This window comes from Procambarus clarkii, chromosome 72 (assembly GCF_040958095.1).
Source record: "Procambarus clarkii isolate CNS0578487 chromosome 72, FALCON_Pclarkii_2.0, whole genome shotgun sequence".
Taxonomy (NCBI): domain Eukaryota; kingdom Metazoa; phylum Arthropoda; class Malacostraca; order Decapoda; family Cambaridae; genus Procambarus; species Procambarus clarkii.
Genome location: NC_091221.1, coordinates 1,306,210 through 1,450,388, shown reverse-complemented (window position 1 = coordinate 1,450,388; position 144,179 = coordinate 1,306,210).

The window sequence follows — 144,179 nt, the reverse complement described above, 5'->3', positions numbered from 1 at the left end:
GTAATCTGGTGAAAAAGGTAATTTAACAGTCTCCGTGGTGTAGTGGTAAGACACTCGCCTGGCGTTCTGCGAGCGCTATGTCATGGGTTCGTATCCTGGCCGGGGAGGATTTACTGGGCGCAATTCCTTAACTGTAGCCTCTGTTTAACGCAACAGTAAAATGTGTACTTGGATGAAAAAACGATTCTTCGCGGCAGGGGATCGTATTCCAGGGACCATAGGATTAAGGACTTGCCCGAAACGCTACGCGTACTAGTGGCTGTACAAGAATGTAACAACTCTTGTATATATCTCAAAAAAAAAAAAAAAAAAAAAAAAAAAAAAAAATCTTCACAACCCTAAGGGGTTGACGGCGATGACCACGAGGGGGACGAGTAAACGAGTCTACCTGGAGGACAGAATGGCCCTGGGCAGCAAGGATATGCAGAATATCATCGTGGCAGTCCTGCAGATTCGAACACTGGTCGCAATATGGTGACAATAAACACAGACACTAAGATACTATATATATATTTGGTCGAATATACAGAAGTACACAAGTGATACTTTGGTGTGAGTTGAGCGCACTGAGCGTCGGTACAGTATCTCGCAAGTGTCTTGCTCTAGACCACACTTGAAAGTAGACTCTGGTTAATGTTTGCTATTCTGCTGCTTATATGCTCGGGCAACACCTCACCGTGTTGCCCGGGCAACGCCTCACCTCATTCATCTCCAAAGGTTGACAGGAATATTTAACAATGCATTTGGAGCGAGTATATTATTGGGATAATCTACTCGCTACAGAACTCCCCCTCCCAGGGGATGAAAGGAAAAATACTTGATCAAGGAACTTAGCTGGTCGGTGAATTGTACGCCCTGCTCGCGTTACATAACCATCAAAGTTAACTTCCTCCTCTTCGCTGATGTCAATCTAACTGGGGTCGTAGGGTGGGAGGTCGCACACGTCGTCGTAGGATCAGGTTGTGGTGCGGCTGGTAACTGGGGTTGTAGGGTGGGAGGTCGTACAGGATCGTCCGTTGTCGTAGGTGGCGGTGCTGCTGGTAACTGTGGTCGAAAAGTGAACTGCGTAGTCGGCGGATGTGTCTCTGGATTTAGCAGTGTCGCAGACGTTGAGACAAAGCCTGGAGCAGAGCAGAGAGCTGAGTGAGGCCAGAGTCGTGGAGCTCTATGTGGGAGAGCGTGGCGGCTCGATTGAGAATTGTGAGTGTCTGAACTCGGGGAGCGAGAGCGTGGCGGCTCGATGCGTTCGTAGTCTGCTGTCTGCTCTGTGTCGAAGCTGTAGCGTCTTGGGTTGATTAGGACTGTACACGCCGAGTACTACATTGTAGTCTGGTACCAAAAGATGTAGGCAGTGTGTGGACAAGCTCGGTGTAGCAGGAGAGAAGAATGTGCATAATTGTTGCGTCCTTGGGTTGCTGGTGGAGCATTTAGATCCGGGGCGGATGGGCTCGAGCACCAGGACATTAGGAGGTAATGTAGGGACGTAGTTAGGACAACGAGGTAATCACATCTAGAGCTGAATTGTCCTGAAGGCGACGAAGTGTCGGAAACGCAAGCTGTAAGTCCTGTACTGCGCAAAGGGCTTGAGTCGGCCGAGTATCAAAATGCAGTGAACGTGTAGATGAATCTGATGACAGAGCAGCTGTCGTGGGCGTAGGACAAGCAGTGCCCTGGCAGCGACGGAGAGTCGGCAGGACAGGCTGTTGATCCAACATGATGTAATCATTGATGAGGCTGTCAGATGAGTGAGTAAGGATCGTGGAGCAGCAAGCCGTAGTAGATGAAAATGCAGAGATGGACGCGATGAAAATCATAGCTGTGGCGAGGGTGTTGGCAGTGTTCCATCACAGCAAACAGTAGCAGTAGAGGTCCAGTGAGAGTCCAAGTTGTAGTCCATCGTGGCTGGGTATCATCGAAACTCTCTGGGGTCACCAATGTAACGGTTCTATTGTTACGTAAAATATGGTGACAATAAACACAGACACTAAGATACTATATACATATATTTGGTCGAATATACAGAAGTACACAAGTGATACTTTGGTGTGAGTTGAGCGCACTGAGCGTCGGTACAGTATCTCGCAAGTGTCTGCTCTAGACCACACTTGAAAGTAGACTCTGGTTAATGTTTGCTATTCTGCTGCTTATATGCTCGGGCAACACCTCACCGTGTTGCCCGGGCAACGCCTCACCTCATTCATCTCCAAAGGTTGACAGGAATATTTAACAATGCATTTGAAGCGAGTATATTATTGGGATAATCTACTCGCTACACAACCGAGCGTTCTTTGAGACCCGAACAGGGATCTCGCCAAGGCAGGATAAGGCAGCTAAGTGGGAAGCTGCATCCTAAGAAGGAGCAGCAACGACACGTGTACCGAGACGAGTGGGGTTGAAGGTAACAGAGGCATCCCCGGAATCAACAAGATGTCGATGGAGGGAGAAATCATCAGGAGGCGCAGAATCAAGAGGGAAGAGATCAAAATATTTGGCCCATGAAGCAGGACCAAACAAGGCCTGATACGCATCAGTACGGCAAGGAATCGAGCGAGTGCAGCCGTGGCACGGACGGCGTTGAGAACCCCTAGAGAGAGAGAGGGGTTAAAAGGCGCAGTATCACAACGAGAGACTTAGCCGCACCATGGAACGAAGTGGTCACCACAGGGGGCTTGAGGCTCGACCCAACCACAGAGGATGGAGGGGAGCTGGGGAAAGAAGTCAGAATGATCAAAGGAGGAAGGTAGGTCGGGGCCCAACGCAGCGGGGGCTACAGAGCCCGGTCTTCCAATACAGGCCGACTCGGGGGCTTGGTCGCCCACCCCACGAGCCTGAAAGGGTACAACAGAAACATTCATCGACATACAGACGAAGAGAGACAATTTCATCCACGAATGTGCCCCCATACCCACCATGGAGCCCCAATTAGAGGCAGGACACCCAACAGGAAGCTATCGCCGATCATGCCGGGGCCCCCTAGGGGTGCGTCGTGAGTATACGCCCCACAAACGCCACCTTAAGAACCGTCAGTCCGTCGAGATCGGGTTCAGCGACGAAAGGGAGATTGACAATAGAAGGTTCCCCTCGCTCCAGACGTCGGGTACTACAGTTCTACGGGTGCAAGAGTATGCCTCCTCAATCACCCGGGCGTCAAAATAGAAGAAGTCCAAGGGAAGAACCAGAACAAGCAAAAGGTCGGCAGGAAACGGCAAGCAGATAGGAGAAGAGGGGGGAGAAAAACGAAACAGAAGGAAAAGGTGCCCAGCAGAATTGGAGAGGACGACAGCAGGAGCACAAGGCTAGAAAAGGACAGAGAACTGTCCCAGCTTGAATGGTAGTTGACAAAATTGGTAGTCACAATACAGCATATGGCTAGCACATAAAAGAAGACAGCAATGAACACAATGATAAGGTTGTTTGATATTACATAAAAATTAGGAGATTGGGTAACATGATTGGGTAAACATGAGACTAACCAAGTTATATTGGATGATAAAAGGGAAGGAAACACTAAATGAATACTCAACATCAGTGTTCACACTATAATATTTTGAATGACATCTACCCACACAAACTGAACAAAACATTTTGAACGACAAAATGAACATTCAAAATGTGAACGTCCACACAGACTGACTGAACGACAAACATTTTGTGTGGGTGAAAGATTCACCCACACAAATGGTTGAAGGCGGTGAAGAGAATGAATTAAGGGATATATGCCCATTACAACTGCCCCCCGTGGTGAAGTGGTAAGACACTCGCCTAGCCGTTTGGCTAGCGCTTTATCCAGGGTTCGTATCCTGGCCGAGGAGGTTTTACTGGTATCAGGGGTTGGGGGTTTTAACAAACTGGATATTGGACTTAACTGACTCGTCACTTACTGGCGAACAGAGACCCCAACCACTTCCTGATAAAATAAGATCGACTACGGCAGCCACACAGCTGCTGTCGTCAATCGGTCAACCATGGGCACTGGAGTGCACGTAATACGTTGGGAGTTCACCTTGTAATCACAGTTCACCTTGTTCACAGGCTCCAATATGTTTCTGTGAATAATACAATTTCTCCCACCCTACCCATCAACATTGGTGTTCCTCAGGGCAGCATACTTGGCCCTCTCCTCTTTCTCATCTACATTAATGACCTTCCAAATGCCTCCCAACACCTCAAACCAATTCTATTTGCTGACGACACAACCTTCATTTACTCCAGTCCTGACCCTCTTGCTCTAAATGCCACAGTAAATACTGAGCTAAATAAAGTCCATCTTTGGCTAACTGCCAACAAACTCACCCTTAACATTGACAAAACCTTCTATATTCTGTTTGGCAATAAATCCTCTAGTCTTATAAATCTCAAAATAAACAATACCCAAATTTGTAACAAATTAGATGGCAAATTCCTTGGCATTCTCATTGACCACAAGCTGAATTTCCAGGGACACATTCTAAATATATCAAAAAAAGTTTCAAAAACTGTGGGCATTCTTTCTAAGATCAGATATTATGTACCACGCCCTGCCCTGGTGACTCTCTATTACTCCCTTATCTATCCTTATCTCAACTATGGTATTTGTGCTTGGGGTTCTACTACCCAAAATCACTTACGTCCTCTAATTACCCAACACAAAGCCGCTATTAGAACAATATCCAACTCTGGCCCCAGACATCACTCGGTACCCCTACTCAAATCTCTTAATATGTTAGATATTAAGTCACTGCACATTCTCTCATGTGTATTATACATATATAAAACGCTAAACTATAATGCCAATCCTGATCTTAAAAGCTTCATAGAAGGTTGTAACAGAACCCATGAGCACCACACCAGAAATAAATACAGTTTTGATATTCCTAGAGTACGTCTTAATCAAACTAGAAATGCTCTGCAAATCAAGGGACCCAGATTGTGGAATGACCTTCCCAACCATGTTAAAGACTGTACCTCTCTCAACCAGTTTAAGATAAAAACTAAACACTACCTAATAAATTCCCTGTAATCTACCTCACTCCTCTATTGTCAACCCATGTCTGTTATTTTCTTTTTTTTTTTTTTTTTTAATCAACACTGTTTGTCAACCTATTGTATTTGTGCTGCTTTTTCAGTCATGTTCCCCCTTTTTTTTTATCTTTATTTGTATTTGTTCTCAACATCTTATATTCTTTATGCTCAATTAGTATTAAGTTCTAGATATTAATGTTTTCTTGCCCGAAACGCATTGCGTAATAGTGGCTTTAGGCATTGTATGTACTAGCTCTATCTATATATCAATCCATTAATGTAACATCACTTGTATGTATATACCTTACCTGAATAAACATCTAATCGCTGTATACTCGGATAGGGGTTCAACGTCACCTATATTTGGGGAATGGCTCCAACTTGCCTGTTGATTATGAATACACACCTGTTAGGATTAAGTACTACAGACGTTAAGTGTAGCATGTTTTGAGCAGATGCTCTTTTGTTTATAATCTTGTAAAGAGTAAGTTATGTAACGTATAACTGCGACGTTGTTGTTGTTGTTGTTGACAATAAACCATTTGGACGAAGATGGATTGGCGCTTGCTCGTTGAAGGGTGCGGTCACGGCATTGGCGCTCTCTCAGTTGTTGGCTGACGTCTGGTGCGAGCAGGTCGCTGTTGTTGGTGTGTGGTGTGCCGGCTAGCCTGTGGGGGCAGCTGGCGTTATGGCGTCGTCGGTGACGCGGATTCGGAGGGTGGATTCTGCAGGATTGGAGTTCTCAGCGGCTGCTGATTGGGCGTTGGTGGAAGTGGCGCTTTTGGATGTTTTCCAGGTGGACCTGCTCACTGTTTATGGCCTTGAGAAGATCTCTGACAAGCGTGTGGTGATCAAGTTCTCTGCCCCTGGTCCATATCAGCGTTTTGTGAGTGATTTTGCTGGGCGTTCTCATCTGCTCCCGGGCTCTGCTGGTACTGTGGAGGTGTCGGACCGGTGTGTGGCGCCGACGTTTGTCAGCATCCATGGAGTTCCCTTGGACTTTCCTGAGGAGGTCCTTCGCACCTGCATCTCTCGGTACGGTACTTTATTCACTCACCGTATAACCTGCCTCCGCTCAGGCCACCTGTCGGGCTTGAGGACCAATGTGCGGACCCTTGGCATGCGCTTGACGCGTGATATTCCTTCTCAGGTCAAGTTCTACGGCTTTAACATGCGGGTTTTCTATGAGGATCAACCACACACCTGTTTTCGGTGTGGTTTGCGAGGGCATCTTGCGGCCGGTTGCACTGCTTCCGGGATGGGGGAACCAGCTATCTTCCAGGAGGGTGATTTTCCCCCCTTGGGGGTTGGGGGGGCCAAGCCAGGTGGTGCAGAGTCCGTGTTTGTCCCCCGCGGCCCCTCCTCGTTGTTGGTGCCTTCTGCTTCGACTGATCCTACTCCGGCTGTTCAGCAGTTTGACCCACCTGGCTCGTTGGTGTCTGATGTGGCGCCCCCACTTCCTGTGCACGTCGTCACTGCGGAGGTCAATCGGGCTTCAGATGTTGCTGCCATGGAGACAGGTACGTCTGTGGAAGCTGCTCCATCGTGTGTAGGTGGGAGTGGCGATCCTGCAGGCCCGTCGTGTGGGGTTGCTCCTTCGTCTGGTGGCCGTTCATCCGACGTGGTTGCTGCTGCTCCGGAGGTGCTGCGGTCCTCTCGTGGCTCTAAAGGGCCTTCCCCGGTCGCGACGTCGGACCAGCCCCGTCGTAAGCGGGAGGCACGGACGCATTCCTCTGACAGAGGTCCTCCCATTAAGCGAGGGGGGTCTACGGCTGGAGCTGCTGTGGCGTGCGCCCCTCCTCCTCCTCCCTCTGGTGGCCTGATGCGGTTTGTTGCACCCGGGGCCCCCTCTGGGGGCAGTGACGCCCCAGAAGCAGTTGCGGTTGATCAGTGGGTGGTGTCCTCTGGTGTGGAAGGTCCTGGACGGGATGCGCTGACGTTGAAGTTTACAAAGTCTACAAAGTGTGCGAGCGCCGGCGTTCCTGTGGGGCCCTCCTCTGCAGGGTTGCCAGATGGTGCGCCTACTGTTCCTACTGCCTCCCATGTGGGGGGGGCTCTGCTCCACCTTCTACGGGGGCTGTGGGGTTGGTGGGGTCCTCATTGCCTTCCTGATGGCGCCCTCTCTGACTTGTGCGACGCTGAATGTGCGTGGATTGCGTGACTTGGCTGTGCAGATGGGCTTGGTGGCTGTGCTTCGTGAGCAACGTGTAGATGTAGCCTTTATTCAGGAGCATAATGTGCGTGACTTGAGTGCTTTGTCTGGGTTGACTGATGATTTTCATGTAGTGCTTAATCCGCCGAGGATGTCCTTTGGGGGCACGCTGATGCTGTTCTCCCGGAGGGCGTCCATTTCCGTGCTTCACACGGAGATGGATGAAGATGGCCGGGTGTTGTTCGCTCATGTGCGGTACCTCGGGGTGGAGATTCCCTTATTGACTGTGTATGCTCCTTCTGGCACGGCGCGTCGCAAGGAGAGGGAGGAGTTTTTCCAGGGTGGGCTGTTACACTTCTTGCGTCATGACACAAGGGACATGGTTTTTGGGGGTGATTTTAATTGTGTCACTCTCGCACGGGATTGTAATAGTGCACATCCGCAGAATGTTTCTCGGGCGTTGGTCTCCACCTTACAGAGTTGTGGGTTTCGTGATGCTGCTCTCATGTTTGGGGGAGATTTGGAATTCACCTTTGCTGCGCGAGGGGCGTGTTCCAGGCTGGATCGTTTTTATGTTCATGGGCGGGAGGGCTCTGTTTTTGCGTTTTGTACAGTTCCTGTTGCCTTTTCTGATCATTGTTTGGTTGTGGTGCGTGTTGCTGTTCGTAGTCAGGTTCGTGTGGGGAGAGGTTGGTGGAAGTTGAATTGTCGGTTGTTGCGTTGTCCTTTGGGTGCGTGAGGCGTTTCGTGGGTGGTGGATGGGGCTTGTTGCTCGCAAGTGCGAGTTTTCGTCTGTGTTGGACTGGTGGGAGTGGTGCAAGGTGAAATGCAAGTCCTTTTTTGTTGTGGTTGCGAGGCGTGAGGTGGCGGGGCGGTTTGGTTTGTTGCGCTCTCTTCAGGCGCGGTTGACTCGGTTGTATGTGTTGCTAAATGGTGGGGCTGATTGTTTTGATGCTATTTCGGTGTATAAGGAGCGCATTTGTGGTTTGCGGGAGGAGTTGGCAGAAGGGGTTCGGGTGCAGGCTCGTGTTGACGAGCGTGTGTCTGGTGAACGGCTTTCTCCTTTTCTTTTGCGAAAGAAGAAAGCCCTTCGGGACTCAGTTCTTTTCACCGGTCCGGACGGTTCTGTTTTGTCTAACACGGATGGGGTCCTGTTGTATGTGCAGCGGGAATTGGAAGCGCTGTATGGGGAGGTAGGGGTGGATGAGGATTTGGCTGCTTTCTTTTTGCGTCACTGCTCTCCTGGTTTGTCGGCTGCGGGTTGTTCCGCTTTGGTGAGGGACGTGTCGTCGGCTGAGCTCTAGGATGTGGTGCGGTCTTTCCGTTCCGGCAGAGTGCCTGGCTCGGATGGGCTCCCTGTGGAATTTTATGTGACTTTCTGGGATGTGATTGGGGAGGCTTTTTTGGAGGTGGTGCGATTTTGTTTCCTGACCTGTTCCTTACCCGCATCCCATTATGATGGGGTTGTGAGGTTGCGTCCGAAGCCAGGTGATTTGAGTTTTCTGTCGAATTGGAGGCCGATCACCCTGTTAAATGTTGATTATAAGGTTGTCTCGAAGTTGCTGGCAGGTCGGTGTCGGGATGTTATTGGTTCTGTGGTTTCGGTTGAGCAATTTTGTGGCATTCCGGGTAGGTCTTTGCTTCAGTGCAATGCTCTTTTACGTGATGTGCTTCTGTGTGCCTCTGAGCTTCGCCTACCTGCGGCGATGCTCAGCTTAGATTGGTCGAAAGCATTTGACCGTGTGTCGATGGGCTTTGTGCTGCAGGCTATGGAGAGGTTCGGGTTTCCTCCGTTGTTTCTTTCTTGGGTTCGTATGTTGTATGCCCGCTGTCATAGTCGTGTGTGCATTAATGGTTTTTTTAGTGCCCCCTTTGCCGTTCGCTGCTCGGTGCGGCAAGGGTGTCCCTTATCTATGCTCCTTTATGTTATTTTTCAGGAGCCTTTGTTTCGTGCGGTTAAGTCATGTGCTTTGGTGGTTCCTCCGAGGCTGCCTGTTGGTCTCTGTTTACCGATCTGTGGGTATGCTGACGATACGGTTCTGTTTGTGGCGACCGATGGCTCTGTGGTTGCGGTTCAGGACCTTGTTCGGCGTTTTGAGCTGGCCACTGGGGCCCTTGTTAATAGGGATAAGTCCTGTCTGATGGGGCTGGGGAGCTGGACCTCCCGTTCGGTGTGGGCGAGGTCGTGGTTTCCAGTGGTCAGGTCGCTTTGGGTTCTCGGAATTACTTGGTTTAGCTCGTATGCCCAATCCTTGGAGTGGAATTGGGATGCGGTGTCTCGGTCGGTTGAGGTGGCGGTTGGTTTGTTATCCTCGCGTCCATTGACAGTTTATCAGCGGGCGATTGTTGTTACTAGCAAAGTTCTTTCGAGGGTGTGGTTTTTGGCTCAGTGCTTTCCCCTGGATCGGCAGTGTGCTCATAGGTTGGAGTGCAGAGTCTATCGGTATGTGTGGTGTGGGAAGTATCATCCGGTTCGTCGCTCCTCCATGGTTTTGCGGGTGGAGGAGGGGGGTATTGGCATCCCTGATGTTTTTACCAAGGCATTGGCTTTGTTTTGGGTGTCGTTGCGTCAGTATTTGGGGGTGGGTGGGGGCCTCGGTGCACTTGGGATTTATTTCTGTTCTGTTCGGTTTAGCTATTTGCTTGAGTTAGGGGCTGGGTGTGAGGTCGCCTTTTGTACACGTGCTGTGTATTCGTGGGCAGTTGGGATTCTGCGGAAGCTCTGTCGTGTTCCAGGGTTTTTGTCCCTGTCGTGTCGGGGGGGGGGGGGGGGGGGGGGTTTATGGGGTTCTCCTTCGTCGTGTGAGCCATCGGGTTGAGGGTTTGTTTCCATGCTGGGATTGGGGGGGGGATTTGGTCGGTCTTGGGTGGGCGGCATTTGGCTCCGCAGCAGCGGGAGTTTCTCTTTCGGATGCTGCACGAGTCCTTGCCGTCGAATGATCGTTTGTGTATGCTTGGGTTGCGTTCTTCCGCGACATGTGCACATTGTGGATTGGTTGAGACGCAGTTACATGTGTTTTATTTTTGTGAGAGGGTACAGGGTTTAGTTGCTTGGTTGCGTGATGTGATTGCGGTGTTCTGTGGGCTCGGGTTTCAGGGGGATGTTTTACGGTTCCTGTTTCTTTCGTTTCCTCAGGGCTCCGGGCGGCTTCGGAACACTCTGAGTGTCTTGATTGCAGATTATGTGTTTTGCGTGTGGGTTGGGTGTTTGGAGGGCTATGGGGTTCGCTGGATTCTGGGTTTTCTGCGGGGGCGTTTGCGTTTCACATGGTGGTGGTTGCGGCGTGCTTTTCCGGTGAGGTTTGCTGATTGGTTCACTGACGCGTATGTTCAGGGTGATGCTTTGGGGTTGGTGGGGGGTCGGAGGTTTGATTAGTGTATTGGTGTGGTGTCGATGGATTTGGGGAGGAGGGTTTCTTGGGTCATTTGGGCGTTTGGGTTGTGGGTATTCCCCCTGAGGGCTTCCTCGGCAGTGCGTTGTGTGTGTTTGCCTGCGCTGTGCTTTTGTGTTGCTCCTTGTGTGTGTGTCCTTGTTGTGTGTGTTTTGTGTTCCTTTGCCGGATCCTGCGTGTTCCGCGTTTTTTTTTTTTTTGTGTGTTTGTTTGTGTGGGCGTTTTTTGTGGTGTGTATGTGTATGTATCTTTTCGTTTGTTCCACCGGTTCCTGCGTGCTCCGGTGCTGTGCTCCTGGTTATGTGGGCTTCTGCCTTGTGTGTGTGGCCCTTTTGGGTACTTTTATCCGTCATGCTTCCTGTAATTTTTCCCTTGTGTTATTTTAATTTATTTTTTTTTTTTTTTTATGCCGCTGGCTTATTATGTGTAGCTGCTCTGTGTGAGCCTTTGTGATCTCTGTGTTACTCGTGTGGATCTTGTGTTATGCATGATTGGCTTTCTTTTTTATGTTGTATTCTTGTACAAAAAAAAAAAAATAGGAGAAAGTCTTCATGCTCTTGCATTTGTTCTGTATAATGTTTGTTGTCTTAAGAGTTCTTTGGGTTCTTTACTATGTACTTTGTCAGGCTTTGTATCTTTTTTATAGTGTATATTGTACTTTTATAAATAAAAAAAAAAAAAAAATTTGGACGAAGATTGTTTCTCTTCCGGCCTAAACGTAACAGTCCTGTTGGAAATTAAATATGTTTTGCGATACAATCTAGAAGAGAATGGGGACATTGAAACAGTTGATAAACTCGATTTCAAGAGATAGCACCATAGGGAACTTAGAAAGTTCTTTAACGAGTCTAATTGGACAGACTTGTTGCTAGGCAAGGAAGTATATGAGATGTATGCCAAATTTTGCGAAATATGCGATGAAGGCACACAAACATTCATACCAAATGCAGGACCAGAAAACAGTATTGGTTCATCAAACATTTTGAGAGGGCCAGAGAGGAAAAGACAAGAAAATGGGTTCAATATCAGATACTGAACGCTTTTTTAATATCAATTGATATTTGATTTTGGATTTCGCATATAAATATTAAAAATAGTTAAAGCCAAATGGGTTGATCACCTAGAGAGTAATGACATAATAACGAACAGACAGTATAGTTTTCGAACAGGAAGATCATGTGTAAGATATTCACTTAACTTTTATGATAGAGCTACAGAGATACTATAGGAAACAGGTGGTTGGGTTGACGGTGTCTATCAGGACCTAAAAATGTTTTTTGATAGTCCCACACAAGAAGCTGTTCCAGAAATTGGAACATTCTGGAGGGGTGACAGGGAGACTTCTGACATGGATGAAATTGTTTTTAACTGACAGACAGAAAGTGATTACAGAAAGTGACAGACAGAAAATAATTACTGCCATCTCGAGGGCAATAATCAGAGACAATGTATCTGACTGGAGGAGTGTTACTAGTGGAGTACCACAGAGCAGTTCTTGCACCAGTAATGTTCATCGTCTACATAAACGATCTTCTAGATGGAATACAGAATTATACGAACATGTTTGCGGATGATGCTAAGATAATGGGCAAGATAAGAGACGCAGACGATTGTAATGCCCTTCAAATTGCCCTAGATAAAATAAGTGCTTGGAGCAACACGTGGGAAATGAAATTCAATGTGAATAAAGGCTATGTTTTGGAATGTTGAATAGGAGAAAACAGACCACACACAACTGACAAATGATGTGGGAAAGGAATTACAGAACTCTAATGAAGAACGAGACCTGGGGGGGGGGGGGGGGTGGTGTTGGATAGTAAGCTGTCGCCAGAGCAACACAAAGAACATTGTGAGAGGAGCGAATGCGTCGCTTTCCAGCTTCAGACTTGCTTTTATTTTTATGGATTGTAAAATCCTGGGACTGAAGAGCCAGGAACACTACTCTGGAGCACTGAAGAGCCAGGAACACTACTTTGGAACACTGAAGAGCCAGGAACACTACTCTGGAGCACTGAAGAGCCAGGAACACTACTTTGGAACACTGAAGAGCCAGGAACACTACCCTGGAGCACTGAAGAGCCAGGAACACTCACTACCCTGGAGCACTGAAGAGCCAGGAACACTACCCTGGAGCACTGAAGAGCCAGTAACACTCACTACCCTGGAGCACTGAAGAGCCAGGAACACTACTCTGGAGCACTGAAGAGCCAGGAACACTACTCTGGAGCACTGAAGAGCCAGGAACACTACTCTGGAGCACTGAAGAGCCAGGAACACTACTTTGGAGCACTGAAGAGCCAGGAACACTACTTTGGAGCACTGAAGAGCCAGGAACACTACCCTGGAGCACTGAAGAGCCAGGAACACTACTCTGGAGCACTGAAGAGCCAGGAACACTACTTTGGAACACTGAAGAGCCAGGAACACTACCCTGGAGCACTGAAGAGCCAGGAACACTCACTACCCTGGAGCACTGAAGAGCCAGGAACACTACCCTGGAGCACTGAAGAGCCAGTAACACTCACTACCCTGGAGCACTGAAGAGCCAGGAACACTCACTTCCCTGGAGCACTGAAGAGCCAGGAACACTCACTACCCTGGAGTACTGAAGAGCCAGGAACACTACCCTGGAGCACTGAAGAGCCAGGAACACTCACTACCCTGGAGTACTGAAGAGCCAGGAACACTACTTTGGGGCACTGAAGAGCCAGGAACACTACCCTGGAGCACTGAAGAGCCAGGAACACTACCCTGGAGCACTGAAGAGCCAGGAACACTCACTACCCTGGAGCACTGAAGAGCCAGGAACACTCACTACCCTGGAGCACTGAAGAGCCAGGAACACTACCCTGGAGCACTGAAGAGCCAGTAACACTCACTACCCTGGAGCACTGAAGAGCCAGGAACACTCACTACCCTGGAGCACTGAAGAGCCAGGAACACTCACTACCCTGGAGTACTGAAGAGCCAGGAACACTACCCTGGAGCACTGAAGAGCCAGGAACACTCACTACCCTGGAGTACTGAAGAGCCAGGAACACTACCCTGGAGCACTGAAGAGCCAGGAACACTACCCTGGAGCACTGAAGAGCCAGGAACACTACCCTGGAGCACTGAAGAACCAGGAACACTCACTACCCTGGAGCACTGAAGAGCCAGGAACACTCACTACTGTGGAGCACTGAAGAGCCAGAAACACTCACTACCCTGGAGCACTGAAGAGCCAGGAACACTCACTACCCTGGAGCACTGAAGAGCCAGGAACACTCACTACCCTGGAGCACTGAAGAGCCAGGAACACTCACTACCCTGGAGCACTGAAGAGCCAGGAACTCACTACCCTGGAGCACTGAAGAGCCAGGAACACTCACTACCCTGGAGTACTGAAGAGCCAGGAACACTACTTTGGAGCACTGAAGAGCCAGGAACACTACCCTGGAGCACTGAAGAGCCAGGAACACTCACTACCCTGGAGCACTGAAGAGCCAGGAACACTCACTACCCTGGAGCACTGAAGAGCCAGGAACACTCACTACCCTGGAGCACTGAAGAGCCAGGAACACTCTCTACCCTGGAGCACTGAAGAGCCAGGAACACTCACTACCCTGGAGCACTGAAGAGCCAGGAACACCCACTACCCTGGAGCACTGAAGAGCCAGGAACACTCACTACCCTGGAGCACTGAAGAGCCAGGAACACTCTCTACCCTGGAGCACTGAAGAGCCAGGAACACTCACTACCCTGGAGCACTGAAGAGCCTGGAACACTACCCAGGAGCACTGAAGAGCCTGGAACACTACCCAGGAGCACTGAAGAGCCAGGAACACCCACTACCCTGGAGCACTGAAGAGCCAGGAACACTCACTACCCTGGAGCACTGAAGAGCCAGGAACACCCACTACCCTGGAGCACTGAAGAGCCAGGAACACCCACTACCCTGGAGCACTGATTAACGAGTGCTTAAGATAACTAATCTATTTATTTATATGTTTATCAGGTAATTAACCAGTGAATTTAGAGCAGAAGTTCTGTGCTTTAGGAGAGTTTGTGTGACCATTACCATGGAAGAGTATAGTGACCATCACCATGGAAGAGTATAGTGACCATCACCATGGAAGAGTATAGTGACCATCACCATGGAAGAGTATAGTGACCATCACCATGGAAGAGTGTATAGTGACCATCACCATGGAAGAGTGTATAGTGACCATCACCATGGAAGAGTGTATAGTGACCATCACCATGGAAGAGTGTATAGTGACCATCACCATGGAAGAGTATAGTGACCATCACCATGGAAGAGTGTATAGTGACCATCACCATGGAAGAGTGTATAGTGACCATCACCATGGAAGAGTGTATAGTGACCATCACCATGGAAGAGTATAGTGACCATCACCATGGAAGAGTGTACAGTGACCATCACCATGGAAGAGTGTACAGTGACCATCACCATGGAAGAGTATAGTGACCATCACCATGGAAGAGTGTATAGTGACCATCACCATGGAAGAGTGTAGTGACCATCACCATGGAAGAGTGTATAGTGACCATCACCATGGAAGAGTATAGTGACCATCACCATGGAAGAGTGTACAGTGACCATCACCATGGAAGAGTATAGTGACCATCACCATGGAAGAGTGTAGTGACCATCACCATGGAAGAGTGTAGTGACCATCACCATGGAAGAGTATAGTGACCATCACCATGGAAGAGTATAGTGACCATCACCATGGAAGAGTGTACAGTGACCATCACCATGGAAGAGTATAGTGACCATCACCATGGAAGAGTGTATAGTGACCATCACCATGGAAGAGTGTAGTGACCATCACCATGGAAGAGTATAGTGACCATCACCATGGAAGAGTGTACAGTGACCATCACCATGGAAGAGTGTACAGTGACCATCACCATGGAAGAGTGTACAGTGACCATCACCATGGAAGAGTATAGTGACCATCACCATGGAAGAGTGTATAGTGACCATCACCATGGAAGAGTGTACAGTGACCATCACCATGGAAGAGTATAGTGACCATCACCATGGAAGAGTGTATAGTGACCATCACCATGGAAGAGTGTATAGTGACCATCACCATGGAAGAGTGTACAGTGACCATCACCATGGAAGAGTATAGTGACCATCACCATGGAAGAGTGTACAGTGACCATCACCATGGAAGAGTATAGTGACCATCACCATGGAAGAGTATAGTGACCATCACCATGGAAGAGTGTATAGTGACCATCACCATGGAAGAGTGTATAGTGACCATCACCATGGAAGAGTATAGTGACCATCACCATGGAAGAGTATAGTGACCATCACCATGGAAGAGTGTATAGTGACCATCACCATGGAAGAGTATAGTGACCATCACCATGGAAGAGTGTATAGTGACCATCACCATGGAAGAGTGTATAGTGACCATCACCATGGAAGAGTATAGTGACCATCACCATGGAAGAGTGTACAGTGACCATCACCATGGAAGAGTGTATAGTGACCATCACCATGGAAGAGTGTACAGTGACCATCACCATGGAAGAGAATAGTGACCATCACCATGGAAGAGTGTATAGTGACCATCACCATGGAAGAGTATAGTGACCATCACCATGGAAGAGTATAGTGACGATCACCATATAAGAATGTGTAGTGACCTTGTACAACTTTTGCAGAATATCTGCAAATTTTGTTTTAACCTTTGACGAGAACATTTTTCGTGATCAAGAATGTGTGAATTTGATCCCATGTCAGAGCTGGTTCACACATTGATCTCCGTAGTAATGTATTTCTCAGACTGTCACACAGACTCATCAATTAGTTAGGAGTAGGAACCTGGAGCCTCAACACCCGGCACTCTGCTCATCCCTCGCCTGGGAAGGTAAGGAGACGAGACACAAGAGTCCGTGGAATTCTTCGTCAAGTTTTGGCCATGGCAAGATATTTTGTCGGCGAAAATGGAAGGTGGAGGATGGCGGGGGCCCTCGAACACCCCCACCAAACTTCCTGGAAAACTTAGCGAGGATCAAGACCAGATTAAATGAGTTTGTAGCAGTTCGTGATTGCCAAAGTTACCATTCTTGCTGTCCGTATTGTCTGACGTCAGATTAATGTCGCAGCTATTTTCGCAAGTTTTGTTAGTTTAAAGTTTAATGGTGTAAGTCATTACAATATTCATTTGTTATGTAGCTCACACTGTGGTCTCTCCCACCCACGGTGAGCTCTCCCACCCCCTGCCACCCACGGTGAGCTCTCCCACCCCCTGCCACCCACGGTGATCTCTCCCACCCCCTGCCACCCACGGTGAGCTCTCCCACCCCCTGCCCCCCACGGTGAGCTCTCCCACCCCCTGCCACCCACGGTGAGCTCTCCCACCCCCTGCCCCCCACGGTGAGCTCTCCCACCCCCTGCCACCCACGGTGAGCTCTCCCACCCCCTGCCACCCACGGTGAGCTCTCCCACCCCCTGCCACCCACGGTGAGCTCTCCCACCCCCTGCCCCCCACGGTGAGCTCTCCCACCCCCTGCCACCCACGGTGAGCTCTCCCACCCCCTGCCACCCACGGTGAGCTCTCCCACCCCCTGCCACCCACGGTGAGCTCTCCCACCCCCTGCCCCCCACGGTGAGCTCTCCCACCCCCTGCCACCCACGGTGAGCTCTCCCACCCCCTGCCACCCACGGTGAGCTCTCCCACCCCCTGCCACCCACGGTGAGCTCTCCCACCCCCTGCCACCCTGGGAGCCACTCACTGTCATTTATATAAATGCTCCTGGAAGAGTGCATCGTTTTGTACTTGGTACTGAGACTGCAACCGGTATGGTGGACAGATCTCTCAGGCGTCCACCCATCGCTCAGTACTGAACCACACTATTTCTGGTGTCATGGATAGGCGGGGCCCGGCTGGGTCAGTGTAATTGGGCTGGGTTGGGTGACCGTGGGAGTGGGCCAGGTTGTCACTAGTTGTGGGCCAGGTTGTCACTAGTTGTGGCCCAGGTTGTCACTAGTTGTTGGGCCAGGTTGTCACTAGTTGTGGGCCAGGTTGTCACTAGTTGTGGGCCAGGTTGTCACTAGTTGTGGCCCAGGTTGTCACTAGTTGTGGCCCAGGTTGTCACTAGTTGTGGGCCAGGTTGTCACTAGTTGTGGCCAGGTTGTCACTAGTTGTGGGCCAGGTTGTCACTAGTTGTGGCCCAGGTTGTCACTAGTTGTGGGCCAGGTTGTCACTAGTTGTGGGCCAGGTTGTCACTAGTTGTGGGCCAGGTTGTCACTAGTTGTGGCCCAGGTTGTCACTAGTTGTAGCCCAGGTTGTCACTAGTTGTGGCCCAGGTTGTCACTAGTTGTGGGCCAGGTTGTCACTAGTTGTGGGCCAGGTTGTCATTAGTTGTGGCCCAGGTTGTCACTAGTTGTGGCCCAGGTTGTCACTAGTTGTGGGCCAGGTTGTCACTAGTTGTGGCCCAGGTTGTCACTAGTTGTGGGCCAGGTTGTCACTAGTTGTGGCCCAGGTTGTCACTAGTTGTGGCCCAGGTTGTCACTAGTTGTGGCCCAGGTTGTCACTAGTTGTGGCCCAGGTTGTCACTAGTTGTGGCCCAGGTTGTCACTAGTTGTGGCCCAGGTTGTCACTAGTTGTAGCCCAGGTTGTCACTAGTTGTGGCCCAGGTTGTCACTAGTTGTGGCCCAGGTTGTCACTAGTTGTGGCTCAGGTTGTCACTAGTTGTGGCTCAGGTTTTCATTAGTTGTGGCTCAGGTTGTCACTAGTTGTGGCCCAGGTTGTCACTAGTTGTGGCCCAGGTTGTCACTAGTTGTGGCCCAGGTTGTCACTAGTTGTGGCCCAGGTTGTCACTAGTTGTAGCCCAGGTTGTCACTAGTTGTGGCCCAGGTTGTCACTAGTTGTGGCCCAGGTTGTCACTAGTTGTGGCTCAGGTTGTCACTAGTTGTGGCTCAGGTTTTCATTAATTGTGGCTCAGGTTGTCACTAGTTGTGGCCCAGGTTGTCACTAGTTGTGGCCCAGGTTGTCACTAGTTGTGGCCCAGGTTGTCACTAGTTGTGGCCCAGGTTGTCACTAGTTGTGGCCCAGGTTGTCACTAGTTGTGGGCCAGGTTGTCACTAGTTGTGGCCCAGGTTGTCACTAGTTGTGGCTCAGGTTGTCACTAGTTGTAGCCCAGGTTGTCACTAGTTGTAGCCCAGGTTGTCACTAGTTGTGGCCCAGGTTGTCACTAGTTGTGGCCCAGGTTGTCACTAGTTGTGGGCCAGGTTGTCACTAGTTGTGGCCCAGGTTGTCACTAGTTGTGGCTCAGGTTGTCACTAGTTGTAGCCCAGGTTGTCACTAGTTGTAGCCCAGGTTGTCACTAGTTGTGGCCCAGGTTGTCACTAGTTGTGGGCCAGGCTCAGTCACTGTGGGAATGGTTTAGCCTGGGTTACCGTGGGAGTGGGCCATCTTGGGACACCGTGGGAGTAGACAAGGCTTGTTGCAGACGATGGGTCACAATAACGGGGCTGAAGATATTTATTTATATATTTATTTATATAAATATACAAGAAGGCACATTGGGTTTATGAGAGTACATAGCAATGATGTTTTTACATTCTTGTAAAGCCACTAAGACGCATAGCGTTTCGGGCATGACCACACATCAGAAAATAAACAGACGACGACGTTTCGGTCCGTCCAAGAAATTACACAAATTCAAATATTCAACAGAATGTGTGTACGAAAAACATACGAGTAATGTACAATTGTGAGGACAGGAGTTACACGAACTAATGAAGCCACATTACGCAAAGCGTTTCGGTAAAAAAAATAAAAAAAAAAATGGAAAAACAATTAAGCAAAACAAAAAACTTTACCATTGTGATCATTGCTGTCTTCTTATATGTGCTGTCAATCTGCTGTATGGTGTCTATTAATCTTGTTTAAATTACCAATCAAGCTGTCAATGTAATCAATCAGAGCTTTAATATACCAATGTGCTTTAATATACTTACTAATCTCTCTCATCTCATTTTTTTTCTTGCAATGCATTTGTTATCATTTTATTAATTCTGATAGAATTTACCTACTTAAAATTATCTGTTAGATTAAGGACCTGCCCGAAACGCTGCGCGTACTAGTGGCTTTACAAGAGTGCAATTACTGTACTATGCTATGTATTCTCACAAACCCAATGTACCTTCTTGTATATAAATAAATAAATAAATAAATAAATAAATTAAGGGGGGTGATGGGGGTAAACACAATCATGCAGGTTTCAAAACGTCATGAAATCCGTTAGTTGAACGTTTCCTCTCCTAAGCCAGAGGACCCAAACAGAAAACGGGACAGTACGTCACTTTCGTGAGCTGATTCCATTTTAAATTACGTCCTTTTTGTTTAGCCAGAGTGCGCATACGAGCGAAAAGCGACGTTCTTTGAATGAGAACAGGCTGAGGAGTGAGCCGGGCTTTGACTGCGTGGGAGTGTGGGGTCACGCAGTGATGGGCGGGGCACGGACACTGGACACGGACAATGAGAGCCCGGAACAGGAGCAGCAGCAAGGCGCCGCCACCAATACCTTCCTGCTCTCCGCTGGGAAAGTTGTCATCATATCTTGGTGACTGCGGCCACATGGACGTCCTGGTGACAGTGGTAAGGAAGCAGCTTGGACGTCCAGGTGACAGTGGTAAGGAAGCAGCTTGGACGTCCAGGTGACAGTGGTAAGGAAGCAGCTTGGACGTCCAGGTGACAGTGGTAAGGAAGCAGCTTGGACGTCCAGGTGACAGTGGTAAGGAAGCAGCTTGGACGTCCAGGTGACAGTGGTAAGGAAGCAGCTTGGACGTCCTGGTGACAGTGGTAAGGAAGCAGCTTGGACGTCCTGGTGACAGTGGTAAGGAAGCAGCTTGGACGTCCTGGTGACAGTGGTAAGGAAGCAGCTTGGACGTCCAGGTGACAGTGGTAAGGAAGCAGCTTGGACGTCCAGGTTACAGTGGTAAGGAAGCAGCTTGGACGTCCTGGTGACAGTGGTAAGGAAGCAGCTTGGACGTCCTGGTGACAGTGGTAAGGAAGCAGCTTGGACGTCCAGGTTACAGTGGTAAGGAAGCAGCTTGGACGTCCAGGTTACAGTGGTAAGGAAGCAGCTTGGACGTCCTGGTGACAGTGGTAAGGAAGCAGCTTGGACGTCCAGGTGACAGTGGTAAGGAAGCAGCTTGGACGTCCAGGTTACAGTGGTAAGGAAGCAGCTTGGACGTCCAGGTTACAGTGGTAAGGAAGCAGCTTGGATATCCAGGTGACAGTGGTAAGGAAGCAGCTTGGACGTCCTGGTGACAGTGGTAAGGAAGCAGCTTGGACGTCCAGGTTACAGTGGTAAGGAAGCAGCTTGGACGTCCTGGTGACAGTGGTAAGGAAGCAGCTTGGACGTCCTGGTGACAGTGGTAAGGAAGCAGCTTGGACGTCCTGGTGACAGTGGTAAGGAAGCAGCTTGGACGTCCTGGTGACAGTGGTAAGGAAGCAGCTTGGACGTCCAGGTGACAGTCGTAAGGAAGCAGCTTGGACGTCCTGGTGACAGTGGTAAGGAAGCAGCTTGGACGTCCAGGTGACAGTCGTAAGGAAGCAGCTTGGACGTCCTGGTGACAGTGGTAAGGAAGCAGCTTGGACGTCCTGGTGACAGTGGTAAGGAAGCAGCTTGGACGTCCTGGTGACAGTGGTAAGGAAGCAGCTTGGACGTCCTGGTGACAGTGGTAAGGAAGCAGCTTGGACGTCCTGGTGACAGTGGTAAGGAAGCAGCTTGGACGTCCAGGTGACAGTCGTAAGGAAGCAGCTTGGACGTCCTGGTGACAGTGGTAAGGAAGCAGCTTGGACGTCCAGGTGACAGTGGTAAGGAAGCAGCTTGGTGATCTCAATGCAATGAACGCTGTCAAACCTTTAAGCAACTTTCTTGCAGGAGACACTAAACACAAGACATTTTTCACTGTCGTGTATAACCTTCAGTGTAATACATTGATCAGGATCAGCTTTGTATTAAAGCATCAACATAGGTTCACTGATGGGACGCCTTGTCAGACTTATACAGTTCTGTCTCATCATGATAACGGTTATACCGGGAAAAAAATCATAGACTAAGTTCACCTTCCGGGACCCCCAGAAATCCACTGACACTGTTCCACCAACCTGACCTCTGACAGAGAACGTCGCCTTTCGAACGTTAGGAGAGACCACTTTAAATTGACCGTTTTCGTGATGCTGGGAAACATCAGGAGGATGGACTGGTTCCACATAGGAGGCTCGTGTACAAGTAAGCCAGGCAAGGTGGCAGCTTGAGCAAGGTATGGTCCACGCACCGTTACTTCCACAAGGTATGGTCCACGCACCGTTACTTCCACAAGGTACGGTCCACGCACCGTTACTTCCACAAGCACCGTTACTTCCACAAGGTATGGTCCACGCACCGTTACTTCCACAAGGTATGGTTCACGCACCGTTACTTCCACAAGGTATGGTTCACGCACCGTTACTTCCACAAGGTATGGTCCACGCACCGTTACTTCCACAAGGTATGGTCCACGCACCGTTACTTCCACAAGGTACGGTCCACGCACCGTTACTTCCACAAGGTATGGTCCACGCACCGTTACTTCCACAAGGTATGGTTCACGCACCGTTACTTCCACAAGGTATGGTCCACGCACCGTTACTTCCACAAGGTATGGTTCACGCACCGTTACTTCCACAAGGTACGGTCCACGCACCATTACTTCCACAAGCACCGTTACTTCCACAAGGTACCGTCCATGCACCGTTACTTCCACAAGGTACCGTCCATGCACCGTTACTTCCACAAGGTATGGTTCACGCACCGTTACTTCCACAAGGTATGGTTCACGCACCGTTACTTCCACAAGGTATGGTCCACGCACCGTTACTTCCACAAGGTATGGTCCACGCACCGTTACTTCCACAAGGTACCGTCCATGCACCGTTACTTCCACAAGGTACCGTCCATGCACCGTTACTTCCACAAGGTATGGTTCACGCACCGTTACTTCCACAAGGTACGGTCCACGCACCGTTACTTCCACAAGGTACGGTCCACGCACCGTTACTTCCACAAGCACCGTTACTTCCACAAGGTATGGTCCACGCACCGTTACTTCCACAAGGTACCGTCCATGCACCGTTACTTCCACAAGGTATGGTCCACGCACCGTTACTTCCACAAGGTACCGTCCATGCACCGTTACTTCCACAAGGTATGGTCCACGCACCGTTACTTCCACAACGTACCGTCCATGCACCGTTACTTCCACAAGGTATGGTCCACGCACCGTTACTTCCACAAGGTACCGTCCATGCACCGTTACTTCCACAAGGTACGGTCCACGCACCGTTACTTCCACAAGGTACCGTCCATGCACCGTTACTTCCACAAGGTATGGTCCACGCACCGTTACTTCCACAAGGTACGGTCCACGCACCGTTACTTCCACAAGGTACCGTCCATGCACCGTTACTTCCACAAGGTACCGTCCACGCACCGTTACTTCCACAAGGTACGGTCCACGCACCGTTACTTCCACATGGTACCGTCCACGCACCGTTACTTCCACAAGGTACCGTCCACGCACCGTTACTTCCACAAGGTACGGTCCACGCACCGTTACTTCCACAAGGTACCGTCCACGCACCGTTACTTCCACAAGGTACCGTCCACGCACCGTTACTTCCACAAGGTACGGTCCACGCACCGTTACTTCCACAAGGTACCGTCCATGCACCGTTACTTCCACAAGGTATGGTCCACGCACCGTTACTTCCACAAGGTACGGTCCACGCACCGTTACTTCCACAAGGTACCGTCCATGCACCGTTACTTCCACAAGGTACCGTCCATGCACCGTTACTTCCACAAGGTATGGTCCACGCACCGTTACTTCCACAAGGTACCGTCCATGCACCGTTACTTCCACAAGGTACGGTCCACGCACCGTTACTTCCACAAGGTACGGTCCACGCACCGTTACTTCCACAAGCACCGTTACTTCCACAAGGTAACGTCAATGCACCGTTACTCTTCATCACCGTCATAGAAGACAGACACAATTACAAGCCACAGTTGTGTCAGTCTTCACTAACGACTCTAAACTATCTCTGAAAATCCTGTGGTGTACAGATGCAGAACAATTGCTGTCCAATATTAACAAGATCTTCCAATGGGCGACGGAAAATAATATGACCTTCAGCGGTGATAAATTCCAATTACTTCGGTCCTAGAAAAAATATAACCGGGGTCTGATATTCACCCCTAGAAGCACATATAGGTGACTACACACACATACACTCACATATATACACGTGTACACAACACCATCAGCTTTTTGGTATGTAGAGAATGTTAGATAAATTGAGTGTGGACGCAGTCAGAGCTCATCACAGAGGGGAGTGGACAAGTCATAGAACTTGGGAAATATTGTCAGGAGAGCTAACGTTTATAGGTAAGACAATTAGGCAAATATTTGCAATAAGACAAATTATAGTGTGGATAACGAGAACCTTCAAAATAAGGGCTTTCTGACAATTGAAGATGCTCTTCAGAGCACTGGTAATATCTCGTACAAAGGTTTTTCCTTCTACCACAGACGTGGCCACACCATTACAATACTAACCAGCATATATACATTTTCTTCTGTCCTCCCTGGACAGGGATATATAGAGATCTGTTAAATATATAGTTCAGTGATTTATTGAACAATCAACCACACAAGGTGTTTGAAGTGCTTTTACAAATGTTAATCTAACCTACATACACAAATGCACAGAATTACGTCTGTCGTACATAAACAGTGTTCGACGTGTCTTTTTACATAGCGTCATTAATGTGCGTTTACAAAGGTGAAACAATTCTGATCAGCTTCCACATACCCTGTATACAAAAAAAAAATATACATATATTCAAATATACCTAAACATATCCACATATATATATATATATATATATATATATATATATATAACATATATATACATATATATATATACATATATATATATACATATATATATATATATATACATATATATATATATACATATATATATACATATATATATATACATATATATATATACATATATATATATACATATATATATATATATATATATATATATATATATATATATATATATATATATATATATATATATATACATATATATGTCGTACCTAGTAGCCAGAACGCACTTCTCAGCCTACTATGCAAGGCCCATTTTGCCTAATAAGCCAAATTTTCATGAATTAATTGTTTTTCGACTACCTAACCTACCTAACCTAACCTAACTTTTTCCGGTACCTAACCTAACCTAACCTATAAAGATAGGTTAGGTTAGGTTTTTCCGGTACCTAACCTAACCTAACCTATAAAGATAGGTTAGGTTAGGTAGGGTTGGTTAGGTTCGGTCATATATCTACGTTAATTTTAACTCCAATAAAAAAAATTGACCTCATACATAATGAAATGGGTAGCTTTATCATTTCATAAGAAAAAAATTAGACAAAAATATATTAATTCAAGAAAACTTGGCTTATTAAGCAAATCGGGCGTTGCATAGTAGGCTGAGAAGTGCGTTCTGGCTACTAGGTACGACATTATATATATATATATATATATATATATATATATATATATATATATATATATATATATATATATATATGTCGTACCTAGTAGCCAGAACGCACTTATCGGCCTACTATGCAAGGCCCGATTTGCCTAATAAGCTAAGTTTTCCTGAATTAATATATTTTCTCTAATTTTTTTCTTATGAAATGATAAAGCTACCCATTTCATTACGTATGAGGTCAATTTTTTTTATTGCAGTTTAAATTAACGTAGATATATGACCAAACCTAACCAACCCTACCTAACCTAACCTAACCTATCTTTATAGGTTAGGTTAGGTTAGGTTAGGTAGGTTAGGTAGTCGAAAAACAATTAATTCATGAAAACTTGGCTTATTAGGCAAATTGGGCCTTGCATAGTAGGCTGAGAAGTGAGTGCTGGCTACTAGGTACGACATATATATATATATATATATATATATATATATATATATATATATATATATATATATATATATATATATATATATATATATATATATATATATATTAGTATATTTTGGTAGCAGTCTTTCCTGAAGACATATATTATTAAATATGACCGAAGAAGTAAGATTAATAATTCTAACACGAATTTTCTCAATCTTTCGTACATTTCTTTTCACTGTTGGTGGTAATTCAAAAATCAATTCTCCAAAATTCATTATTATTTCTAGTCTGACGCGACACTTGAGCGCGTTTCGTAAAACTTATTACATTTTCAAAGACTTTAGTTACACATACACAACTGAATAGAACTTACACATCTCCGATTTGTTTATATCTACATTTGAGTGAGGTGGATGGGGTGAGGTGGTATTTAATAGGGTATTAATTTCATCAACACAAGACAGAACACAAAACAATGGGTATTGAATAGAAGTGATTGTAGAAAGCCTATTGGCCCATATTTCTTGATGCTTCTATATTGGAGCGGAGTCTTGAGGTGGGTAGAATATAGTTGTGCATTAATTGGCTGTTGATTGCTGGTGTTGACTTTTTAATGTGCAGTGCCTCGCAAACGTCAAGCCGTCTGCTATCGCTTTTTCTATCGATGATTTCTGTGTTGTTTACTAGGATTTCTCTGGCGATGGTTTGGTTGTGGGAAGAGATTATATGTTCCTTAATGGAGCCCTGTTGCTTATGCATCGTTAAACGCCTAGAAAGAGATGTTGTTGTCTTGCCTATATACTGGGTTTTTTGGAGCTTACAATCCCCAAGAGGGCATTTGAAGGCATAGACGACGTTGGTCTCTTTTAAAGCGTTCTGCTTTGTGTCTGGAGAGTTTCTCATGAGTAGGCTGGCCGTTTTTCTGGTTTTATAGTAAATCGTCAGTTGTATCCTCTGATTTTTGTCTGTAGGGATAACGTTTCTATTAACAATATCTTTCAGGACCCTTTCCTCCGTTTTATGAGCTGTGGAAAAGAAGTTCCTGTAAAATAGTCTAATAGGGGGAATAGGTGTTGTGTTAGTTGTCTTTTCAGAGGTTGCATGGCGTTTCACTTTCCTTCTTATGATGTCTTCGACGAAACCATTGGAGAAGCCGTTGTTGACTAGGACCTGCCTTACCCTACAGAGTTCTTCGTCGACTTGCTTCCATTCTGAGCTGTGGCTGAGAGCACGGTCGACATATGCGTTAACAACACTCCTCTTGTACCTGTCTGGGCAGTCGCTGTTGGCATTTAGGCACATTCCTATGTTCGTTTCCTTAGTGTAGACTGCAGTGTGGAAACCTCCGCTCTTTTCCATGACTGTTACATCTAGAAAGGGCAGCTTCCCATCCTTTTCCATCTCGTAAGTGAAACGCAGCACGGAACTCTGCTCAAACGCCTCCTTCAGCTCCTGCAGATGTCTGACATCAGGTACCTGTGTAAAAATGTCGTCAACATACCTGCAGTATATGGCCGGTTTCAAGTTCATGTCGACTAAGACTTTTTGCTTGATGGAACCCATGTAGAAGTTTGCAAACAGGACACCTAGGGGAGAACCCATGGCGACCCCATCTACTTGCTTATACATGTGCCCATCCGGGCTCAAGAAGGGTGCCTCTTTAGTACAAGCTTGGAGTAGTTTCCTTAGAATATTCTCTGGTATGTCAAGAGGAGTACAGGCTGGATCACGATACACTCTGTCGGCTATCATCCCGATTGTCTCGTCCACAGGTACGTTGGTGAACAGTGAAACGCAGCACGGAACAGCAGAGTTCCGTGCTGCGTTTCACTTACGAGATGGAAAAGGATGGGAAGCTGCCCTTTCTAGATGTAACAGTCATGGAAAAGAGCGGAGGTTTCCACACTGCAGTCTACACTAAGGAAACGAACATAGGAATGTGCCTAAATGCCAACAGCGACTGCCCAGACAGATACAAGAGGAGTGTTGTTAACGCATATGTCGACCGTGCTCTCAGCCACAGCTCAGAATGGAAGCAAGTCGACGAAGAACTCTGTAGGGTAAGGCAGGTCCTAGTCAACAACGGCTTCTCCAATGGTTTCGTCGAAGACATCATAAGAAGGAAGTTGAAACGCCATGCAACCTCTGAAAAGACAACTAACACAACACCTATACCCCCTATTAGACTATTTTACAGGAACTTCTTTTCCACAGCTCATAAAACGGAGGAAAGGGTCCTGAAAGATATTGTTAATTGAAACGTTATCCCTACAGACAAAAATCAGAGGATACAACTGACGATTTACTATAAAACCAGAAAAACGGCCAGCCTACTCATGAGAAACTCTCCAGACACAAAGCAGAACGCTTTAAAAGAGACCAACGTCGTCTATGCCTTCAAATGCCCTCTTGGGGATTGTAAGCTCCAAAAAACCCAGTATATAGGCAAGACAACAACATCTCTTTCTAGGCGTTTAACGATGCATAAGCAACAGGGCTCCATTAAGGAACATATAATCTCTTCCCACAACCAAACCATCGCCAGAGAAATCCTAGTAAACAACACAGAAATCATCGATAGAAAAAGCGATAGCACACGGCTTGACGTTTGCGAGGCACTGGACATTAAAAAGTCAACACCAGCAATCAACAGCCAATTAATGCACAACTATATTCTACCCACCTCAAGACTCCGCTCCAATATAGAAGCATCAAGAAATATGGACCAATAGGCTTTCTACAATCACTTCTATTCAATACCCATTGTTTCGTGTTCTGTCTTGTGTTGATGAAATTAATACCCTATTAAATACCACCTCACCCCATCCACCTCACTCAAATGTAGATATAAACAAATCGGAGATGTGTAAGTTCTATTCAGTTGTGTATGTGTAACTAAAGTCTTTGAAAATGTAATAAGTTTTACGAAACGCGCTCAAGTGTTGCGTCAGACTAGAAATAAAAATGAATTTTGGAGAATTGATTTTTGAATTACCACCAACAGTGAAAAGAAATGTACGAAAGATTGAGAAAATTCGTGTTAGAATTATTAATCTTACTTTTTCGGTCATATTTAATAATATATATATATGTATATATATATATATATATATATATATATATGTATATATATATATATATATATATATATATATATATATATATATATATATATATATATATTATATATATATGACAATGTCAGACCACGGAGGAAAAATGAAACAGGAATTTCCTTAAGTACTTTCGTATATTAATACATCTTCAGAAGGAGTTCTGAAGATGACTCCTTCTGAAGATGTATTAATATACGAAAGTACTTAAGGAAATTCCTGTTTCATTTTTCCTCCGTGGTCTGACAGTCGTCACATTTTTAATCACGTGTTTATTTTCGTGATATACACACACACACACACATATATATATATATATATATATATATATATATATATATATATATATATATATATATATATATATTACGTGCAACAGATGGCACTGTTTAAAAAAAAAAACATGTTTTTACCTTTCACAGGTGTGCCATCTATGAAGTCAGTATATAAAAATACCGAGCAGGTTTTTATATACATACTATATGGATGTCATGTCTGTGACAGAAAAAAAACAGGACTTTTTGAAAAACTGTGTTTTTCATGTGAGGGAAATCTTCAAAACCTCTTTACCGATTGCTTTGAAATTTTGACACAAAGTTGCAATTGAATTGGCGCGTGTTTTTATATACCTACTATATACATGCCTCACCTGTGACAGGAAAAAACATGCTATTTAAAAAAAAAACAGTGCCATCTGTTGGATGTAAGAGCAACACACGCTGTAATCTTTGAAAGTTCTTCACCAATTGCTTTGAAAATTTGACACAACGTTTCATACGAATACCCGCATGTTTTCATATACCGACTTCATAGATGGCACACCTGTGACAGGTAAAAACATTTTTTTTTAAAACAGTGCCATCTGTTGCATGTAATAGCAATTCAAACATTATACAAAATATGTTATGATTCCATTTTAATGTTTCCGATTGCATTGATAAATTTAATTTTCATAGATTATGATTTATTTTCATTTTGATATAATTATTTTGTGTGACATTGCATTGGAATTGAGCTGTGTTGTTTACCGTAACGTTCAGTCCGTGAGTAAAGTTTAATTTTTTATTTTTTAACTGTTTTTCAAATATTTCGGTGATGGGAACATCAGATCATTTGATGTTCCCATCACTGAAATGATCTGATGTATGGGAACATCAGATCATTTGATGTTCCCAATTCTCTGATGGTAACATCAAATCATTTGGGAATGCTTCAGACGAGGGAGTGGAGAATGGTGGGGAGGACGACGAAACGGGAGGGGGTAATTGTGGGGAGGACTAGAGGACGGGGGAGGGGGGAATGGTAGGGAGGACGAGGAGATGGGGGAGTTGGGGTTGGTGGGCACGAGGGGACAGGGGAATAGGGAATGTTGAGGAGGACAAGGGGACGGGGGTGGGGGATTGTGGAGGACGAGGAGACGGGGGTAGGGGAAGGGGTAGGGAAAACGAGGGGGATGGGGGAGTGGGAGATGGTGGAGTGGGAAACGATTAGGAGGACGAGGGAATGGTGGAGTGGGGGATAATGGGGAGGACAAAGGGATGGGGAGGGGGATATGGTGGGTAGGACGAGGGGACTGGGGAGTGGGGAATGGTTGTGAGGACGAGGGGATGGGAGAGTGAGGAATGGTTGGGAGGATGAGGAGACAGAGGAGAAGGGAATGGTGGGTAGGACTGGGAGACAGAGGAAGGTTGCAGTGGACGTAAGTGCAACACACGCTGTAATCTCCGAAACTTCTTCACCGATTGCTTTGAAATTTTGACACAACGTAGTATTCGAATAGGCGCGTCTTTTTATATACCTACTATATAAATGCCACCCCTGTGACAGGTAAAAACATGCGTTTTTGAAAAACAGCGCCATCTGTTGCACATAATAGCAACATTCACGCTATACCACATATGTCACAAATTCCAATTCAGTGTTTCCGATTGCAGTGATAAATTGTATTTCATAGATTTCGATTTATTTTATTTTTTATTGAATTACTTTGTGTGACATTGTGTTGGAATTGAGCTGAGTTGTTTACCATACCGTTCATTTCGTAAGTATAAGTATAGATGACACACCTGTGACAGGTAAAACTATGCTTTTCTTGAAAAACAACGCCATCTGTTGTATGTAAGAGCAACACACATTCTATAGTAAATATGTTACAATTTCATTTCAATTTTTCTGATTGCATTGATAAATTGAATTTTCATAGATTTTGATTTATTTCATTTTGATTTAATTATTTTGTGTGAATTGCATTGGAATTGAGCTGTGTTGTTTACCATACAGTTCATTTTGTGAGTATAGTTTATTTTTATTTTTTTTCATATTTTCATTTAATTTTTACCCGTTTTTCTTATATTTCAGTGATGGGAACATCAGCTCACTTGATGTTCCCAATTTTCTGATGGGAACATCAGACCATTTGGGAAGGCATCGGACGAGGGAGTGGGGAATGGTGGGGATGATGAGGGGACGGAAGTGAGAGATGGTGGGGAGGACGAGGGGACAAGGGGGGGGGGGTAATGGTGGGGAAGGACAAGGGGACGGGGAAGTTTGAGATGGGACAAGGGGATGGTGGAATGGAGAATGGTGAGGAGAACAAGGGGACAGGGGAGTGGGGAATGGAGGAAGGACGATGGGACGGGGGAGTTGGGGATGGAGGGGACGAGGGGACAAGGAGTGAGGAATGGTAGGAAGGACGAAGGGATGGGGGAGAGTTAGATGGTTTGGAGGATGAGAGGACGGTGGAGTGGGGAATGGTTAGGCGGACGAGGGGACGGTGGAATGGGAAATAGTGGGGAGGACAAAGGAACAGGGGGGGGGGGGGATGGTGGTGAGCGCGAAGGGACGGGGGAGTGAGGAATGATTGAGAGGACGAGGAGACGGAGAGGGGGAGCATTGTGGGGTGAACTGGGAGACAGGGAAAGGTTGCTGTGGCTCAGCAAGACACATGTGTTGCTGAGCCACAGCAACGTGTGGCCGGGTACAGCTAGTGTGTGTATATATATATATATATATATATATATATATATATATATATATATATATATATATATATATATATATATATATATATATATACCTCACACCCCAGAAGTGACTCGAACCCATACTCCCAGAAGCAACGCAACTGGTATGTACAAGACGCCTTAATCCACTTGACCATCACGACCGGACATAATGAGGTGATAGCCGAGGCTATTTGAACCACCCCACCGCCGGCACTCGGATAGTAATCTTGGGCATAGCATTTTACCAAATCACCTCATTCTTTGGGGCACACGTGAGGAACACAAATGCGAACAAGCCTGAAAGGTCCCCAGGACAATATGCAACTGAAAACTCACACCCCAGAAGTGACTCGAACCCATACTCCCAGAAGCAACGCAACTGGTATGTACAAGACGCCTTAATCCACTTGACCATCACGACCGGACATAATGAGGTGATAGCCGAGGCTATTTGAACCACCCCACCGCCGGCACTCGGATAGTAATCTTGGGCATAGCATTTTACCAAATCACCTCATTCTTTGGGGCACACGTGAGGAACACAAATGCGAACAAGCCTGAAAGGTCCCCAGGACAATATGCAACTGAAAACTCACACCCCAGAAGTGACTCGAACCCATACTCCCAGAAGCAACGCAACTGGTATGTACAAGACGCCTTAATCCACTTGACCATCACGACCGGACATAATGAGGTGATAGCCGAGGCTATTTGAACCACCCCACCGCCGGCACTCGGATAGTAATCTTGGGCATAGCATTTTACCAAATCACCTCATTCTTTGGGGCACACGTGAGGAACACAAATGCGAACAAGCCTGAAAGGTCCCCAGGACAATATGCAACTGAAAACTCACACCCCAGAAGTGACTCGAACCCATACTCCCAGAAGCAACGCAACTGGTATGTACAAGACGCCTTAATCCACTTGACCATCACGACCGGACATAATGAGGTGATAGCCGAGGCTATTTGAACCACCCCACCGCCGGCACTCGGATAGTAATCTTGGGCATAGCATTTTACCAAATCACCTCATTCTTTGGGGCACATCCGAGTGCCGGCGGTGCGGTGGTTCAAATAGCCTCGGCTATCACCTCATTATGTCCGGTCGTGATGGTCAAGTGGATTAAGGCGTCTTGTACATACCAGTTGCGTTGCTTCTGGGAGTATGGGTTCGAGTCACTTCTGGGGTGTGAGTTTTCAGTTGCATATTGTCCTGGGGACCTTTCAGGCTTGTTCGCATTTGTGTTCCTCACGTGTGCCCCAAAGAATGAGGTGATTTGGTAAAATGCTATGCCCAAGATTACTATCCGAGTGCCGGCGGTGGGGTGGTTCAAATAGCCTCGGCTATCACCTCATTATGTCCGGTCGTGATGGTCAAGTGGATTAAGGCGTCTTGTACATACCAGTTGCGTTGCTTCTGGGAGTATGGGTTCGAGTCACTTCTGGGGTGTGAGTTTTCAGTTGCATATTGTCCTGGGGACCTTTCAGGCTTGTTCGCATTTGTGTTCCTCACGTGTGCCCCAAAGAATGAGGTGATTTGGTAAAATGCTATGCCCAAGATTACTATCCGAGTGCCGGCGGTGGGGTGGTTCAAATAGCCTCGGCTATCACCTCATTATGTCCGGTCGTGATGGTCAAGTGGATTAAGGCGTCTTGTACATACCAGTTGCGTTGCTTCTGGGAGTATGGGTTCGAGTCACTTCTGGGGTGTGAGTTTTCAGTTGCATATTGTCCTGGGGACCTTTCAGGCTTGTTCGCATATATATATATATATATATATATATATATATATATATATATATATATATATATATATATGTCGTACCTAGTAGCCAGAACGCACTTCTCAGCCTACTATGCAAGGCCCGATTTGCCTAATAAGCCAAGTTTTCCTGAATTAATATATTTTCTCTAATTTTTTTCTTATGAAATGATAAAGCTACCCATTTCATTATGTATGAGGTCAATTTAGTTTTATTGTAGTTAAAATTAACGTAGATATATGACCGAACCTAACGAACCCTACCTAACCTAACCTAACCTAACCTAACCTAACCTATCTTTATAGGTTAGGTTGGGTTAGGTAACCGAAAAAGGTAGGTTAGGTCGTCGAAAAAACAATAATTCATGAAAACATGGCTTATTAGGCACATTGGGCCTTGCATAGTAGGCTGAGAAGTGCGTTCTGGCTACTAGGTACGACATATATATATATATATATATATATATATATATATATATATATATATATATATATATATATATATATATATATATATATATATATGTATGTAAATGTTCGTTTGTTCAAAATCGCTAATCTCCGAAAGTTCTTCACTGATTGCTTTGAAATTTTCACTCGACGTTTGATTCGCATCCGAGCGGGTTTTTATATACATACTATATAGATGTCACGTCTGTGAGGGGGGAAAAAACATGCTTTTTTGCTTTTCATGTGAGGGCAATTTTCGAAACCTCTTTACCGATTGCTTTGAAATTTTGACACAATGTTGCATTCGAATAGGCGCGTGTTTTTATATACCTACTATATACATGTCTCACCTGTGACAGGAAAAAACATACGTCCAACATATGCCTCTTTTTTTTTTATAGTAAGAGCAACACACGCTGTAATCTCCGAAAGTTCTTCATCGGTTGCTTTGAAATTTTGACACAACGTTCCATTCGAATACGCATGTGTTTTTACATACCTTCTATATAGATACCACACCTGTGACAGGTAATTTTTTTTGTTAAACAGCAGCATCTGTTGCACGTAAGAGTAACACACGCTATACTATATATGTTACGATTCCATTTCAATGTTTCCAATTGCATTGGTAAATTAAATTTTCATAGATTTCGATTTATTTCCATTTTGATTGAATTATTTTGTGTGGTATCGAGTTGCATTGAGCTGTGTTTTTACCATACCGTTTATTTCGTGAGTATAAGTATAGATGCCACACCTGTGACAGGTAAAAACCATGTTTTGTTTGAAAAACAGTGCCATCTGTTGCACGTAAGAGCAACCCCCACTATACTAAATATGTTACAAATCCATTTCAGTGTTTCTGATTGCATTGATAAATTGACTTTTCATAAATTTCGATTTATTTTCATTTTGATTTAATCATTTTGTAAGACAGTGCCTTGTAACTGAGCTTTGTTGTTTACAACACCGTTCATTTCATGAGTATAGTTTATTTTTTTATTTTTTCCTTTTGTCGTTTCATTTTTTTAAATGTTCATTTTATTTTCCAGTGACGAGAACATCAGATTATTTGATGTTCCCAATTTTCTGAGGGGTAGGATCAAATCATTTGGGAATGCATCGGACGAGGGAGTGGGGAATGGTGGGGAGGACGACAGGACGGGTGAGTTGGGGATGGTGTGTACGAGGGGACGAAAAAATATGACCGAAAAAGTAAGAGTAATAATTCTAACACAAATTTTTTCAATACTTATGTTCTTCATTGTCGGTGGTAATAAAAATATCAATTCTCCAAAATTCATTTCTATTAATGGTCTGACACCTAGAAGCGTTACGTAAGGGCTTCTTACATTCTCAAAGACTTCTTTACACCTAACTTATGATACACTTGATACACTGTATGAAACATTTGACATAACACTTGCTTTTTATTGGTTTGGGTGAGGTGGGTACATGAGAATGGCAGTAACTACAGAGGGTCTATTGGCCTATATGCTGCCTTTAAGTGGGTAGAATATAGTTGTGTATTAATTGGCTGTTGATTGCTGGTGTTGACTTTTTGATGTGTAGTGCCTCGCTGATGTCGAGCCGCCTGCTATCGCTGTACCTATCGATGATTTCTGTGTTGCTTGTCAAGATTTCCCTGGTGATGGTCTGGTTGTGAGAAGAGATTATATATACCTTAATGGTTCCCTGTATGTTTATACCATGCATAAAAAGTTCACAGATCTCCATCAGTGCACGCATAGAGTCAGTAAAGTATTTAAAATAACGGGATCGACTCAAACTCTATTCCTTGGAACGAAGATGAGAAAGAGATCTCATATAGACAAGGAGGAAAATAGAAGGTCAGGTGCCAGACCTGAACAAGTATAATTACTACAGTGGAGTGAAAAATATGACATGAAGTGCAAAATTAATCCAGTAAAAGCCGGGGAGAAATAAGCATAATAAGAGAACTGTGTCAACATCAGACTCTTCAATCTCTTGCCATAAAATGTATGAACAAAAGTGGAAGCTTTCAAGGAAGAACTGGATGAGTTTCTACTGGATCTGCCTGGCTGTGATGACTCTGTAGGGCTTCAGGCTATGAAGTCAAACAGCCTCACAGACCAGACACTCACCAGGGAAGGCTGGCTACAGGTCAGACTGTGGGAGTACAGCCCCACAGACCAGACACTCACCAGGGAAGGCTGGCTACAGGTCAGGCTGTGGGAGTACAGCCCCACAGACCAGACACTCACCAGGGAAGGCTGGCTACAGGTCAGGCTGTGGGAGTACAGCCCCACAGACCAGACACTCACCAGGGAAGGCTGGCTACAGGTCAGGCTGTGGGAGTACAGCCCCACAGACCAGACACTCACCAGGGAAGGCTGGCTACAGGTCAGGCTGTGGGAGTACAGCCCCACAGACCAGACACTCACCAGGGAAGGCTGGCTACAGGTCAGGCTGTGGGAGTACAGCCCCACAGACCAGACACTCACCAGGGAAGGCTGGCTACAGGTCAGGCTGTGGGAGTACAGCCCCACAGACCAGACACTCACCAGGGAAGGCTGGCTACAGGTCAGGCTGTGGGAGTACAGCCCCACAGACCAGACACTCACCAGGGAAGGCTGGCTACAGGTCAGGCTGTGGGAGTACAGCCCCACAGACCAGACACTCACCAGGGAAGGCTGGCTACAGGTCAGGCTGTGGGAGTACAGCCCCACAGACCAGACACTCACCAGGGAAGGCTGGCTACAGGTCAGGCTGTGGGAGTACAGCCCCACAGACCAGACACTCACCAGGGAAGGCTGGCTACAGGTCAGGCTGTGGGAGTACAGCCCCACAGACCAGACACTCACCAGGGAAGGCTGGCTACAGGTCAGGCTGTGGGAGTACAGCCCCACAGACCAGACACTCACCAGGGAAGGCTGGCTACAGGTCAGGCTGTGGGAGTACAGCCCCACAGACCAGACACTCACCAGGGAAGGCTGGCTACAGGTCAGGCTGTGGGAGTACAGCCCCACAGACCAGACACTCACCAGGGAAGGCTGGCTACAGGTCAGGCTGTGGTAGTACAGCCCCACAGACCAGACACTCACCAGGGAAGGCTGGCTACAGGTCAGGCTGTGGGAGTACAGCCCCACAGACCAGACACTCACCAGGGAAGGCTGGCTACAGGTCAGGCTGTGGGAGTACAGCCCCACAGACCAGACACTCACCAGGGAAGGCTGGCTACAGGTCAGGCTGTGGGAGTACAGCCCCACAGACCAGACACTCACCAGGGAAGGCTGGCTACAGGTCAGGCTGTGGGAGTACAGCCCCACAGACCAGACACTCACCAGGGAAGGCTGGCTACAGGTCAGGCTGTGGGAGTACAGCCACACAGACCAGACACTCACCAGGGAAGGTTGGCTACAGGTCAGACTGTGGGAGTACAGCCCCACAGACCAGACACTCACCAGGGAAGGTTGGCTACAGGTCAGGCTGTGGGAGTACAGCCTCACAGACCAGACACTCACCAGGGAAGGCTGGCTACAGGTCAGGCTGTGGGAGTACAGCCCCACAGACCAGACACTCACCAGGGAAGGCTGGCTACAGGTCAGGCTGTGGGAGTACAGCCCCACAGACCAGACACTCACCAGGGAAGGTTGGCTACAGGTCAGACTGTGGGAGTACAGCCCCACAGACCAGACACTCACCAGGGAAGGCTGGCTACAGGTCAGACTGTGGGAGTACAGCCCCACAGACCAGACACTCACCAGGGAAGGCTGGCTACAGGTCAGGCTGTGGGAGTACAGCCCCACAGACCAGACACTCACCAGGGAAGGCTGGCTACAGGTCAGGCTGTGGGAGTACAGCCCCACAGACCAGACACTCACCAGGGAAGGCTGGCTACAGGTCAGGCTGTGGGAGTACAGCCTCACAGACCAGACACTCACCAGGGAAGGCTGGCTACAGGTCAGGCTGTGGGAGTACAGCCCCACAGACCAGACACTCACCAGGGAAGGCTGGCTACAGGTCAGGCTGTGGGAGTACAGCCCCACAGACCAGACACTCACCAGGGAAGGCTGGCTACAGGTCAGGCTGTGGGAGTACAGCCCCACAGACCAGACACTCACCAGGGAAGGTTGGCTACAGGTCAGACTGTGGGAGTACAGCCCCACAGACCAGACACTCACCAGGGAAGGCTGGCTACAGGTCAGACTGTGGGAGTACAGCCCCACAGACCAGACACTCACCAGGGAAGGCTGGCTACAGGTCAGGCTGTGGGAGTACAGCCCCACAGACCAGACACTCACCAGGGAAGGCTGGCTACAGGTCAGGCTGTGGGAGTACAGCCCCACAGACCAGACACTCACCAGGGAAGGCTGGCTACAGGTCAGACTGTGGGAGTACAGCCCCACAGACCAGACACTCACCAGGGAAGGTTGGCTACAGGTCAGACTGTGGGAGTACAGCCCCACAGACCAGACACTCACCAGGGAAGGCTGGCTACAGGTCAGGCTGTGGGAGTACAGCCCCACAGACCAGACACTCACCAGGGAAGGCTGGCTACAGGTCAGGCTGTGGGAGTACAGCCCCACAGACCAGACACTCACCAGGGAAGGCTGGCTACAGGTCAGGCTGTGGGAGTACAGCCCCACAGACCAGACACTCACCAGGGAAGGCTGGCTACAGGTCAGGCTGTGGGAGTACAGCCCCACAGACCAGACACTCACCAGGGAAGGCTGGCTACAGGTCAGGCTGTGGGAGTACAGCCCCACACACCAGACACTCACCAGGGAAGGCTGGCTACAGGTCAGGCCGTGGGAGTACAGCCCCACAGACCAGACACTCACCAGGGAAGGCTGGCTACAGGTCAGGCTGTGGGAGTACAGCCCCACAGACCAGACACTCACCAGGGAAGGCTGGCTACAGGTCAGGCTGTGGGAGTACAGCCCCACAGACCAGACACTCACCAGGGAAGGCTGGCTACAGGTCAGGCCGTGGGAGTACAGCCCCACAGACCAGACACTCACCAGGGAAGGCTGTGGCCGGCTGTTGGAGCATAAAAACATTCGAAATTTTCAACAAATAAAATAATAATATAGAGAAGGGGAACATGAGACTGAGGAGGAGGAAGAAGCCGAGGAAAAACAGGATCAATACCATTCCTGAGCAACCAATTGACGTAACTCTGGAAGCAGTGAATGCTAACATTTGCGGGGAATAACAAATTGTTGCGGTGAATGAGAATGAAGGAGGCGCGAAGAATGCTCCAGTACTGGGACCTCACTCTAAACTAGTGAAGGAACTATTGGCATCAGAAAATAGAGAGCTTGGAGTAAACATAATTCCTATCGTGTTATGAAGTCCATATTAATTGATATCAACAGTGTACACACAGCTGGACAAATGTGGTAGAGTTGTTGTTGTTGTTAAAGATTCGCTACTTGGAACAAGCATTTCCAAGTAGCACGGGCTATGGTGAGCCCGTAGGTACTTAAAATGTGGTGGAGTGTTTAGGCTACTGCACAAGGAAGCCTCCTACTGCACCCTCTGCGGTACCTGAGTCAGGCCAGTTCCACCGCCTGTCCTGCCTATGTGGAAATATAAGGTCACGAGGAAATTAGAAATGTTGAGAGGAAGTGCTGTAAGGAGAAACTTCTCGAGTGTAACAAATGGAATGCGCTAAAGTGGGGGAACGAGTTGAGATTAACTTCATATATCTGTTTTAAAAATTACGCATGATAAGAAAAAAGATGGTCTGGGAACCAAGGCAGTAAGCAACTGGAAACTAAATAATGGCACCCTTTGCGGCCTGACGGCTGAGTGGAGAGCGCTTGGGATTCGTAGGTTTAAGGTTCCGGGATCGATCCCCAGTGGAGGCGGAAACAATTGGGCAGAGTTTCTTTCACTCTGATGCGCCTGTTCACCTATCAGTAAATATGTACCTGGGAGTTAGACAGCTGCTTCATTGGGGTGTGTAACAAAAAAGAAGCCTGGTCGAGGACCGGGCCGCAGGGAAGCAAAGCCCTGAAATCATTTCAAGATAACATCATGATAACCTCAAGATAACCCTGGGGCCTGATATTCGCCCTGGAAGCACATATAGGTGACTATACACACATATGCACTACACACACACACATATATACGCGTACACAAAACCATCAGCTTTTTGGTATGTGGAGAATTTTAGATAAATTGAGTGTGGACAAAAAGTAAATGATAAAATGAGAGCAGAGCAGTAGAGGCGAGGGTGTGTGTGTGTGTGTGTGGCCGCCCCCAGCAACTGTGACTCCATCCGCACCTCTGTCCTGTGGCACGGTGGCGGCACTTCCCTTGGTACAGTGTGGCACTACCCTCGGTACAGTGGTGGCACTATCCTTGGTACAGTGGTGGCACTAACCTTGGTACAGTGTGGCACTATCCTTGGTACAGTGGTAACACTACCCTTGGTACAGTGTGGCACTACCCTTGGTACAGTGGTGGCACTATCCTTGGTACAGTGTGGCACTATCCTTGGTACAGTGTGGCACTACCCTTGGTACAGTGTGGCACTATCCTTGGTACAGTGTGGCACTACCCTTGGTACAATGTGGCACTATCCTTGGTACAATGTGGCACTACCCTTGGTACAGTGGTGGCACTATCCTTGGTACAGTGTGGCACTAACCTTGGTACAGTGGTGGCACTACCCTTGGTATAGTGTGGCACTACCCTTGGTACAGTGTGGCACTACCCTTGGTACAGTGGTGGCACTACCCTTGGTACAGTGTGGCACTTCCCTAGGTACAGTGTGGCACTACCCTTGGTACAGTGTGGCACTACCCTTGGTACAGTGGTGGCACTACCCTTGGTACAGTGTGGCACTACCCTTGGTACAGTGTGGCACTACCCTTGGTACAGTGTGGCACTACCCTTGGTACAGTGTGGCACTACCCTTGGTACAGTGTGGCACTACCCTTGGTACAGTGGTGGCACTAACCTTGGTACAGTGGTGGCACTACCCTTGGTACAGTGTGGCACTACCCTTGGTACAGTGGTGGCACTACCCTTAGTACAGTGTGGCACTACCCTTGGTACAGTGGTGGCACTACCCTTGGTACAGTGTGGCACTACCCTTGGTACAGTGGTGGCACTACCCTTGGTACAGTGGTGGCACTTCCCTTGGTACAGTGGTGGCACTATCCTTGGTACAGTGTGGCACTACCCTTGATACAGTGGTGGCACTACCCTTGGTACAGTGGTGGCACTATCCTTGGTACAGTGGTGGCACTACCCTTGGTACAGTGTGGCACTACCCTTGGTACAGTGGTGGCACTACCCTTGGTACAGTGGTGGCACTATCCTTGGTACAGTGGTGGCACTTCCCTTGGTACAGTGGTGGCACTTCCATTGGTACAGTGTGGCACTAACCTTGGTACAATGGTGGCACTACCCTTGGTACAGGGTGGCACTACCCTTGGTACAATGGTGGCACTACCCTTGGTACAGTGTGGCACTAACCTTGGTACAGTGGTGGCACTACCCTTATTACAGTGTGGCACTACCCTTGGTACAGTGGTGGCACTACCCTTTGTACAGTGTGGCACTAACCTTGGTTCAGTGGTGGCACTACCCTTGGTACAGTGTGGCACTAACCTTGGTTCAGTGGTGGCACTACCCCTGGTACAGTGTGGCACTACCCTTGGTACAATGGTGGCACTACCCTTGGTACAGTGTGGCACTATCCTTGGTACAGTGGTGGCACTACCCCTGGTACAGTGTGGCACTACCCTTGGTACAGTGTGGCACTACCCTTGGTACAGTGGTGGCACTACCCTTGGTACAGTGTGGCACTGCCCTTGGTACAGTGTGGCACTACCCTTGGTACAGTGGTGGCACTACCCTTGGTACAGTGGTGGCACTACCCTTGGTACAGTGGTGGCACTATCCTTGGTACAGTGTGGCACTACCCTTGGTACAGTGGTGGCACTACCCTTGGTACAGTGTGGCACTTCCCTTGGTACAGTGTGGCACTTCCCTTGGTACAGTGTGGCACTTCCCTTGGTACAGTGTGGCACTACCCATGGTACAGTGTGGCACTTCCCTTGGTACAGTGTGGCATTAACCTTGGTACAGTGTGGCACTACCCTTGGTACAGTGGTGGCACTACCCTTGGTACAGTGGTGGCACTACCCTTGGTACAGTGTGGCACTACCCTTGGTACAGTGTGGCACTACCCTTGGTACTGAACACTGCTACAGCTTACCACATACACTATGGAGATCATTCACCAGGAAGGTGTATCATACAAGGAACGTTTATCATACAAGGAAGGTTTATCATACAAGGAAGGTTTATCATACAAGGAAGGTTTATCACACAAGGAACGTTTATCATACAAGAAAGATGTCGAAAAAACCGACACCTTCTACTAAATTTTAATACAATATGCAGATAATACTGCTGCTGATTTTGTATTAACAAATTAACCTAAAATATATTATTTAATCATTCAATAAAAATTTGAATTATTGAGTTTCCCCCGGAAGAAAACGAGTATATCATCACCACGTCAGCAAAATTAAATTCACCCGCTAATTATATCGTGAATTCCTCTTAAAACATCAGTCTCTGGGCGGCAAACATCATAAAAAATTCCCTGGAACGAACTTAATTATCAGTATTAAAACAAATTAAATATAAACCCCTTTTTCCACTTCTTGATAAAAACGCATTTGGAGAAAACGGTGATGTTGGGGAGAGAGAGGGGGGGCGTAGCTATATTTTTTAACCCCGAAAGGTAAACTGTGATTGTTGACCTCTCGAGTATTGGTGATCTAGAGGATATTCTCGCGGAGTTGGACAGCAAAACTCGACTCCATGGTACCCAGGTATCTTGCCTTGAGGTTACCTTGAGATGGTTTCGGGGCTTTAGTGTCCCCGCGGCCTGGTCCTCGACCAGGCGTCCACCCCCAGGAAGCAGCCCGTGACAGCTAACTAACACCCAGGTACCTATTTTACTGCTAGGTAACAGGGGCATAGGGTGAAAGAAACTCTGCCCATTGTTTCTCGCCGGCGCCTGGGATCGAACCCAGTACCACAGGATCACTAGCCCAGCGTGCTGTCCGCTCGGCCGCCCGGCTCCCTAAGTCATTGTATCCGCTCAGTATTCATAATATATCATAGAGCGCTTATTGATTATGTAATATGCTGTTACGCTTGTGCTGCTTGAACAACGTAAACAAAAAACTAAGTTTGAGCAATAATTCCATCCTTTATTTCAGAAGATTATATACATTAATTTCAGTTTGTTCGGTTTGTCAAGATAACATGCAAGCTGAATCAATTATCTAGTCCACTTTGGTATCATACAGTCCACTTTATGATTCTAAAGTGGACTGTATGATATTGCAGTCCACTTTAGTATCATACAGTCCACTTTAGTATCATACAGTCCACTTTAGTATCATACAGTCCACTTTAGCATCATACAGTCCACTTTAGAACCATACAGTCCACTTTAGAACCATACAGTCCACTTTAGAACCATACAGTCCACTTTAGAACCATACAGTTCACTTTAGAACTATACAGTCCACTTTAGAACTATACAGTCCACTTTAGAACCATACAGTCCACTTTAGAACCATACAGTCCACTTTAGAACCATACAGTCCACTTTAGAACTATACAGTCCACTTTAGAACCATACAGTCCACTTTAGAACCATACAGTCCACTTTAGAACCATACAGTCCACTTTAGAACCATACAGTCCACTTTAGAACCATACAGTCCACTTTAATATCATACAGTCCACTTTAATATCATACAGTCCACTTTAATATCATACAGTCCACATTAATATCATACAGTCCACTTTAATATCATACAGTCCACTTTAGAACTATACAGTCCACTTTAGAACTATACAGTCCACTTTAGAACTATACAGTCCACTTTAATATCATACAGTCCACTTTAGAACTATACAGTCCACTTTAGAACTATACAGTCCACTTTAATATCATACAGTCCACTTTAGAACCATACAGTCCACTTTAATATCATACAGTCCACTTTAGAACCATACAGTCCACTTTAGAACCATACAGTCCACTTTAATATCATACAGTCCACTTTAATATCATACAGTCCACTTTAATATCATACAGTCCACTTTAGAACCATACAGTCCACTTTAATATCATACAGTCCACTTTAGAACCATACAGTCCACTTTAGAACCATACAGTCCACTTTAGAACCATACAGTCCACTTTAGAACCATACAGTCCACTTTAGAACCATACAGTCCACTTTAGAACCATACAGTCCACTTTAATATCATACAGTCCACTTTAATATCATACAGTCCACTTTAGAACTATACAGTCCACTTTAGAACTATACAGTCTACTTTAATATCATACAGTCCACTTTAGAACCATACAGTCCACTTTAATATCATACAGTCCACTTTAGAACCATACAGTCCACTTTAGCATCATACAGTCCACTTTAGAACTATACAGTCCACTTTAGAACTATACAGTCCACTTTAATATCATACAGTCCACTTTAGAACCATACAGTCCACTTTAATATCATACAGTCCACTTTAGAACCATACAGTCCACTTTAGCATCATACAGTCCACTTTAGAACCATACAGTCCACTTTAGAACCGTACAGTCCACTTTAGAACCATACAGTCCACTTTAGCATCATACAGTCCACTTTAGAACCATACAGTCCACTTTAGAACCATACAGTCCACTTTAGAACCATACAGTCCACTTTAGAACCATACAGTCCACTTTAGAACCATACAGTCCACTTTAGAACTATACAGTCCACTTTAGAACCATACAGTCCACTTTAGCATCATACAGTCCACTTTAGAACCATACAGTCCACTTTAGAACCATACAGTCCACTTTAGAACCATACAGTCCACTTTAGAACCATACAGTCCACTTTAGAACCATACAGTCCACTTTAGAACCATACAGTCCACTTTAGAACCATACAGTCCACTTTAGCATCATACAGTCCACTTTAGAACCATACAGTCCACTTTAGAACCATACAGTCCACTTTAGAACCATACAGTCCACTTTAGAACCATACAGTCCACTTTAGCATCATACAGTCCACTTTAGAACCATACAGTCCACTTTAGAACCATACAGTCCACTTTAGAACCATACAGTCCACTTTAGAACCATACAGTCCACTTTAGAACCATACAGTCCACTTTAGAACTATACAGTCCACTTTAGAACCATACAGTCCACTTTAGCATCATACAGTCCACTTTAGAACCATACAGTCCACTTTAGAACCATACAGTCCACTTTAGAACTATACAGTCCACTTTAGAACCATACAGTCCACTTTAGCATCATACAGTCCACTTTAGAACCATACAGTCCACTTTAGCATCATACAGTCCACTTTAGAACCATACAGTCCACTTTAGAACCATACAGTCCACTTTAGAACTATACAGTCCACTTTAGAACCATACAGTCCACTTTAGAACCATACAGTCCACTTTAGCATCATACAGTCCACTTTAGAACCATACAGTCCACTTTAGAACCATACAGTCCACTTTAGAACTATACAGTCCACTTTAGAACCATACAGTCCACTTTAGCATCATACAGTCCACTTTAGAACCATACAGTCCACTTTAGAACCATACAGTCCACTTTAGAACTATACAGTCCACTTTAGAACCATACAGTCCACTTTAGAACCATACAGTCCACTTTAGAACCATACAGTCCACTTTAGAACCATACAGTCCACTTTAGAACTATACAGTCCACTTTAGAACCATACAGTCCACTTTAGAACTATACAGTCCACTTTAGAACCATACAGTCCACTTTAGCATCATACAGTCCACTTTAGAACCATACAGTCCACTTTAGAACCACACAGTCCACTTTAGAACCATACAGTCCACTTTAGAACTATACAGTCCACTTTAGAACCATACAGTCCACTTTAGAACCATACAGTCCACTTTAGAACCATACAGTCCACTTTAGAACCATACAGTCCACTTTAGAACCATACAGTCCACTTTAGAACTATACAGTCCACTTTAGAACCATACAGTCCACTTTAGCATCATACAGTCCACTTTAGAACCATACAGTCCACTTTAGAACCATACAGTCCACTTTAGAACCATACAGTCCACTTTAGAACCATACAGTCCACTTTAGAACCATACAGTCCACTTTAGAACCATACAGTCCACTTTAGAACTATACAGTCCACTTTAGAACCATACAGTCCACTTTAGAACCATACAGTCCACTTTAGAACCATACAGTCCACTTTAGAACCATACAGTCCACTTTAGAACTATACAGTCCACTTTAGAACCATACAGTCCACTTTAGAACCATACAGTCCACTTTAGAACCATACAGTCCACTTTAGAACCATACAGTCCACTTTAGAACCATACAGTCCACTTTAGAACCATACAGTCCACTTTAGAACCATACAGTTAAATTATAAGTAAATAAAGTGATGAATAATTGTATATAATATAAATAATAAAATTCCACGAGTCATTTTTCCACAAGGAAGGTTCACCACACAAGGAAGGTTCACCATACAAGGAAGGTTCACCATACAAGGAAGGTTCACCATACAAGGAAGGTTCACCATACAAGGAAGGTTCACCATACAAGGAAGGTTCACCATACAAGGAAGGTTCACCATACAAGGAAGGTTCACCACACAAGGAAGGTTCACCATACAAGGAAGGTTCACCATACAAGGAAGGTTCACCATACAAGGAAGGTTCACCATACAAGGAAGGTTCACCATACAAGGAAGGTTCACCATACAAGGAAGGTTCACCATACAAGGAAGGTTCACCATACAAGGAAGGTTCACCATACAAGGAAGGTTCACCATACAAGGAAGGTTCACCATACAAGGAAGGTTCACCATACAAGGAAGGTTCACCATACAAGGAAGGTTCACCATACAAGGAAGGTTCACCACACAAGGAAGGTTCACCATACAAGGAAGGTTCACCATACAAGGAAGGTTCACCATACAAGGAAGGTTCACCATACAAGGAAGGTTCACCATACAAGGAAGGTTCACCACACAAGGAAGGTTCACCATACAAGGAAGGTTCACCACACAAGGAAGGTTCATCACACAAGGAAGGTTCATCACACAAGGAAGGTTCATCACACAAGGAAGGTTCACCATACAAGGAAGGTTCACCATACAAGGAAGGTTCACCATACAAGGAAGGTTCACCATACAAGGAAGGTTCACCATACAAGGAAGGTTCACCATACAAGGAAGGTTCACCACACAAGGAAGGTTCACCATACAAGGAAGGTTCACCATACAAGGAAGGTTCACCATACAAGGAAGGTTCACCATACAAGGAAGGTTCACCATACAAGGAAGGTTCACCATACAAGGAAGGTTCACCACACAAGGAAGGTTCACCATACAAGGAAGGTTCACCATACAAGGAAGGTTCACCATACAAGGAAGGTTCACCATACAAGGAAGGTTCACCATACAAGGAAGGTTCACCATACAAGGAAGGTTCACCACACAAGGAAGGTTCACCATACAAGGAAGGTTCACCACACAAGGAAGGTTCATCACACAAGGAAGGTTCATCACACAAGGAAGGTTCATCACACAAGGAAGGTTCACCATACAAGGAAGGTTCACCACACAAGGAAGGTTCACCATACAAGGAAGGTTCACCACACAAGGAAGGTTCACCACACAAGGAAGGTTCACCATACAAGGAAGGTTCACCATACAAGGAAGGTTCACCACACAAGGAAGGTTCACCACACAAGGAAGGTTCACCACACAAGGAAGGTTCACCATACAAGGAAGGTTCACCACACAAGGAAGGTTCATCACACAAGGAAGGTTCACCACACAAGGAAGGTTCACCACACAAGGAAGGTTCATCACACAAGGAAGGTTCACCATACAAGGAAGGTTCACCACACAAGGAAGGTTCACCACACAAGGAAGGTTCACCACACAAGGAAGGTTCACCACACAAGGAAGGTTCACCACACAAGGAAGGTTCACCACACAAGGAAGGTTCACCATACAAGGAAGGTTCACCATACAAGGAAGGTTCATCATACAAGGAAGGTTCATCACACAAGGAAGGTTCACCACACAAGGAAGGTTCACCACACAAGGAAGGTTCACCACACAAGGAAGGTTCACCACACAAGGAAGGTTCACCACACAAGGAAGGTTCACCACACAAGGAAGGTTCACCACACAAGGAAGGTTCACCATACAAGGAAGGTTCACCACACAAGGAAGGTTCATCACACAAGGAAGGTTCATCATACAAGGAAGGTTCATCACACAAGGAAGGTTCACCACACAAGGAAGGTTCACCATACAAGGAAGGTTCACCACACAAGTAAGGTTTATCACACAAGGAAGGTTCACCATACAAGGAAGGTTCACCACACAAGTAAGGTTTATCACACAAGGAAGGTTCATCACACAAGGAAGGTTCACCATACAAAGAAGGTTCATCATACAAGGAAGGTTCACCACACAAGTAAGGTTCACCATACAGGTAAGGTTCACCATACAAGTAAGGTTCACCATACAAGTAAGATTCACCATACAAGTAAGGTTCACCACACAAGTAAGGTTTATCACACAAGTAAGGTTCACCACACAAGGAAGGTTCACCACACAAGGAAGGTTCACCATACAAGGAAGGTTCATCACACAAGTAAGGTTCACCATACAAGGAAGGTTCACCATACAAGTAAGGTTCACCACACAAGGAAGGTTCACCACACAAGGAAACAAAGACGACCGCTAAACAGAACAATGTGTTACCAGAGGTCCCTGAGGCAAGTCAGCCATCTTCAACTCACTACAATACTCAGACACACTCAGTTACAAAATAACAGCTGACCAAGGTACCAAACTGTTAGTGGCAACATGTTACAGAGCAGATACAGCAAATACAGAGGAAGTTACAGACATCATGTGATAAGGACAGCAGCTCAAGCTCTGGTAATGGGATTGTACCAAGAGATAACAGACCACCACAAACAGGAGGTTCCGGACCTAATACAGGACTCCCTTCACACACACAGCATGGGACTTGAGTCCACCGGAGTTATCAGCACTGAAGAACTTGTGCTGATACAACATGTTTGACCAAAAACAGGAAAGTAGCTCACCCTTGTCCATATGATCACTATAATTCTGAGATGGATTGCAATTTCATAACTCCCTTAGCACCCAGCAGCTCCCACTGCCTCCCCCCAGCACTCAGCAGCTCCCACTGCCTCCCACCAGCACCCAGCAGCTCCCCACTGCCTCCCACCAGCACCCAGCAACTCCCACTGCCTCCCACCAGCACCCAGCAGCTCCCACTGCCTCCCCCCAGCACCCAGCAGCTCCCACTGCCTCCCCCCCAGCACCCAGCAGCTCCTACTGCCTCCCCCCAGCACCCTGCAGCTCCCTACTCCCCCAGCACCCAGCAGCTCCCTACTCCCTCACTGTGATCTTTAAAATGCAATTGAAAGTGAAGAAAGTGACGGTGTTACAGGTGTTGTTGAACACGTGCGCTGCCCCCGGGAACCACCGGGTCAGGGACGACTCACTCGGAGCCAGAGTTTAATCCGTCAGCTGCGCAGCGCCATGACGGAGGGGGGGGGGGATAGGTGCCTCTTCTATCTCTTGGCCTTTCTCTCTTTTCTCTCTTTCTCTAAAGCTCCATGACTACCTACAGGCGCTGGTGACCCAGAGTGGTGCCCTGGTGGCCCAGAGTGGTGCCCTGGTGACCCAGAGTGGTGCTCTGGTGGCCCAGAGTGGTGCCCTGGTGGCCCAGAGTGGTGCTCTGGTGGCCCAGAGTGGTGCCCTGGTGACCCAGAGTGGTGCGCTGGTGACCCAGAGTGGTGCGCTGGTGACCCAGAGTGGTGCCCTGGTGACCCAGAGTGGTGCCCTGGTGACCCAGAGTGGTGCCCTGGTGACCCAGAGTGGTGCCCTGGTGACCCAGAGTGGTGCCCTGGTGACCCAGAGTGGTGCCCTGGTGACCTAGAGTGGTGCTCTGGTGACCTAGAGTGGTGCCCTGGTGACCCAGAGTGGTGCCCTGGTGACCTAGAGTGGTGCCCTGGTGACCCAGAGTGGTGCCCTGGTGACCCAGAGTGGTGCCCTGGTGGCCCAGAGTGGTGCCTGGTGACCCAGAGTGGTGCCCTGGTGACCTAGAGTGGTGCCCTGGTGACCTAGAGTGGTGCTCTGGTGACCCAGAGTGGTGCTCTGGTGACCCAGAGTGGTGCCCTGGTGACCCAGAGTGGTGCCCTGGTGACCTAGAGTGGTGCTCTGGTGACCCAGAGTGGTGCTCTGGTGACCCAGAGTGGTGCCCTGGTGACCCAGAGTGGTGCCCTGGTGACCCAGAGTGGTGCCCTGGTGACCTACAGCGGTACACTGTAGCTACATAGCAACCATCGCCCACTCCACGGGGTGCACCGTATCCTGCCAATATTAATTCTCTCAGTGATGATGGCCTATTACATTTTAATTTTCAAGCCCAGCCGTTCCAAAGTTTGTTTTGGGATCATTAGCGTTGTGAAGCTCGGCCTTCACTCTGGGGGGCGAACGCTCGGCCTTCACTCTGGGGGGGGCGAGCGCTCGGGCTTCACTCTGCCCGGTGCCTCACAATATATCCAACTCCATAAACACAACAAATTCTATTCAATTCCTTTTCACATTCTATGCCATTAGCAATGTTATTGCATCAAACAATGAAACTTGCGAAGTGTTGTTGCAAACGCTCATTTTTTGTAGACTACCTGCAAGCTACAATAATTATTTGATGTTGTGCACTCCTTGAGCTTTGAAAACGTGTACACTGTGAATGAGAATTAATTACAGGTGTAAATATATAGCTCCTGCCAGCGCTACGGAAATTGATACGTGAATTATTAGTTTGCTTCTCGTGTTGAACTATTTATACTTTGCTAGAGTCCTGGCCAGACCCCAGCTGCATCCACCAGGCCAGCTGGACGTGTCTCCAGACCCAGCAGCTTCCACCAGGCCAGCTGGACGTGTCTCCAGACCCAGCTGCTTCCACCAGGCCAGCTGGACGTGTCTCCAGGCCCAGCTGCTTCCACCAGGCCAGCTGGACGTGTCTCCAGACCCAGCTGCTTCCACCAGGCCAGCTGGACGTGTCTCCAGGCCCAGCTGCTTCCACCAGGCCAGCTGGACGTGTCTCCAGGCCCAGCTGCTTCCACCAGGCCAGCTGGACGTGTCTCCAGGCCCAGCTGCTTCCACCAGGCCAGCTGGACGTGTCTCCAGACCCAGCTGCTTCCACCAGGCCAGCTGGACGTGTCTCCAGACCCAGCTGCTTCCACCAGGCCAGCTGGACGTGTCTTCAGATCCAGCTGCTTCCTCTAAGCCAGCTGGACGTGTCTCCAGACCCAGCTCCTTCCGCCAGGCCAGCTGGACGTGTCTCCAGGCCCAGCTGCTTCCACCAGGCCAGCTGGACGTGTCCCCAGGCCCAGCTGCTTCCACCAGGCCAGCTGGACGTGTCTCCAGACCCAGCAGCTTCCACCAGGCCAGCTGGACGTGTCTCCAGGCCCAGCTGCTTCCATCAGGCCAGCTGGACGTGTCTCCAGGCCCAGCTGCTTCCACCAGGCCTGCTGGACGTGTCTCCAGACCCAGCTGCTTCCACCAGGCCAGCTGGACGTGTCTTCAGATCCAGCTGCTTCCTCTAAGCCAGCTGGACGTGTCTCCAGACCCAGCTGCATCCACCAGGCCAGCTGGACGTGTCTCCAGGCCCAGCTGCATCCACCAGGCCAGCTGGACGTGTCTCCAGGCCCAGCTGCTTCCACCTGGTTGATACCTGGTTGATGGGGTTCTGGGAGTTCTTCTACTCCCCAAGCCCGGCCCGAGGCCAGGCTTGACTTGTGAGAGTTTGGTCCACCAGGCCAGCTGGACGTGCCTCCAGACCCAGCTCCTTCCGCCAGACCAGCTGGACGTGTCCTGGCGGAACTGGGAGCCTGTGGTCCTGGTGACCGCAAGTGTTCACAGGATCTGGTGCATGACACCAAACGTCCACACCTGTTTTCATGAATGACTAGATTAGGAAAGTTTGCAGATCCGTTCACTATTACAGTCAAAAGTTACATCCTAACTTACACGAAAGTTTAGGTGCTACCAAAGCCCCCGTCAGACAGGGAAATCAGGTCTGACGTCACTATAGACGCGTCTACTGTCACCAAAACAGGCACCACTGCTTGTTGACAGTCTTCTGTCATATTTCCTACCGTCCAATGACTCCCTCTTCCTGTATAATTGGACAAATTAAAGTTGAAAGACTATGTTCAGATTAAGTTGAATACTTCAAGCTTTGAACAAGTTCTGCCCAACAAGTGTGTTAGACAGTTCAGCTGGAACAACTAACCTGTCCACCAGGTGTGTTAGACAGTTCAGCTGGAACAACTAACCTGTCCACCAGGTGTGTTAGACAGTTCAGCTGGAACAACTAACCTGTCCACCAGGTGTGTTAAGACAGTTCAGCAGGAACAACTAACCTGTCCACCAGGTGTGTTAGACAGTTCAGCAGGAACAACTAACCTGTCCACCAGGTGTGTTAAGACAGTTCAGCAGGAACAACTAACCTGTCCACCAGGTGTGTTAGACAGTTCAGCAGGAACAACTAACCTGTCCACCAGGTGTGTTAGACAGTTCAGCAGGAACAACTAACCTGTCCACCAGGTGTGTTAGACAGTTCAGCAGGAACAACTAACCTGTCCACCAGGTGTGTTAGACAGTTCAGCAGGAACAACTAACCTGTCCACCAGGTGTGTTAGACAGTTCAGCAGGAACAACTAACCTGTCCACCAGGTGTGTTAGACAGTTCAGCAGGAACAACTAACCTGTCCACCAGGTGTGTTAGACAGTTCAGCAGGAACAACTAACCTGTCCACCAGGTGTGTTAGACAGTTCAGCAGGAACAACTAACCTGTCCACCAGGTGTGTTAGACAGTTCAGCAGGAACAACTAACCTGTCCACCAGGTGTGTTAGACAGTTCAGCAGGAACAACTAACCTGTCCACCAGGTGTGTTAGACAGTTCAGCAGGAACAACTAACCTGTCCACCAGGTGTGTTAGACAGTTCAGCAGGAACAACTAACCTGTCCACCAGGTGTGTTAGACAGTTCAGCAGGAACAACTAACCTGTCCACCAGGTGTGTTAGACAGTTCAGCAGGAACAACTAACCTGTTCATCAAACAAAGAATTCAATCCATCTTCTTCTAGGACACAAAACAAACCATCAACAAATAACTGAAGACTTCTTGTTATTGATAAGAATAATACGCATTTACACACACACACACACACACACACACACAGTGTGTGTGCAGTGATGTGGTGGAGGCTGACTCCATACACGGTTTCAAGTGTAGATATGATAGAGCCCAGTAGGCTCAGGAATCTGTACACCAGTTGATTGACAGTTGAGAGGCGGGACCAAAGAGCCAGAGCTCAACCCCCGCAAGCACAAATAGGCTAGTACACACACACACATACACACTCATGCTCCAGGGGCCTGGTAGCCTGGTGGATAGTGTGCAGGAATTTTAATTTTGTGGCGCGGGTTCGATTCCCGCACCAGGCAGAAACAAATGGGCAAAGTTTCTTTCACCCTGAATGCCCTCGTTACCTAGCAGTAAATAGGTACCTGGGAGTTAGTCAGCTGTCACGGGCTGCTTCCTGGTGTGTGTGTGTGTGTGTGTGTGTGTGTGTGTGTGTGTGTGTGGTGAAAAAAAAATAGTAATAGTAGTTAGAAACAGTTAATTGACAGTTGAGGGGCGGGCCGAAAGAGCAAAGCTCAACCCCCGCAAGCACAACTAGGTGAATACAGACAAGCACGCACACACACACACACACACACGCACACATTATGGGAATGTGTGCGTATTGGGAGCGGCCGGCCGAACGGATAGCACGCTGGACATGTGATCCTGTGGTCCCGGGTTCGATTCCGGGCGCCGACGAGAAACGATGGGCAGAGTTTCTTTCACCCTGATGCCCCCTGTTCACCTAGCAGTAAATAGGTACCTGGGAGTTAGACAGCTGCTACGGACTGCTTCCTGGGGGTGTGTAACAAAGAGTAGGCCTGGTCGAGGACCGGGCCGCGGTGATGCTAAGCCCCGAAATCATCTGAAGATAACCTCAAGATAACTAAAGAAGCAGGTTATAGAAGCGAATTCCATTCATCACTTCAGACGTACATACGACAACTATGTCGAGTCATTATATTAGACAACCAGCGACTGGAGAGGTGGAGTCCAAGAGCTCAAGCTGAATCCTTCAGGCATAGGTACCCTACTCCCCCCCCCCCTCCCACGGACACACTGAGACAGCTGTACCTACGTTACTCAGGAGTGTAATTTATAAATGGTAAATACACTTAGTAACACAGGTACACATATTTAGTACGTAATCATTCTGCCGAGTATTTAAGCGAGTATTTAAACATTGAGGTCGTGGAGAGAGTGCTACTGGATAAAACCCACTGTTGGTGGTCGTGGAGAGAGTGCTACTGGATAAAACCCACTGTTGGTGGTCGTGGAGAGAGTGCTACTGGATAAAACCCACTGTTAGTGGTCGTGAAGAGAGTGCTACTGGATAAAACCCACTGTTGGTGGTCGTGGAGAGAGTGCTACTGGATAAAACCCACTGTTGGTGGTCGTGGAGAGAGTGCTACTGGATAAAACCCACTGTTGGTGGTCGTGGAGAGAGTGCTACTGGATAAAACCCACTGTTAGTGGTCGTGGAGAGAGTGCTACTGGATAAAACCCACTGTTGGTGGTCGTGGAGAGAGTACTACTGGATAAAACCCACTGTTAGTGGTCGTGGAGAGAGTGCTACTGGATAAAACCCACTGTTGGTGGTCGTGGAGAGAGTACTACTGGATAAAACCCACTGTTGGTGGTCGTGGAGAGAGTACTACTGGATAAAACCCACTGTTGGTGGTCGTGGAGAGAGTGCTACTGGATAAAACCCACTGTTAGTGGTCGTGGAGAGAGTGCTACTGGATAAAACCCACTGTTGGTGGTCGTGGAGAGAGTGCTACTGGATAAAACCCACTGTTAGTGGTCGTGGAGAGAGTGCTACTGGATAAAACCCACTGTTGGTGGTCGTGGAGAGAGTGCTACTGGATAAAACCCACTGTTAGTGGTCGTGGAGAGAGTGCTACTGGATAAAACCCACTGTTGGTGGTCGTGGAGAGAGTGCTACTGGATAAAACCCACTGTTGGTGGTCGTGGAGAGAGTGCTACTGGATAAAACCCACTGTTAGTGGTCGTGGAGAGAGTGCTACTGGATAAAACCCACTGTTGGTGGTCGTGGAGAGAGTACTACTGGATAAAACCCACTGTTGGTGGTCGTGGAGAGAGTACTACTGGATAAAACCCACTGTTAGTGGTCGTGGAGAGAGTGGTACTGGATAAAACCCACTGTTATTGGTCGTGGAGAGAGTGCTACTGGATAAAACCCACTGTTAGTGGTCGTGGAGAGAGTGCTACTGGATAAAACCCACTGTTGGTGGTCGCGGAGAGAGTACTACTGGATAAAACCCACTGTTGGTGGTCGTGGAGAGAGTACTACTGGATAAATCCCATTGTTAGTGGTCGTGGAGAGAGTACTACTGGATAAAACCCACTGTTAGTGGTCGTGGAGAGAGTGGTACTGGATAAAACCCACTGTTATTGGTCGTGGAGAGAGTGCTACTGGATAAAACCCACTGTTAGTGGTCGTGGAGAGAGTGCTACTGGATAAAACCCACTGTTGGTGGTCGTGGAGAGAGTACTACTGGATAAAACCCACTGTTGGTGGTCGTGGAGAGAGTACTACTGGATAAAACCCATTGTTAGTGGTCGTGGAGAGAGTACTACTGGATAAAACCCACTGTTAGTGGTCGTGGAGAGAGTACTACTGGATAAAACCCACTGTTAGTGGTCGTGGAGAGAGTGCTACTGGATAAAACCCACTGTTAGTGGTCGTGGAGAGAGTACTACTGGATAAAACCCACTGTTAGTGGTCGTGGAGAGAGTACTACTGGATAAAACCCACTGTTAGTGGTCGTGGAGAGAGTACTACTGGATAAAATCCACTGTTAGTGGTCGTGGAGAGAGTGCTACTGGATAAACCTACTGCCACAAGTTGCTAAATATGATGAAAATAATGTCTTTCTGGCTTTTAGTGATCGTAGACAACTGTATATTACTCATGTATAACCATTCATGAATGGAGTCTGAGGCAGTGACTAGTGCTAAAAGACAGTGATGAAAACACCTCAGAGTCTATGAGCACTACTGATCATGTAGCTGGTAGTGACTACACGTTAGTGAGGACTACAGGTCAGTGGTGACCCCTTACTTCTCAACAGACGCACCACTGTCGTCCCGTAGCTCAGCCTGACCAATCCCAGGTACGTCGGCTCATCCAGCAGTGCATAAACCAACAGCTAACACGCTGCTATAACTGACGGGGGCCACTTAGTCCTCTCACAGGATCAAGTCAAGAGTTCTTCGACTGCCCAAGGTGAACTGCCCTCGTTAGCGCAATCGCCGCCTTATGTCACCTCTGTGAACATAAAAATGTCTTTAACTAGACGCACAGTATGTGGGAACCGACCTGTGAGATTTATATTTATTTAATTTATATGAATTTATATTTACGTTAATTTATATACTTCGATAGCAATTTGTATAATGATAAGTGGACTGTATTTCTGCAATAATCTCATAATCTCACAAATCGATCCTCTACACATTAGGGGGGGTTTATTAAATTTATATATATGCAGCCAATCAAACTACAGTAACTACATACATTGAAGAGGTTCCTTATCTTATAGTACAGCAGGTTAGTCCACCAGGTATAACTAGGGTGTAGACACCAAATTATCCTCTTTGAGGTAGCTTCCATCACCCAGTAACTGGTGCACATAATCTTGCATCCTCGTCTTGACCTGTCAAAAGTGCGCTAGCTGTGAAGCCAGAATCCTATATATGACAAGTATATCAGAGAAAACAGTACATGGAACATGAAGACCTGACTTAATTACCTTTAGTTTGAGGCTTCCATGTGATCTAACCGGGTCACCCTATATCCTGACATTAATGGCCATAAATGAATGATAAACGGGTTTCGGATAGACTTAACTTGAATTGTAGACATCGTGTTGGAGATGGTACCTTTGGTTTCCATAACACTACGTCCAAGTAAAATTAACAGGAGCCGTATTTGCTCCCGTGTGCCTCTGGTCTCGTATAAACAATGGCTGTTTAACACTCCATATTATTGACGTTACTGGCCGACATTGTCCAGAATGATAGGAGCCGAATTTGCTCCACACGTCTCGGAGGTGACACAACAATGCCTGCCCTCCTTCCTCACTCTGACGCCTGGCCTACTTTGTCCAGATTTCAGAAAGTGATAGAAGGGTCACATTTACTCTACTTTAATATTGATAATTAAGTTAATTTATATAAGATGTTTTTATGATGGTAAAGTCCAAAGACTAATGTATTTAAGAACAATTCCCAGCAGAATAGCTGGTGAATTATAATAGTATGTGGTGATGATATCCCGTTTTCTATAGACGGTAATTCCACTACAAGTTACGTTTTCTATGGGTAACTTGTTGGTAATACAGCTATTATCTGTATGATATTAAATGGTGTCGGATTTTCCGACACAGTACACTGGGTAACCCTAATAACACCTTTCCACCGGAGAATTGAAATTGTAAATTGTAGCCACAACCTAGATAGCGTTGATCTTGATATGCCAACCACCAGAGGTCATCCTAATCGACCTCACCTTCTAACCGAGGCAGGAAACTGGAGCCGTTCACTGATACTACGCCACTACCAACAGATGGCGTTGTCTGAGTTGCACCCAATACCGGGGAGGTGGAGTGCAGACCCATATATGGTTATCTTGAGGTTATCTTGAGATGATTTCGGGGCTTTAGTGTCCCCGCGGCCCGGTCCTCGACCAGGCCTCCACCCCCAGGAAGCAGCCCGTGACAGCTGACTAACACCCAGGTACCTATTTTACTGCTAGGTAACAGGGGCATAGGGTGAAAGAAACTCTGCCCGTTGTTTCTCGCCGGCGCCTGGGATCGAACCCAGGACCACAGGATCACAAGTCCAGTGTGCTGTCCGCTCGGCCGACCAGCTCCCTCGCTCGGCCGACCAGCTCCTTTATGCTTCCTTATGGTGCTAAAATCGCCACGCCATACTCCAGCAACGGTGTCCATATCGTAACAGAAAGTGAAATTTGTTCAATTTCAATGAAACTTTATTGACTAGTTGTATATGAAAAAGGCTCCAACTGGTCCAAGTTTCAGCGTCGCAACCTAAACAGAAAGGGTGAAAAAAGTATTCTTTAACGAATTTTTCCTTTTTATATATTACACTATCAAACCCAAGTGTCAACTGAAATCCTTTCTATGACACTCGGCTATCACAACAGCATATAATAAAGGATTTAATGTAAATGTTTTATCCAATATATGTTTAGTTTGACTAATAAACAATATTAAAAATCCACACAAACATTATGCAACAACATTATTTATATAAATATTTATAAATCAGTAAATGGACTTAGGAAAAATAATTACAACATATTGTAGAGGCAGAAACTCTACACATAAGGTGTAAGTTTCATGTAAATTGATTAATAAATGAGTCGAATTGAGACAGCTTGAAGTTGTTAATGATTTACTTGAACAAAATTAAGTTCTTAGATTCTGCTTTATGGCTGAGGTTGACGACGACCGATTTCCTCCAAAATTGGCACCTTTACAGATAGGCTTACGTTCAGTAAACCCCCCCCCCCCTCCCTGTTCAGCTCGTTGTTGCCGTGAGGGGGGCTTGGTGGGCGGCTGCCGGAGTGTGATGCTCCTTGGGACAGTTCTCTGTCCTTTTGTAGCCTTGTGCTCCTGCTGCTGTCCTCTCCAATTGTGCCGAACGACTTTTCCTTTTCCTTCTGTTTCGTTTTTCTCCCCCCTCTTCTCCTATCTGCTTGCCGTTTCCTGCCGACCTTTTGCTTGTTTTGGTTATTCCTTTGGACTTCTATTTTGACGCCCGGGTGCTTGAGGAGGCATACTCTTGCACCCGTAGAACTGTAGTACCCAACGTCTCGAGCGAGGGGAACCTTTTATTGTCAATCCCCCTTTCGTCACTGAACCCGATCACGACGGACTGACGGTTCTTAAGGTGGCGTTTGTGGGGTGTATAATCACGACGCACCCCTTGGAGGCCCCGTCATGATCGGCGATAGCTTCTTGTTGGGTGCCCTGCCTCTAATTGTGGCTCCATGGTGGGTGTGGGGGCACATTCGTGAATGAATGTTTCTCTTTCCATACTTATGTCGATTTCTGTTCCTCTTTTATCTTCTCAGGATCGTGGGGTGGGCGACCAAGCCCCCCAAGTCGGTCTGTGTTGGAAGACCGGGCTCTGTAGCCTCCGCTGCATTGGGCCCCGACCTTGCTCCTCCTTTGGCCTTTCTGACTACTCCCCTCGGCTCCCCTAACTCCTCTATGGTTGGGTCGAGCCCCAAGCCCCAAGTGGTGACCACCTCGTCCCCTGGCACGGCTCAGTCTCTTGTTGTGACTACTGCGCCTTTTAACTCCTCTCTCTCTCTGGGGGTTCTGAACGCCGTCCTCGACACGGCCGCACTCGCTCGATTCCTTCAGGTTCTGCTGCATATCAAGCCTTGTTTGGTCCCGCTTCGTGGGCCAAATACTTTGATCTCCTCCCTCTTGATTCTGCGCCTCCTGATGATTTCTCCCTCCATAGGCACCTTGTTGATTCCGTAGATGCCTCTGTCACCTTCAACCCCACCCGTCTCAGTACACGTGTCTTAGCTGCTCCTTCTCAGGATGCGGCCTTCCGCTTGGCTGCTTTATCCTGCCTTGGCAAGACCCCTGTTCGGGTCTCCAAGAACGCTCGGTTGAATGCCAGTGTTGGCACTATTCTCCTCCCGCCCCATGTTGCAACCGGTGTTCGGAATCTGCAGGATTGCCACGATGATATTCAGCATATCCTTGAGGCCTAGGGACATTCTGTCCTCCAGGTAGACACGCTTACTCGTCCCCCTCGTGGACGTTGCTGTCAGCCCCTTCGGGTGGTGAAGGTTACTTTTGATGGTAGGACCCTTCCGCCCTCTGTCATTCTTGCTGGTGCCAGGTGCTCTGTCCAGGAGTACATTCTCTCCCCTCGGCTCTGTAATAAGTGCTGGAGGTTTGGGCATGGTGCCCCCCGCTGCTCTGGAACTCTCTCTCTCTGTCCTTTGTGTGGGGGGGCGAAGGTCACTCTAAGTCTGAGTGCGCTTCTTCCCAGGCTCGCTGCCTCAATTACGGTGAGGCCCACCCTACCTTCTCCCGTGCGTGTATACATTACAAGCTTGAGGCAGCCGTCCTCAACTTGAAGCACTGGGAGCGTTTATCTTTTCCTGAGGCGAGGCGCCAGGTTCACCAGCTCCTGCCTTAAGCTAACGTCTCTTATGCTCGCGTGTTGCGCTCTTCCTCTCCTCGTCCTTCCCACCTTCCTCAGACTCGCAACCGTTTCCGGGCCTTGGACCCTGATACGCCCACTGCCCCCTCCTCTGTTCCTTTGCGTTCTGTCCCGAAGGGTCCTCCTCCTGGTCCTCAGTCTGGGGTTCCCCTTCATTCTGCCCGGTCTGTCATGTCTCCTGTGTCTTCTTCCTCGTCTCCCTCCGATCCTCCTTCCCATCCTTCTCCTCCGTCTATTGGCTCTCCCTGTCACCTGTCAGTGAGGGCCGATATCCATCGCTCTCCCAACGGCCGTCGTGTGTGCTCTCGTTCAGCTTCTTCTGTTGAGATGCTGGAATCCGTTGCCCAGTACGTAGTTGCTGGGACACCTGTCTCTTTAAGTCAGAAGCGTATGGCTCCTCTCCTTCCACCTCCCCGGCGGGTAAAACGGCTTAGCTTTCTTCCTTGGCCCCTACATCTGACTCTCTCGCTCCTTCCCCTCCCATTTCGGTGGTTGCGCCCCCTGTTCCTGCTATGGAGGTTTCTTTGGCCCCCGCTTCCCTCTCGGTTGCTGCTCTTGCTGAGGTGCGCTCCCCTCTTTCTACTCCTCCTCTCCTGCTGCTGTCCTCGAATGCCCTTCTCAGTTGTCTGCTCCTCTTCCTTCTCCTCTGGACCCCGCTTGTCCACCTGTGGTCTGTTCTCCCGCTTCCTTCCCTCCGTCTTTGCTCAGTTTACCCATGCCTCCTAACCCTGACTTTGCTGACCCTGATCTTTAACGTGCTATGTTCCTCTTTCGCCTTTGTTTCTTCCTTGTTCTCTGTTGTTGTCTTCTCTTCTCGTCGATGTCTATTCTTCAATGGAACGTTCGGGGTTATTACGCCAATTTCCTTGAACTCCAATTTCTGATTTCGCGGTTTTTGCTCCTTTGTGTCTGCCTCCAGGAGCCGATGCTTGGTGCTCGTCCTGGTCGCTTTCGTGGCTATTCCTTTCCCTTTCTCTCCCCCCCCCCAGCTGTTGCTGGGGCTCCTAACTCTTCTGCTCTCTTGATTTGCTCTGATGTTCCCTTTGTCCCCTTACTTTTTCCTTCGCCTCTCCATTGTTCTGCTGCTCGTATCTTTGTGGGGAAATGGTACACCGTTTGTTCCATTCATCTCCCCCCGAGTGTCCCGCTTTCTCTTCCCGATCTGAAACACTTACTGGACTCCTTGCCGGAGCCTGTGCTCCTGCTGGGTGATTTCAATTGTCGTCATTCCCTTTGGGGTGATGTTCTGACGAATACCCGGGGTCGCCTTCTTGAACCGTTTATCCTCTCTTCTTCCCTGTCTCTTCTGAATTCTGGTGAGCCCACGCATTTGGACTCTCGGACTCGCACCCTTTCCTGTCTTGATCTTTCTCTTTGCACATCTTCTCTTTACATAGATTTCACGTGGCAGGTTCTTGATGACCTCCATGGCAATGACCATTTCCCCCATCCTTGTTGCCTTTTTTTCTCTTTTCACCCTCCCCTCTCCTTCCCTAGGTGGCAGTTTGCTAAGGCGGACTGGAACCTATTTACCCTCAGTGCTGCTCTCTCTGACCTCTCCCTTCTGCCTCTCCTCCTTTTTCATGACACTCTTCGATGCGACATCTCTGCTCTCTATGTCGATGATCTTACCCTTTGCTGTCAGGGTGATGATTCGCCTCTCCTTCAACGCCGGCTTCAACTTGCAATTGATGCCATGTCGTCTTGGGCCACAGGTCATGGCTTCATGTTCTCTACTACTAAGACTTGTGCCATGACTTTTACTCGGAATCGGGTCGTTCTTCGTCCCTCTTTGTCACTTTATGGTCATCCCATTGAGTACAAAGATTCCGCGAAGCTTTTGGGGTTATTCTTTTACACTTGTTTGTCTTGGTCTCCCAATATCTCTTACTTCCGTGTTGAGTGCTCTAAGGCCCTTACCCTCCTTTGGGTATTGTCCCATACTTCTTGGGGCGTGGATAGGCGCACTCTCCTCACTTTATATTCCTCTCTCTCATCCTATCTAAGCTCGATTATGGTTGCCCTGCTTACTCGTCTGCTCTCTGCCGTCTTGATGTTTTGCACCATACTGGGTTGCGCCTCAGTTTTGGTGCCTTTCGTTCGACTCCCGTCCTCAGTTTGTATGTTGACACTGGCTTCCTATCTCTCCAGGACCGCCGTGATCGCTACTGTCTTCGCTATCTTGCGCGGTCCATGCAACATCCTTCCTCTCGCCTCTGGCCTCTGTCGTGCTTTAAGTTTTGCCCCTCCTGCAGTTCTTGTTCCTCTTCGCTACTTTCCCCTTTCTGTCCGGTTATCTTGCTTACAGGATTCTCTTTCGGTTCGTATTTCTAATGTGTCTCCCCGTGTTGTTCCTTCTTTGCCCCCGTGGAGAGTCCCCATTCCGCAGTTTTGTACATCCTTAACCCGCATCACTAAAGCTTTTACCCCTCCTACAGTTCTGAAACGCCTTTTCCTTGAACACTTTTCTTCTCACTTCCGCTCCGTTTCCATCTTCACCGATGGGTCTAAGTCTGTGGACGGTGTTGATTACTCTTTTGTTTTTCCTGATTGCACTTATATGTGTCGCTTACCTCCGGAGACTAGCATCTTCACAGCAGAACTTTATGCTATTCTCTATGCTCTTCGTCTCCTGCTTTCTCAGTGTCAATCTTCCTTTGTTGTTGTTGTTGACTCTCGTAGTGCCCTCATGGCTCTCAGGTCCTTTAATCCGGTTCATCCAGTGGTTGTCGAGATCCAGCATTGGCTGTTTCTTGTTCACAGTAAATTTAAGTCGGTTGAGTTTCGTTGGATTCCCAGCCATATTGGTGTCTCTTTAAATAAGTGTGTGGATGCTGCTGCCAGGGAAGCTGTCTGCTCTTGTCGCCATCTCTCGTAAGGGTATTCCTTATTCCGACTTTTACCCGGTTATCCATTCCTCCATCCTTACCCGTTGGCAGGCTTATTGGTCGTCTGTTACTGGTAACTTACTGCGTACTCTTAAATGTTGTGTGTCCTCGTGTCCGTCCTCCTACCACCGTAACCGACGATGGAAAACGGCTCTAGCGAGGTTGCGTATTGGCCATACTCGCTTAACTCACGGTCACTTAATGGAGCGCCGCCCTGCTCCTTATTGTCCACATTGCAAAGTCCCTCTTACGGTCGTGCATATCCTTGTTGAATGTCCTGACTTCCAGGACGAGCGTGTGTCTTGTTTTCCGACCGTCCCTCGCGGTCACCTGTCCCTCGATATGGACTTGGTGACTCGGATACCTTTGATATCGTTCGCCTTATGCGTTTATGTTTACATATTGGCATCCTTGGTGATATTCAGTGCCTTCTGATTATTCCGCATATTTGATGGTGCTACACAGCCTTCCCAGTTTGGTGCCTTCTTTTGATAATTACTTACGTTCAGTAAGCTGTATAAGTTCTATGCAAATCGCCTTATAAACATATGAGAATAAAAATTGAAAAAAAACTACTTTCTTTTTTTAAACTAAATATATAGTGGATACAAATAATTATTAAAATCCGTTATTATATGCTATTGTGATAGCTGAGTGTTTTAGACGTGATTTTAGTTGACATTTGTGTTTGATGTTAATTTTTTAACATTTTTAAAATTGTTTGAAAAATAGGTATTTAAGCAGGCGATGAGTCACAATAACGTGGCTGAAGTATGTTGACCAGACCACACATTAGAAAATGAAGGGACGACGACGTTTCGGTCCGTCCTGGACCATTCTCAAGTCGATTGTCTTGAGAATGTCACAATCGATTTGAGAATGGTCTAGGACGGACCGAAACGTCGTCGTCCCTTCATTTTCTAGTGTGTGGATTGGTCAACAATAGGTATTTATTTTTTTTCTCCCTTTCTATTTATGCTGCGATGCTGAAACCTGGACCAGTTGCAGCCCTTTTCATATACAACTAGTAAAAAAAGTTTGATTGAAATTTAACAACTTTGAAATATATTGAAATTTTTAGATTTTTTAAACTTATGGAATCTTTGTCCGGGAAAGTTAAAGGAATCTCAAGCCCCGGGTGAGGATGGAATAAATCCCACATCTTAAAAGAAGTGGACGAGGAACTGGTCTACCATTGACACTCCTGTTCAGAAAATCTCTGGAGCAGGCTAAAGTCCTCTTAGATTGGAAATATGCAAATATCTCAGCAGAATATTACCGACCAATGAGTCTAACCTCACATATCTGTAAGCTCATGGAGAGAATCATAAGGGGATTAACCTTCTCACATTGCACAATCTAGTAAAATCAACACAAAATTGCTTTGTTAAAAATAAATCCTGCCTTTCTAACTGCCTTACGTTATTTAAAACGGTAACCAGACATTCAGACAAAAGACCTCTCCAGTAGACGTAATACACATGGACCTCTCTAAAGCCTTTGACGTTCCGCATGAAAGACTGACAAAGGAATTTCAAGCACATGGAATACATGACAAAATACTAGAATGGTTAAAACAAAGGCTAAAACAACAACAAACAAAGGGTCGTCGTAAATGGGAATAAATGTGACTGGATAAATGTGGTGAGTGGGGTACCGCAAGGGTCCATCTTCGAACTAATTCTTTTTCGTCATAAAGATCAGTAACATAAGAATATTACAATCCACATCAAACTTGCAGATAACAGTAAGATCTATAGTAAATTAGGAACCGAAGACGCCATTGAGACCTTAGGAAAGGTCTCCTAAGTTTCTGCCCGAAACGCTGCCCGTACTAGTGGCTTTACAAGACTGTAATTACCATATTATGTATCTTCACATTCCCAATGTACCTTCTTGTATATGCATAAATAAATAAATAAATAAATAAATAAGGAAGATATCCACATACCCGCCAAACACACACCGAAACTACGACGTTGGTACAACGTTCGAACAAGTTTTAACACCTCCTAACCAGTTATAACAACCAATATAGCAAGTTGTAACAACGTTCTAATACGTCATAAACACGTTAAGCCAAGATGTAACAACTTGTCCAGAGTAATTTAATCATTATAATAGTTAGTTTTGTCACTAGGCTTGTTCTAAAGGCCCCCAAAGGGTTGACTACCAACCATCCCCAGGATACAACCCCACATTAGTTGCCTAACTGAAGGGGTTGCTGCAATTTACTGCTAGGTGAACAGAGGCATTGAGTGAAAGAAAAGGTACCCAATCATTTCAGTCCCGTCCGGGAATCGAACCCGGGATTCTCGATTGAATTAACGAAGGTTGCATCGAGAACGAAGCCATCTGTACTACGAGAATCCATAACAAGTTAGAGAGTATTACTCCTGACCACCTCTTTAAGCAGTCAAAGGTAATTCATACAGGGAACAGCATCTTAGAGCAAGCCACAAGGCAGAAAACACGAGATATTTTTTCACCCAATATTACATAAACCGATGGAACCGCTTACCCGCCGAAGCCATGAAGATATTATTGCACTTCAAAATCTAGTTGGAAAAGCCTTAGAGGACAATGAGGAACCTTCGACAACCTGCTGCTTTCTGTCCTCGTCGTGGACACTGGAGAAATGATAAATTTCAGGTAAAATCGTGTAATTTAGATCAATACAGCCAGCACCATCCGGCACCATTCACCAGAACACCTCCACCTAACCAGCCAAGCTCTCAGTGCCAGATGTAATTTGCTGCAGTTGGAAACTAAGAGAAATTTACGTGAAACATTTGGTAATAAATATGTAAAGTCTGAATTTATGGTGCAATTGTTTCATTTTGTGTTACCGTGAACATTATTAAGTCCAGTTGGTCTCATTGTCAGCCGGCTGCCTCCCCCCTAACGTCTCACTGTCAGCCGGCTGCCTCCCCCCTAACGTCTCACTGTCAGCCGGCTGCCTCGCCCCTAACGTCTCACTGTCAGCCGGCTGCCTCGCCCCTAACGTCTCACTGTCAGCCGGCTGCCTCGCCCCTAACGTCTCACTGTCAGCCGGCTGCCTCCCCCCTAACGTCTCACTGTCAGCTGGCTGCCTCGCCCCTAACGTCTCACTGTCAGCTGGCTGCCTCGCCCCTAACGTCTCACTGTCAGCCGGCTGCCTCGCCCCTAACGTCTCACTGTCAGCCGGCTGCCTCGCCCCTAACGTCTCACTGTCAGCCGGCTGCCTCCCCCCTAACGTCTCACTGTCAGCCGGCTGCCTCCCCCCTAACGTCTCACTGTCAGCCGGCTGCCTCCCCCCTAACGTCTCACTGTCAGCCGGCTGCCTCGCCCCTAACGTCTCACTGTCAGCCGGCTGCCTCCCCCCTAACGTCTCACTGTCAGCCGGCTGCCTCGCCCCTAACGTCTCACTGTCAGCCGGCTGCCTCGCCCCTAACGTCTCACTGTCAGCCAGCTGCCTCACCCTAACGTCTCACTGTCAGCCGGCTGCCTCCCCCCTAACGTCTCACTGTCAGCCGGCTGCCTCCCCCCTAACGTCTCACTGTCAGCCGGCTGCCTCGCCCCTAACGTCTCACTGTCAGCCGGCTGCCTCGCCCCTAACGTCTCACTGTCAGCCAGCTGCCTCACCCTAACGTCTCACTGTCAGCCGGCTGCCTCGCCCCTAACGTCTCACTGTCAGCCGGCTGCCTCGCCCCTAACGTCTCACTGTCAGCCAGCTGCCTCACCCTAACGTCTCACTGTCAGCCGGCTGCCTCCCCCCTAACGTCTCACTGTCTGCCGGCTGCCTCTCCCTTAAGGTCTCACTGTCTGCCGGCTGCCTCACCCTAAGGTCTCACTGTCAGCCGGCTGCCTCGCCCCTAACGTCTCACTGTCAGCCGGCTGCCTCGCCCCTAACGTCTCACTGTCAGCCAGCTGCCTCACCCTAACGTCTCACTGTCAGCCGGCTGCCTCCCCCCTAACGTCTCACTGTCAGCCGGCTGCCTCCCCCCTAACGTCTCACTGTCAGCCGGCTGCCTCGCCCCTAACGTCTCACTGTCAGCCGGCTGCCTCGCCCCTAACGTCTCACTGTCAGCCAGCTGCCTCACCCTAACGTCTCACTGTCAGCCGGCTGCCTCGCCCCTAACGTCTCACTGTCAGCCGGCTGCCTCGCCCCTAACGTCTCACTGTCAGCCGGCTGCCTCCCCCCTAACGTCTCACTGTCAGCCGGCTGCCTCGTCCCTAACGTCTCACTGTCAGCCGGCTGCCTCGCCCCTAACGTCTCACTGTCAGCCGGCTGCCTCGCCCCTAACGTCTCACTGTCAGCCGGCTGCCTCCCCCCTAACGTCTCACTGTCAGCTGGCTGCCTCGCCCCTAACGTCTCACTGTCAGCTGGCTGCCTCGCCCCTAACGTCTCACTGTCAGCCGGCTGCCTCATCCCTAACGTCTCACTGTCAGCCGGCTGCCTCGCCCCTAACGTCTCACTGTCAGCCGGCTGCCTCCCCCCTAACGTCTCACTGTCAGCCGGCTGCCTCCCCCCTAACGTCTCACTGTCAGCCGGCTGCCTCCCCCCTAACGTCTCACTGTCAGCCGGCTGCCTCGCCCCTAACGTCTCACTGTCAGCCGGCTGCCTCGCCCCTAACGTCTCACTGTCAGCCGGCTGCCTCCCCCCTAACGTCTCACTGTCTGCCGGCTGCCTCTCCCTTAAGGTCTCACTGTCTGCCGGCTGCCTCACCCTAAGGTCTCACTGTCAGCCGGCTGCCTCGCCCCTAACGTCTCACTGTCAGCCGGCTGCCTCGCCCCTAACGTGTCACTGTCAGCCAGCTGCCTCACCCTAACGTCTCACTGTCAGCCGGCTGCCTCCCCCCTAACGTCTCACTGTCAGCCGGCTGCCTCCCCCCTAACGTCTCACTGTCAGCCGGCTGCCTCGCCCCTAACGTCTCACTGTCAGCCGGCTGCCTCGCCCCTAACGTCTCACTGTCAGCCAGCTGCCTCACCCTAACGTCTCACTGTCAGCCGGCTGCCTCGCCCCTAACGTCTCACTGTCAGCCGGCTGCCTCGCCCCTAACGTCTCACTGTCAGCCAGCTGCCTCACCCTAACGTCTCACTGTCAGCCGGCTGCCTCCCCCCTAACGTCTCACTGTCTGCCGGCTGCCTCTCCCTTAAGGTCTCACTGTCTGCCGGCTGCCTCACCCTAAGGTCTCACTGTCAGCCGGCTGCCTCGCCCCTAACGTCTCACTGTCAGCCGGCTGCCTCGCCCCTAACGTCTCACTGTCAGCCAGCTGCCTCACCCTAACGTCTCACTGTCAGCCGGCTGCCTCGCCCCTAACGTCTCACTGTCAGCCGGCTGCCTCGCCCCTAACGTCTCACTGTCAGCCAGCTGCCTCACCCTAACGTCTCACTGTCAGCCGGCTGCCTCCCCCCTAACGTCTCACTGTCAGCCGGCTGCCTCCCCCCTAACGTCTTACTGTCAGCCGGCTGCCTCGCCCCAAAGGTCTAGCTGTCAGCCGGCTGCCTCACCCTAAGGTCTCACTGTCAGGGGAAGCAGGGCCTGACAGCGAGACCTGAAGGGGCTTTATGTGGGAAATGTCAAAACATAAACAAACTCTTAATGTAACACTCATAAAATATTGTTAATTTACATCAGTTAGTCACATAAAAGTTACAGAAAACGGGTCTATGTCCCCCCAAGGTCAGCATCACAATGGTTCAACCAACGTTTTGCTTAATATAAAATAATATTTTAAGTATTTATATTAAGTATTTTATAAGTATTTATATTAAGTAAGTTTTATATTAAGTATTTTATACTTAATATAAAATACAGCTGTCTTGGGGCTGCTTACACAATAACATGAATCTAATAAATTACATGTATAGTGAATAGTAAATAATAATATTAAATAACAAATGACAATTTTTGCCCTTGAGTATTGCATCCGATCGAAAAGCGACGTTCTTTATAGAAGGACATGTTGATCAATAATAAGAAGCAGAGAGAGAGAGAGAGAGAGAGAGAGAGAGAGAGAGAGAGAGACAGAGAGAGACAGAGACAGAGAGCAAGAGACAGAGAGAGAGAGAGAGAGACAGAGCGAGAGACAGAGAGCGAGAGAGAGAGAGAGAGAGACAGAGAGCGAGAGAGAGAGAGAAAGAGAGCGAGAGAGAGAGAGAGAGAGAGAGAGAGAGAGAGAGAGAGAGAGAGAGAGAGAGAGAGAGAGAGAGAGAGAGAGAGAGAGAGAGAGAGACAGAGAGAGACAGAGAGAGACAGAGACAGAGAGCAAGAGACAGAGAGAGAGAGAGAGAGAGAGAGAGAGAGAGAGAGACAGAGCGAGAGACAGAGAGCGAGAGACAGAGAGCGAGAGACAGAGAGAAAGAGAGCGAGAGACAGAGAGAGAGAGAGAGAGAGAGAGAGAGAGAGAGAGAGAGAGAGAGAGAGAGAGAGAGAGAGAGAGAGAGAGAGAGAGAGAGAGAGAGACAGAGAGACAGAGAGACAGAGAGACAGAGAGACAGAGAGAGACAGAGAGACAGAGAGAGACAGAGAGACAGAGAGAGACAGAGACAGAGAGACAGAGACAGAGAGCAAGAGACAGAGAGAGAGAGAGAGAGAGAGAGAGAGAGAGAGAGAGAGAGAGAGAGAGAGAGAGAGAGAGAGAGAGAGAGAGAGAGACAGAGCGAGAGACAGAGAGCGAGAGACAGAGAGCGAGAGAGAGAGAGAAAGAGAGCGAGAGACAGAGAGAGAGAGAGAGAGAGAGAGAGAGAGAGAGAGAGAGAGAGAGAGAGAGAGAGAGAGAGAGAGAGAGAGAGAGAGAGAGAGAGAGAGAGAACAAGAGAAAAGAGACACACAGAGAGACAGAGAGACAGAGAGCGAGAGAGAGCTCTTACTCCTCTTCCGCCTCCTCCCTCCCTCCTCGCCCTACTCCTCCTCCTTCCTCCTCGCTCGCCTCCTCCTTCCTCCTCGGCCTCCTCCTTCCTCCTCGCTCTCCTCCTCCCTCCTCCTCGCCCTCCTCCTCGACCTTCTATTCCTTCCTTCTCGCTTTCCTCCTCACTCTCCTCCTTCTTCCTAGCCCTCTTCCTCGTTCCTCCTCGCTCGCCTCCTCTTTTCTCCTTCCTCCTCCTCGCCCTCCTCCTTTCTCCTCGACCTCACCCTCTTACCTGGTTCTCTTCCTTCTTCCTCCTCGCTCTCCTTCTCCTCCTCCCTCCTCCTCGCCCTCCTCCTCCTCCTCCCTCCTCCTCGCCCTCCTCCTCCTCCTCCTTCCTCCTCGCCCTCCTCCCCCTCTTCCTCGTGCTCTCCTCCTCCTCCTCCTTCCTCGTGTTCTCCTCCTCCTCCTTCCTCGTGTTCTCCTCCTCCTCCTTCCTCCTCGCCCTCTTCCTCCTCCTTCCTCCTTGCCCTCCTTCTTCCTCCACCTCCTTCCTCCTCGCCCTCCTCCTCGCCCTCCTCCTCGCTCTCCTCCTTCCTCTCCTCCTTCCTCTTCGCCCTCCTTCTCCTCCTTCCTCCTCCTCCTTCCTTCTCGTCCTCCTCCTTACTCCTCACCCACCTCCTCCTCCCTCTCCCTCCTCGCCCTATTTCTCTTCCTTCCTCCTCGTTCCTCCTCCTCCTTCTTCGCCCTCCTCATCCTTCCTCCTCGCCCTCCTCCTCCTTCCTCCTTGCCCTCCTCCTCCTCCTCCTTCCTCCTCGCCCTCCTCCTCTTTCCTCCTCGCCCCTCCTCCTCCCTCGTGCTCTCCTCCTCCACCTCGTTCTTCCTCGCCCTCATCCTCTTCCTTCCTTCTCGCCCCTCCTCCTCCCTCGTGCTCTCCTCCTCCACCTCGTTCTTCCTCGCCCTCATCCTCTTCCTTCCTTCTCGCCCTCCTCCTCCTCCTCGCTCTCCTCCTCCTTCCTCCTCGCCCTCCTCCTCCTTCCTCCTCGCCCTCCTCCTCCTTCCTCCTCGCCCTACTCCTTCCTCCTCGCCCTCCTCCTCCTCGTTCCTCCTCCTCCTTCTTCGCCCTCCTCCTCCTTCCTCCTCGCCCTACTCCTTCCTCCTCGCCCTCTTCCTAAGAATATGAATAAAAATGATGAATTAACCCTTATTATGACCGTGTTTCATTTTACTAAATGTAGAAATATACTTTTATATTTCTACATTTATATAAATAACAGCAATAAAAAACTACGATTATGAAACATTTAAGGTTGCCACAAGGTTTCATTTTTTTTAGCCAACGTTTTGTGCAATACGTTTTAGAAACTTATTTACATCCACACAAAATTACGCATCTAATGTGTGAAAACAAACGTTGCCCAAACTTTCCAACACTTTCCAGATACGTTGTGGCAACCTACAATTGTTTCTTGGGGTAGAGAGAGAGAGAGAGAGAGAGAGAGAGAGAGAGAGAGAGAGAGAGAGAGAGAGAGAGAGAGAGAGAGAGAGAGAGAGAGAGAGACAGAGAGAGAGAGAGAGAGAGAGAGAGAGAGAGAGAGAGAGAGAGAGAGAGAGAGAGAGAGAGAGAGAGAGAGAGACAGAGAGAGACAGAGAGAGAGAGAGAGAGAGAGAGAGAGAGAGAGAGAGAGAGAGAGAGAGAGAGAGAGAGAGAGAGAGAGAGAGAGAGAGAGAGAGAGAGAGAGACAGAGAGCAAGAGAGAGAGAGAGAGAGAGAGAGAGAGAGAGAGAGAGACAGAGAGAGACAGAGAGAGACAGAGAGAGAGAGAGAGAGAGAGAGAGAGAGAGAGAGAGAGAGAGAGGAGAGAGAGAGAGAGAGGAGAGAGAGAGAGAGAGAGAGACAGAGAGAGAGAGACAGAGAGCAAGAGAGAGAGAGAGAGAGAGAGAGAGAGAGAGAGAGAGAGAGAGAGAGAGAGAGAGAGAGAGAGAGAGAGAGAGAGAGAGAGAGAGAGAGAGACAGAGAGCAAGAGAGAGAGAGAGAGAGAGAGAGAGAGAGAGAGAGAGAGAGAGAGAGAGAGAGAGAGAGAGAGAGAGAGAGAGAGAGAGAGAGAGAGAGAGAGAGAGACAGAGAGAGAGAGAGAGAGACAGAGAGTGAGAGAGAGAGAGAGAGAGAGAGAGAGAGAGAGAGAGAGAGAGAGAGAGAGAGAGAGAGAGAGAGAGAGAGAGAGAGAGAGAGAGAGAGAGAGAGACAGAGAGAGAGAGAGAGAGAGAGAGAGAGAGAGAGAGAGAGAGAGAGAGAGAGAGAGAGAGAGAGAGAGAGAGAGAGACAGAGAGCAAGAGAGAGAGAGAGAGAGAGAGAGAGAGACAGAGAGAGACAGAGAGAGAGAGAGAGAGACAGAGAGAGAGAGAGAGAGAGAGAGAGAGAGAGAGAGAGAGAGAGAGAGAGAGAGAGAGAGAGAGAGACAGAGAGAGACAGAGAGAGAGAGAGAGAGAGAGAGAGAGAGAGAGAGAGAGAGAGAGAGAGAGAGAGAGAGAGAGAGAGAGAGAGAGAGAGAGAGAGAGAGAGAGAGAGACAGAGAGAGAGAGAGAGAGAGAGACAGAGAGAGACAGAGAGAGAGACAGAGAGAGAGAGAGAGAGAGAGAGAGAGAGAGAGAGAGAGAGACAGAGAGAGAGAGAGAGAGAGAGAGAGAGAGAGAGAGAGAGAGAGAGAGAGAGACAGAGAGAGAGAGAGACAGAGAGAGAGAGAGAGAGAGAGAGAGAGAGAGAGAGAGAGAGAGAGAGAGAGAGAGAGAGAGAGAGAGAGAGAGAGAGAGAGAGAGAGAGCGAGAGAGAGACAGAGAGAGAGAGAGAGAGAGAGAGAGAGCTAAAGGTCTGGCAAGGAGCGACACTGGTAAGCCAACACTACTTCACACCTCCTGATCACTTAAACTCTTCCAGTTTTCTTTTTGTTCCGCCTTGAACTTGAGGCTGGAGACTTCTTTGACGTTATCACGAAGCCCACTCTGCTGGAGCTTCAGTCCCCAGTGTGTGTGTGTCCCCTGCCGCACAGTGGCACGGTGGCACAGTGGCACGGTGGCACAGTGGCACAATGACACAGTGGCACAATGACACAGTGACACAATGACACAGTGGCACAATGACACAGTGGCACAATTGCCCAATGACACAGTGACACAATGACACAGTGGCACAATGACACAATGACACAGTGACACAATGACACAGTGACACAATGACACAGTGGCACAATGACACAGTGGCACAATGACACAGTGGCACAATGACACAGTGGCACAATGACACAGTGACACAGTGGCACAATGACACAGTGGCACAATGACACAGTGGCACAATGACACAGTGACACAATGACACAGTGGCACAATGACACAGTGGCACAATGACACAGTGTCACAGTGGCACAATGACCTATTCATAATTAATTCTACGGAAATTAAACCTCACTTCGCTGGAAGACAGAAGAGTTAGGGGGGACATGATCACCACATTCAAGATTCTGAAGGGGATTGATAGGGTAGATAAAGACAGTCTATTTAACACAAGATGAACACGCACAAGGGGACACAGGTGGAAACTGAGTGCCCAAATGAGCCACAGAGATATTAGAAAGCACTTTTTTAGTGTCAGAGTGGTTGACAAATGGAATGCATTAGGCAGTGATGTGGTGGAGGCTGACTCCATACACAGTTTCAAGTGTAGATATGACAGAGCCCGATAGGCTCAGGAATCTATACATCTGTTGATTGACGGTTGAGAGGCGGGACCAAAGAGCCAGAGCTCAATCCCCGCAAGCACAACTAGGTGAGTACACAATGACACAGTGGCACAATGACACAATGACACAGTTGCACAGTGACACAGTGGCACAATTACACAATGACACAGTGGGACAGTGACACAGTGGGACAATTACACAATGACACAGTTGCACAGTGACACAGTGGCACAATTACACAATGACACAGTGGCACAATGGCACAATGACACAATGACACAGTGGCACAATGACACAGTGGCACAGTGACACAGTGGCACAGTGACACAGTGGCACAATGACACAGTGGCACAATGACACAGTGGCACAATGACACAGTGGCACAATGGCACAGTGGCACAATGACACAGTGGCACAATGACACAGTGGCACAGTGACACAGTGACACAATGACACAGTGGCACAATGACACAGTGGCACAGTGACACAGTGGCACAGTGACACAGTGGCACAATGACACAGTGGCACAATGACACAGTGGCACAATGACACAGTGGCACAATGACACAGTGGCACAGTGACACAGTGGCACAGTGACACAGTGGCACAATGACACAGTGGCACAATGACACAGTGGCACAATGACACAGTGGCACAGTGACACAGTGGCACAATGACACAGTGGCACAATGACACAGTGGCACAGTGACACAGTGACACAGTGGCACAATGGCACAGTGACACAATGGCACAGTGGCACAATGACACAGTGACACAATGGCACAGTGACACAATGACACAGTGGCACAATGACACAGTGACACAATAGCTCAATGACAAAATGGCACAGTAGCACAATGGTACAATGTCACAGCGGAACGATGGCACAGTGGCACAATGGGACTGTAACATAGTGGCACAATGGCACTGTCACAATGGCACCATGGCACAGCGGCATTGTGGCTCCCACATTTCAACCATTAATTAACTGATGTACAGATTCCTGAGACTATGGCACCACACTAATAAGCACTTTTAATATGGCATCGTTAATATGGCACCCTCACTATGATACCGTCAATACGACACCCTCACTATGGCACCCACACTAATTGGCACCCTCACACCGAAGTGCCAAGTCAGCTAGAATATGATGGCTGTATTTGGGTGAATATGAACTTGTAAGAGAATATGACCTCTCGAAATACACTACAGGTAATGTCAATAAACAGTGACGTCACACCTTTGCCGATTACAACCACAACGTAAAGCACACAATCACGCAACAACTTTGGTTGTGTACAACTATTGGTAGTTAGCAAAATGTAAACTACCTCATTCACTTAATATGAAGATATACAACAGTTCAACAATACTCGACCTCCAGTAACACGTACAGGCTAAAGTGGTCACCATTACCATTATCTATCTGTACATCTATCTATCCCTCGTCTATCCTGCCATCTGTCCATTGGACTGTTTGCCCATTGGACAGTTCATCTGTTTATTCATTCCTTTATCACGTAAATAGTGTTCAACTGTCCGTTTCCCGTCCACACACTTCACCTTGACAGTAAGCAACGGTAATAACTGTCTCTCTGTATAACCCAGGTTGTTGTTGCAGCAGTTGCTGGAGGAGAGAGCAGCCCCCGTGACGAGAGAGCGGCCCCCCGTGACGAGAGAGCGGCCCCCCGTGACGAGAGAGCGGCCCCCGTGACGAGAGAGCAGCCCCCGTGACGAGAAAGCAGCCCCCCGTGACGAGAAAGCAGCCCCCCGTGACGAGAGGGCAGCCCCCCGTGACGAGAGAGCGGCCCCCGTGACGAGAGAGCAGCCCCCGTGACGAGAGAGCAGCCCCCGTGACGAGAGAGCAGCCCCCGTGACGAGAGAGCAGCCCCCGTGACGAGAGAGCAGCCCCCGTGACGAAAGAGGCCCCCCGTGACGAGAGAGCAGCCCCCGTGACGAAAGAGCGCCCCCCCGTGACGAGAGAGCAGCCCCCCGTGACGAGAGAGCGGCCCCCCGTGACGAGAGAGCAGCCCCCCGTGACGAGAGAGCGGCCCCCCGTGACGAGAGAGCAGCCCCCGTGACGAGAGAGCAGCCCCCGTGACGAGAGAGCAGCCCCCGTGACGAGAGAGCAGCCCCCGTGACGAGAGAGCAGCCCCCGTGACGAGAGAGCAGCCCCCCGTGACGAGAGAGCAGCCCCCGTGACGAGAGAGCAGCCCCCGTGACGAGAGAGCGGCTCCCCGTGACGAGAGAGCGGCCCCCCGTGTCGAGAGAGCGGCCGCCGTGACGAGAGAGCGGCCCCCGTGACGAGAGAGCGGCCCCCCGTGACGAGAGAGCGGCCCCCGTGACGAGAGAGCGGCCCCCGTGACGAGAGAGCGGCCCCCGTGACGAGAGAGCGGCCCCCGTGACGAGAGAGCGGCCCCCGTGACGAGAGAGAGGCCCCCCGTGACGAGAGAGAGGCCCCCCGTGACGAGAGAGCGGCCCCCCGTGACGAGAGAGCGGCCCCCCGTGACGAGAGAGCGGCCCCCCGTGACGAGAGAGCGGCCCCCCGTGACGAGAGAGCGGCCCCCGTGACGAGAGAGCGGCCCCCCGTGACGAGAGAGCGGCCCCCCGTGACGAGAGAGTGGCCCCCCGTGTCGAGAGAGCGGCCCCCCGTGACGAGAGAGCGACCCCCGTGACGAGAGAGCAGCCCCCGTGACGAGAGAGCGGCCCCCTGTGACGAGAGAGCGGCCCCCCGTGACGAGAGAGCGGCCCCCCGTGTCGAGAGAGCGGCCCCCGTGACGAGAGAGCGACCCCCGTGACGAGAGAGCGGCCCCCGTGACGAGAGAGCGGCCCCCCGTGTCGAGAGAGCGGCCCCCCGTGACGAGAGAGCGGCCCCCGTGACGAGAGAGCGGCCCCCCGTGACGAGAGAGTGACCCCCGTGACGAGAGAGCGACCCCTCGTTACGAGAGAGCAGCTCCCCGTGACGAGAGAGCAGCCCCCGTGACGAGAGAACGGCCCCCGTGACGAGAGAGCAGCCCCCGTGACGAGAGAGCAGCCCCCGTGACGAGAGAGAGACCCCTGTGACGAGAGAGCGGCGCCCCGTGACGAGAGAGCGGCCCCCGTGACGAGAGAGCGGCCCCCCGTGACGAGAGAGCGGCCTTCGTGACAAGAGAGCGACCCCCGTGACGAGAGAGCGGCCCCCCGTGACGAGAGAGCGGCCCCCCGTGACGAGAGAGCGGCCCCCCGTGACGAGAGAGCGGCCTCCGTGACGAGAGAGCGGCCCCGTGACGAGAGAGCGGCCTCCGTGACGAGAGAGCGGCCCCCCGTGACGAAAGAGCAGCCCCCGTGACGAGAGAGCAGCCCCCATGACGAGAGAGCGGCCCCCCGTGACGAGAGAGCGGCCCCCCGTGACGAGAGAGCGGCCCCCCGTGACGAGAGAGCGGCCTCCGTGACGAGAGAGAGGCCCCCGCGACGAGAGAGAGGCCCCCGCGACGAGAGAGGCGCCCCCGCGACGAGAGAGAGGCCCCCGCGACGAGAGAGAGGCCCCCGTGACGAGAGAGAGGCCCCCGTGACGAGAGAGAGGCCCCTGTGACGAGAGAGCAGCCCCCGTGACGAAAGAGTGGACCCCCGTGACGAGAGAGCGGCCCCCCGTGGCGAGAGAGCGGCCCCCGTCACGAGAAAGCGGCCCCCGTCACGAGAGAGCGGCCCCCATCACGAGAGAGCGACTCCCGTCACGAGAGAGCGACCCCCGTCACGAGAGAGACGAGTGATGAGAGCGCGTAACTTTATTCAGAAAAATATGTCTTCATCGATTCAATAATGTTGAACACCGAGGTGGTGAGGACGCACCGACAGGCGGACTGATCCTGTGGAACTCTCCTGGCTCGCATGATAACAACTTTCCACCAGGACGGTAAAATGATTGAACTTTGCATCGATCGCAACTCCTATCACCCCTTGGCCAGTACGCTGTGCTCCCACCACCTCTCTTATGCTTTCCAGCGAGAAGAGACAGAACACTGTGCCCCCCCCGGCACATCCCGACACCACTATTCCAGTGTGGGTTCCATCTCATGTTGGAATAGTGCTCAACGAGGTGGCAGATGAACTGGCCAAACGCGCCACATCAAAACCACAAGTTTACATTGAATGTGATTTAACAAAGAGTTAAATAAAAAGCAGAATAGGAAATATTCAGGCACAAACAGAAGTGGCGAGGAGAGGTATAATGTATGAGGGAAGTCAAACCATGCAACACTACATGTGTGTGAGTCAAACCATGCAACACTACATGTGTGTGAGTCAAACCATGCAACACTACATGTGTGTGAGTCAAAACACCAACATTTCACTTATGGTAGAAGGAGAAATGCTTGGAATGACTGTGTACACATGCGGCTCAGGCTTGGGTACAAATATTTCTGGGAATATGGGATAGTTGTTCATGATAATGACACGAGGTGTAAACTATGTGGAATGTTAAGGTCTCACACCTTAACCCATTATGTTCTTGATTGTCCGTTGATAAATGTATATAGAAACACTGAGATAAGGACTGTTCCTGAACAAATTGCCTGGATGTGTCACAACGGAAAAAATGATGATATTCTGGAGAGATATAAGAATTTTGCATCAAGATTGTAACTTTGTATGGGAACAATTATTGTGTGCAATAATTGTTCTCATACTGAAGCTCAATGACTCTTATCACTTACAGACCTATCAGTCTCATATCATGCACATGCAAGATGCTTGAATGGTTCATCTTAAACCGACTGTTGCGCAAAATAGGGAGATTAGGGGGGAAAGTGGTCAATGAATTTATTAATGGACGGAGCACAGCAAATTGTATAGTCAATTACTTAGCTAATGACACAGCTAAGTACTCTGTGTCTAAGTACTAAGTACTAGGATCGATTGGGAACCTAGATGAGCTTGCATGCATGGATATCAAGGGAAGACTCGTGAAATGGATTGAAGACCACCTCACAGGAAGAAAAGTCAAGGTCTCCTTCAATGGGGCAGTCTCAAGAACACTGAGTATGGAACTCGGGACCCCTCATGGAGGAGTCTTAAGCACCACACTATTCAACATATTTATGAACGCCATCGCAAAGATTATATTTCCGGAAGGAACACGCCAAGTGGATGCAGATAATGCCCTAATACAAGTCCCATCCTTGGGAAAAGTAAAACAGTCTATTGAGCTCCTTGGAAGGAAGTGTGTTGAACTCAGATTCACTCTCGCAACAAACAAAACAAAAGCATATTGTCATTACAAGCGAAGAAAAAATGAAGAACTACATATTATTGGTAAACTTTTGAGTGGGTTGACCACTATCGGTACCCTGGCGTCACTGTCGGCTCTAACAAGGGGAAGAAAGAGGAAAGAGGAGCTCAACCAACTCATAGAAACATGCAAACCAACTCAATGGAACATGCAAAAGTCGGCTCAGGGCACTGAACGCTATGACCAGGAATGGACATGAAGCCTCTATTGCCGTGCTTAAAATGATGTACACAGCCTATGTGCGCTCCGTCATAGACTATGCCGCACTAGTTTTATACACCTACTCCCAAAGCGATATGAAAAATCTTGAGAGCATACAAAATGAAGCCATGACAATCATTTTTGGGATCCCAAGAACTGCCAGAACATTAAACCTTGAGGAGGAGTTGTCCCTCCCTAGTGTTAATAGCAGAATCAGGGAACTGAATGGTAAGCTTGCAATTAAGATAGCCAAAGATCCCCATTACAATGATATTGCCAAGAAAAAACTGACTTCTGTGCTACTCGCAAGAGGAAACAGAACAAAATATGGCCGGTTAGTCTGCTACCTGGAAGAGCTTCACCTGCTTGAACAAGCCCGTGAGCTCCTGCCTGTAGAGAGGTTACCTCCCTGGGAGGATGAACCATGCAGGATTATCATCAACAAGATGACAACGATAAAATCCAACATAATACCACAAGAAATGAGTCCGAAATATCTCGAATTTATTTAGACATAGCCAGAGATGAATTAGATCAAACCTACATTAATGGGTCACCTAATCCTGTCAATGGCAGGGCTGGTGCAGCATAAACTGTAATTAGGAATAATGCCTTTCAAAACGCAAATGAAGAAAAAGAACAAATTGAGAACTATGCCTCTTCAATGCAAGCAGACCTAACTGTCATTATTATGACGTAAACATTTCTTGAAAGAAACACTAACAGCGCAGTGATCTGCACTGATTCAAAAGCAGCACTACAATGTCATAATAAAAAACAGGACAGAAAACCTTGTGATAGTTGCTGAAATCAAGAGAGCTGTGAGAGGTACTAACCAATCAGTGAAGAGTTGTCAGGAGTCGTCTGTGGATCCCCTCTCATGTTGGAATCTGTGGAAATGAGCGAGCAGACGTGCTGGCTGCTAAGGGCTCTGCTAAGGCCATATCGAATACTTCCTACCTAAATGTCTTATTCCAATTATTAGGCTTCTTCTATTATTAGGCACCATCGTCGTGACAAGGAAAAAAGGAGGACAGAAGCACGAACAAGTGAATCTGTATACTGGTACAACATGGTTGCAGCTGGCAATCCTGATCATTATGGACGAAGAAGAAATGGCCATGGGAGAGAATCAGTAATAATGAGAATCTGTCTTGGATACAAATATCCATGGAGATTCGGGATGGAAATAATAGTTGAGCAGCGGGGTTGCAGAATCTGTGGTGAGAGTGACGGACACCGCCTTGACCACTATCTACGAGAATGTGAACATCTAAGAGACATTTGAAATGTGAGTAGCATAGTAAACCCCACGTTGTTTGAGTTAGGAAAATACTATTTGTCAAATATAAGTGCTGTTCTCAAAAGATTCCCCATTTTGCACCCACAAGATAACGTAAGTTTTTAAGGGCTGACAAATTTAAATCTTCTGTTCATAAGCTGTTTACTTCAGACATTTAAGCAAATCTTAGCTGTGTCTGGGTACAAGTGACAGGATGAACAACCCAGCGGGTTTTCTTCCTATTGGGGAGTGTTGTACATGCTGCTATGGCGGTGTGTCCACCCACAGGATGACTGGCGCTGCCGAGTAAACTCGCCCCTCGGGGCAAAACTTTAACATTTTAACTTTGTTGAATTGTCTGAATGTCAACTGCAAATTGTTTGTGTACCTAGTCATAAAATTATCTGTGTGTAGGTCTGAGCTCCCTCATTTTTTTGTGTGTATTTATACCTCAATAAACATATTTCAATTTCAATTTAAATCACGACACCATCTCCAGCCCGCACATTACAACACCACCATTATCCTGAACAAGACATCACAACACACACAACCATCCTTTGTTGTTGCTGCTGCTGCTGGCGTTGTTGCTGTTGCTGGCGTTGTTGTTGTTGCTGTTGCCGTTGTTGTTCCAGCTGCTGCTACCGTTGTTGTTGTTGCCGTTGTTTTTGCTGGTGCTACTCCTGCCTCTGCTGCTACCGTTGTTGTTGTTGTTGGTGCCACCGTTGCTGCTGCTGCTGCTGGCGTTGTTGCTGCTGCTGCTGCTGGCGTTGTTGCTGCTGCTGCTGCTGGCGTTGTTGTTGCTGCTGCTGCTGGCGTTGTTGTTGCTGCTGCTGCTGGCGTTGTTGTTGTTGCTGTTGCCGTTGTTGTTGCAGCTGCTGCTACCGTTGTTGTTGTTGTTGCTGCCACCGTTGCTGCTGCTGCTGCTGCTGCTCATACCGCTACTGCTGGCATGTTAGAAAAAGCTGAGGCTATGAGATATTCCTCAACCGTAGGACTATTGTCAGCGGCGTCCAGTGGGGCGAAGTTATCTTGCGACGCCCTCGGAATATTGCCTGGCAGCTTAGTGGAGCTGTTTCCTCTCACAGCATCCTGGCAGCTTAGTGGAGCTGTTCCCTCTCACAGCATCCCGGCAGCTTAGTGGTGCTGTTCCCTCTCACAGCATCCCGGCAGCTTAGTGGTGCTGTTCCCTCTCACAGCATCCCGGCAGCTTAGTGGAGCTGTTCCCTCTCACAGCATCCTGGCAGCTTAGTGGTGCTGTTCCCTCTCACAGCATCCTGGCAGCTTAGTGGTGCTGTTCCCTCTCACAGCATCCTGGCAGCTTAGTGGTGCTGTTCCCTCTCACAGCATCCCGGCAGCTTAGTGGTGCTGTTCCCTCTCACAGCATCCCGGCAGCTTAGTGGTGCTGTTCCCTCTCACAGCATCCCGGCAGCTTAGTGGAGCTGTTCCCTCTCACAGCATCCCGGCAGCTTAGTGGAGCTGTTCCCTCTCACAGCATCCCGGCAGCTTAGTGGAGCTGTTCCCTCTCACAGCATCCTGGCAGCTTAGTGGTGCTGTTCCCTCTCACAGCATCCCGGCAGCTTAGTGGAGCTGCTCCCTCTCACAGCATCCCGGCAGCTTAGTGGAGCTGTTCCCTCTCACAGCATCCCGGCAGCTTAGTGGTGCTGTTCCCTCTCACAGCATCCTGGCAGCTTAGTGGTGCTGTTCCCTCTCACAGCATCCCGGCAGCTTAGTGGTGCTGTTCCCTCTCACAGCATCCTGGCAGCTTAGTGGTGCTGTTCCCTCTCACAGCATCCCGGCAGCTTAGTGGTGCTGTTCCCTCTCACAGCATCCTGGCAGCTTAGTGGTGCTGTTCCCTCTCACAGCATCCTGGCAGCTTAGTGGTGCTGTTCCCTCTCACAGCATCCCGGCAGCTTAGTGGTGCTGTTCCCTCTCACAGCATCCCGGCAGCTTAGTGGTGCTGTTCCCTCTCACAGCATCCCATGTAATGTATCAATCATACAATGTATGTATGTGATGTAACTATATAACCTGAGCTTGTAAAAGCACCTTCATCACCTTCAGTGATTAAGTGCTTAATTGCACACTAGTTTCTTCATCAGCTATCTCACCCTGTCAGGGTAAATGAGACAAATGTATGTGAATGCATGTGTGTGTGTATATATGTATGTGTATGTGTGTGTGTGTATGTATATGTATGGGTATAAAGCATATATGGAAGCTGATCAGAATTACATTTCACCTTTGTGAATGTACATTAATGACACTATGTAAAAGACACATCTAATACTTTATGTAGGGCGTACGTAAATCTGTGTATCTATGTATATACGTATGTAGGTTAGCTTAGCATTTTAAAAGCATCGAATCACCTTCTGTGGTTGAGTGTTCAATAAACCCTTGAACTGTATGTTTAACACTTCTCTAACCCTGTCCATGGAGGACAGAAGAAAATGTATATATGCTGGTTAGCATTGTAAATGTGTGGCCACGTCTGTGGTAGAAAATAATAAAAAAAAAAAAAAAAAAAAAAAAAACAGCATCCCGGCAGCTTAGTGGTGCTGTTCCCTCTCACAGCATCCCGGCAGCTTAGTGGTGCTGTTCCCTCTCACAGCATCCCGGCAGCTTAGTGGAGCTGTTCCCTCTCACAGCATCCCGGCAGCTTTAAAAACTTTACACCTTATGACTTAACTCTGTACCTGTTATCTAATAAATGCTGTGACCAGTGTCGTGTAGCGGGCAACACGCAAGTGTATATCGGGAGGATATCTCCTTCTTCTATCATGGTCCATTTTCTATATAAAATATATATACAAAGTCAATTTGAAAGTTCAAAGGGTGTGCAATCACCCTTAATTACGCTCAATAATACAAGCATCATATTTTTATAAATCCATCGTAATTTTGAGACTGCATGTCAATTTGGGCAATATATGACAAATCTGCGTTTTCATTTATTTGCATATATCCTGCTTAAAAAGTCTTAATTTAAAACTCCAAATATGTGCGAAATTTGGAGTTTTAAATACAACTCCAAAGATGTCGGTACTGAGCTAGGAAGCATAACTCGCGAATGTGTAAAATCAATATTTAAAAAGGGAGAAACATTCTTGCCATCTTGCTGCAAGTGTCGAGGCATCCACAATGTTGGTTCGTCTCTATGTCCCATGAAGCCCCGTGTGAGAGGTCCCCACCCGTCACCCACAAGCAGGGTCAACGAAGCTCCGAAGGAAGCAGCAGTGGAGAGACAACGAGAACCTCTGTGGCCAACGTTTGGGAAGAAAAAGCGGCGACGATTAAGGCCAGACTACGATGCTGTAGGACGCGATGCCGAACAAGTGTACCTTCGTGGTGATGAGGCCAGCGTCTTGGACTCTGAGGTTGGTAAACAGATCTTGGAATATCTCCAAAAGCTGGACAAGAGGATTGAAGCTGTAGAAAAGTTAGCTGTGGCAAACAGATGGGGGTTGTAATGGGGAGTGAAATGGAGGGGAGGAAAGTATGGAAGAGGACGGAGTATCACTGATGGGAAATGAACTATCCACTAGCGATGGATGTTATAAGTGGGGGGGGCTGAGTTAGGGTAATAACAGGGTACTAGAGTACCACCAAATGGGGTTAGGACAGGGCCGTCTTAACAGCATTAGAGGCCCCCTGGGCACACCAGTGTAATGGGGCCCCTACGACCAGGGCCGTCTTAACAGCATTGTGGGCCCCTGGGCACACCAGTGCTGGGGCCCCTACGACCAGGGCTGTCTTAACAGCATCATGGGCCCCTGGGCACACCAGTGCTGGGGCCCCCTAGGACAAACCACTCACAGGAATAAAAGGTAAATGGTCGACAATATTAAACATATGTTAACTTTATTATCACTTCAACAAAGCTGGTGTTAAAACATTAAAACATGCTGTAGAGCAGCAACTGATCAACATGATAAACATTTGAACAATACACAAGGCTTGACAAACACAATAATACTCAGCAATGTCACGTGGCTTGCCAGGTCTGTGTCGGTACCCGAGATGAGGACCACACAATGACCGCCGCCGCGGGTCTTTGCTCTCACAAACCTGGGTGCCACTGATCGCCCTGGGAGCCCTTCAGTTGAACTACAGGTGGAACCGCTACCAGCGATCCGGCCTTGTACCCACTGAAGAGTGAAGGAAGTGAAGGAAGACTTGGTACTAATCTCAAGACGATGCATCTGCAGCTACAGCAATTCCTCCGACTCTTGACCGCTATAACAAAGGGTCACAGGTCACCTGTCACGCACCTGTGTCACTCAACTACTCATAAGGTCGCCAGCTGGGTTTGAAACTCTGCATCTCAGCAGTGCTGTTCAGTGGTTAAACTCTGTGTCACCACGATCACAGTGTTATTCAGTGTTACCAGCCTAGGACACGTTTCCATTATACCAGTGTTACTCAAATGTTATCAGTCACTAGGATATTTCCAGTAATAAGGATGATAATAATGTGGTTCATATAGTATCACTTATATAATGCTCAAAGAGAGATGGAGGGTGCACTTAAACACATCAGTAAAAAAAAAAAAAATATAAAATTTACTGTATTAAACTCTGCATTAAACATGTAAAGGAAACAGGCATAAATATATAAATTACGAGTAAATGAACTGGAGAACATTGTCAGCTCTCCTCTCGCCGCCTCTGGCAACTTGGTCAGCTGGGCAAATTTAAAAGGGTACTCGGACCATCTCGAGGCCGATGAAATTGCTAAATTGGCAACGCGTCATCCAGTGATACATAAAACAATTCAACCCAGCCTAGAGAACATAAAAACATCACCAAAAAACTCTCACACCTCAACAAAGCCGACCTACGCCAGAGAGTACCTGAAGGTTTGCCCTCTGCAATATGGTATCTTCAGGCAACCAAAATTAGAAAGGTTAAATATCCCAAAAGGAATCCACAGGGAAATAGCAGTTCGGTTATATAGACTACGTCTAGGTTACAGATGCAACTGGGAGATTGGTGAACCCCGACAGAGAGAGTGCATCTTCTGCCAAACTGTCACAGAAAAGCCACTACATCACTATCTACTGGAATGTGAAGCAACCAAAGACCTTAGAAGAGCTTTAAGAGTCCCCGAATCTTGCAGTAATCACCCTGAAGCCATCATCACTGCCACTTTTCTGGTCAAAAAAGATGTCCAGCAGCTGAACACCCTCATAAATACTGTCAAGCAGTATCCTCCCCTGCGATAGCAGCATGACGATTAAATGCGACCTCAGAACACTGAATAGAATTACTGAACAAAAAATTGTACCACTTTTGGGCTAATCATACAAGTCCCACCTCTTGGGTGGCCTAATCTTTATCAATCAATCAATCACCATCTCGAGGGGGGCAGCTCCGTCGACGTAGACCTCTCGTTCACCAAGTCTGCCACACTCGTCCCACACTGTCTTCTCCAGGTAGTAGAAATACTGGGCTGACCTACAGCCTACTCTAATACTAACATAATGAGAAACACACTAATATAAATATATATGCTGGGCCTAGTCATCAAGGGGAAATGGGGGGGGGGGGGAATAATGATCTACCTTACATTCCTGTCTACCAATGCCTGTCCTCCGATAGTAGAATTGGTACACGGTTCCCAGGTCGCTCCTCGGCGTTCCGGTCGCTTGTCAGAGGTCCTCAGGCGTCGTGGAGAAATCGCGTCATCACCGTTCCTATTCCCTAGATTCAGATCTTCCAAGCTGGTCCAACCAGTGATCACTGAGCACGTCACTTTCCACATTTGCTCCTTCACCGAGACGTCTTCTCATGGATCCAGACGTGGTGTTTCCCCTCCGGAACCTCAGTAGATGTGACCCGGTCACGGCAGCTCTGCACGTCTTCCAGGGCCGGACCCACAGGGCGTCACACTTGCCCTCCCAGCGTCGCCGCTCACCTCCGTCGCAGGCTAACAGCCACGAGTACTTGGCACTCTTTCGCACACTAAAATCAGCTTCTTCGTGCTCCCCTGGAGTACACTAATCCTCTGCGACAACAGTAGACTGCACAAGGCTGCTCAGTCCACTGAGCGAAGCTTCCAAAACCTCCAATCTCAGGACCTCACTGATGCACTTCTGCTCGCGTCAACGGTCTGTGAATCTGCTGGCGCAGAGACCTGCAGGTCATGAGCCAGGCCTCCCGGTGACGTCACAGCGGGCTCTGATTGGTCAGTCATGTCACGTGACCTCGGCCAGCCAATCGCCAATTTACTGGCACCCTCACGTCTTGGCGCCAAACCGAGAGACATCGTCATTTTGAATGTACAAAGGGCGTATTCCCCCCCCCCCCCCCTCAAATGAAAAAAACTTATGACAATTTCTCCATAAATATGTAATCTATCAAGTAGCCTCTCATATCAAATGACTCCCTGCATCTCAGGGAACCTGCAAGGTAAGCAGATATGACTCTTAATGCTGGCACTGGGGAGAAATAGGAGAGGGCACCATAACAGTAAGCTACACAGATTAGTGGCTAGAAATGGGAATAAGCCCATTATTTGTATTAGTGCAGGTGAAAATGATGTTGGACGAGTTAGGAGTGAGGAACTGATACAAAGATTTAATAGAATTAGTTAGGAGCAATGGAGGAATTCCGATCATATGTGGCATTCTTTCAAGAAAGGGAGTTGGAAATGAATGGTTGTCGAGGACACTTGGTGTCAATTGCCGGCTAAAAAATATTCCAAATCAAATGCAATATCTTTTATAGATAACTGGGAACACTTCAATGGAAGAAATTAAATGTATGCTCTGGATGGGGGTGCATCTATCGAGGGCTGGGGTTGTTATGTTGCGAACTCGTTGGAACCAGTGGTTGGAGGCGTTTGGTTCGGTTTGGGTTTAAACTGTTAGTAGATAGTGGTATGAGAATCGATATGGAGGAAGGAGGTAATAAAAGTATGTGTTTGTGGGGGAAACAAATTGGCAAAATGATTAGGGAAAGAGAAGGGCCTCAAAATAACAATGCACTTAGGGTATATTACACTAACAGTAGAAGTCTAAGAAACAAAATAAACGATTTAAATGCTCTTGTCTGCACAGAAAAAAATAAATAGATATTATTGCACTTACCGAAACGTGGATGAATGTAGAAAATAGAGAACTATTAGCTGAATATCAAATAAATGGATTTAAACAATTTCACACGGATAGATATATTAGACGAGGAGAAGGAGTAGCCATATATGTTAGAGAAAATTTGAAATGTAATCTCAAAGAGGGAATCAAAACTGAGCCACAAACAGAAACTATTTGGATAGAATTAAACGAAAAAGCAAATAATCTTATAATAGAAGTTATATACAGGCCACCAAACTAAGACAGTATTGAAGCAAAGCACCTATGGGATGAAATATATAGAGTATCTAGGTCTAGCAGTATTTGTGTCATGGGTTATCTTGAGATGATTTCGGGGCTTTTTAGTGTCCCCGCGGCCCGGTCCTCGACCAGGCCTCCACCCCCAGGAAGCAGCCCGTGACAGCTGACTAACACCCAGGTACCTATTTTACTGCTAGGTAACAGGGGCATAGGGTGAAAGAAACTCTGCCCATTGTTTCTCGCCGGCGCCCGGGATCGACCCCGGGACCACAGGATCACAAGTAAGTAATTATCAAAAGAAGGCACCAAACCGGGAAGGCTATGTAGCACCATCAAATACGCAAAATAATCAGAGGGCGCTAAATATCACCAAGGATGCCAATACGAGAACAAAAACGCATAAGGCGAACGATATCAAAAGTATCCGAGTCACCAAGAATTCTATCGAGGGACAGGTGACTGCGAGGGGCGGTTGGAAAGCAAGACACATGCTCGTCCTGGAAGTCAGGACATTCAAGAAGGACATGCACGACCGTAAGAGGGACAATACGACTAGGACAATAAGGAGCAGGGCGGCGCTCCATCAAGTGACCATGGGTTAAGCGAGTATGGCCAATACGCAACCTCGCCAGAGCTGTTTCCCACCGCCGGTTACGGTGGAAGGAGGACGGCCACGAGGAAACACAACATTTAAGAGTACGTAGCTTGTTACCAGTAACAGACAACCAAGAAGCCTGCCAACGGGTAAGGACTGAGGAATGGATAACCGGGTAAAAGTCGGAATACGGAATGCCTTTACGAGAGATGGGACAAGAGCGGACAGCTTCCTTAGCGGCAGCATCCGCACGCTCATTTAAAGACACGCCAATATGGCTGGGAACCCAACAAAACTCAACCGACTTAAATTTACTGTGAACGAGAAACAGCCAATGCTGGATCTCGACAACTACTGGATGAACTGGATTAAAGCACCCGAGAGCCATGAGGGCACTACGAGAGTCAACAACAACCACAAAGGAAGACTGACAACGAGAAAGCAGGAGACGAAGAGCATAGAGAATAGCATAAAGTTCCGCTGTAAAGATGCTAGTCTCCGGAGGCAAGCGACACATATATGTGCGATCAGGAAAAACAACAGAGTAGCCAACACCGTCCGCTGACTTAGACCCATCGGTGAAGACAGAAACGGAGCGGGAGTGAGAAGAAAAGTGCTCGAGGAAAAGGCGTTTTAGAACCGCAGGAGGGGTAAAAGCTTTAGTGATACGAGTCAAGGATGTACAAAACCGCGGAAGAGGGACCCTCCACGGGGGCAAAGAAGGAACAACACGAGGAGAAACATCAGAAATACAAACGGAAAGAGAATCCTGTAGGCGAGATAACCGGACAGAAAGAGGGAGGTCGTGAAGAGGAACAGGAACCGCAGGAGGGGTAAAAGTTAAAGCACGACAGAGGCGAGAGGAAGGATGTTGCAAGGACCTCGCAAGACAGCGAAGACAGTAGCGATCACGGCGGTCCTGGAGAGACAGGAAGCCAGTGTCAACATACAGGCTAAGGACGGGAGTCGAACGAAAGGCACCAGAACTGAGGCGCAACCCAGTATGGTGCAAAGCATCAAGACGGCGAAGAGTAGAAGGAGAAGCAGACGAGTAAGCAGGGCAACCATAATCGAGCTTAGACAGGACGAGAGAGGAATGTAAAGCAAGGAGAGTGCGCCTATCTGCCCCCCAAGAAGTATGGGACAAGACCCGAAGGAGGGTAAGGGCCTTAGAGCACTCAACACGGAGGTAAGAGATATGGGGAGACCAAGACAAACGAGTGTCAAGGAATAACCCCAAAAGCTTCGCGGAATCTTTGTATTCAAGGGGATGACCATAAAGTGACAAAGAGGGACGAAGAACAACCCGTTTCCGCGTAAAAGTCATGGCACAAGTCTTAGAAGTAGAGAACTTGAAGCCATGACCTGTGGCCTAAGACGACACGGCATCAATTGCAAGTTGAAGCCGGCGTTGAAGGAGAGGCGAATCATCACCCTGACAACAAAGGGTAAGATCATCGACATAGAGAGCGGAGAAGACACCAGAAGGAAGAGAGGAAAGAAGACCATTGAGGGCAACCAGAAAAAGAGTAGTGCTCAGAACACTACCCTGGGGCACACCTTCGTATTGCTGAAAAGAGGGAGACAGAGCGGTACCAAGGCGCACCCGAAAGGAACGACGAGAGAGGAAGCTGCGGAGAAAGAGAGGGAGATGACCACGAAGGCCAAAAGAATGAAGTTGAGATAGGATATGATAACGCCAAGTGGTGTCGTAAGCCTTTTCTAGGTCAAAAAGGACGGCAACAACGGAGGTCTTCGCAGCAAAAGCAGTACGAATATAGACCTCCAAGTTCACCAGGACATCTGTCGTGCTGCGGCACTTGCGGAAACCAAATTGAGAAGGGGAGAGGAGGTGATGGTGTTCCAGGAACCACATCAGACGAACGTTAACCATACGTTCAAAGAGTTTGCAGACACAACTTGTGAGAGCAATAGGGCGAAAGTCCTTAGGGGAAGTACCCAGAGACCCCGGTTTGCGAACAGGGAGGACAACGGCATCGAGCCAGTCCTCAGGGACTGACGACGACTCCCAGATCCGATTATACAGACTCAGTAAATACTGAGACGTGCTCGGAGGGAGATGGCGAAGCATCTCATAATGAATACCATCGGAGCCCGCCGCCGTAGAACCGCAGAGGGCCAGGGCAGAACGAAGTTCAGAGAGAGAGAAGGGATCATTATAGGGAAGCTGAAGATGAGTGCAGAAATCTAAAGGACGAGACTCAAGGACAGGTTTACGAAGAAGGAAAGATTGGGGAAGATGAAGACCAGAGCTAACAGAAGAAAAGTGGGAACCCAGTTCGGAAGCGACCTGCAACGGGTCCGCCACAAGAGTATCATGGAGGTGAAGGACCGGTGAAACATCGGGAACGAACTTACCCGCTATCTTGCGGATACGCTTCCAGATCTGGGCCAGAGGGGTTTCGGACGTAATTGTCGAGACATAAGATGCCCAACATTCACGTTTAGCCATACGGATGGCCCTACGGGCCACCGCACTCGCTTTCCGAAAGAAAAGAAAAGAATCGGTCGTCTGCCTACGGCGGTGCTTCTTCCAGGCTGCACGCTTACAGCGGACAGCCCGAGCACAGTCCGCATTCCACCAGGGAACGCACTTCCGTGGACCCCGAGAGGAAGAGCGAGGAATAGAGCGGAGGGCAGCGTCGAAGACAGTGTCATGAAAAAGGAGGAGAGCGCGAGAGAGGGGCAGAAGGGAGAGGTCAGAGAGAGTAGCACTGAGGGAAAATAGGGTCCAGTCCGCCTTAGCAAACTGCCACCTAGGGAAAGAGAGGGAAGGGCGAAAAGAGAAAAAGGAAACAAGGATGGGGAAATGATCACTTCCATGGAGGTCATCAAGAACCTGCCACGTGAAATCTAAGTAAAGAGAAGAAGAGCAGAGAGAAAGATCAAGACAAGAAAGGGTGCGAGTTCGAGAGTCCAAATGAGTGGGCTCACCAGAATTCAGAAGAGACAGGGAAGAAGAGAGGAGAAACGGCTCAAGGAGGCGACCCCGGGTATTCGTCAGAACGTCACCCCAAAGAGAATGACGACAATTGAAGTCACCCAGCAGGAGCACAGGCTCCGGCAAGGAGTCTAGGAGGTGTTTCAAATCAGGAAGAGAGAGCGGGACACTCGGGGGGAGATAAATGGAACAAACTGTGTACCATTTCCCCACAAAGATACGAGCAGCAGAACAATGGAGAGGCGAAGGAAAAAGTAAAGGAACAAAGGGAACATCAGCCCGAATCAAGAGAGCAGAAGAATTAGAAGCCCCAGCAATGGCTGGGGGGGGGGGAGAGAAAGGAATAGCCACGAAAACGACCAGGACGAGCACCAAGCATTGGCTCCTGGAGACAGACACAAAGGGGCGAAAACCGCGAAACCAGAAGTTGGAGTTCGAGGAAATTGGCGTAATAACCTCGAACGTTCCATTGAAGAATGGACAACGACGAGAAGAGAAAGGACAAAAACAGAGAACAAGGAAGAAACAAAGGCGAAAGACCAACAGAGCACGTTAAAGAATATCAGGGTCGGGATCAGGGTCAGCAAAGTCAGGGTTAGGGGGCATGGGTAAACTGAGCAAAGACGGAGGGAAGGAAACGGGAGAACAGATCAGAGGTGGGCGGGCAGGGTCCGGAGGAGGAGGAGGAGGAGGAGGAGACAACGGAGAGGAGCAGTCAAGGACAGCAGCAGGAAGAGGGGGAGTAGAAAGAGAGGAGCGCACCCCAGCAAGAGCAGCAACCGAAAGGGAAGCAGGGGCCAAAGAAACCTCCATAGCAGGAACAGGGGGCGCAAGCACTGAAACGGGAGGGGAAGGAGCAACAGAGCCAGAAGGAGGAGCTGAGGAAGAAAGCGAAGCCTTCTTACCCGCCGGGGAAGAGGAAGGAGAGGAGCCAGGCTTACGCTTCTGACTTAAAGAGACCGGTGTCCCAGCAACTACGTACCGGGCAACGGATTCCAGTGTCTCAACAGGAGAAGCCGAACGAGAGCACACACGACGGCCGTTAGGAGAGCGATGGACATCCGCCCGCACCGACAGGCGGCGGGGAGAGCCGATAGATGGAGGAAGAGGTTGGGAAGGAGGATCGGAGGGGGACGAGGAAGAAGACACAGAAGACACGACAGACCGGGTAGAAGGAAGGGGAACCCCAGACAGAGGACCAGGAGGAGGATCCTTCGGGAGAGAACCCAAAGGGACAGAGGAGGGGGCAGTGGGCGCATCAGGGTCCAAGGCCCGGAAACGGTTGTGAGTCTGAGGAAGGCGGGAAGGATGAGGAGAGGAAGAGCGCAACACGCGAGCATAAGAGATATTAGCATAAGGCGGGAGCCGGCGAACCTGGCGCCTCGCCTCAGGAAAAGATAAACGCTCCCGGTGCTTCAAGTTGAGGACGGCTGCCTCAAGCTTGTAATGGACACACGCACGGGAGAAGGTAGGATGGGCCTCACCGCAGTTGAGGCAACGAGCCTGGGGAGAAGCGCACTCCGACTTAGAGTGACCTTCGCCACCAAAACAAAGGACAGAGAGAGACAGTCCCGGAGCAGCGGAGGGCACCATGCCCAAACCTCCAGCACTTGTTGCAGAGCTGAGGAGAAGGAATGTACTCCTGGACAGAGCACCTGGCACCAGCAAGAATGACAGAGGGTGGAAGGGTCCTACCATCAAAGGTAATCTTCACAACCCGGAGGGGTTGACGGCGACTACCACGAGGGGGACGAGTAAACGTCTCCACCTGGAGAATAGAGTGGCCCTGGGCAGCGAGGATATGTCGAATATCGTCGTGGCAGCCGCGCAGGTCCCGAACACCGGTCGCAACATGGGGCGGGAGCAAAATAGTGCCAACACTGGCATTCAACTGAACGTTCTTCGAGACCCGAACGGGGGTCTCGCCAAGGCAGGATAAGGCAGCCAAGCGGGAAGCAGCATCCTGAGAAGGAGCAGCAACGACACGTGTACCGAGACGAGTGGGGTTGAAAGTAATGGAGGCATCCACGGAATCAATGAGATGTCGATGGAGGGAGAAATCGTCAGGAGGCGCAGAATCAAGAGGGAGGAGATCAAAATATTTGGCCCACGAAGTGGGACCAAACAAGGCTTGATAGGTAGCAGAACTGGAAGGAATCGAGCGAGGGCGGCCGTGACGAGGACGGCGGTGGGAACCCCCAGAGAGAGAGGGGTCAAAAGGCGCAGTAGTTACAACTAGAGAAGGAGCCGCGCCAGGGGACGAGGTAGTCACCACTGGGGGCTTGGGGCTCGACCCAACCACAGAGGAGGGAGGGGAGCCAGAGGAAGGAGTCAGAGAGGCCAAAGGAGGAGCAAGGTCGGGGCCCAATGCAGCGGAGGCTACAGAGCCCGGTCTTCCAATACGGACCGACTCGGGGGCTTGGTCGCCCACCCCACGAGCCTGAGAAGGTAAACCAGAAGAAGCCGAAGCAGGGGTAATCATCTTGACGAAAGAAAGAATTCACTCACGAATGTGCCCCCACACCCACCATGGAGCCACAATTAGAGGCAGGACACCCAACAAGAAGCTATCGCCGATCTTGTCGGGGCCTCCTAGGGGTGCGTCGCAAGTATACGCCCCACAAACGCCACCTTAAGAAACCGACAGTCCGTCGAGATCGGGTTCAGTGACGAAGTGGGGATTGACAATAAAAGGTTCCCCTCGCTCTCGACGTCGGGTACTGCAGTTCTACGGGTGCATGAGTATGCCTCCTCAAGCACCCGGGCGTCAAAATAGAAGAAGTCCAAGGGAAGAACCAGAACGAGCAAAAGGTCGGTAGGAAACGGCAAGCAGATAGGAGAAGAGGGGGGAGAAAAACGAAACAGAAGGAAAAGGAAAAGATGCCCAGCAGAATTGGAGAGGACGGCAGCAGGAGCACAAGGCTAGAAAAGGACAGAGGACTGTCCCAAGGAGCATCACACTCCGGCAGCCGCCCACTAAGCCCCCACACGGCGACAACGAGCTGAGCGGGGAGGGGGACAGGATCACAAGTCCAGCGTGCTGTCCGCTCGGCCGACCGGCTCCCAATTTCAATGGGTGTCTTTAATTTTAGTGGAATAAATTGGTTTAACAGAACAGGGAATAATGAAGCAGAAGATTTTCTAGAGTTAATTGACGATTGCTTTCTTACGCAACACATTAAGGAACCAACGCGGGAAAATAATATTTTAGATTTAGTGTTAACTAACAGGGAAACACAAATTAATGACATGGAAATAGGGAGTGAGCTAGGGAACAGTGATAATAAAGAAATCAGATTTAGCATAGAATGGAATAGATCTGTAGGAGAAAATTCTGTTAAAGTACCAGATTTTCGAAAAGCTGATTTTAATAGCCTAAGAAATGTTTGGGTCAAATAGATTGGAAAGTGTTGGTGATAGATGAAGTAAAAAGGGATTTCGATGTGGATTCAAAATATAACTTATTTAAAAATATTCTAAGCAAAGCACAGGAACATAGTACCTTACCTTGAGGTGGTTCCGGGGCTCAGCGATCTCGCGGCCCGGTCGTCGACCAGGCCTTCTCGTTGCTGAATTGGTCAACCAGGCTGTTGGACGCGGCTGCTCGCAGCCTGACGTATGAGTCACAGCCTGGTTGATCAGGTATCCTTTGGAGGTGTTTGTCAAGTTCTCTTTTGAACACTGTGAGGGGTCGACCAGTTATGTCCCTTATGTGTAGTGGAAGCGTGTTGAACAGTCTCGGGCCTCTGATGTTGATAGTTCTCTCTTGAACACTGTGAGGGGTCGGCCAGTTATGCCCCTTATGTGTAGTGGAAGCGTGTTGAACAGTCTCGGGCCTCTGATGTTGATAGTTCTCTCTTGAACACTGTGAGGGGTCGGCCAGTTATGTCCCTTATGTGTAGTGGAAGCGTGTTGAACAGTCTCGGGCCTCTGATGTTGATAGTTCTCTCTTGAACACTGTGAGGGGTCGGTCAGTTATGCCCCTTATGTGTAGTGGAAGCGTGTTGAACAGTCTCGGGCCTCTGATGTTGATAGTTCTCTCTTGAACACTGTGAGGGGTCGGCCAGTTATGTCCCTTATGTGTAGTGGAAGCGTGTTGAACAGTCTCGGGCCTCTGATGTTGATAGTTCTCTCTTGAACACTGTGAGGGGTCGGCCAGTTATGTCCCTTATGTGTAGTGGAAGCGTGTTGAACAGTCTCGGGCCTCTGATGTTGATAGTTCTCTCTTGAACACTGTGAGGGGTCGGCCAGTTATGTCCCTTATGTGTAGTGGAAGCGTGTTGAACAGTCTCGGGCCTCTGATGTTGATAGTTCTCTCTTGAACACTGTGAGGGGTCGGCCAGTTATGTCCCTTATGTGTAGTGGAAGCGTGTTGAACAGTCTCGGGCCTCTGATGTTGATAGTTCTCTCTTGAACACTGTGAGGGGTCGGCCAGTTATGTCCCTTATGTGTAGTGGAAGCGTGTTGAACAGTCTCGGGCCTCTGATGTTGATAGTTCTCTCTTGAACACTGTGAGGGGTCGGCCAGTTATGTCCCTTATGTGTAGTGGAAGCGTGTTGAACAGTCTCGGGCCTCTGATGTTGATAGTTCTCTCTTGAACACTGTGAGGGGTCGGCCAGTTATGCCCCTTATGTGTAGTGGAAGCGTGTTGAACAGTCTCGGGTCTCTGATGTTGATAGTTCTCTCTTGAACACTGTGAGGGGTCGGCCAGTTATGCCCCTTATGTGTAGTGGAAGCGTGTTGAACAGTCTCGGGCCTCTGATGTTGATAGTTCTCTCTTGAACACTGTGAGGGGTCGGCCAGTTATGTCCCTTATGTGTAGTGGAAGCGTGTTGAACAGTCTCGGGCCTCTGATGTTGATAGTTCTCTCTTGAACACTGTGAGGGGTCGGCCAGTTATGCCCCTTATGTGTAGTGGAAGCGTGTTGAACAGTCTCGGGTCTCTGATGTTGATAGTTCTCTCTTGAACACTGTGAGGGGTCGGCCAGTTATGTCCCTTATGTGTAGTGGAAGCGTGTTGAACAGTCTCGGGCCTCTGATGTTGATAGTTCTCTCTTGAACACTGTGAGGGGTCGGTCAGTTATGTCCCTTATGTGTAGTGGAAGCGTGTTGAACAGTCTCGGGCCTCTGATGTTGATAGTTCTCTCTTGAACACTGTGAGGGGTCGGCCAGTTATGTCCCTTATGTGTAGTGGAAGCGTGTTGAACAGTCTCGGGCCTCTGATGTTGATAGTTCTCTCTTGAACGCTGTGAGGGGTCGGCCAGTTATGCCCCTTATGTGTAGTGGAAGCGTGTTGAACTGTCTCGGGCCTCTGATGTTGATAGAGTTCTCTCTCAGAGTACCTGTTGCACCTCTGCTGTTCAACGGGGGCATTCTGCACATCCTTGTGCAGGATGGCTTCCAGGGAGCCGGCCGGCCGAGCGGACAGAACGCTGCACACGTGATCCTGTGGTCCCGGGTTCGATCCCGGGCGCCGGCGAGAAACGATGGGCAGAGTTTCTTTCACCCTATGCCCCTGTTACCTAGCAATAAATAGGTACCTGGGAGTTAGTCAGCTGTCACGGGCTGCTTCCTGGGGGTGGAGGCGTGGTCGAGGACCGGGCCGCAGGGACACTAAAGCTCCGAAATCAACTCAAGATAACTTCATGATAGATCCTGCCATGTCTTCTGTTCTCATGTGATGTTATTTCTGTGTGCAGGTTTGGGACCAGCCCCCTCTACTTTTTTCCACGTGTAAATTATTAAGTATCTCTCCCGCCTGCGGTCAACAGAATACAGATTTAGGCTCTTTAGTCGGTCCCAATAGTTTAGATGTTTTACTGAGTGGATTCTAGCAGTAAAGGATCTCTGCACGCTCTCCAGGTCAGTAATTTCTCCAGCTTTGAAAGGGGCTGTCATTGTGCAGCAGTACTCCACTCTAGAGAGCACTAGCGTCTTGAAAAGTATCATGATCGGTATAGCATCTCTAGTGTGAAAAGTTCTTGTTATCCAACCTGTCATTTTTCTTGCAGTTGTGACGGCTACTTTATTGTGTTCTTTAAAGGTAAGGTCTTCCGACATGAGTACACCCAGATCCTTTACATTGCCTTTTTGTTCTATGTTATGATTTGACCGAGTTTTGTACGTGGTTTCCGTTTTTATATTTATTTTTTTTCCGTAGCGCATGAGCTGGAACTTATCTTCGTTAAACACCATATTATTTTCTGTAGCCCATAAAAAGACTTGATTTACATCTGATTGGAGGTTTGCCGTGTCCTCTATGTTGTCTATCCTCATAGAAATCCTAGTGTCATCTGCAAAGGATGATACAGTACTATAGGTTGTGTTCTTGTCTATGTCCGATATGAGGATGAGAAAAAGTACTGGAGCAAGCACAGTACCCTGGGGGACTGAGCTCTTCACGGTTGATGGACCGGATTTTATTTTGTTGACTATTACACATTGGGTTCTATTAGTCAGGAAATTGTAGATCCATCTGCCTATTTTTTCCGGTAATTCCTTTTGAACGCATTTTGTGCAAAAACACCATGGTCCCATTTGTCGAAAGCTTTTGGGAAATCTGTGTAAATTACATCAGCGTTTTGTTTGTCTTCCATAGCATCTAGTGCCATGTCATAGTGGTCCAGCAACTGTGACAGGCAAGAGCGCCCTGTTCTGAAACCATGTTTTCCAGGGTTATGGAGATGCTGTGATTCCATGTAATTTGTGATCTTATTTCTTAGCACTCTCTCAAATATTTTTAGATTTGTGTGATGTTAGTGCTATCGGTCTGTAATTTTTTACCTCTGCCTTGTTTCCTCCTTTATGAAGTGGTGCTATCTCTGCTGTTTTTAATGTCAGGGATAATGCCAGTATCTAGGCTTTGTCTCCACAGAATGTGAAGGGCCTGCGATAGCATTTTTTACAGTTCTTGATGAATATACAGTTCCAAGAATCGGGGCCTGGTGCAGAGTGCATAGGCATACTGTTTATGGCTTCTTCAAAATCTAGTGGGGATAGGGTGACATCTGATTTATGATTTGATGTTGGTATCATACCCATGAAAAATTCATTTGGGTTATCAATCCTCAGTGTGTTTAATATCTCGCTGAAAACAGAGTCGTACTGCGTCCTCAGTAGCTCGCTCATTTCTTTGTTGTCATCGGTGAAAGTTCCATCTCCCTTTCGCAGGGGCCCGATACTAGATGAGGTTTTTGATCTTGATTTTGCATAGGAGAAAAAATATTTCGGATTTCTCTGTTTCACTGATGGCCTTTTGCTCTCTTTACCTCTCCTGGATTTTGTATGATTCTTGTACCTAAATAATTGAACTAAAGTTCAATTGTTTCTATTTCTCTACCTAACTTTCTTCGCCGTTGTTGAGATAGGGTGCGACTCTCAAGTTGTTCCGCGATTCGTTTTCTTCGTCTATATAGGGAACGACGTTCCCGTTCCAATCTGCATCTCTTCCTCTTTTTTCTTAGGGGTATGCGGTTTGAGCATATTTCTAGTGCTACTGAGCTTATTTTTTCCAGGCACTGGTTCAGGTTTGCATTTCCTAGCTGTTCTTCCCAGTTTATTTCTGTGAAGTCCTGGTTTATTTGCTCCCAGTTTATCTGTTTATTATTGAAGTTGAATTTGCTGAAATCTCCTCCACTGGCAATCAGGACTGGTTTTGAAAAACTATTCCCCATGCTCGTCAGAACTTCAATTAAGTTGTGATCGGAGTAACAGGTATTTGTAATCATTATGTTCCTGATCAATTCGTCATTATTAGTGAAAATAAGGTCCAGCGTGTTCTCCTTCCTAGTTGGTTCTACTATTTGCTGGTTTAAGGCAAACCTATCGCACATCCATAGCAAGTCATTTGCATGTGCCTGTTCATTTAGGCTACTTCCTGGAATTCTCTCTGATACATCCGTATCAGCTATGGTCTTCCATTTCAGGTGCCGTAGGTTGAAGTCCCCAAGCAGGATGATGTTTGGGGCTGGATTTGTGAGGTTTTCCAAGCAGTGTTCTAATTTCATTAGTTGGTCTTTAAACTGCTGAGGGTTTGCCTCCGGTGACTTATATACAAGGACAACAACTACATTTAGGATCTCTATTTTGATTATCAGCACTTCCACCATATCATTTGAGGTGTTTAGCAGCTCAGTACAGATGAGTGTGTCTTTGATGTAGAGGCTGACCCCACCCTGAAGCCGGTGTTTCCTGTCACATCTGAAAAGATTGTACTCCGAAATCCATATTTCACCATCATCGTAGTCCCAAAAACACATACTTTTTTCTTCATATCAATTCCCATACCACTATCTGCTAACAGTTTAAACCCAAACCCAAACAAACGCCTCCAACCACAGGTTCCAACGAGTTCGCAACAACAACAACCTCAGCCCTCGATAGATGCACCCCATTACGAGCATACATTTCATTTCTTCCATAGATGTGTGGGTGAACAAGTGTTGAACATTACCTTTGATTGTAGCGGGTGCACAGGTCTTGAGCAAGAAGCAATGTTAAAATGTTGAGAGCCGGGTTCAAGAGGCTATTGTTTCTCAGTTAATTCTCAGCCATAAATTTCAGTTTGAAAACTCGTCATGAAAAAAAAATAGTGGGAATAATTACTACATCTACGTTACATTCCTCCCATGGTGGTGTTAAGTGTTTGTTTGGAAATGCAATACATTCTTGAAAGACATCATACTTTGTAACATTAGATCATAAGGCTCTCATATAATAAGATCTCTTATTATACTTCATTATGCATTGTTCATTTCTTCCTTGTTCCTTGTTCCTCAATAAAAGCCAAACGTGTATGAATACACTCTGGCTTCCTGTCCCCCGACACAATGAATTATTAATTAAGCACAAGTAGGTGAGTGTAGCCATGTGAGGACGGTGGTGGTGGAGGAGGCGGAGGGCGGCGGCGGGAGTCAGGCGGTGGTGGAGGAGGCGGAGGGGGGCGGCGGGAGTCAGGCGGTGGTGGAGGTGGCGGAGGGCGGCGGCGGGAGTCAGGCGGTGGTGGAGGAGGCGGAGGGCGGCGGCGGGAGTCAGGCGGTTGTGGTGGAGGGCGGCGGCGGGAGTCAGGCGGTGGTGGTGGAGGGCGGCGGCGGGAGTCAGGCGGTGGTGGTGGAGGGCGGCGGGAGTCAGGCGGTGGTGGTGGAGGGCGGCGGGAGTCAGGCGGTGGTGGTGGTGGAGGAGGGGGGCGGCGGGAGTCAGGCGGTGGTGGTGGAGGGCGGCGGCGGGAGTCAGGCGGTGGTGGTGGAGGGCGGCGGGAGTCAGGCGGTGGTGGTGGAGGAGGCGGGGGGGGGGGGCGGCGGGAGTCAGGTGGTGGTGGTGGAGGAGGGGGGCGGCGGGAGTCAGGCGGTGGTGGTGGAGGAGGGGGGCGGCGGGAGTCAGGCGGTGGTGGTGGAGGGCGGCGGCGGGAGTCAGGCGGTGGTGGTGGAGGAGGCGGGGGGGGGGGCGGCGGGAGTCAGGTGGTGGTGGTGGAGGAGGGGGGCGGCGGGAGTCAGGCGGTGGTGGTGGAGGGCAGCGGGAGTCAGGCGGTGGTGGTGGAGGAGGCGGGGGGGGGGGGCGGCGGGAGTCAGGTGGTGGTGGTGGAGGAGGGGGGCGGCGGGAGTCAGGCGGTGGTGGTGGAGGGCGGCGGCGGGAGTCAGGCGGTGGTGGTGGAGGAGGCGGGGGGGGGGGCGGCGGGAGTCAGGTGGTGGTGGTGGAGGAGGGGGGCGGCGGGAGTCAGGCGGTGATGGTGGAGGGCGGCGGGAGTCAGGCGGTGGTGGTGAAGGAGGCGGGGGGGGGGGGCGGCGGGAGTCAGGTGGTGGTGGTGGAGGAGGGGGGCGGCGGGAGTCAGGTGGTGGTGGTGGTGGTGGTGGAGGAGGGGGGGCGGCGGGAGTCAGGCGGTGGTGGTGGTGGAGGAGGGGGGCGGCGGGAGTCAGGCGGTGGTGGTGGAGGAGGGGGGGCGGCGGGAGTCAGGCGGTGGTGGTGGTGGAGGAGGGGGGCGGCGGGAGTCAGGCGGTGGTGGTGGTGGAGGAGGGGGCGGCGGGAGTCAGGCGGTGGTGGTGGAGGAGGGGGGCGGCGGGAGTCAGGTGGTGGTGGTGGAGGAGGGGGGCGGCGGGAGTCAGGCGGTGGTGGTGGTGGAGGAGGGGGGCGGCGGGAGTCAGGCGGTGGTGGTGGAGGCGGAGGGAGGCGGGAGTCAGGTGGTGGTGGTGGAGGAGGGGGGCGGCGGGAGTCAGGTGGTGGTGGTGGAGGAGGGGGGCGGGAGTCAGGCGGTGGTGGTGGTGGAGGAGGGGGGCGGCGGGAGTCAGGTGGTGGTGGTGGAGGCGGAGGGAGGCGGGAGTCAGGTGGTGGTGGTGGAGGAGGGGGGCGGCGGGAGTCAGGTGGTGGTGGTGGAGGAGGGGGGAGTCGGGAGTCAGGTGGTGGTGGTGGAGGAGGGGGGCGGCGGGAGTCAGGTGGTGGTGGTGGAGGAGGGGGGAGGCGGGAGTCAGGCGGTGGTGGTGGAGGAGGGGGGGGCGGCGGGAGTCAGGTGGTGGTGGTGGAGGAGGGGGGAGGCGGGAGTCAGGTGGTGGTGGTGGAGGAGGGGGGCGGCGGGAGTCAGGCGGTGGTGGTGGAGGAGGCGGGGGGCGGCGGGAGTCAGGCGGTGGTGGTGGTGGAGGAGGGGGGCGGCGGGAGTCAGGCGGTGGTGGTGGAGGGGGGGGGAGGCGGGAGTCAGGTGGTGGTGGTGGAGGAGGGGGGCGGCGGGAGTCAGGCGGTGGAGGAGGGGGGCGGCGGGAGTCAGGCGGTGGTGGTGGAGGCGGGGGGCGGCGGGAGTCAGGTGGTGGTGGTGGAGGAGGGGGGCGGCGGGAGTCAGGCGGTGGGGGTGGAGGAGGGGGGGAGGCGGGAGTCAGGCGGTGGTGGTGGAGGAGGGGGGAGGCGGGAGTCAGGCGGTGGTGGTGGAGGAGGGGGGCGGCGGGAGTCAGGCGGTGGAGGAGGGGGGCGGCGGGAGTCAGGCGGTGGTGGTGGAGGCGGGGAGCGGCGGGAGTCAGGTGGTGGTGGTGGAGGAGGGGGGCGGCGGGAGTCAGGTGGTGGGGGTGGAGGAGGGGGGAGGCGGGAGTCAGGCGGTGGTGGTGGAGGAGGGGGGCGGCGGGAGTCAGGTGGTGGTGGTGGAGGAGGGGGGCGGCGGGAGTCAGGCGGTGGTGGTGGAGGAGGGGGGAGGCGGGAGTCAGGTGGTGGTGGTGGAGGAGGGGGGCAGCGGGAGTCAGGCGGTGGTGGTGGAGGAGGGGGGAGGCGGGAGTCAGGTGGTGGTGGTGGAGGAGGGGGGCGGCGGGAGTCAGGTGGTGGTGGTGGTGGAGGAGGGGGGAGGCGGGAGTCAGGCGGTGGTGGTGGAGGAGGGGGGAGGCGGGAGTCAGGCGGTGGTGGTGGAGGAGGGGGGCGGCGGGAGTCAGGTGGTGGTGGTGGAGGAGGAGGGGGGCGGCGGGAGTCAGGCGGTGGTGGTGGAGGAGGGGGGAGGCGGGAGTCAGGCGGTGGTGGTGGAGGAGGGGGGGCGGCGGGAGTCAGGTGGTGGTGGTGGAGGAGGGGGGCGGCGGGAGTCAGGCGGTGGTGGTGGAGGAGGGGGGAGGCGGGAGTCAGGCGGTGGTGGTGGAGGAGGGGGGCGGCGGGAGTCAGGCGGTGGTGGTGGAGGCGGGGGGAGGCAGGAGTCAGGTGGTGGTGGTGGAGGAGGGGGGCGGCGGGAGTCAGGCGGCGGTGGTGGAGGAGGCGGGCGGCGGGAGTCAGGTGGTGGTGGAGGAGGGGGGCGGCGGGAGTCAGGCGGCGGTGGTGGAGGAGCCGGCGGCGAGAGTCAGGCGGCGGTGGTGGAGGAGGGGGGAGGTGGGAGTCAGGCGGTGGTGGTGGAGGAGGGGGGCGGCGGGAGTCAGGTGGTGGTGGTGGAGGAGGGGGGCGGCGGGAGTCAGGCGGTGGTGGTGGAGGAGGAGGCGGGCGGCGGGAGTCAGGCGGCGGTGGAGGCGGAGGGCGGCGGGAGTCAGGCGGCGGTGGTGGAGGCGGAGGGCGGCGGGAGTCAGGCGGCGGTGGTGGAGGCGGAGGGCGGCGGGAGTCAGGCGGCGGTGGTGGAGGCGGAGGGCGGCGGGAGTCAGGCGGCGGTGGTGGAGGCGGAGGGCGGCGGGAGTCAGGCGGCGGTGGTGGTGGAGGCGGAGGGCGGCGGGAGTCAGGCGGCGGTGGTGGAGGCGGAGGGCGGCGGGAGTCAGGCGGCGGTGGTGGAGGCGGAGGGCGGCGGGAGTCAGGCGGCGGTGGTGGAGGCGGAGGGCGGCGGGAGTCAGGCGGCGGTGGTGGAGGCGGGCGGCGGGAGTCAGGCGATGGTGTAAACACTCAACCTCTCCACCACCGGGATCACCAGCCCACACCTCCGCCCAATGAATATTAATCACTAACTTGTTTTTTAACCAAATTTTAATGAGTTTTATGATCGAAAGAAAAGAATACGCCAGTGAACTATCTCCACTAATTATTAAATAGCTTAAAATAATAACAAATTACAGTTTTAATTAATTTTACATAAGTGTTCAAGCAACACATGTCTCACTGGTTTTTAAAGCTGTTGTGGTGTAGTTTTGAATCACAATCAGTGAGTGTGAGTGATTTTCCATAAATCACTTGGAACACTCCGATTCATAAGTATACAGTCCTCCTTCCTAGCTTAGGTTAGACTGGGTTGTGTGAGGTTATGAGACATGAGGTTACCTGATCTTCAATCTCTTCAATCACGATAGTTTTTACTGTGTTAGGTTTTGTTACATTAGGTTTCGTTAGGATCTTTTGAGAACTCATTTACTTTGGTTAGGTTAGGTTAGGATCTTTTGAGAACTCATTTACCTTGGTTAGGTTAGGTTTGGTTAGGCATCAGTGTCATTATACCTTCTCAACCGTGGCTAATTCCCTCACTCATGTTACAACTGGGGAGGGGGGGGAGGGCATCCACAACTCGCTTCAGTAGGGACTAAATACAATCTTTAACTAAATAAACTACTAAAATTCTTAAGACGTATGTAGGTTACGCGAGTGGTTTACGTGGAGTGTAGGTTATGTGAGTTGGTTTTCATTTCGTTCTAGGTACACAGGACTAGGGGTAATCTTACTGCTATGACCTGATCTGCAAGCCCACACCCAGCCCACCTGACTGTGGACCGGGGACGGAGCTTATGGCAGTATCCATAAAGACATGACAAACCCGAAGTGTTTAATGTTTACAGGTCTCCCCCGTGAAGAACATGATCTTTCAGTACCTACGGGCTCACCATAGCCCGTGCTATTTGGAACTTTTTGTTCCAGGTAGCGAATCTTTAACAACAACAACAGTGTTATTTGTACACGCCACCACTATAATTTGTGGGGATTTCGATGCCCATTATCATGTGGCACTGGGCTCTAACACAACAGATAAGGCCGGCACTCATATAGCACATCTACTAGACCAACTGGCAGAAATGTATATCCTAAACAAGGATGAACACACCCACATCCATGGAGGTAGACTAGACTTTACCTTCATTTCAGCTTTCCTCAGAGATGCAGTAACATGGTCAGTTGAGGCCACACTCACAAGCGCCCACTATAAGGTCCAAATTGATCTAAAGTTGAACTTACCCACCCCCACCCTCATGAAAAGCCTGGAACTTCGCTATAAGAAAATGTGACCACTTTAAAAATTTCATCTCGGAGTGGCACAGAAACTACGTTGTTTCTGAAAACATTAATTAGGCAGAACGAGATTTTGTCAAAACAATGTAAAGTGCAGTCAACCATTCAATTCCACTGAAAAAAACAGTCCACCAGACACCACAGAGATCACTCGTACTATTGTGAACGTATCAAAGAACTCAATCATAGACTCAACAGCACAATGAAGCTATACAAAAAGCAGCCAAGTGACCACAAAAGGATCTTACTTTGTGAGGTTAAGGAACATGTACATCAAAAGACCAGGATAATCGAAGAACTAAAGTGGCTGGAATGGTGTTCACATCTGAATGAACACACCTCTCTTGGAGAGATGTGGCAGCAAATCCAACGAGCCAAAGGAAATAAAACACCTAAAGCCCAACACCCTAATGATCCGCATCAGGAAGCCGAAGTACTGGCAACCAAATTTGCAGAAAGAGAAATCAGTAATCAGCTTCCATCAGATGTACTAGCAGTTCAGTCAGGATTAGAGGAAGAAAGGTGACACAGAATCATTGCAGCATGTGCAGAAGATGCTGACACTAATACCACTTGAACACTGGATGAGGTCAATCGGGTTAAGAAAGACTTCAAAGAAACATCCCTGGAGACGACAAAATAATCTATAAAATGATTAGGAATCTCGGCCCAGAGGGAGATTTTGTGGATACCTTAGGTATGCAGAGGAAGGCATCCCTAAAGTAAATTAATTTAGCCTGGGCTTCTCAAACACTTTAGCCTGGGCTTCTGCCACGTTTGAAAAAAAAAAAAGTTTTTCAAAAGTTAGAGTCCTCACTGGTATAAAAATGACCAAGTCCCCAAACGGAAATTAAATATAAGTCACTTCACCACAAGAATTACAATTTGAAAATATGATAATAACACTTAGAAAACAATGATCCACATATAATCCTCCTCTCACCTTACCAGTGTCACGTGGGGGGTGGGCGGTCCGGGGCTCTGCTAACACTCGGCTGCTAGGGGCTCAAAGGGCCCAAATACTCAGCCCCTCCGACTCCCTGGATTCACCGGAGTCTCCTTGGTCACACAAGAGAGGACCAACAATGCCCACCTCCGCAGGTCTTTGCTTCCACCACAAAGGGGTGCCACTGATTCACCCTGGAAGCCCTTCAGTCAACCACGGGGAAACTGCTGTTAACAGTTCCGGCCTAGACCCGTGGGGGAGTGAAGGAAGACTCAGGCTTACCTATAACCATAGCCTCTCTGAGTCTTGCCTGCCAGACAAAAAAAAAGGTTGCAGGAACTCCTTTCCCGCCTGTCTTCTCTATCTTCCTCTTAGCAAGGTCGCCAGCTGGGTTATTATATCTGCACCCCAGCAATGCAGTTCAGTGGGTGTATCATATATCGTTTGTAGCCAGAAATGTATGCTCATAGAGAAATATCACAAATGGAGGCACACTCAAACACAGTAATAAAATGTGTGGATTTACTGACGCAAATTACATGAACACACACACACAATCACAAGTAATACATGAAATGGAATATGGATGATGAGTCTGGAGATCGTCAGCCTCTTCTTCCACGACCTCCAACACTCCTTCAACTGGGCAGGAAGACAGGAGTCTCACACTCTCACAGGAGGGCCTCTTCACCACGTCGGCACCTCTTCCTCACTGTCCTGCCATCCATACACACTGTCCTCTCTGACAGTCCTGGACACAAGCTGCATTGCAGCCTATTCTACCATTAAAGCAATAAAGTCTTGCTGCCACATACACAAGTAAATATTGTGGCCTAACTAGCCTACTCATACAAGGGGTAATGGGAGGGAAAAATGATCTACCTTACACTCCTGGCTCACGACGCCTGTCCCTCGATGGTGTGATGGTCCCACGCTTCCTTGGGTCGATCCTCGACGATCCAGGGCGTTCCACAGGTCCTCAGGTGTCGTGAAGCCTTCGCGTCGTCGCCGTTCCAATCCCTGAGGTTCAGCTGCCCCAATCCTGGTTCATCGATGGGCGCTGAGCTAATCACTATTTTTCCCCACACTCGCCTCTCCCACAGGGCGTCGCTCCTTGTCCTAGGCACTGTGTCGTCCTTCCAAGATTCTCAGTGGATGTGACCCCAGTCACAGCTAGCTTGCTCGCCCACCTTCCAGACCTCAACGTCCAGCCAGCGGCGCCGCCCAGCGTCGTCGCCGACTATTTTCCAAGTTTGGGCACTTCTCTGCTCACTGAACTTGGTTCCTCTTTGGCTTCCCAGAAGCGCAGGGTCTCCAATAACTATGTTGGCGGCGATGGTCAGCTCAATCCACTGGACAAGGCTTGCAGAGCCTTCAATTCTTGAGAGCAGACCGAGGCGCGTCCTGTCGCTTCCACGGTCAGTACAACTCTGACGTTGGCGCCGCCCGGGGCACTCGGTGACGTCATGGCGGGCCCTGATTTGTCGCCCGCGACCTACGTCGGCCAATCCGCGATCGGCATAGTGTCCCTTCCACAAGGTCACATCTGCCGTAGGGGATACTGTTTCATTTATAACAGGGCGCCAATTTTCCTTTATTTACAACTTATAATATAACTTCCATGCCTTAACTGGCAGCCGGTCTGGTCGCCACATATATCATTAGACTCCCTGAACCTCAGAGAATCAGTAGGGAGAGCTGATATGACTCTTTAAGCCGGCAAACGAAAGAAATAGGAGAGGGCACCGTAACATACCCCTCCCCTTAAAATAAGAGTCATATCGGAAGAGCAGCACTCAAGAGGGCAACCTATACTCTTGCTCCCTCCGTTCCTGAAGTGTCACTCCTCCAGTTGGTGACGTGGCTCGTACCACCTTGCCAGTCACTTGCCTCATTGTATCTCCACCTCGCATAGTACCGGGTGTGATGGGTGTTCCCTGAACACCTACAAGAAATCCTCTCTCCGTGGCTACGAGTGTACTCCCACGGCTCGTTACCACTGTAAGATTCAGTGCATGCAGCGCCTCCACCGCGTCGTGCACTCCGAGATAGTCTTGCATTTCCATTGCGTCCTACAGGTACTCCATGTTTCCTCCCATGATCTCCTCTTCGCCAATCTTCTCTCTTCTCGGTTCCTCTTCTCCCATAGGTGCGTTGTCTCCTCACAGTGGCACTTGTAACCCGTACTCCATCCAGCAGCTTCCTCTCTTCCACACTAGGCTTTTGCGATGGCCCAATGCCCCTCTGGTTAGGCTGGCGCCTACCCTGGGTGTACCTATTCCCTGCTTTCTTCGTATTGCCTTTCCTATACCACTCGCTCCTTCGTTCCCGACGAACATCTTCACTCCTCCATGAGATTTTCTTCCCTGCAGACGTCTTCTTCGGTTCGTGGTTGGGCTCTTCCACCTCCCTGTGGCTCACCTCACTACGGTGGTTCGTCTTGCACCTACCACTATTCATCTGGCCGGCATAGGGTGCCTTGCGTCGTGGCTCCTCCACTCTGCCCCTCACTGCCGTTCGCTCATCCACTGAGCTTACTCTATTCACGTTTCTGTATGGAGGGAGTGCGGTCTGCAGCCTCCTCACCGCCCCAGGCGTTTGTACAGCTGCTCCTCGCCACTCCTCCACACGCATCATCAGGCTTAGTCGGAGGTCCCCGTCGGGGTTTTCCACAACCTCCGACGACCTCTCTGCACTCTCGCCCTCGTTGTCGTCGTCTCTGGCGACGTTTTCCCTGTCGAAGTCGGCTTCCTCACTATTATTTGGAGCGACTGATACCTCACCTGGCAGGGTTGTACCGCTGCTTGAAACATAGGCACTCCTGGCCCAATCGGGTTGTATCCTGCCTCCTCCGAGGTCATTACCCAGCACCATCTGTACATGCTCTAGGGGTAACTTAGGGGCTACAGCTACTATAGCTCTCTCGACTCCGTAGTCGGCAATCAGCTGTACTTCGTGAAGTGGCAACCTGTATTCCTCCCCCACACTGCGTATCCTCACCACTCCCACAGGTGAATCATTAAATTCCTTGGGGAGAATACTCCTGGTTACCATACTTATGTCAGCACCCGTATCTCGAAGCACGGCAACCTCCACTGGGTCTGACCTTCCAAACTTCACGTTGGCCCCGAAAACGAAGGGATGTTCACCCAACTTCATTTCCCAACCATTCACGTTGGGTCCACTATAATATGGGGTGTGAACAAACACTCTCTCCTCTTCCAACATTAATCCTACATTCCTTTGGAGCTCCTCACACTCGCGGGCATAATGTCCTCTCACGCCACAGTTGTAGCATCGGCTGCCTCCCCTGGGCGGCCACTCGCCAGTCCCTCTGGCGGTACCACTTGCAGACGTCCCCTGGGTCCTCCTTGGACTCCCTGTCGTCGTGTCCGGGACTGCAGCACTTGCTCCTGAGCTAGGTCCACTGCTCACAGCTTGGGGCTTCCTCCCCGCGTCTCTCGAGCTCTTGAACCACGTTACTTCATCGGGCACACTACTCTTGGGAGAGTCCCCACTCGTCCTCGCTCCTCCTGAACTCCTAAAGTTCCCTCCCGACCTGGGGTAAGGCGAGTGTCTGGGCGGCCCCTCCCTCCTGATATGTAGTGCCTCCTCCAGCATGTCGGCTCGATCCGCTGCAGCCTTCAGATCCTTAGTACCTGCTTCTCTCACCCTTACTCGCAACTCAGGATGGAGCACCGACATGAACTTCTCCATCACTATCAGTCGTTTAACATCATCCACCGACTCCGCTTCCTCCGCCTTCAACCATCGTAGGAATTTCCGTTCCATATCCCTGGCGGTCTCGGCGTAAGTCTTCCCCGACGCTCTTGTACACTCCCTGAACCGCTTCCGGTACGTCTCCGGAGTCAGCCGGAATGAATGGAGAACCGCATTCTTAATCGCGTCATAACTAGTGCACTCCTCTAGGTCCAGCATGTTATAGGCTTCCCGGGCCTCTCCAGTCAACCTGCCCTGGACCAGAGCAGCCCAATCATCTTCCGGCCACTCCTTCAGAGTCGCTATCCGTTCAAAGTGTTCGAAGAACGCCTCAGCTTCTTGTGGTTCGAACGTAGGTAAGTCACGTTCCCTTACCTTGAGGTCATCCCGCCGTGCAGGTAGTGAGGGCAGACCACGTTCAACGCGACGCAATTCGACTTCTTTCTTTGCCTTTATCTCCTCCAGTCGCAGTTGTCTCTCTCCTTCTTCTCGCTGCAGCCGAGCTTCTCGCTCCTCTCGCTGCAGCTGCAGCCGTGCTTCTCTTTCCTCTCGTCGCAGCTGGGCTTCCAGTTGCATCTTCATTATTTCCAGTTGCAGGCTCCTCTTACTACAGCTGGACCTTCCACTGCTCCCATGTTCACTGTGAATTCTCTCCACACTGGTAGGCGCTTGGGGGGGCCCTAGTCGGGACGGTTCACCTTGCGACGGCTCTCCTCGGGACGGCTCCTCTTGAGATGGCTCCTCTCCCGTCGCTTCCTCTCGAGCTGTGAGCTGTGCCATGATCTCTATCCTTCGCTCCGCTACCTTAGTCGTCCTCAACCTGATCCCAAAGTGGTTTGCCACTGGTTGGAGCTGGGCCTTGGTACACTCTTCCAAAATTCTCTCGTCCCTTGTGTCAATAAATTTCTTTACTTTGTCTTCCTCCATCTCTATATCATTGAGCATACACGACAGCACAGACAAGTTAGTAGGCACTAATTTCACCGTTTCAGTCCCTTAGCTGGTTGAGTAACAGTACCACCGAATTCACTGGCCACACTGTATTAGTACCCTGGCAACACTTGTCTTGCAATTTGGTCCACACTGTAGCTTGATCCACGCTTCCTGGCGAGGTTCCCAGTCCTTGGCTACTGGGGTTCGAATCCTGGCAAGGTCGCCAGTTCTCTTGTCACGTGGGGGGTGGGCGGTCCGGGGCTCTGCTAACACTCGGCTGCTAGGGGCTCAAAGGGCCCAAATACTCAGCCCCTCCGACTCCCTGGATTCACCGGAGTCTCCTTGGTCACACAAGAGAGGACCAACAATGCCCACCTCCGCAGGTCTTTGCTTCCACCACAAAGGGGTGCCACTGATTCACCCTGGAAGCCCTTCAGTCAACCACGGGGAAACTGCTGTTAACAGTTCCGGCCTAGACCCGTGGGGGAGTGAAGGAAGACTCAGGCTTACCTATAACCATAGCCTCTCTGAGTCTTGCCTGCCAGACAAAAAAAAAGGTTGCAGGAACTCCTTTCCCGCCTGTCTTCTCTATCTTCCTCTTAGCAAGGTCGCCAGCTGGGTTATTATATCTGCACCCCAGCAATGCAGTTCAGTGGGTGTATCATATATCGTTTGTAGCCAGAAATGTATGCTCATAGAGAAATATCACAAATGGAGGCACACTCAAACACAGTAATAAAATGTGTGGATTTACTGACGCAAATTACATGAACACACACACACAATCACAAGTAATACATGAAATGGAATATGGATGATGAGTCTGGAGATCGTCAGCCTCTTCTTCCACGACCTCCAACACTCCTTCAACTGGGCAGGAAGACAGGAGTCTCACACTCTCACAGGAGGGCCTCTTCACCACGTCGGCACCTCTTCCTCACTGTCCTGCCATCCATACACACTGTCCTCTCTGACAGTCCTGGACACAAGCTGCATTGCAGCCTATTCTACCATTAAAGCAATAAAGTCTTGCTGCCACATACACAAGTAAATATTGTGGCCTAACTAGCCTACTCATACAAGGGGTAATGGGAGGGAAAAATGATCTACCTTACACTCCTGGCTCACGACGCCTGTCCCTCGATGGTGTGATGGTCCCACGCTTCCTTGGGTCGATCCTCGACGATCCAGGGCGTTCCACAGGTCCTCAGGTGTCGTGAAGCCTTCGCGTCGTCGCCGTTCCAATCCCTGAGGTTCAGCTGCCCCAATCCTGGTTCATCGATGGGCGCTGAGCTAATCACTATTTTTCCCCACACTCGCCTCTCCCACAGGGCGTCGCTCCTTGTCCTAGGCACTGTGTCGTCCTTCCAAGATTCTCAGTGGATGTGACCCCAGTCACAGCTAGCTTGCTCGCCCACCTTCCAGACCTCAACGTCCAGCCAGCGGCGCCGCCCAGCGTCGTCGCCGACTATTTTCCAAGTTTGGGCACTTCTCTGCTCACTGAACTTGGTTCCTCTTTGGCTTCCCAGAAGCGCAGGGTCTCCAATAACTATGTTGGCGGCGATGGTCAGCTCAATCCACTGGACAAGGCTTGCAGAGCCTTCAATTCTTGAGAGCAGACCGAGGCGCGTCCTGTCGCTTCCACGGTCAGTACAACTCTGACGTTGGCGCCGCCTGGGGCACTCGGTGACGTCATGGCGGGCCCTGATTTGTCGCCCGCGACCTACGTCGGCCAATCCGCGATCGGCATAGTGTCCCTTCCACAAGGTCACATCTGCCGTAGGGGATACTGTTTCATTTATAACAGGGCGCCAATTTTCCTTTATTTACAACTTATAATATAACTTCCATGCCTTAACTGGCAGCCGGTCTGGTCGCCACATATATCATTAGACTCCCTGAACCTCAGAGAATCAGTAGGGAGAGCTGATATGACTCTTTAAGCCGGCAAACGAAAGAAATAGGAGAGGGCACCGTAACACCAGGTAACACGAAAAATGTATCCATTAAATACAATGGCTCAACAGATCACAACACAGTACATGTTACCCCGACCACAACCTACAGACCAGTGAAGACTCACGGCTCACTTGTCCTCACAGGTCAGCTAAATAATACCAACATAACCATATATCTTAAACTCTCTCGGAGTAAAGACAAATAATAAATACACTAAGTAAATAAAACAAGGTTTGGAACATGCACAGATGTTCCAGACCCTTAAAAGTTCCAGATGTTCCAGACCCTACAACACTCAGACCCTTAAAAGAGATGGAAATTTCAAGGTACTTAACCACCCCAAATATCACCACCTCCCAAGGGCACCAGAGCAAGTGAGAGGTCACTCACGTTCTTTCATCAAGCTCCTGTTAATATGGGAGAACACAGTGTCTATGTTTTTATGCACTAACACGCAAGTTAGTTAGAAACTTAAACATGCAAGTTTGAAGTTAAACCAACTTAAGACAACAACCACCACCAGTGTAACTTGGGGGGGGATGACGGGTGTTGGCTCTTCCTTCTTCCTTACCCGCCCGTATTATATTTACTTCAACTTAATTACAAGGGACCCCAGAGTTACTCTAGCCGAATCTCGCGCCACGTGGTCTTAGCCCCTCGATCGGCTAAGATTCTACAGCCCCCGTGACGTGGTACTAGACTTCTAGCAAACTCAAGGATCTCCTTGAGTTCTGCCACCTTCTGCTGCCACCACTAGACCATTAACCAGAAGCGTCAATTAATCGGGGCCTGGACCAATTAATCGATCATTAACACCCTGGGGCTTGTTCCCCAAATTACTTGGAAAAGGAGGGATAATCTACGTTAAGTGTGGGAATTATAGCAAACAAAGGGATATATGATCTCTTAAACTTCGCTTGGCTTGCGGCCTAACTAAAACTCAGACTCATGGAGACCACGTGACAAGGACATGCAACACATTCATGGAAAATAATAAAATACAGAGAACAAGCTAATTATTTATTTATTTAAAATCTAAACAACAGCTAAATGAAATCACTCCCTAACTTAACACTTCCTATTGAGGCATGAAATGAACTATTTACCTATTCAAAAACATAGCAACTATACCTTGTCAATGCAACCAGCTGATGTTATACTGATCTATTTGGAGAGATGAGGGTGGATGAGCTCTCCCGTTGTTGACCGAGTCCACACTGTCTCTACCTCGCTCTCCTCACCACTGAAGCTAGAGGGGTATTCCTATGCCAGGTTTACAAGTTCACTAAACAGGGTTTAATTAAATTGAACAACTAATCTCTGTTGTACTGAACAACCCAGATGGTTAAACTCTTATAAACTGATGGTAATCGTACAGACATCTTAGGGAAAGGCTATTTCCAATGTCAATATGGCTATTTGAACTTTGAGAATTACTAAATATGGAGAGTTTTGGTGACCCTTGACCCAGGGTCGTCAAGATTCATCCGCATCAGAGGCTAGTCCTCTGCTAGTGACGTCACTGGCGGTGACTTACTCATTATTCCAACAATTGAGAATACTCTTGATACTTGAACAGGTATATTATTGACTACAATTTGTATGAAAACTTGAGTTTCTCTAAATTACCGAATTGCGTTAAATAATTCATTATACGTTGCTTTAAGACAAAGGCGACGGCCATTTTGTAATCTTAACCGCTAATCCCTAGAGGGATGACCTTTCTTTGCTTGAGTCAGATCGAGTACCATCTGACTCCAACTTTTGTACAAGGGCGTATGCCACTGCCTCCCATACAATTACTTATTTTAAAACAGCTTCAGTTGTTACACCAGGGGACTCGAATCCTAGCCAACACAGATGCTTCACAACACCTGGCATAGCTGGTATGCCTTTAACCCACTACTCCACTCAGACCCTTAAAAGGAGATGGAAATTTTGGGGTATTTAACCACCCCAAATATCACCACCTCCCAAGGGCATTAGAGTAAGTGAGAGGTTACTCACGTTCTTTCATCAAGCTCCAGTTGATGTGAAAAACAAACTGATGTGCATGTCCGACACATCAGTTTGTTCCAATGTTATTTTTTGTAGCTACATCAAATATTTTAGATAGGACGGTGTGTCGTTATGATGTGAGCCCCAAATAACAAACCCGTAAGTCTCAATTCCCTTAGCTATGCACATTAATTTCTATGATGTTGTTGTTGTTGTTAAAGATTTAGCTACTCAGGGCGAAGTGTCCATGTAGCACGGGCTATGGTGAGCCCGTAATTGAGTTTGGTTATACATGATAACCTTTTTCCTGTGAAGTTTGGGTCTAAGTTTAAAATGGAGGAGAGGATTTCTCCATTTTCCCTGCTTATTTATCATTCTTGTTTTAGTGCACTGGTTTTAATCTTGTTTTATTAACATTATCTTGGTGGTGGATGTAGATGCAGAATGCTCACTAATGAGTCCCATTCCTCAACAGCTTTTCTAATCATTGTAGTCGCGGTGGAATGTGCATGTAATGCAGCTGCTGTCGTTGGATTAATGTTGAGTTTGATGCGCAGGCCTTCAGTAGCTTCACATTCTAGTAAGTAGTGCAATAGTGGCGCCTCTGCTTCTGTTCCACAGATATGACACTCTTTAACTATTGGGTTCATTACCTCCCAGCAGCACTTGTAGCCAAGTCTGAATCTGTGTATGACTACTGCAATGTCTCTGGATATCTTTTTGCCAGGCTTGAAAGAGGAGTAACCAGTGGCTTGTTCGTACCATATCGCACTGGATCTTCCTTCCGCTACTTTGGCTCTGTGGCGACTTTTGATAGTTGAGAATATTTTCTTCTTGATTTGCTCCTTTATCTGTGAGAAACTTGGAGGTATTTGAACCTTTACAACAGGTAGAGCAGTGGCAGTTTTTGCTAGTGAGTCTTCCTTTTCATAACCATCTATGTCAATGTGACTTGGTATCCAATTTAGGGTGATTGACAGCCCTCGATTATGGGCTTCTTTTCCTATATGTTGAATTTCTGTGAGGAGATGTATATTATCTCTGTGCTGACTGGATAACAATGCCTGGAGCGAAGATTTAGAGTCTGTATGAATGATGACATCATGTAAATTATTCTCAATTGTATAGTTTATTGCCTCCTTCAAGGCATATAATTCTGTTTGCAATGTTGAGCACCCACTATTCATGCTCCAGTAAGCTTCATGGTTGGTAGTGTAAACTGCTGCCCCAGCAGAACCTTTTTCTTGATCAACTGATCCGTATGTGAAGATGTGAGTCGTTGTGGGTCTAGAGATAGTTTCCATTTGTTGTTCTGTTGCTTCAGATTCAGATTCAGATGTTTATTCAGGTAAGGTATATACATACAAGTGATGTTACATTAATGGATTGATATATAGATAGAGCTAGTACATACAATGCCTAAAGCCACTATTACGCAATGCGTTTCGGGCAAAAATTATCTATATCTAACTTCCTTGAGCCTCTATGGGTAACATGCTGGTTTTTTAACTGGTAATCTTTCAATGATTATCTTTAGATTCGATTCTTCCCATGGAGGAGGCTGTCGAAAGTGTTGATATGGTCTATCTTCCCCTTTGTTTTTAATGGTCCATTTCAGGTACATTTTCTCTAAAATCTTGACCACATTATCCATCCATGAGCGTGTTCTATACTGTAGGTTTTTCTGAAAGGATCTCTGTATGCTGTCTTTGATTGACAGTCTGGCGGTTGTTCCAGTAAGTTTTCCTATTATGGTGGCTATCCTTTGTTTCATCCTGTTTTCTAATGCTGGTAAATTTGTTTCCATTCTAAGGTTCTCTCTACGCGTCCATATAGGTGCTCCCAGCATTGCTCTCAGAGCATCATTTTGAGACACTTCCAGTTTCTCCCATTGGTTATCACTGAGGGATGTAAGAGCAGGAGCAGCATAGTCGATGAGTGATCTAACTGCTTGAACGTAGTACATTTTGAGTACTGGTAGAGATGCACCATCTCTAAGACTGGTCAGGGAGCGCAAAGCTGAGTTTCTGGCTTTACAGCGTTGCCGAAGATATTAAATTTCTTGAGTGAATTTCAACTGGTTGTCTATTATGACTCCTCGGTATTGAAAAGAGGTAACCCACTCAATTTCTTGTCCTTGTATTGCCAGTCTGATGTCTTGAGTTCTCATTTTAACGGTCATTGCTTTTGTTTTATTGCTGTTTATTTTCACTGCTATACGTTCCGCTTCCTTGCTGATAATATCTAGGCATTTTTGTGCATGGTTCCTTGCGCCTTTGCCATTGATGATGACTACAAAGTCGTCTGCATAGTTAAGAAGTTTGGCTTTTGGTAGCTTGAGCTTCATGAATTGTTCCATGAGACAGTTGAAGAGGAAAGGGCTTAGTATTCCTCCTGCGGAGTTCCATTTTCCAGCCTCTTTGAGGTCGATGTTTTTCCTTGGAATTTGACTTTAGCTTCTCGGTTAAGCAGGCTTCCTTTGGCAAAAGCAAGAGCGTGTCCTTTGATTTCCTTATCCACAAGGCAGCACAGTGTAGCTGGAGCACTGGCTAACTCGAAGGCTTTTTCAAGGTCTAGAAAAATAAGGATTCCAGGTTTGTCATTGATTTTATTCAGGAGGGAGGTAAGGCATTCTGTGGTTCCAACACCTTTTCTGTAAGCAAACATATTTTGGTGTAGTGAATTGGCTTTCCATTCAATTCGATTAAGGGCCATTCTTTCTGCAGTTTTAGCCAGACAGCTTGTTAATGAGATGGGTCTTGGATTTCCTGGGTCTTTAGGTTTTGGAATGGGTACTATAATTGCACTGTTCCAAGAGAGTGGTCGGGTTCTTGTCACCCATACTCTGTTGATGAGATTCAAGAAGGCTTCTTCACCCTTTTCTCCTAACTTGGCCAGCATGTTTTAAGTGATTTTGTCCTCGCCTGGAGCTGTATTTTTAGTTTTCTTTGTAGCACTTCTGAGTTCTTTCAGATTGAAAGGTTGGTCTAGTTCGTCAGGTAGGGCTAAAGCATCATCTATTTTTTTCCATCTTGCTGCTTGAAGTCTTTGTTGGTGAGTCAGAGTTGCTTGAGGAAGTTGAGTGGAACTGGCTCTTGAAGCAAATAGATTTGCTAGCCTTTCTGCTTCTTGCTCTGGATGAACATAGTGCGGCGGAGCAGGAGGCGATTTTCCTTTGGCCTTGTTGATCTGCCTCCAGATGTCGCCCAAGGACGTATGCTGATTTAGCTTGGCACACCACTCGAGCCATTTTTCTTCTCTGATTTTTGCTGTTTCTTCGTGCACATGATCTCGGACAGCTCTAAGAAGTCCTAGATTAGCTTCGGTTCTATCTCTTCTGAAATTCTTTCGTGCACAATTTAGTCTGTTATGTAGTTCTCTGATCCTATCACAGTAATACCAATGGTCCTTATGTTGTTGGGTGATTGTTTTCCTCTTGGGGATGGCGTGATTTGCTGCTCTATGTATTGCATTTACTAAATCTTTTTTTTCCATTTCTTCGGTGTTGTCAGGAGGAGTGTAGTTTTGGTGCCAAGTTTCGAGAGCTTCCTGAAACTTCGTCCAATCTGCCTTGATAAAGTCCCATCCGGGCTCGGGAGCTGGAGGTCTGGGAGGTAGTGCTATATTAATAACTGTTTTTGTAGCAAAGTGGTCACTAGTCAGAACATGATCCACTGACCAGTGACACAACTCATAAATACTGGTGGAGACAAACGTGAGATCCAACTTTCCCCCTCCAGTGTGGGTTGGTTCCGTCGAATTAAGCAGACTGATTTCAGGCACTTCATCCAAAAGGTGTTCAATATGTCTTCCGTTGGCGTCGGTTCTTGGTGAATCAAGAAGTAATTCACTATGAGCGTTGAAGTCACCAGAGATGATAGTAGGTGTAGTGACTGCTATTTCAAAGATTGTTGAGAGATCTATGTCATGTTCTCTCTGGCTCTTGTATACATTGAAGATGGACAGCGTTGAGTTCCTCATAGTGAGCTTAACTCCCATAATTTCGACGTTTCTCGCCACAGTTGGGCAGGTCTGTGATTGCTGTGGCATTGATATGATTTCTTACTAGAATTGAAATGCCTCTGGTGCCACCTTGTGCCATAGGGCTTTGGAATCCTTGATATCCTGGGATATTGATATATCTGCCAGTCCTGGTGAGTGTTTCTTGAAGTAGAACAATATCAATGCTATCCTTGAGAAGCACTGCTCTGAGTAATGTGCTTTGCTTTTGAATCCTTGAATATTCCCTTGTATAATTTTGAGATTGTCCTTTTTTCCGTTATAGTGGAATTATTGAGTCTATAGTTTTTACAGTACTGGTTTTCCCGACGGTTTGTGTCTTCTTGGCTAGAGTGGAGACTTTCTTCTTGGTGGGTGAGGAGACTCTTGGTTGGGTTGAAGCGTCTTTGCTACATCCAGCTACTGGGGCATTTGATGATGTAGGGATCATCATTTCTGCTTGGGAGGTCTTGGAGGCAACGGCAGGTATGTTCGTTTTGCTGCCTTGATCTATTCTGTTGCTGTTTGTTAGTAGAGTAGTTCTTCTTTGTTTCCAGCAGTTGTTGGAGGCCCTGTCCTTGCTCAGACTAGAAGGATTTGGTGCGTCAGACTGTTGCTGATCTTCATTTATTCTAACTTGCCGAGGGGTGTACCACTGGCTTTTTACCGAGGGTCTGGTCGATTTGGGGTCTAGAAGTTGTTACTTTGGGTTGCTGGGTTGATCCGAAAGCTAGTATTCTTTTTACCCTTTCTGGACATCGTTTGTTCCAGGCGTGATGTGTATCCCCGCAGTTCGGGCATTTTGCTTTCGTTTGTTTGCCTTCTTTGTGCAGATTCTTGCATATGTCGGTGTTGTGGAGCTCGCTGCATACACCACATCGTTCCGGGCCTCTGCAGCCATCTTTGTGGTGGCCGAAGCGCTGACATCTGTAACAGCGCATGGGTTCTGGGTTGTACAGTCTCAGCCTGAATTGACCATAGATCCCAACACTCAGAGTGTTGATGCGAGGTCCTTTTATTGTTACAAGAACCTGTCTTGTTTCAATATTGTTGTGCTTGCATCTTTCCGCCGTTGTGACATTTGGGCATTCTAGGAGTCTGTTTGCATGAACTTCGACCGGGAAATTTTGAGCTATCATTTTGGTGATTTTTTTCTTCTGGTTTCAGTTCCACTAGGTGTTCTGTGTTCCTGAGGTTTGTGATTATATCCGGATTAGCTGTGGATATGTTATATCTACCTCTAATGTCGGGCTTAGCTCTAAGATCTGATCCGGGATTATTCTTTTCCAGTGCGGCAATGTATGCATAAGTGGGACCATCTACTGGTTTTTTGGTTATGAATATGGTCCTTGGCATTGGTTTGGGTGCTGCTCTTGAGTTCTGGTTGGCTTCTAGTTTGGTTTCTTCGGTTCTTCTTAGTTTGTTTGCCTTTCCGTTGCCTACAAGTTGCCACGGTGCTTCCTTTAGGGATGGGTCGTCTTCAGCAATTTTCCTTGCTCTTGCTGCTATATCACTGTGTCCTTCTGACGTTAATAATTCAAGAAGGATGGTTAGGAAAGTCGTATCCTGGGGAGACATGGTTACACTGTGCTAAAAGAGTAACTGAGGGAGTGACTGTAACTGTGTACTGCTACACTCAGCGACTGAGCTCTATGAAGCACTCATAGAGCTCAGTATTCTATCCTCAAGTATTAATTTCTATGAATACTTGAGGAATTATATATTCTCCAATAGATTTTACATGTGAATCATCTTTCACGTGGAGTACAGATGCAAGCAAGACAATATCTTCCGCAACGCTCAGGTGTTTCCTGAGAAGCCTGAAGAAAAACGTTTTAGGCGACGAGTATACGAGTTTATGGAATGATTACAACTATCTCTGCTTACAGCTAAGTTGTCTTTATAGCTTTCATAGATAGATCGTAGTATTAGTAATTGATTTATTAATATCATGTTCTTACATATTATTTATATATATATATATATATATATATATATATATATATATATATATATATATATATATATATATATATATATACATATATATGTGAATATTTGAATTAATGTATATTAATGCCCGAAACGCTTTGCGTAATAGTGGCTTTAGGCAATGTATGTACTAGCTCTACCTATAAGTCAACCAATCTTTGTAAAAAATTTCTTGTATGTATGTACCTTACGTAAATAAACATTTATTTTATTTATATTTATTTATATTAGTATTTCATTATTTTAAATACTATAACTTCTATTTACTTATTAAATCCCCCAAAATCTAAGGGGGGGGGGGATTTGACTCTACGTTTTAGAGTAACTACAGTTCATTTATTATACATTAATAGATTTCAAATACTTTAATATAAGAGATCCATAGGCACTGGTTCTCCAATTTTATTTCCTTTTCTCAAGGATGGTCCTTCGACTAATTTATAAGAATTATTATTAATACATTGGAGCCAGTTTTCCCCACAGTTACTGAGGTGGTGTGTGTGTTAGTGAGGTGGTGTGTGTTGGTGAGGTGGTGTGTGTGTGTGTTGGTGAGGTGGTGTGTGTGTGTTGGTGAGGTGGTGTGTGTGTGTTGGTGAGGTGGTGTGTGTGTGTTGGTGAGGTGGTGTGTGTGTGTTGGTGAGGTGGTGTGTGTGTGTGTGTTGGTGAGGTGGTGTGTGTTGGTGAGGTGGTGTGTGTGTGTTGGTGAGGTGGTGTGTGTGTGTTGGTGAGGTGGTGTGTGTGTGTTAGTGAGGTGGTGTGTGTGTGTGTTAGTGAGGTGGTGTGTGTTGGTGAGGTGGTGTGTGTGTTGGTGAGGTGGTGTGTGTGTGTGTTGGTGAGGTGGTGTGTGTGTTGGTGAGGTGGTGTGTGTGTTGGTGAGGTGGTGTGTGTGTGTGTTGGTGAGGTGGTGTGTGTGTGTTGGTGAGGTGGTGTGTGTGTGTTGGTGAGGTGGTGTGTGTGTTGGTGAGGTGGTGTGTGTGTGTTGGTGAGGTGGTGTGTGTGTTGGTGAGGTGGTGGTGTGTGTTGGTGAGGTGGTGGTGTGTGTTGGTGAGGTGGTGTGTGTGTTGGTGAGGTGGTGCATGTGTTGGAGAGGTGGTGTGTGTGTTGGCGAGGTGGTGTGTGTGTTGGTGAGGTGGTGTGTGTGTGTTGGTGAGGTGGTGTGTGTGTTGGTGAGGTGGTGGTGTGTGTTGGTGAGGTGGTGGTGTGTGTTGGTGAGGTGGTGTGTGTGTTGGTGAGGTGGTGCATGTGTTGGTGAGGTGGTGTGTGTGTTGGTGAGGTGGTGTGTGTGTTGGTGAGGTGGTGGTGTGTGTTGGTGAGGTGGTGGTGTGTGTTGGTGAGGTGGTGTGTGTGTTGGTGAGGTGGTGTGTGTGTGTTGGTGAGGTGGTGTGTGTGTTGGTGAGGTGGTGTGTGTGTTGGTGAGATGGTGTGTGCGTGTTGGTGAGGCGATGTTTGTGTTGGTGAGGTGGTGTGTGTGTTAGTGAGGTGGTGTGTGTGTGTGTGTGTTGGTGAGGCGATGTTTGTGTTGGTGAGGTGGTGTGTGTGTGTTGGTGAGGTGGTGTGTGTTGGTGAGGTGGTGTGTGTTGGTGAGGTGGTGTGTGTGTTGGTGAGGTGGTGTGTGTTGGTGAGGTGGTGTGTGTTGGTGAGGTGGTGTGTGTGTTGGAGAGGTGGTGTGTGTTGGTGAGGTGGTGTGTGTTGGTGAGGTGGTGTGTGTTGGTGAGGTGGTGTGTGTGTTGGTGAGGTGGTGTGTGTGTTGGTGAGGTGGTGTGTGTTGGTGAGGTGGTGTGTGTGTTGGTGAGGTGGTGTGTGTGTTGGTGAGGTGGTGTGTGTTGGTGAGGTGGTGTGTGTGTTGGTGAGGTGGTGTGTGTGTTGGTGAGGCGATGTTTGTGTTGGTGAGGTGGTGTGTGTGTGTGTTGGTGAGGTGGTGTGTGTGTGTGTTGGTGAGGTGGTGTGTGTGTGTGTTGGTGAGGTGGTGTGTGTGTGTGTGTTGGTGAAGTGGTGTGTGTGTGTGTGTTGGTGAAGTGGTGTGTGTGTTGGTGAGGTGGTGTGTGTGTGTGTTGGTGAAGTGGTGTGTGTGTTGGTGAGGTGGTGTGTGTGTGTGTTGGTGAGGTGGTGTGTGTGTGTGTTGGTGAGGTGGTGTGTGTTTGTGTGTGTTTGTGTGTGTTGGTGAGGTGGTGTGTGTGTGTGTGTTGGTGAGGTGGTGTGTGTGTGTGTGTTGGTGAGGTGGTGTGTGTGTCTGTTGGTGAGGTGGTGTGTGTGTGTGTGTGTGTGTTGGTGAGGTGGTGTGTGTGTGTGTGTGTTGGTGAGGTGGTGTGTGTGTGTGTGTTGGTGAGGTGGTGTGTGTTGGTGAGGTGGTGTGTGTGTGTTGGTGAGGCGGTGTGTGTGTTAGTGAGGTGGTGTGTGTGTTGGTGAGGTGGTGTGTGTGTGTGTTAGTGAGGTGGTGTGTGTGTGTGTGTTAGTGAGGTGGTGTGTGTGTGTTAGTGAGGTGGTGTGTGTGTGTTAGTGAGGTGGTGTGTGTGTGTTGGTGAGGTGGTGTGTGTGTTGGTGAGATGGTGTGTGTGTGTGTGTGTGTTGGTGAGGTGGTGTGTGTGTTGGTGAGGTGGTGTGTGTGTTAGTGAGGTGTGTGTGTGTTGGTGAGGTGGTGTGTGTGTTGGTGGTGTGTGTGTGTGTTGGTGAGGTGGTGTGTGTGTTGGTGAGGTGGTGTGTGTGTTGGTGAGGCGGTGTGTGTGTTAGTGAGGTGGTGTGTGTGTGTTGGTGAGGTGGTGTGTGTGTGTGTGTTGGTGAAGCGGTGTGTGTGTTAGTGAGGTGGTGTGAGTGTGTGTTAGTGAGGTGGTGTGAGTGTGTGTTAGTGAGATGGTGTGTGTGTGTGTTAGTGAGGTGGTGTGTGTGTGTTAGTGAGGTGGTGTGTGTGTGTGTTAGTGAGGTGGTGTGTGTGTGTTAGTGAGGTGGTGTGTGTGTGTTGGTGAGGTGGTGTGTGTGTGTGTATTGGTGAGGTGGTGTGTGTGTTGGTGAGGTGGTGTGTGTGTTAGTTTGGTGTGTGTGTGTTGGTGAGGTGGTGTGTGTGTTGGTGAGGTGGTGTGTGTGTTAGTGAGGTGTGTGTGTGTTGGTGAGGTGGTGTGTGTGTAAGTGAGGTGTGTGTGTGTTGGTGAGGTGGTGTGTGTGTAAGTGAGGTGTGTGTGTGTTGGTGAGGTGGTGTGTGTGTTGGTGAGGTGTGTGTGTGTTGGTGTGGGAAAATCCTAGCAGTGTTAATTCTTTTTCATTTATAAATTATTACATATTTACTTTATTTTTTAATTGACTTTTATATTATATTATTTTTATTTGATTATTTTTCTTCTGAGTTAGTTCTTAGTTCTCAGTTAGTAAGTAAATAAGTAAGTAAATAAGTAATAAGTTAATTAATAGTGAGTGGAGTGTATATTCTGATTCAGCTGCTTTTGAACTTCTCACACAATTGGAGGGACAACTTGTAGCTTAAACCACTTAGAGGTGGCTCCTTCATAAACCACAAATTGTTTACCTAGTCTTTGATATATAAATTATAAATCATACCACATATGGTGGTCTAATCTACTATTATATCAGCAAATTAAATTAATAACTACTAATACTATGTCTACAGTATTAAACAAAAGGGGCTTAGCTGTTCCTGTTGATGGGGCCTGCTAAGGCTGTGTAATTGTTGCATCAAATGAGGGTGTGGCCCTGTGCCTCTGAGTGCCACGTAATGGCGGCTATCTGGAGGCCTACGAAGCTTGATGTACAGCTAGTGGTAGCAATTTCTATAATTATGTTGGAAGCCAGCTTCCTGCCTCACTAACTTCCTCACAATTACCTGTTTGGGATGTAAGGAATTAATAATGGTTCCCTAAACATATAAATACAAGTATGACATTGAATAAGAGGAGCTGTGTAATGTAGAGTACGTAAGTGTTAGGGATTTTCAACCCACAGTATAACCACCTACCTATTTATGTTATATAAAATGGCCCGAATATATGCAAAATACTTGGTAAGACGGGTACTGGTGTTGAGAGGTTGTTGTGCTGGTTGCTCGCTTGTTGACATGTAGTCTGGGTAGTTATACCAGTTATACCAGCTCAAATGGAGGGAGCCATCTCTACAGCGAGTTGTTTTGTTATGATTCTGGTACGTGACGACGCTCCAGGGGAGAAGACCCAAAATATTTGGTGGTTCTATTTATGTTTAAGGAATAGAGAGTTAAGCTATATTTCTGGTGTTGGAAATTATATTCATTCCCAGTGAACACTTTTTTATTAAGTATAAACACTAGACTGTTTTTTTAAAAGAGATGAGATATATAATATACGTCTTGTTGTATGACGTCATGGAATACCCGTTCTCTTTTCCTTTATCCGGGTAACTTATGTTATTATGTGTGTCCCCGATAGTTGGTGAGGTGGTGTGTGTACTAACTTATTTGTGCTTGCGGGGGTTGAGCTCTTGCTCTCTGGTCCCCGCCTCTCAACTGTCAATCAACTGGTGTACAGGTTCCTGAGCCTACTGGGCTCTGTCATATCTGCATTTGAAACTGTGTATGGAGTCAGACTCCACCACATCACTGCCTAATGTATTCCATCCGTTAACTACTCTGACACTGAAAAAGTTCTTTCTAACGTCCCTGTGGCTCATTTAGGTACTCAATTTCCACCTGTGTCCCCTTGTTCATGTACCACCCTTGTTAAACAGTTTATCCTTAACAACTCTCCTCTGAGAATTTTGTAAGTGGTGATCATGTCTTCCTTTACTTTTTTTCTTCCAGGATCGTGAGGTGCATTTCAGGCAGCCTTTCCTTGTAATTCATGCCTCTTAGTTCTGGGACTAGCCTAGTGGCATACCTCTGAACTTTTTGCAGCTTCGTCTTGTGCTTGACAAGGTACGGGCGCTATGCTGGGGTCGCATACTCCAGGATTGGTCTTACATTTCCGGAATACAAAGTTCTGAATGATTCCTTACACAGGTTCCTGAAGGCTGTTCTGATGTTAGCCAGCCTCGCGTATGCCGCAGATGTAATTCTCTTTATGTGGGCTTCAGGAGACAGGTTTGGTGTGATGTCAACGCCTAGGTCTTACCCTCTGTCCGTTTCATGAAGTACTTCATCTCCTATTCGGTATCCTGTGTCTGGCCTCCTGTTTCCACCGCCTTTTTTCATTACCTTGCATTTACTTGGGTTGAACTTAAGTAGCCATTTGTCAGCCTAATCATTCAGTCTGTCTAGGTCATCTTGTAACCTCCTATCTTCCTCTGTTTTAATCCTCCTCATAATTTTTGCATCATCAGCAAACAGTGAGAGGTACGATTCTATACCCTCTTGGAGATCATTCACATATATCAGAAAAAGTATATGTCTAAGGACTGAACCCTGCGGGACTCCACTGGTGACGTCTCGCCAATCTGAGACCTCACCCCTTACAGTGACTCGTTATCTTCTACTGCTTAGGTACTCCCTTATCCAATGGAGTACCTTCCCTTTCACTCCTGCCTGCATCTCCAGATTTTTTGTTAGCCTCTTGTGTGGTACTGTGTCAAAGGCTTTCTGGCAATCCAAAAATATGCAGTCTCCCCACCCTTCTCTTTCTTGCCTGATTTTTGTTGCCTGGTCGTAGAATTCAATTAACCCTGTAAGGCAGGACTTGCCAGCCCTGAACCCATGTTGATGCTGTGTTACAAAGTTCCTTCACTCCAGATGTTCCACTAGCTTTCTTCGCACAATCTTCTCCATCAGCTTGCATGGTATGCAGGTTAGGGACACTGGCCTGTAATTCAGTGCCTCCTGTCTATCCCCTTTCTTGTATATCGGGACTAAATTTGCTGCTTTCCAAATTTTCGGCAGTTCCCCTGTTGCCAGGGATTGTGTTGGTGAGGTAGTGTACTCACCTAGTTGTGCTTGCGGGGGTTGAACTCTTTGGTCCTGCCTCTCAACCGTCAATCAACAGGTGTACACGTTCCTGAGCCTACTGGGCTCTATCATATCTACACTTGAAACTGTGTATGGAGTCAGCCTCCACCACATCACTCCCTAATGCATTCCATTTGTCAACCACTCTGACACTAAAAAAGTTCTTTCTAATATCTCTGTGGCTCATTTGGGTATGAGTGTATTGGTGAGGTGGTGTGTGTGTGTTGGTGAGGTGGTGTGTGTTGGTGAGGTGGTGTGTGTTGGTGAGGTGGTGTGAGTTGGTGTGGTGGTGTGTGTTGGTGAGGTGGTGTGTGTTGGTGTGGTGGTGTGTGTTGGTGAGGTGGTGTGTGTTGGTGAGGTGGTGTGTGTTGGTGAGGTGGTGTGTGTGTGTGTTGGTGAGGTGGTGTGTGTGTGTTGGTGAGGTGGTGTGTGTTGGTGAGGTGGTGTGTGTTGGTGAGGTGGTGTGTGTTGGTGTGGTGGTGTGTGTTGGTGAGGTGGTGTGTGTTGGTGAGGTGGTGTGTGTTGGTGAGGTGGTGTGTGTGTGTATTGGTGAGGTGGTGTGTGTGTGTTGGTGAGGTGGTGTGTGTGTGTTGGTGAGGTGGTGTGTGTTGGTGAGGTAGTGTGTGTGTGTGTTGGTGAGGTGGTGTGTGTGTGTGTGTTGGTGAGGTGGTGTGTGTTGGTGAGGTGGTGTGTGTTGGTGAGGTGGTGTGTGTTGGTGTGGTGGTGTGTGTTGGTGAGGTGGTGTGAGTTGGTGAGGTGGTGTGTGTTGGTGAGGTGGTGTGTGTGTGTGTATTGGTGAGGTGGTGTGTGTGTATTGGTGAGGTGGTGTGTGTGTGTTGGTGAGGTGGTGTGTGTGTGTTGGTGAGGTGGTGTGTGTGTGTTGGTGAGGTGGTGTGTGTTGGTGAGGTGGTGTGTGTTGGTGAGGTGGTGTGTGTTGGTGTGGTGGTGTGTGTTGGAGAGGTGGTGTGTGTTGGTGAGGTGGTGTGTGTTGGTGAGGTGGTGTGTGTTGGTGAGGTGGTGTGTGTTGGTGAGGTGGTGTGTGTTGGTGTGGTGGTGTGTGTTGGTGTGGTGGTGTGTGTTGGTGAGGTGGTGTGTGTTGGTGAGGCGGTGTGTGTTGGTGAGGTGGTGTGTGTGTGTTAGTGAGGTGGTGTGTGTGTGTTAGTGAGGTGGTGTGTGTTGGTGAGGTGGTGTGTGTGTGTGTATTGGTGAGGTGGTGTGTGTGTGTTGGTGAGGTGGTGTGTGTGTGTTGGTGAGGTGGTGTGTGTGTGTTGGTGAGGTGGTGTGTGTGTGTTGGTGAGGTGGTGTGTGTTGGTGAGGTGGTGTGTGTTGGTGAGGTGGTGTGTGTTGGTGTGGTGGTGTGTGTTGGTGAGGTGGTGTGTGTTGGTGAGGTGGTGTGTGTTGGTGAGGTGGTGTGTGTTGGTGAGGTGGTGTGTGTTGGTGTGGTGGTGTGTGTTGGTGAGGTGGTGTGTGTTGGTGAGGTGGTGTGTGTGTGTTGGTGAGGTAGTGTGTGTGTGTTGGTGAGGTGGTGTGTGTGTGTTGGTGAGGTGGTGTGTGTGTGTTGGTGAGGTGGTGTGTGTTGGTGAGGTGGTGTGTGTGTGTTGGTGAGGTGGTGTGTGTGTGTTGGTGAGGTGGTGTGTGTTGGTGAGGTGGTGTGTGTTGGTGAGGTGGTGTGTGTTGGTGTGGTGGTGTGTGTTGGTGTGGTGGTGTGTGTTGGTGAGGTGGTGTGTGTTGGTGAGGTGGTGTGTATTGGTGTGGTGGTGTGTGTTGGTGTGGTGGTGTGTGTTGGTGAGGTGGTGTGTGTTGGTGAGGTGGTGTGTGTGGTGGTGTGTGTGTTGGTGAGGTGGTGTGTGTTGGTGTGTGTTGGTGAGGTGGTGTGTGTGGTGTGTGTGTTGGTGAGGTGGTGTGTGTTGGTGAGGTGTTGTGTGTTGGTGTGGTGGTGTGTGTGTTGGTGAGGTGGTGTGTGTTGGTGTGGTGGTGTGTGTGTTGGTGTGGTGGTGTGTGTTGATGAGGTGGTGTGTGTTGGTGAGGTGGTGTGTGTGTTTGTTGGTGAGGTGCTGTGTGTGTTGGTGTGGTGGTGTGTGTTGGTGTGGTGGTGTGTGTTGGTGTGGTGGTGTGTGTTGGTGAGGTGGTGTGTGTTGGTGAGGTGGTGTGTATTGGTGTGGTGGTGTGTGTTGGTGTGGTGGTGTGTGTTGGTGAGGTGGTGTGTGTTGGTGAGGTGGTGTGTGTTGGTGTGGTGGTGTGTGTTGGTGTGATGGTGTGTGTTGGTGAGGTGGTGTGTGTGTTGGTGAGGTGGTGTATGTGTGTTGGTGAGGTGGAGTGTGTTGGTGTGGTGGTGTGTGTTGGTGAGGTGGTGTGTGTTGGTGAGGTGGTGTGTGTGTTGGTGTGGTGGTGTGTGTGTTGGTGTGGTGGTGTGTGTGTTGGTGAGGTGGTGTGTGTTGGTGAGGTGGTGTGTGTTGGTGAGGTGGTGTGTGTGTTGGTGTGGTGGTGTGTGTTGGTGAGGTGGTGTGTGTTGGTGAGGTGGTGTGTGTTGGTGAGGTGGTGTGTGTTGGTGAGGTGGTGTGTGTTGGTGAGGTGGTGTGTGTTGGTGAGGTGGTGTGTATTGGTGTGGTGGTGTGTGTTGGTGAGGTGGTGTGTGTTGGTGAGGTGGTGTGTGTTGGTGAGGTGGTGTGTGTGGTGGTGTGTGTGTTGGTGAGGTGGTGTGTGTTGGTGAGGTGGTGTGTGTGGTGGTGTGTGTGTTGGTGAGGTGGTGTGTGTGTTGGTGAGGTGGTGTGTGTTGGTGTGGTGGTGTGTGTGTTGGTGAGGTGGTGTGTGTTGGTGTGGTGGTGTGTGTGTTGGTGTGGTGGTGTGTGTGTTGGTGAGGTGGTGTGTGTGTTGGTGAGGTGGTGTGTGTTGGTGAGGTGGTGTGTGTTGGTGTGGTGGTGTGTGTTGGTGAGGTGGTGTGTGTTGGTGAGGTGGTGTGTGTTGGTGAGGTGGTGTGTGTGTGTTGGTGAGGTGGTGTGTGTGTGTTGGTGAGGTGGTGTGTGTGTGTTGGTGAGGTGGTGTGTGTTGGTGAGGTGGTGTGTGTGTGTTGGTGAGGTGGTGTGTGTGTGTTGGTGAGGTGGTGTGTGTTGGTGAGGTGGTGTGTGTGTGTTGGTGAGGTGGTGTGTGTGTGTTGGTGAGGTGGTGTGTGTTGGTGAGGTGGTGTGTGTTGGTGAGGTGGTGTGTGTTGGTGAGGTGGTGTGTGTGTGTATGTGAGGTGGTGTGTGTTGGTGAGGTGGTGTGTGTTGGTGTGGTGGTGTGTGTTGGTGAGGTGGTGTGTGTTGATGAGGTGGTGTGTATTGGTGTGGTGGTGTGTGTTGGTGTGGTGGTGTGTGTTGGTGAGGTGGTGTGTGTGTGTTGGTGAGGTGGTGTGTGTGTGTTGGTGAGGTGGTGTGTGTGTGTTGGTGAGGTGGTGTGTGTTGGTGAGGTGGTGTGTGTGTGTTGGTGAGGTGGTGTGTGTTGGTGAGGTGGTGTGTGTTGGTGAGGTGGTGTGTGTTGGTGTGGTGGTGTGTGTTGGTGTGGTGGTGTGTGTTGGTGAGGTGGTGTGTGTTGGTGAGGTGGTGTGTATTGGTGTGGTGGTGTGTGTTGGTGTGGTGGTGTGTGTTGGTGAGGTGGTGTGTGTTGGTGAGGTGGTGTGTGTGTTGGTGAGGTGGTGTGTGTTGGTGAGGTGGTGTGTGTGGTGGTGTGTGTGTTGGTGAGGTGGTGTGTGTTGGTGTGTGTTGGTGAGGTGGTGTGTGTTGGTGTGGTGGTGTGTGTGTTGGTGAGGTGGTGTGTGTTGGTGTGGTGGTGTGTGTGGTGGTGTGTGTGTTGGTGAGGTGGTGTGTGTGTTGGTGAGGTGGTGTGTGTTGGTGAAGTGGTGTGTGTGGTGGTGTGTGTGTTGGTGAGGTGGTGTGTGTTGGTGTGTGTTGGTGAGGTGGTGTGTGTTGGTGTGGTGGTGTGTGTGTTGGTGTGGTGGTGTGTGTGTTGGTGAGGTGGTGTGTGTTGGTGTGGTGGTGTGTGTGTTGGTGTGGTGGTGTGTGTGTTGGTGAGGTGGTGTGTGTGTTGGTGAGGTGGTGTGTGTTGGTGTGGTGGTGTGTGTTGATGAGGTGGTGTGTGTTGGTGAGGTGGTGTGTGTGTTTGTTGGTGAGGTGGTGTGTGTGTTGGTGTGTTGGTGTGGTGGTGTGTGTTGGTGAGGTGGTGTGTGTTGGTGAGGTGGTGTGTATTGGTGTGGTGGTGTGTGTTGGTGTGGTGGTGTGTGTTGGTGTGGTGGTGTGTGTTGGTGAGGTGGTTTGTGTTGGTGAGGTGGTGTGTGTTGGTGTGGTGGTGTGTGTTGGTGTGGTGGTGTGTGTTGGTGTAGTGTGTTTTGGTGAGGTGGTGTGTGTTGGTGAGGTGGTGTGTGTTGGTGAGGTGGTTTGTGTGTTGGTGAGGTGGTGTATGTGTGTTGGTGAGGTGGAGTGTGTTGGTGTGGTGGTGTGTGTTGGTGAGGTGGTGTGTGTGTTGGTGTGGTGGTGTGTGTGTTGGTGAGGTGGTGTGTGTTGGTGAGGTGGTGTGTGTGTTGGTGTGGTGGTGTGTGTTGGTGTGTGTTGGTGAGGTGGTGTGTGTTGGTGTGGTGGTGTGTGTGTTGGTGAGGTGGTGTGTGTTGGTGAGGTGGTGTGTGTGTTGGTGTGGTGGTGTGTGTTGGTGTGTGTTGGTGAGGTGGTGTGTGTTGGTGTGGTGGTGTGTGTGTTGGTGAGGTGGTGTGTGTTGGTGTGGTGGTGTGTGTGGTGGTGTGTGTGTTGGTGAGGTGGTGTGTGTGTTGGTGAGGTGGTGTGTGTTGGTGTGGTGGTGTGTGTTGGTGTGGTGGTGTGTGTTGATGAGGTGGTGTGTGTTGGTGAGGTGGTGTGTGTGTTTGTTGGTGAGGTGGTGTGTGTGTTGGTGTGGTGGTGTGTGTTGGTGTGGTGGTGTGTGTTGGTGAGGTGGTGTGTGTTGGTGAGGTAGTGTGTATTGGTGTGGTGGTGTGAGTTGGTGTGGTGGTGTGTGTTGGTGAGGTGGTGTGTGTTGGTGAGGTGGTGTGTGTTGGTGTGGTGGTGTGTGTTGGTGTGGTGGTGTGTGTTGATGAGGTAGTGTGTGTTGGTGAGGTGGTGTGTGTGTGTTGGTGAGGTGGTGTGTGTGTGTGTGTGTTGGTGAGGTGGTGTGTGTGTGTGTTGGTGAGGAGGTGTGTGTTGGTGAGGTGGTGTGTGTGTGTGTGTTGGTGAGGTGGTGTGTTGGTGAGGTGGTGTGTTGGTGAGGTGGTGTGTGTTGGTGTGGTGGTGTGTGTTGGTGAGGGTGGTGTGTGTGTGTTGGTGTGGTGTGTGTGTGTTGGTGAGGTTGTGTGTGTTGGTGAGGTGGTGTGTGTGTTGGTGTGGTGGTGTGTGTTGGTGAGGTGGTGTGTGTTGGTGAGGTGGTGTGTGTTGGTGAGGTGGTGTGTGTTGGTGTGGTGGTGTGTGTTGGTGAGGTGGTGTGTGTTGGTGAGGTGGTGTGTGTGTTTGTTGGTGAGGTGGTGTGTGTTGCTGAGGTGGTGTGTGTTGGTGTGGTGGTGTATGTTGGTGAGGTGGTGTGTGTTGGTGAGGTGGTGTGTGTTGGTGTGGTGGTGTGTGTTGATGAGGTGGTGTGTGTTGGTGAGGTGGTGTGTTGGTGTGTGTGTGTGTTGGTGAGGTGGTGTGTGTGTGTGTTGGTGAGGTGGTGTGTGTGTGTTGGTGAGGTGGTGTGTGTGTGTGTTGGTGAGGTGGTGTGTGTTGGTGAGGTGGTGTGTGGTGGTGTGTGTTGGTGAGGGTGGTGTGTGTGTGTTGGTGTGGTGTGTGTGTTGGTGAGGTGGTGCGTGTTGGTGAGGTGGTGTGTGTTGGTGTGGTGGTTACCTGGTTGATGGGGTTCTGGGAGTTCTTCTACTCCCCAAGCCCGGCCCGAGGCCAGGCTCGACTTGTGAGAGTTTGGTCCACCAGGCTGTTGCTTGGAGCGGCCCGCAGGGCCACGTACCCACCACAGCCCGGCTGATCCGGAACTTCTCTTAGAAAACCGTCCAGTTTTCTCTTGAAGATGTCCACGGTTGTTCCGGCAATATTTCTTATGCTCGCTGGGAGGACGTTGAACAACCGCGGACCCCTGATGTTTATACAGTGCTCTCTGTGGTGTGTGTTGGTGAGGTGGTGTGTGTTGGTGAGGTGGTGTGTGTTGGTGAGGTGGTGTGTGTTGGTGAGGTGGTGTGTGTTGGTGAGGTGGTGTGTGTTGGTAAGGTGGTGTGTGTTGGTGAGGTGGTGTGTGTCGGTGAGGTGGTGTGTGTTGGTGAGGTGGTGTGTGTGTGTTGGTGAGGTGGTGTGTGTTGGTGAGGTGGTGTGTGTGTTGGTGTGGTGATGTGTGTTGGTGAGGTGGTGTGTATTGGTGTGGTGGTGTGTGTTGGTGAGGTGGTGTGTGTTGGTGAGGTGGTGTGTGTTGGAGTGGTGGTGTGTGTTGGTGAGGTGGTGTGTGTTGGTGAGGTGGTGTGTGTGTTGGTGAGGTGGTGTGTGTTTGTTGGTGAGGTGGTGTGTGTTGCTGAGGTGGTGTGTGTGGTGGTGTGTGTTGGTGTGGTGGTGTATGTTGGTGAGGTGGTGTGTGTTGGTGAGGTGGTGTGTGTTGGTGTGGTGGTGTGTGTTGATGAGGTGGTGTGTGTTGGTGAGGTGGTGTGTTGGTGAGGTGGTGTGTGTGTGTGTTGGTGAGGTGGTGTGTGTGTGTGTTGGTGACGTGGTGTGTGTGTGTTGGTGAGGTGGTGTGTGTGTGTGTTGGTGAGGTGGTGTGTGTTGGTGAGGTGGTGTGTGGTGGTGTGTGTTGGTGAGGGTGGTGTGGGTGTGTTGGTGTGGTGTGTGTGTTGGTGAGGTGGTGCGTGTTGGTGAGGTGGTGTGTGTTGGTGTGGTGGTGTGTGTTGGTGAGGTGGTGTGTGTTGGTGAGGTGGTGTGTGTTGGTGAGGTGGTGTGTGTTGGTGAGGTGGTGTGTGTTGGTGAGGTGGTGTTTTTGGTAATGTGGTGTGTGTTGGTGAGGTGGTGTGTGTTGGTGAGGTGGTGTGTGTTGGTGAGGTGGTGTGTGTTGGTGAGGTGGTGTGTGTTGGTGAGGTGGTGTGTGTGTTGGTGAGGTGGTGTGTGTGTTGATGAGGTGGTGTGTGTGTTAGTGAGGTGGTGTGTGTGTTGGTGAGGTGGTGTGTGTTTTGATGAGGTGGTGTGTGTTGGTGAGGTGGTGTGTGTGTTAGTGAGGTGGTGTGTGTGTTGGTGAGGTGGTGTGTGTTTTGATGAGGTGGTGTGTGTTGGTGAGGTGGTGTGTGTGTTGATGAGGTGGTGTGTGTGTTGGTGAGGTGTTGCATGTGTTGGTGAAGTGTTGCATATGTGTGTTTGTGTTAAGAGTTATTTTTCGCATTTTCTCAATCTGTCTTGCAGTCTGATAAATAAATATATATATATAAAATATTATACTTGAGTGCTCTTGTTGGGCGTAACTCAAGGTGATTGAATTTAAACTTCAAATATAAGCAATCATTTTATAAGGAAATTTGACCAGGGAAAACTACGAATTTTCGCATTTTACCCAAATTGATTTCAAGTTTGAAAAAATAAAACATATTTAAAATAATTTGCTTGAGATTTATTGATGAGCCTAATTGAAACAGATTGCACATATATGAAGTTTTAAAGTTAGTAATTTTATAAGGAAATTTTGCCATTGGGGAAAACTGAGGTTTTCCTTTTTTCTTATGTTAACTTTCGGTTTGAAAAACAATATGATATTTAAAGTATTATGCTTGAGTGCTATTTTCTTTTACCGTAATTGAACATCATGCACATATTGAAATTTTAAATTTAGTCGTTTTATTGGGAAATTTGACCATACGTGAAAACGGACATATTTCTCTTTTAACGCTAACTAACCAGATCGAAAAATTCGACGGATATTTAAAATATTATTTTTGAGTTCTATATGTGTGCGAAATTAACAGAGATTGTGCATATTTAACATTTTATGGTAAACCTCTCTAATATATACATTATATAACACGTAAAGGGTTATATGATTGAGGTATATCGCTGGATGAAAGGGTATAACAAAGGATATATTAAGTTGTAAATATATTCTTACACTTAAGAACTCGACACAATAGATGTAAATGGGATAAATATTGACTCAAGAAATACCTGGGTAAATACACAGGTTTGGAAACAGGGTTGTTGAATTACGAATCAAATTACCAGATAAATTAATAGGCATGGGATCGATGGATTGTTTCAAGCGTAGGTTAGACGTATATATGAATGTGTTTAGATGGATATAAATAGGAACTGCCTAATATCAGTCAATAGGCCAACTATAATTGTATTTTTACTTAAATACATTGGTTCAGCTTCCTCTTGACTCTTAGTTAGGCTACCACTGACCTCAATATTTTTAATGTTTTAACAGATAAGAAGGAACGAGAGTTCGATCAGTTTTATTAACCGGTTGTAGAGTCCTTCCTCCTTATCTTTTATAAGGTAACTGGCCTTTATGTCTGTAGGTTGATTGTGGTACACTGTATGGCCCTACTTAGTCCTTGTAACCACTAACACCAATAGTTTCATTGATCACTCAACCTGTGTGTGGCTCCCACTACCACTACGTGGGAGGCTCTTACTCCCATCCTTCCACTGGCTTTTATTGCCTCTAATTTCCTTTCATTTTACTGTGTCTTTATAATTACCAAATCCTGTTACTGTTCCCTTTCTTTCAGTTATTTCTTTCTCAGCTACTATATGACTTTCACACACACACACACACTCTCACACTCTCTCTCTCTCTCTCTCTCTCTCTCTCTCTCTCTCTCTCTCTCTCTCTCTCTCTCTCTCTCTCTCTCTCTCTCTCTCTCTCTCGTCTCTCTCTCTCTCTCTCTCTCTCTCTCTCTCTCTCGTCTCTCTCTCTCTCTCTCTCTCTCTCTCTCTCTCTCTCTCTCTCTCTCTCTCTCTCTCTCTCTCTCTCTCTCTCGTCTCTCTCTCTCTCTCTCTCTCTCTCTCTCCTTTACCAACCTATTTCCTGCCATTCATCAGCTTCTATTATGTGTTATGACCATCACCCGGCGTCGTCGCCCTCCGCTCTCCCCACACATCCCATTTGGTCCGCTCCCTTCCTCTCAAAACTCGTAACTATTTCAGTGCTCTTTTTCTTTTTCATGCTATCATCCTCTTTCACTTTGGATTTTGCTCATTCTCGTTCTGTTTTCCTTTCTCTTGATTGTCTTTCCTTCTCTCTGCTGCACGACTGTTTCCCCACACGGACACTAGACGGCATCTTCCCTAACTGGGACGTGTAACTGGTCCATACACTGACTGTTGCCACACTGGGACGTGTAACTGGTCCATACACTGACTGTTGCCACACTGGGACGTGTAACTGGTCCATACTCTGACTGTTGCCACACTGGGACGTGTAACTGGTCCATACTCTGACTGCTGCCACACTGGGACGTGTAACTGGTCCATACACTGACTACTGCCACACTGGGACGTGTAACTGGTCCATACTCTGACTGTTGCCACACTGGGACGTGTAACTGGTCCATACACTGACTGCTGCCACACTGGGACGTGTAACTGGTCCATACTCTGACTGCTGCCACACTGGGACGTGTAACTGGTCCTTACACTGACTGCCCCAACACTGGGACGTGTAACTGGTCCATACACTGACTGTTGCCACACTGGGACGTGTAACTGGTCCATACTCTGACTGCTGCCACACTGGGACGTGTAACTGGTCCTTACACTGACTGCCCCAACACTGGGACGTGTAACTGGTCCATACACTGACTTGCCACACTGGGACGTGTAACTGGTCCATACACTGACTGCTGCCACACTGGGACGTGTAACTGGTCCATACACTGACTGCTGCCACACTGGGACGTGTAACTGGTCCTTACACTGACTGCTGCCACACTGGGACGTGTAACTGGTCCTTACACTGACTGTTGCCACACTGGGACGTGTAACTGGCGGGTAAAAGATAGGCAAGATGGGAAGAGAGGGATGTGTATGAGGGAGACGGGGAGAGGGGATGACTGGGATAGAGGTGTGAGAGGGGGAAATAGAGGGATGGAGGAAGTGGATTGAGCTGCAGTGGGATACCCGCACTAGCGGGTACATGTTTGTACTAGGAGGGGTACCTGGCTGCCCCTGGGGCTCTCAGTTTGTACTAGGAGAGGTACCTGGCTGCCCCTGGGGCTCTCAGTTTGTACTAGGAGGGGTACCTGGCTGCCCCTGGGGCTCTCAGTTTGTACTAGGAGGGGTACCTGGCTGCCCCTGGGGCTCTCAGTTTGTACTATGAGGGGTACCTGGCTGCCCCTGGGGCTCTCAGTTTGTACTAGGAGGGGTACCTGGCTGCCCCTGGGGCTCTCAGTTTGTACTAGGAGGGGTACCTGGCTGCCCCTGGGGCTCTCAGTTTGTACTAGGAGGGGTACCTGGCTGCCCCTGGGGCTCTCAGTTTGTACTAGGAGGGGTACCTGGCTGCCCCTGGGGCTCTCAGTTTGTACTAGGAGGGGTACCTGGCTGCCCCTGGGGCTCTCAGTTTGTACTAGGAGGGGTACCTGGCTGCCCCTGGGGCTCTCAGTTTGTACTATGAGGGGTACCTGGCTGCCCCTGGGGCTCTCAGTTTGTACTAGGAGGGGTACCTGGCTGCCCCTGGGGCTCTCAGTTTGTACTAGGAGGGGTACCTGGCTGCCCCTGGGGCTCTCAGTTTGTACTAGGAGGGGTACCTGGCTGCCCCTGGGGCTCTCAGTTTGTACTAGGAGGGGTACCTGGCTGCCCCTGGGGCTCTCAGTTTGTACTAGGAGGGGTACCTGGCTGCCCCTGGGGCTCTCAGTTTGTACTAGGAGGGGTACCTGGCTGCCCCTGGGGCTCTCAGTTTGTACTAGGAGGGGTACCTGGCTGCACCTGGGGCTCTCAGTTTGTACTAGGAGGGGTACCTGGCTGCCCCTGGGGCTCTCAGTTTGTACTAGGAGGGGTACCTGGCTGCCCCTGGGGCTCTCAGTTTGTACTAGGAGGGGTACCTGGCTGCCCCTGGGGCTCTCAGTTTGTACTAGGAGGGGTACCTGGCTGCACCTGGGGCTCTCAGTTTGTACTAGGAGGGGTACCTGGCTGCCCGTGGGGCTCTCAGTTTGTACTAGGAGGGGTACCTGGCTGCCCCTGGGGCTCTCACCCCCTTCTGCACTTCTGGACAGTTCTTGGGGTTTGCAGTCCTAAGGTTCCGGGTTTCGATCCCCAGTGGAGGCAGCAACAAATAGCAGGGTATTTTTTCACCCTGATGTTTTTTCAGTTCACATAGCAGTTAATACGTACCTGGGAGTTAGATAGCTGCTACGGGCTGCTTCCTGGGGGGTGTGTAACAATAAGGAGGCCTGGTCGAGGACCGGGCCGCGGGGACGCTAAGACCCGAAATCATCTCAAGATAAAAGTGAGTGCAGTGTCAGAAGAAGTAGCAGCACGAGAAGGTGTCTGTTCACTTTTAGTTTTTTATTTATTTATCACACCGTGATTAGTTTTGGGAGCTCCTGCCCAGAAGTTCGTCACCCATTTGTAGTTGTGATAAGTTTCAGTGGTTTTGTGTCTGGGAGGATCTCCCCAGTTTGGTCACGGTGGTTCCCTGATAAATTCCAATTTGCTGATGTACAGAAGAAATGTAATGATGTACAGAATGTACTGATGTACAGAAGTGAGAAGAGGTTTGTAACATTCAACATTACGACCGTTGAGTGTGGTTACTACTAACCTTTTCACCTGTTAGCAAGGCCCATGATTGCTGTGATTATTATACCTGCCAATCCTAATACATGTTAATCTCCAGTGACACTATATATACGGTATATGATAAATGTTGGTCAATCCAGTGAAGGGAGTGGTCGTGTATTTTTTTGTCCCTCCCTCCCTTCCCCTTGCCACTTCGTCAATCATGGACTTAACGTGAGACTTGCTAGAATGTTTTATGTATCATTTATACGCTCTGTGATTGACTACAATGCTCTACATCTCACACTGTATACTGACAAAGAGCTGAAATCTCTTGAAACCTTGCAAAATGAAGCTATGCGTCTCATCCTTGGGGCTCCAAAGTCCACGAGAATAGTTAATATGAGAGCAGAGTTAAAATTACCTACCATAAGTGAGAGAATTTTGTCTATTAGCACAGTTTTCGGCGTTAAGGCATTGAGAAAATCTAGACAACACATGAAGTTTCAAGCTAAACTTTCTAATATACTGCACTCACCTGAGGAATATAGAAGAAGTCTATAGAAGAAGAGCGAAATCTGATTATGCATTTTGGTTTTACAAGGTAGCCAACTCCGTCAAAATATTAAATATTTACCCAACTCAATTAATGATTAATCAACCAATTAATCCATGGGATAACTGGGATCTATCAGTTGATTTTGTAAATGCACCCAAGAAAGATAGGGTGCACGCTACATTATTAAACCGTTAACACTGACAAAATCACTGAGAGTACTCAGGGTATGGGTAACGATGTGTATCAGTGCTATACCGACGGCTCTGTAGAAGAAGGTGGACGATGTACCGGATGTACGAAACGAAACGAAACTGTCCATAGAGTTGGCAGGCAGGGGATGGAAGAACAGGACGAGGCTGCAGAAATCTTGAGCAAGGATCTGGACATGAGGTGAAGAGAGGAGATGAAAGATCGGTGGCCCAACCAGCGCGGATTAGAACTTGATCAGATGGAAGTAGAATTGAGTAGGGTGTCATATGCACTACACACAGGGGCCGGGAACGCAAGCAGCTGGCAGTTGAGGTTTGATTTCAGATGTTGATGTTAAGTCAGTTCGTTAGTAGTCTTCTTCCTTGTTGATTTCACCAAACTCTGATCGTTGGTCTTCTTTTTGGGCTTGTCGGTCTTGGTGGTCACGTTTCGTGTTGCTGCTTGGGGGTGATCTTTCCGTGGAGGTGATGGTGTTCCAACAGATACGTCTTCATCCGATTCATCAGATGAATGAAGAGCAGGGGTGTTGACTCGCTGGGGTAGAGTTCTTGAAGGTTGAGTTCTTGAAGGTTGAGTTCTTGAAGGTTGAGTAGCAGTAGTAGGTACTGCAGCAGAAGGGACTGAATAGTAGGTACCCTCTATAGGGTCACACCAAGGGTCGATTGCAGCGAAATTCGCCACTGAGACGGGTGAAGGGTCAGCAACAGCTGGAGAAACGTGTGGAACAGGAGCCGACAGTAAGTCTGAAAGCGTGGCCGCGTTCTCAGTGGTTAGTAACTGGAACTGTTGCGGAAGTAGGGGTCACATGAGGCAGAGTCTTGTGAGCTGTAGGTACTAGAACAGGATCTGAAGTCTGCATTGCAGTGGCGGAATCGTCGTCGTCGGATGTAGAGTCGGCATCCTCTACAGGGTCAGTTGTTGGAGTTGAACCTGGAGCGTTGAAGACTTCTTCAGGAATATTGAAGGTAGGAAGACCATTTGCCTTGTAAAGAATTTTCAAAATCCTCACAAATTCTCGGGGGTTAGTGCCAGCAGTCATTCTGGGCGTTGATATCAAAGCTTTTACTGTGCCGCCAGGACAGAGCCGCCAGGCTGGCGTTGTAGCTGGCGTAACCTACATCAGGTCTTTGTTCCTCAAGAAGAAGTTATTTGTAAGGTGTGCCAGTGAGAAGGCTACTTGTGATTAATGACCACGCGTCGTCAGGAGACCTGAGGACAGCCTGGTGTGTGTGAACACTTCATCCAGGGGAGGGAGCCCCGGTGCCAACAGGCGACGAGTCTATACTAAACCCCGCACTTTGATTGATTGATTGATGAAGATTAAGCCACCCAAGAGGTGGCACGGGCATGAATAGCCCGTAAGTGGTGACCCTTTTCAGCCATTACCAGTATCAAAAGATGATACTGGAGATCTGTGGAGGCGCAACTGCACCCTGCGTGACGGGAGATGTGTCCCGGACCAAATGGTGAGCGCACTTTGAGGTAAGAGCTCTTTGTTATAGTAACTAGCTCAGCACACATGAGCAAAAGTGTACAGTGACCTAAAGTGACACAGATTAACATTGACTGGACTGAGCAGTAAGAGCAAATTATAGTATGGGTGTACTGGCCATGAGTCCCTCTCCAAGGCGTCATTGCCAGAGTGTTGGGGGGGGCGGGTTAGTAGTCAGTATCGTTGCTGTCTGGGTAACCTTGATGGTTTTCCCTTGATTTGATTGGTGAAGATTAAGTCACCGAAGAGGTGGCACGGGCTTGAATAGCCCGTGAGAACTTTCCCGGTGGTGGTGGCAATTTATAAGCTCGGTGGAGAGGTGCCGGACGCCACCAGTGAGAGTACGGTGAACGAGGGTACATACGACAAGGCATAACTAGCGGTCAACAGGGAACATATCCACTCGATAGTGAATAAATCCAACAGGACCTGTCGGGACTCTTTGTTTAATACGACATGTGCTGCGTATGAGTGTGTGTATGTCACACGCAATGACTGAGGTGACAGAATTTTCGTGTTTTCTTTTATGTAACACGATCAAGCTTCAGACCGAAGTCCATGGTGATTATTAGGCAAGGTGCCAGAATTGTTGATTATTGGAGCACCCAAGTGACAGGTCGAGAGAGGCCTAGTGAGGTCTTATTTATTTTATTAACACATTTAGGTACATCTACATTTGTGCAGCTCCCCTGGATTATATGAAGGGAAGTACAGTGTGTCGAAAAGCTAGCTACGTGATGCTAAAACTCCCCATCACACAATATGGTTAGTCATACAGAGACATGTGATAAGTAGTCTGCACTGGCAAACTCGGCATACATTATGAGGATATCATCATCAACACAAGAGTCAATAAGTTAGCAGTGGTACTAAAAGTCCCCATCTCGCAGGTTGGTTAGTCATACAGGGCCATATATTCAGTAGCCTATACTGGCAAATTTTGGGTGTATTATGAGGATATCCTAAAAAATGCGAGAGTGAATGAAGTAATTACAAAGCTTTAGGTACCTCATGCCAACGGGTCTGATAACTGGGCATTTAGTGATGTGTGCAAACTCATGACCCAGTTCCTGCTCACAGAGTTTGCACCTGAAGTGTTCAGGATTGGGAGATCCGTCACCTGTAGCCACCTGCCACAGGTAACGGTAACCCAACCTGATCCTGGCAACTATTGTGTCGCACAGTCTGGTCGACGTTATGTTCTGCCCATGAACATAGATTCCAGATCTGAACATATCATAGCTGTTTATACTGGTGGTTTTCAGGTCGTTGGGAGTCAGTAATTTATCTCCTATCAGACCAGAGTGTTTGGAACAATATAGTCTTGACAGCAGAGATGGGGCTACCTGGGTCTAATTCAGCTTCATCTTGTTACACACTAATTTGACAGCAATGTCTTTTTTATTTATTTATACAAGAGTTCTTAGATTCTTGTTAAGTCACTAGCACGCATAGCGTTTCGGGCAAGTCCTTAATTCTAATTTTCCCCGGAATACGACCCGCCAATTCGTTTAACAACCAGGTACTCATTCACTGCTGGGTGAATAGAGGCTACAGTTAAGAATTGACCCCGGCCAGGATACAAACCCAGGCCAAAGCGCTCGCGAAGCGCCAGGCGATTGTCTTGCCACTGCGCAATGGGGACTGTCATTATGATGGGATATATTTATGTGTGATGGTATCCATACAAAGGAGATTCGAAACCCTTTACTCTGTGCATCAATTAGGTCATTTATAATTGGTAGTATGAGGTTCTTGCTGTCGATCTTCCAGGAGAAGTTTTCGATTGCATGAAGAGCAGACTTTGAATCACAGAATATTATTCCTCCTCCAATGTTTTCAATGTACTGGTAGCTAGCTGTAGTGCCGCTAGTGAAGGTCAGCCAGTTGTTTAACCTGACACTGACAGTCTGTGTGCAAATATTGTTTCTATAAAACCTACATGCCGTTGCAGTCCGTCCAGTAGAAGATTGGACTGAGCCGTCGGTGTAGACACAGTGCTCGTGAGATCTTAAATTTTCGATGGAGGAGCCAATTATTTCAAGTGTGACAGCTTTGAGAAGAGCAAGATTATCATTACCTTTCTTGGTGACAGGTGTGTATGATACTTGAATAGTGGGGTGTAGATAAAGGGGAATATCGGAGCCAGATAGATTTCACTTAAAAAGAATATTGAGTTTGATGAGATTGTAGGCATTTTTACTCAGCCATGTGTCATAAAAGGAGTGAGTTGGTATGTCGGCACCAGTCAATAGGGTGTTCACAGCACTGAATAATTTGTCTCTGAGCAATGCAGGCGATGTAAGGTCTCTCATGACTTTAAGGCAAAAGGTCGTGTTGGCTTGCATTATTCTCTCCAGAATGGTTGGAAGCTTAAGTTCTTCGCTCATGTTGATGATTCTTGTGCATCTTGGGGCACCAAGAAATATCCTCGTGGCTTCTCTCTATACCACTTCTAGTATGTCCATGTGAGGTCTTCACGAAGGTCATCATTAGTAAGATTATTGTTATAAGATATCATGCTTATGGTTGCATTTCGAGGCAATATTGTAATCTCGTGAACTCTTACATTATATTATTCCTAACCATCTCCCCAAGAGTTTAAGAATGTCAAATGTTTATTGTTATTATTATATTTATTAACCTGAAAGCGTCTTTTGTTGTAGCTGGTGAATGTAACCATACATGCATGTAATGACTGAATAGTTCCTATCATTGTGTCTAGGGTGGAAGCTACATGTTAGAGATGCTATTGCAGACCTATTGATGATGAGTATAAAGTGAGAGTGTTCTAATTGCAGAGGTGTTTTAATATAAATTAGAATACTAACCCTGTTCTGATCATAGGATTCAGATGAAGTGTTGACAGGTACTTGAGGTAGTAGCCTCATTTGGTATCATTGCATTTTTTGTTAATTAAACATTATGGTTTTTAAGATTAAGGTGTTTCCCCTTCTTGGCTCTGCGGATCTTAAAACTGTCGAGAGAGACATTAAGTATTCTTAGCTAGTTCTTGAGGCGGTGTAGGTCTCGGAGAGGTGCGAGTAGTGGGTACTGATTTTTATATATTTAGTGCTGAGGGGAACTGGTGGAGAGAAGGGCGTCTTGAGCCTCACAAGACTGAGAGCGATTCAGTTTGGTCTCTGGTTGCTGCTCGACATGAGCGGCAGCTGATGATGATGATGAAGATTAAGCCACCCAAAAGGTGGCACGGGCATGAATAGCCCGTAAGTGGTGGCCTTTTTAAGCCATTACCAGTATCAAGAGCTGATACTGGAGATCTGTGGAGGTGCGAATGCACCCTGCGTGATGGGAGATGTCTCCCTTGTGAATGTGTTAAGATGAAAATGAAGCCACCCAATAGGTGGCACGGGCATGAATTGGTAAGTGGTGGCCCTTTTGAGCCATCACCAGTATCAATAGATGATACTGGAGATCTGTGGAGGGGGAGCGGCAGCGGTATTCAATGTTACCGCTTGAGTTTTGTGAATAAATTAAGATAACCCTTAATT